Source organism: Pinus tabuliformis, chromosome 8 (genome assembly GCF_031772625.1).
Source record: "Pinus tabuliformis cultivar Carrire ecotype Pingquan chromosome 8, CPIR1, whole genome shotgun sequence".
NCBI lineage: Eukaryota > Viridiplantae > Streptophyta > Pinopsida > Pinales > Pinaceae > Pinus > Pinus tabuliformis.
Window position 1 is genome coordinate 1,376,249,458 of NC_142294.1, and position 144,179 is coordinate 1,376,393,636.

Here is a 144,179-nt window from a genome sequence, read left to right on the forward strand (position 1 = left end):
CAGGGGGGGGGCGGCTGCGACCTTTGGGAGCCCCCCCCTGGCGGGGGGTTTCGGGGGCAGCGCCCCCGAAGCTAAAAACAGCTGTAAAATTGCCTTGTAAAAGTATAGTAATTTCTAGTCAATCTAGGCCGTTCATTAGGCGGATGATCTGACGGTAGAACTTATGTTTAGTTTAGGGTTTTTTGCCCTAGAAGGCAACCCCTCTCTTTATATGAGGGTATTGTATTTGAGGCTGTGAGATAGATGTGTATTCTGTGAGCGAGAAACAGAGAGGTGAGACTGTGAGAGAAAACAGAGGATATTACAGTGGATCTGCTGTAGGTTGTGTCTCTTCATTTTGCTGGATAATAAAAAGGAAGGACTGGCTGTTTGGGGTGGACGAGCCCAAACTGGGTGAACCACGTATATCTGTGTCTCTCTTGTTTTGTGCGTTTTCTGTGTTTATATTTCTGCAATATTTTATGTGTTCCATTGCTCCGTAATATATAATTTTCTAACATTTAACAGAAACTGAAGCTATAAATGCTGAAACTAAGTGTTCCAATGGAAAGATATCGAAAAATTAGGTTGATTAAAAAAAACGGCTTTCGAATGAAGAAGTTATGGCTTTTTGAAGAAAAGTTGTTGAAGATGCTGACGAAGTGCGTGAATGTGCGGAAGTGAATGATAATGTTATATTTAAAAAAAATCCCCCCCTTTCCAAACTTAATCTAATTAGCTCACTTTAAAAAAGATTTTATGTGACCCACTTTTATAAATAAGTGAAAGTCACTTTTACAATGGTACTTTATGAGCTACCCACTAAATTGTAACTTAAATAAAAGATAAAGATACTTTAGAATTATAAGTGAGTCACTTTTTATAATGGGTGAGAACATTTTTACATAAAATAACTTTAAAACATAAGATACATGTGTTTTTTTGAAAAGTAACTCAACAAAAAGAAAGACTTAAACCCAAGACCTCTATTCTCATAAAGTAACTTTGGACCAAGTGAACTAGTTTAAAAGGTTGGTAATTTTTGGAAAAGATGAAGGAGTTTTTTTTTTTAGTCACTGAAGCTTTGGGGTGCGTGCTTACTTGAAAAAGCTCTTTTATCCTACAAAACAAAAAACGACACAACCCAACACGGACATGCAAAAAAAAAAAAAAACATAACTTATGGCTTGAAGTTAGCTTTCACTGGAAACTAAATATTTTCCTCAATGTTTCTGATTTTCTGAGATCACACTAAGGCGTGGCGGAAAAGAGCATACACATGAGAAAAATCATTCATTTCTGTTTCTGATTTGCCCAGATCGCACATAAATGAAAGGTATAGATCTGGTAATAAAAAACAGAGAGCTAAATAAACCAAAATAATTAGAGAGATGAATAACTAAAACTGCAAATAAAGACTGTATACCTCCAGATCTTTAAAAATTACGTAGCTAGGGCTACCGTAAACCTTTTCACCTGAAATTAAAGGGGTGCCTCACTGGAACAGATGCTCCTGACACAATAGAACAGTCCTCTCAGGCTGAAAGCGGTCAGAAATAGTAGATCTAGGACATGATAGTCAAATGCAGTTGTATCAGCTTCAGATTTGGATCACCAACGGATGCGGCCCTCAAATAGCTCTGATACCATGTAGGAATTTACAGGGTAAGTTCCTTAGATAGAACACCAAAGGATACCGCTTATAAACAGATCACAGATCAATACACTAGTATTCTCGACGTGGTTAAAACCCTCAAAGAGGGAAACAATCCACAGCATGAGCCAACTCGACCACTTCAGGCAATTTATTAATATAAGAAAAAAAATTTACATAAGCTTCTCTCATGAACGGTTACCCTACAAATGACCCTCCATGCTCTTTAAATAGAGATCATGGACCAATCGGGTGTTAAGCCACGGATCAAGTGTCGATAATATCAAGGAGAGAATGAACCATCAGATCACTTCATGTATAAAACATATCGTGACCCTTGGATTGTAAGTTACAAATGCACATAGTAAAGAAACACACTTTACCTAACTCTACACTAGACCAAGTTATACTTAACTATTTCCTATATGTCGAAATATCCTAACACCCAGTGCTTTTGCATTCTATTATTTACAATTTGAACTCCCAATCTTCTTATTTCCTTCCTCAACAACTTCTTTCTCTTTCCTTTCTTGTTGTCCAAATGAAAAAAAAATGTTTTTTTTTTTCATGTTCTTCACTCGGTCAAGGAACTGATTCGTACTATCTTGGATTTATAATTTCTCCTTTATCCTTATTTTGTTGTTTATAATCCTCTTTTTGGAGTCTTTTTTCTACAAATGTCATACTACCTATGTAATTCAGCTCCATAGTTTATGTACTAACTCTTATTTTCTATTTACTCATCTATGACTTTGTCACACAATGCTCCATATCAATCTCATCATATGTTAGCCTCATCTCTTGTTGACCTTCATGCGTCCAAAGTGATTCTCCAATTTCTTCCTATAAGGCATATGAACTTTCCTCAAATGTGCCCACTATCTCGCATAAAATTCCTTTAGCTCCAAAGACTATTAACACCTCACCAAATGAACTTTCATGCGACCAATACTTCATATTTCCAAGTTGTAAATTCAATTTACATGTTTAAGGATGTTGAAACATGCTTTATTTCTTGATCACCTACATTATTTTCTCATTGAAATTGAAATTTATCAATAAATACTTTAGAACTTTTTGTAAATATCTAACCTCGATCATGCACAAACGATCAATTACTTCAGCGTTGCTATCATCCTTCACTATCACCTCATCTTCGTCATGGTAATTAGGCTCCATACTTGCATCATTACCATCTTGCATAACCCATTTAATGACCATATATACTTTATCATTTGAAGTATCTCCAAACCAATTTATGACTTTCTTCATGTCTTCATTTTGTTCAGAATATTCTCTCATTTACATAATCTCCTTTTTGAATTCCCCCCCTTAGATATTTGTTACATCCATCTTTCCATTATTTATATTGCTAGGTGAAATATTCATTACTGTCTCTATCCTTAAGCTTTGTTCCAAAGGTTTACTACTGTCTTTCTCCTCTTAGCTTTCTTCCTACCTCAAATACATCATCTTCTAACTTCTCATTTTTATATTCAAATTTTGGAGTGATACCACTACTATATAACATTCTTAGATACTCCATATATCTGACTTGAACCATTTCTATAAACTTTGTGCAATCCTCATCAAACTTGGGATTTTATAACCATTCTTCTAGAAACTTTAACTCTTCTTCAAGGTTTGTTGAAGTCTTTTTAATTTTGGCCTCTTCCATGTATTCTTGAGGCAATTCTTCATCTTATTTCATAGGAAGTTATGGTGCTTGTCCATCTTCATATCCTTCATACCCTACATACACACAAAAATTCTTAGTTTAAAAATCATAAGATTATTGAGTTCCTGATGCTTCTAGCCACATCTCATCATGCTTCAATCCAACATTCTTCAAATATTCTATGAGATATATCATCTTCGAAATTCTCACTTTTTATCTTCAAATTATGGATTAATACCACTACTATCAAGCATTCTTAGATACTCCATATATTTGACTTGAACCATTATTGTAATCTTTATGTAGTGCTCATCAAACTTGGGATTTACTAATCATTTGTCTAAAATCTTTAACTCTTCTTCAAGATCTGCTGAAGCCTTTTTAATTATGGCCTCTTCTATGTCTTCATGAGGCAATTCTTCATCTTCTTTTATGGGAAGTTATGGTGTTTTTCTATCTGCATATCCTTCATAACTTGCATGCACACACAAATTCTTAGTTTCAAAATAATGAGATTCTTGAATTCCTATTGATGCTCTCCTTAATATATATATATATATCTATATGGGAGACAAGGGGTACAATTATAATAAAATGGGACGATGAGGGGCTTTAGCCTATATCACCATATAAAAATAGAAATGTAATCACTCAATATCTAGGGCTTAATAAGCGGTTCTAGGGTTAAAATGGGGGTTATATAAGGCTTAACACCCCCTCCACTTCAAACATGTGTTGTCCTCAACACTTGAATAACTGTAAATGATTATGTAAGAATGAGTCATCTTCCCATGCCATCTCTTCCACTGGTAGGTTCTTCTATTTGATGATGTACTCCATAATTGTTGGGTTACTCAGTTGCTTAAGCCTTGTTTCAATGATTCTACTTGTAGTATTATTTTCCCTTCTTCATTTATCTTTGGTACACTTCTCGGTTGCAAATCAATACCATGGTCATAGTCTAGACTAGGTGTAAGACGCTTAGGCATTAATCCAAATAATTTTAGATGATTGTTGACATTTTTATGGAGATTCCTTGACATATATGATATTGACGTTTGAACATTTAGTTAACATAATGATGCCATTACAATGAAGTGCCCCTTTTTAAGTAATTTTTTCATTCCATTAGAGCTTATCACTTTAGAGGGTTTCCCTTGGATAACTATAAGCTCAGTCATTTCCTTTAGAGGTAAATCTTATTTTGAAGAGATCTTGAAAATTAAAGGTCATTGTTCCTAATGATTGTAACCTTTAGATCCCTAATACAAAATCAACACTACCCATTTGTATTGCAATCATGGGATTGTCCAACAAATGCTCCCCAATATTGATCCGAATTGGATCTTAAACACTCTCTAAGTTTTCATAAACTCGTTAAAATTATGCCAAACATATTCAAGTCTTAGAAAGATCAAGCTATCAGAAGAAATCCTCTTGACAGTTGCAATTGTGATCAGCGCGGAGCAACGAGGACCCTCGGTTGAGTGCATAGACCGTTGGCCTATGGTAACGTGCACTGGCACAAATTGGCAAAACTAGAGGCTAATTCAAGAAACGAGTGTGGTTTCTAATACGCGTCCCCCTCAGTGAAGGAAAGCCCTAAAGTGCCCGCACCCGAAATGGCTATGAAATGTGGAAAAGTAATGAATTTGGTTCCGTGGATTCCACAAAACTGACAGGATATCGGAAGGCCTCGAGGCGGTAAGCAGTTTTGACCAAGTCCCGCCCGATGCCACACATTGAGTGACACACATCCGGTGGAAGAGAGAGAAAACCACTCACATCGGACTAGTAAACATCATGCTACTTACCTGCTCGATATGAACGATGACCATATGATTTGGGGGGCCCAGATCAACGGCGGAGGCGCACCCCGATAAATGACTAGATTTGAAAAGGTTGTAAAGCAAGATTACATGGGATTTGAAGTTTGACGTGGACGATGAGTTGGCAGAATATTCGTGTTTCGCGGGCATCTTGGAGCAAATGGAAATAACGACCGTTCAAATGTGTCCAAGGAACTTGGCACACTCACCTGTTACAAAATAGATGGCCACCTCCCTGTGAAGCGTTACATAGTGATGATGATTGAGAACAGGGGAGTTCAAATGGATAGAGGCAGGGAAAACCAGAACGTCGGGAAGCGGAAACGAACCGATAGAAAGCAGACTGGATTTAAAGCCATGAACTAACAGAAGAAGAGACACACAGAGAGGAGTTAGTTAGACGCAAAAAGCTAAGAGTAGAGAATAGAGAGAAGAAGCCAAGCTGATATGAGGGCAACATCAAGCCAGACAGAGCCAGAGAGAGTCAGAGAGTCTGTGCACTCTAGAGAAAGCTTGAGAGGTTCAAGCGAGCTCCTTGGTATAGGCCTGTAATGTATGAGTTTTAGATTGGGCTCATACTACTGTGACCATAAGAGGTCAAGCATCAGTAAGGAGAGTCTGTGTACTCCAATCCTACTGATTCATATTTGTTGAGTGAGACTCAAATTGAGCTCATTGTTGTAAAGAAATTTGGCTTTGAAAACATAATAGAGAGGCCACCATTGAAAGCTGGACCAAGAGACGTAGCCCAGGAGTATTGGGTGAAATCCTTATTAAACTTGTTGTATTACATGTTTTCTTGTTATGTTTTCTCTAACTGCCTCAGTGTCTATGTATTTTGCAATCTTATCGATCCATTGCATAAAGTAACATAGGCACATCCATGCACATGAGTCTGTAATACCTTTAATTCTTTGTCCTGGATAAATTCCAGATCAAGTGGTATTAGAGCTCTAGGTTACTAAGGTTAGACAAGCTTGTGCTGGATTTTGTTGTTGAATGCTAACTAGATCAAAGCTTAAATTAGGAGAAGGAGAGTTGGTTGAAGCTAACCCTAAAATTGGAAGAGTCCACTCTAAGAGGAAAATGTCAGAAGAAAACCCCTTGGAATCAGACTCCTAGTTCATGGATGGTTTCCTGACCATGAAAGCCATGGTGGAGGAAATTTATAGAGAATTTAAGAAAGGTAGAGCTGAAGATTCATCAAACTCCAAACAAGATAAAGGAGTAGAAGAATCTCTCCTCCATGACCACTCTAAAGGCAAAGGGAAAGAAGAAAAACTTCCCACACCTCCTAGTAGCCCTGAAAACAAAAAGAAAACATCTATGATTAAATTAGATGTTAAATTTGATTTGCCGATATATGATGGAGAGTTGAATGTAGAGAAGCTGGATAATTGGATTAGACAAATGGATGTTTATTGCAGAGTGCAGAGCATCGATTCAGACAAGAGTAAGATTTAGCTTGCTAGCCTATGCCTTGGAGGCACTGCCCTGGTATGGTGGGAAGGCAGGAAACAAGATGACATGAAGAAACATGGTAAAATTCTTTTTGTCTAGAGTGAATTTGTTTCTGCAATTAAAAAGCAATTCTATCCACTAGCCTATATGCAGCAAGCCATGGTGAGCTGGCAAACTCTTCGCTAATTAAAAGGGCAAAGTGTACAAAGTTACACTCAAGAATTTAGGAAAAGAGCTTTGATTCTAAAAATTTCTTTAGACTCACCTGAAACTCTGCTGAAGTATATAGGTGGTCTACACAGCTACTTAAGGCGCACTATTCTCATGTTTAATCCCACTAACATAGATGAGGTATCTGTTCAGGCTACACATCTAGAAGCTAGAGGAAAGAATGTGAACCCAGAAGTTGGGGTTCATCAAAACCCACGGTAAGCAAAAGCAAGGAAAAGAGAAAACAAAAATGGAAAGAGAGGAAGGCCAATCTTGTACAAAAGACCAAGTCTTCATGCACTCACTGTAAGAAGGATGGGCATGATGATGAACACTGCTGGATCCTACATCCGGAGTTGAGACCCAAGAAATTCAAGGGCAAGAAGAAGAAGACTGCTGCAACTATTCAAAAGGATTTGGGGTCAGACTCAGGAGATGAAACAACAATCGCAGCCACAGGTATAAAAGGTTTCCCGCTTTAGAGAATGTAGAAATCAAGAAGCAGGTACAAGAGCTGCTCGAGAAGGGGTTCATCAGACCTAGCACATCACCATGTGTGTCTCCAATTGTCTTGGTGAGAAAGAAAGATGGCTCATGGAGAATGTGCATTGATTACCGAGCACTGAATAAGATAATGATAAAAAATCGTTATCCCCTTCCTCGCATAGATGATCTATTGAATCAATTAAACGAAGCTGTTTATTTTTCCAAGTTGGACTTGCATAGTGGCTATCATTAGGTCAGAGTTGCAGAGAAAGATGCATGGAAGACCGCTTTCAAAACAAAGCAGGGATCGTATGAGTGGTTGGTTATGCCTTTTGGCTTAACTAATGCTCCTGCTACTTTCATGAGAGTAATGAATGAGGTAGTCAGACCTTTTCTTGATGATTTTGTCATTGTATATTTGGATGACATTCTTATATTCAGTAAAACATGGGAAGAACATTTAAAGCATGTTAAGCAGACTCTAGATGTTTTGAAAAAAGAAAATATTTATGTTAAGCTCTCAAAATGTGAATTTGGCAAAACATCTTTGAATTATTTGGGTCATATTGTAGGGGGTGGTGAATTGAAGATAGATCCCTCTAAGGTTGCAGTCATTGTAAACTGGCCTAAACCCAAATCTGCTACCAAAGTTAGAAGCTTCTTAGGAGCAGCACAGTATTGGAGAAAGTTTATTTCTAACTTTTCCTTAATTGCAGCTCCCTTACATGCTTTAACAAGATTGAACAAGGTGTTTCAGTGGGGAGGCAAATAGCAGAAAGCCTTCGACACCTTGAAAGAAAAGATTAGTACAACACCAATACTAGCACTACCTGATCTTCAAAGACCATTTGAGATTGAAATGGATGTCAGTGACTATGTCATGGGAGAAATGTTGATGCAACACGGTAAACCCATATGTTATCATTCTGAGACATTTAATTCTGCAGTAGTTAACTATCCCACATATGATAAAGAATTGTATGCATTAGTACAGGGTGTGAAAAAGTGGAAACATTACTTAATAGGTAAAGAGACAGTTATACATACTGATCATCAACCACTTCAATATTTACACTCCCAAACTAAGTTGCAACAATCAAGACATTATAGATGGATGGGTTTTATACAACAGTTTAATCTAGTCGTCAGGTATAAAAAGGGTATACACAATAAAGTTGCAGATATGTTGTCCAGACCAATCATAAATGCATCCACTATACTTAAGCATAATTCAGTATTGCATGAAAGCTACATTGAACAATATGCTCAAGATATAGATTTTAAAGATGTATATGCAACTTTAAGTCATGGCAAACAAGTAGAAGAATTGGATTATCATGTTAAGGACCATCTCTTGTATCATTTTGGGAAGCTATGCATTCCAAAAATTGAAAGAGTAAAGATAATTCGAGAGGCACACACTTCTCTAATATTAGGTCACTTTGGTGTAAGTAAAACAGCTGCACAACTACAAAGATTTTGTTATTGGCCAAAAATGAATGAGACAATTTCGAGATATGTAAGAGGGTGTACCATGTGTGCTAAAAGTAAGCCCAAAAATAGAAAACTAGGCTTGTACACTCCACTACCAGTTCCTTCTCATCCTTGGGAAAGTGTTTCCATGGACTTTGTTGGAGGACTGCCTAAATCTAGGAAAGGTCATGACTATTTATATGTTGTTGTGGATAGGTTCAAAAAAATGTGTATTTTGATACCTTATAACAAACAGATTACAACTGAACAAACTGCCAAGTTGTTCTTTAAGAAAGTATGGGTTTATTTTGGATTACCCACTTCCATTATATCCGATCGAGATACCCAATTTATTGGGAAATTTTGGTCAAGTTTATGGGAATTGATGGACACCGGGCTAAAGAAAAGCACAACCTCTCATTCACAAACAGATGGCCAAACAGAATTAGTCAACAAGACAATGATCCAGTTGTTCAGAGGCTATTGTAGCAAGCATCCTAGGCTTTGGGATGAACATTTATGTTATGTGTAGCGTGCTTACAACTGAGCTAAACATTCTTCTACATAGAGATCTCCTTTTGAGACCTGTTTTGGTTTCACACCAAGGTCTCCCTTGGATTTTGTCTTTGGTAAAGACATAGCGGTTGATGGACACAATGATGTGGACAAGGCAACTAAGTTCATTGAACAAATCCAAGAGATTCAACAGGTAGTACAGGAACAACTGGAAAAGAGCCAAGCCAAGTACAAGGCAAGGCATGACAAGCATAGGATGGAGCATAGTTTCCAAGTTTGTGATCAAGTTTAGCTGTATATCAGCAAAGACTGAATGCAAGGTGAAGGTAAGGAGCTGAAGCCAATAAGGTATGGACCTTTCAAGATACTTGAGAAAATCGGTGAGAATGATTTTCACCTTGATTTACCAGCTTACATGCACATCTACTCAGTTGTTAATGCATACAACTTGAGATTATTTGAGCCTTCATTAATTGAAGATCCTGAAGAGCAGAGTCAATTGCCTTCTATTGATGATCTCTTGCCTTAATATCTTAATGAATTGCAGGAAGATACAGTTCTGGACATGAAGGTGAGAACTACGCGTAGAGGGGATGTTGAGTACCTCAGGATTGGACTCAAAGGTTCAAAGCCAAGCAATGAGAAATGGATAGAAATTGGGCAAGCGAGGAATCAGTACCCTCACTTGATTGATGCTTAAAAATAAACTTTTCGTGGTCCAAAAGCTTTTTCAATGGGAAGGCTGTGATCTGAATTAGATCCTAAACACTCTCTAAGTTTTCATAAAATCGTTCAAATTATGCCAAACAGATTCAAGTCTTTGTTGAGAATGCAACAAGATGATGGAGCTTAGTGGAAAGAAGTCGCCTTCACTAAGTGGGCCCACAGGGTATTTTTGGCGCAAAGTCTATTTTTAGACATATGGATCATGGTCTATGAGTTGCAGGATGCTGTTTATGGATGATTGGTCATGTTGGGAAAAATAGATGGAATTCTATTTCTGGTTCACAGCGGAGTGATTAGAGTCTATTTTTAGACTGCCAGGCTAAAAATAGAAAAGTCAAATATTATTGTCTCATAATGATATTTAGACTATAAACATTATCTTATCCTCTTGGAGCACTTCAGTTTGAGCTACAGATGTGGCACATGCAGATGTCAGAAGGAAATACGCTTTCTTTGTGGGTCAGTTGAGCTATTGCATGTAGGACTTCAGTTAGAACTCATGTGGTTGAGTTTGGTGGAGTTGATTGTGGAGTTGATGGAGTTGTGTTCAGTTTGACTTGGTTGAACTAGTTGTGTTTTAGTCGAACTAAAGAATGCACTAGTTATGAGTTGTGTGAATTAAATTATTAATTAATTTACTAATTATTAACTCATAAAGCAACTGAAGAATACATCAGTTAACTCAGTGCATGTACAGTTCAGTGGAGACAGGTGTTAGAGGTTGAGATTGCTATCAGTTGTGACTATAGTTGTGCATGAGATCTTGCACAATCAGTGGGATTGAGTAATGCCAATGAGAACTGCGCAGTGTGGGCCAATACCAAGGAATTATAGCCTGTGCTCACGTGATTTTCACCAAGCATTGTGCAGTGGAGGCAGGCAAAGCAGCGGAGGAGATTTGAACCTGTGACTTGTTCGGATCTGAGCTAGTTTTGTGTGTAACAGGTGGAGATAGTGTTGGATACTTGTGAGGAGTATTGTACTATGTATTGTTACATGTTCTCAATCATTAATATATAGATAGTGTGGGGTTTTCAGCTGTAAGCTTTCCCCGGGTTACAAACTGTGTTAATGTGTGCATGCGATTGATGTTTCATTGTTTTTGATGTTGCTAAATTGATGATCAACGTAGAGGAGATTATGTATTGTGTATGTAATAGTGTATAATCGGGATAATCTCTGTGAATAAGTGTTTATTATTCAAAATTTATACATGGTATTGGAGATGTTGATCATCAGATCTATTATTCTTTTACATCTTATTTCTTCAGGCAAAGTCTGTAATCGGGCCAGGTATCCTCTGGATTCATCCTTCCTTTGGAAGGTGAGATATCCGGTAAAAGCCCATACAGTCAATCTCTGTACGAGAAATACTTTGTTCTCACGAATTCTAGATCAGAGGCGGTTGAGTTAGGAGCTGGTGGAATTCGAATTTGCAGCAGTGTTTTCTTGGTGTCAACGTTGCAATGTCTTTCAAAGGATTGCGATTGGAGTATGCTCTTGAGGGAAGCTCAAACTATATTGCATGGAAGGACAGGATGGAGGCGGTGTTAGATGATAATGGGTTGAAGGAGTTCATAGAGGCTGAGGTCCCAAAGCCTACTGATGCTGCCGAAGCTGAGGTTTGGAAAAAGAAGACAACAAAGTGTCGAAGGATTCTATTGGAGGGCGTGAAGGATCACATTATGTCCAGCCTGCATGGAAATGCTTCTCCATACTTGATGTGGAAAGCGTTGACAGATCTATTCCAAAGCAAGAGCGATCAGAGGAAGCTGGCGCTCAAAGATAAACTCAGAAACATCAAATGCGAGAAGGGAGACAATATGCCCAAGTATCTCACGAAGTTCACTCAGTGCAGGGATGAGATGGGAAGTGTGGGGGTGTCTGTCAATGATGAGGACTTGGTGAGCTTGGCTCTCCTTGGTCTTCCGAAGAGTTGGCATTCCTATCAGGACTCTGTCAATGGCCGGGAGAAATTTCCAGGATGGGAGAGACTTTGGTCAGATCTTGTGCAGGAGGAGATCAAGCGGAATACTAGGGACGGATCTTCATCAAAGGGACCTGATGAAGAAAATTGTGCTTTGGCTGCCAAAAAAAAGAAGGGGAAGAACAAGAAAGCTTCTCAGTCTGGTGCGAAAGGCAAGAAGCAGGACATGTCCAAGGTGAAGTGCTTTCACTGTCACCAGCACGGACACTATGCCACTAATTGTTCGTAGAAGAAGAACAAGCAAGCTGCTGGATCTGCAGCAGGAGAGGCTCTAGCCTCGCAGTTTGAGCTTGATTTTTCATTGATCGCATGCTTGGTTTCAAGTGTGATGGGATTGGTGTGGTTCTTGGATAGTGGTGTGCCTTTTCACATGACAGGAGATCGAGATTTGTTTTCTGATCTGGAGGACAAAGATCTTGGAGTGCACATCGAGATGGGCGATGATGGTAGATACAGTGCGACCGGTATCGGTACCATTTCCTTTGAGAGGGAGTCTGGTAAACCCTTCGTATTAAAGGAAGTGATGCATGTTCCAGGATTGAAGAAGAATCTTATCTCTGTGGTGATGTTAGAAGACAAGGGATATGATGTTGTTTTCAACGAGGGAAAGGATTTCCTGCGCAGCAAGACAATTGGAAAAACCCGGAAGATAGGGGTTTGAGTGAGGAACCTTTATCAGTTGCATGTAGATGGATACGCAGCAATGGCATGCAAGGCAGAAGGATTGGTGAGCCGGGATGATGGCGAGCTGTGTCACAGGAGATTGGGTCACCTTCACCATGGAGCCTTGAAGATACTGCAACAGATCACTACAGGGCTTCCTAAAGGCACTCTTGCACAGTCAGATCAGTGCAAGGGGTGTACTTTGGGAAAGTTTGTGAAAGCCACCTTTCACGAGAAGGATAGTTGCGCCACGACGATCCTTGAGAGAATTCACACAGACGTGTGTGGACCTTTCTCAGTAGCTTCGACAGCAAAACACAGGTATTATGTGATCTTTGTTGATGATTTCTCAAGTAAGTGCTGGATCTTCTTCATGCAGAAGAAGAACGAGACATACTCAAAGTTCTGTGAGTTCAAAGCACTGGTCGAGAAGGAGTCGGGGAAGAAAGTGAAGGATCTTAGGAGCGACAATGGTGGTGAATAAATCTCTGGTGAGTTCAAGGATTTCTACAGTGCAGAAGGGATTCGAAGAGAGCTCATAGCTCCCCATAACCCATAGCAGAACGGGGTTGCTGAGCGGAAGAACAAAACAATCATGGGTGCTGCACGGGTGATGTTGCATGATCATGGCCTACCCCTTCACTTGTGGGCAGAAGCATGCAATACAACAGTATATGTGTAGAACCATTGTCCTCACAGGATACTTGGCATGAGTACAGTCGAGGAGGTTTATTCTGGTAAGAAGCTTGATCTTTCTCATTTGAGGATTTTTGGTGCTAACGTTTACATGCATGTGACGAAGGATGCTAGAAAGAAGTTGGAGCTGACCGCAGAGGTTGGGATATTTGTGGGGTACACTGATACGCCCCACAAATATCGTGTGTATTTGCCAGACAGTGGTAAGACTGTTGTGCAACAGGATATAAAATTTCAGGAGGAGAAAGCCATGAAGTGTTCGCTTGAGAGGGAGCCACACTTGCATACAGATGAGGAGCTATTAGTTCCTAAAGATGAGCTTCAGGATGTGGATCAGCCACAGGACGAGGTTCATGGAGTGGAAGAGACCACTCATGCAGCGCCAACCATCAGAGGGCGAAAGCGCTTGATAGAAACTGAGCGACTAGCTCAAGACGCAGAGAAAGTTGTAGGACCACCTACAGCCCAACGCAGGTAGAGACAGTCACCTGATCGGTACACTGGATACATGGCTCTTGTGAGCATATGTGTTGTGACTGAGCCATCCTCTTTCGAGGAAGCTGTGGAGGATCCCGAATGGGTAGATGCCATGGTGGAAGAGTATGATTCGATTGTCAGAAACAATGCATGGGAGATTGTTCCTAGACCGGAAGGGAAATCAGTGGTGGGTTCGAGATGGATCTACAAAGTTAAGCAGGCAGCTGACGGGAGTGTGGTGAAGTACAAGGAAAGATTTGTTGCCTGAGGCTTTTCACAGATAGAGGGGATCGATTATGAGGAGACCTTTGCACCTGTCGCAAGATATTCTTCCATACGGACGATTCTTGCTCTCTCAGCGCAGATGGGATGGCACATTCATCAGATGGATGTGAAGACCGCGTTCCTCAACGAAGTCATTGAGGAGGAGGTCTACATATAACAGCCCGAAGGTTTTGAGATCTTCAGCAGCGAGTCGCATGTGTGCAGGCTCAAGAGAGTGTTGTATGGGTTGAAACAAGCACCATGTGCTTCGTACGCATGGATAGATAGCTATTTCACTGGACTTCGATTCTCCAAGAGTGAGGCGGATCCTAACCTATGCCAAATTGTGGTGGAGGGTAAGTTGCTTATCATTGTACTTTATGTAGACGATTTGATTCTAACGGGTGATGAGCTGTTGATACTTTCATGCAAGGATGATCTTGCTAAGGAGTTTGAGATGAAGGACTTGGGCCTCCTTCATTATTTCCTGGGATTGGAAATTTGGCAGCGCAGTGATGAACTATTTGTTTCTCAGGGTAAGTATGCTCGGGAGATACTGGAGAAGTTCAACATGCATGGTTGCAAGCCTGTTGATACTCCTCTTCCTGGAGGTTGGAGGAAGGAGGATGACACTTCGGCAGAAGAAGTGGATGCTACTGTTTATCGACAGTTGGTGGGGTCGCTTATGTATCTGGTCAATACACAACCCGATATATGCTATGCTATTAACCAACTTTCACAAGCTATGGTTAAGCCAACCAAGCTCTTCTGGAAGGAAAGAAAGCATGTATTGCGTTATTTGAGAGGCACATCGGGATATGGATTGTGGTACAGACAGGAGGATGAGGTGAAGCTATGTGGCTTCACAGATGCAGATTGGGCAGGGAGCCCAATGGACATAAAGAGCACATCAGGAGGGGTCTTCAGAATCGGGTCGACAACAATTTCTTGGTACAACAGGAAGCAGAGATCCGTGGCACTCAGTTCAGCAGAGGCTGAGTATATGGCAGCAAGTTTGGCTGCATGCAAGGCTATATGGATGAGGAAGATCCTGGTCGGTTTGTTCGGTTTTTACTTGGAGCCTACTGTGATTTACTGTGATAACCAGAGTTGCATTAAACTCTCAGATAATCCTGTATTTCATGATATGTCTAAGCACATTGACATCAGGTACCATCATATCAGAGATTGTGTGCAGTGGAGAATCATGTTACTTTCATACATTCCAACAGAGGATCAGGATGCTGATATCTTGACGAAGGCGCTCACCAGGAGAAAATTCGAACACCATCGAGGCAGGATAGGGGTTGCTGATAATCCATATCTTGTTGAGAGGGAGTGTTGAGAATGCAACAAGATGATGGAGCTTAGTGGAAAGAAGTCGCCTTCACTAAGTGGGCCCGCAGGGTATTTTTGGCGCAAAGTCTATTTTTAGACATATGGATCATGGTCTATGAGTTGCAGGATGCTGTTTATGGATGATTGGTCATGTTGGGAAAAATAGATGGACTTCTATTTCTGGTTCATAGCGGAGTGATTAGAGTCTATTTTTAGACTGCCAGGCTAAAAATAGAAAAGTAAAATATTATTGTCTCATAATAATATTTAGACTATAAACATTATCTTATCCTCTTGGAGCACTTCAGTTTGAGCTACAGATGTGGCACATGCAGCTGTCAGAAGGAAATACGCTTTCTTTGTGGGTCAGTTGAGCTATTGCATGTAGGACTTCGGTTAGAACTCATGTGGTTGAGTTTGGTGGAGTTGATTGTGGAGTTGATGGAGTTGTGTTCAGTTTGACTTGGTTGAACTAGTTGTATTTTAGTCTAACTAAAGAATACACTAGTGATGAGTTGTGTGAATTAAATTATTAATTAATTCACTAATTATTAACTCATAAAGCAACTGAAGAATACATCAGTTAACTCAGTGCATGTACAATTCAGTGGAGATAGGTGTTAGAGGTTGAGATTTCTATCACTTGTGACTATAGTTGTGCATGAGATCTTGCACAATCAGTGGGATTGACTAATGCCAATGAGAACTGCGCAGTGTGGGCCAATACCAAGGAATTATAGCCTGTGCTCACGTGATTTTCACCAAGCATTGTGCAGTGGAGGCAGGCAAAGCAACGGAGGAGATTTGAACCTGTGACTTGTTCGGATCTGAGCTAGTTTTGTGTGTAACAGGTGGAGATAGTGCTGGATACTTGTGAGGAGTATTGTACTATGTATTGTTACATGTTCTCAATCATTAATATACAGATAGTGTGGGGTTTTCAACTATAAGCTTTCCCAGGGTTACAAACTGTGTTAAGGTGTGCATGCGATTGATGTTTCATTGTTTTTGATGCTGCTAAATTGATGATCAACGTAGAGAAGATTATGTATTGTGCATGTATTTCACAATAGTGTATAATCGGGATAATCTTTGTGAATAAGTGTTTATTATTCAAAAATTCTACAGTCTTAGAAAGATCAAGTTATCAGAAGGAATCCTTGTGACAGTTGCAATTGTGATCAACGCGGAGCAATGAGGACCCTCGGTCAAGCGCACAGACCGTTGGCCCATGGTAACGCACACTGGCACAAATTGGCAAAACCAGAGGCTAATTCAAGAAACGGGGGTGGGTTCTGATATCGCAGGGCGTCCCCCTTAGTGAAGGAAAGCCCCGAAGTGCGTAGACCTGAAATGGCTATGAAATACGGAAAAGTAATAAATTCGGTTCCGTGGATTCCACAAAACCAGCAGGATATCGGAAGGCATCAAGGCAGTAAGCAGTTTTGATCGAATCCCGCCCAATGCGACACATTGAGTGACATGAGTCTGGTGGAAGAGAGAGAAAACCGCTCACATCGGATGGGTAAACGTCATGCTACTTACCCGCTCGATATGAATGACGATCGTAGGATCCGGGGGGCCCAGATCAATAGCGGAGGCGCGCCCCGATAAATGACCGGATTTGACAAGGTTGTAAAGCAAGATTACATGGGATTTGAAGTCCGACGTGGATGATGAGTTGGCAGAAGATTCGTGTTTTGCGGGCATCTTGGAGCAAATGGAAATAATAGCCGTTCAAATGTGTCCAAGGAACTTGACGCACTCACCCATTACAGAATTGGTGGCCACCTCCCTGTGAAGTGTTACACAGCGATGATGACGCAGAACAGTGGAGTTCGAACGGATAGAGGCAGGAAAAACAAGAACGCCATGTAGCGGAAATGAAACGACAGAAAGCAAACCGGCTTTAAAGCCATGAACTGACAGAAGCAAAGACACACAGAGAGGAGTTAGTTAGACGCAGAAAGCTAAGAGCAGAGAACAGAGAGAAGAAGCCGAGTTGACCTGAGGGCAGCATTGAGCCAGACAGAGCCAGAGAGAGTCAGAGTATGTGCACTCTAGAGAAAGCCTGAGAGGTTCAAGCGAGCTCCTCGGCATAGGCCTGCCATGTATGAGTTTCAGATTGGGCTCATACTACTGTGACCAGAAGAGATCAAGCATCAGTAAGGAGAGTCTGTGTACTCCAATCCTACTGATTCATATCTGTTGAGTGAGACTCAAATTGAGCTCACTGTTGTAAAGAAACTTGGCTTTGAAAATATAATAGAGAGGCCATCACTGAAAGTTGGACCAGGAGACGTAACCCAGGAGTATTGGGTGAACTCCTTATTAAACTTGTTGTATTACATGTTTTCTTGTTATGTTTTCTCTAACTGCCTCAGTGTCTATGTATTTTGCAATCTTATCGATCCATCACATAAAGTAACATAGGCACAACCATGCACATGAGTCTGTAATACCTTTAATTCCTTGTCCTGGATAGATTGCAGATCAAATATTGAGCTTAATACTATGCCACTTCCTTGAACAATATATGGTGCCTCCATTTGCAATCATTACTTGAAATTCTTGTGTTGGATATATGAAACAACTGAGAAGTCTTACTAATTTTTAATTAATGAAGTTATGGGTAATGCCCGAATCAATCAACAATGTTACCTTTTTCTTTTTGATGTATCCTTCTATCTTAAGGGTTTGTGGAGTAACGATGCCAGCCAATGCATGCTAAGATATTGTTGGAGTAGTCTCTTGTAGCTCTAGATATTTTTATTGTTATAATTGTTTTTCTTCTTCCTCTTTAGAGTCAATGTAGAATAATTTATTCTCACTGCATTTATGCCCCTTATTATACTTGTTTTCATAGTAAAAACACAACCCCTTTGCTCTTCTTTCATCCATTTGTGAAGGAGTTAACCTTGCTGGTTTAGGAGAGGGAGCATGATCTTCACTATAATTATTAGTAACCGATTTTCTAGTGGTCATATTTTTACTTTCAACTTTACTTACCAGACTGAAAGCATGCTCTAGAGATTTAGGTTCAACAAGGCACACCTATGTTGGATGCTTTCCTTTAAATTTCCCATAAATGCGTTTATCTAATTATCTCCTAAGATATTCTTTACTTTGAGACCTAAAATTTTGATTTGTTGAATGTTCTTTGTAACTAGACCTTTTTATTGAGGATTTACCAATTGACTAAAGAATTTATTGCTCTCAAAACCCCATAACGTGCTATTAATTCCTCTGTAAAAATGGTCCAAGATATAATAGAATCATGTTTCCTTTCAGAAATCCATTGATACCATACATGCCAGTCTTGCTCTATAAACATGGATGCAACATTTAAATTTTGTAAGGATGCCACTTGGTGTAGATCAAAGTATTGTTCCATTTGAAATATCCATATTATAGGATCATTAACATCAAATTTCCTCATCTTGATCTTCAGAATGTAGTAGTTCCTTGGTGTTTATTCAAAGCCCTGATGATATGGATCTTGGATTGAAATTCACGATTGCTTTGCGATTCAACAATTGTGCTCTTCAATTGTGATAGCATACTCCCCATATGGGATTGAATCTCAACACCATGCTTCTCCTTATGCCCCTATTTTCCTATGATCTCCACATCCCTTTTAGGAAGCCTCTCGAGGAAAATATTTTCCATGCTAATCATGGATTTTTGTATTTCTTCCTTATATTCATTCATCTTCTTTTATATTTCTTTCTTATTTTCATTCATCTTATTTTCTATTCCTTCATTATTTTCATTCATATTCTTTCCTATTCCTTCCTTATTTTCATTCATCTTCTTTTCCATTTATTTTTTTAAAGATTTTCCTGAGAATCTAATAAATCCACCTTTTTCAACATACTACCATCCATTTCATTATTATTTTTCTTTATAATTGAGATAACCTAAATTTTAAGTCTTCACTTTCTTTATGAATCAAGGATGAGCCTTCAATAGATTTAATTGGTGTAGTAGCTTTCTTTGGAGGCGTGTTTTTAAATAATTATAACACTCCTCTTTATCACAACTTTCAATCACCAAAGAAATGGGATCTTCTAATCAATAACTAAGTCACTAGTAAGTTACATACCTAATTTTGAGAATATCAGAATGGCTGAAGTTTTATTGATATATCTTTGAGATCTGAACCCTTTTGGATTTGAAAATTTGTTGTAATACTTTGATATGTCTTTTTTACAATTCCATAAGTGTGAACTAAATTTGAAGTGCAAAGTGAAAGTTATGGTAACTTTCCTAAAACTTGCTTATTTTTGGCCTCTTCCCACAAGCAAACTTGTATAGTGTACTAGGTGTCCAATTCTTCAAATATAATTCTAAAATTTATATATGAGGTACTTTTGTATGTATCCTAAAATCCCTGAAGATTTTACAGTATGAAAAGCACCAAGAAGGAGGATATAGAAAAACAAAAAGATGAATTATTTAAAATTTATTTCAAGGCTGTTCACAAACCTTAACTTCCATAGGGTATAACTCCAAAAATATATCGAACCAAATTGAAAATTGAACTTGACATTTCCTAAGATTTCTCCTTATTATGGTTCATGTTTCACTGTCTGAAACATCACAGAAAAAAATTATCGTGAAAATCCAAACTGACCTGTTGGAAACTAATTTCAAGAGTATTAAAAAACACAAACTTCCTTAGATCATATATCTAAAATTATAGTGTTCCAAGGTCTGAAAATTGAACTAGATGTTCACCACTATTTCACCTCAACATGGTCCAAGTTTCACGTTCTAAAACCTCACAGAAAAAAAAAAAAAAGTTATAAAAAAAATGTCAAATTGTCCTATTTGAGATAGATTTAAGGAGCATTTAGAAACCTTAACTTCCTTGGAACATATATTCAAAAATATAGTTAAACAAGATCTAAAAGTTTAACCAGGTATTTCCTAAGATTCCTTCTCAATATTTTCCAAGTTTCACCATTTGAAAGGTCCCATAAAAAGAAAGTTATCGTGAAAATGCCACGATAACTTGTTTGAAGCAACAAAACCCTAGGATCATGAGCTATGAAACCAAATGTTATAAATCTTACACCTAAAAAATGATAATAAATCAATAATTACAGTTCGCTTCGAGTGGGAAACATCCCTTTACTTGAATATAATGTACAAGAGGACCATGAGGGGTTCTATCATACATATCAATATAGTAATACAAGTGTAATCACTCAATATCTAGGGCTTAATAATGGGGTTTAGGGTTAAAACAAACCTTATATAGGGCATAACATTGCATTTCTCATCAAGCTTGGGATTTACTAACCATTCTTCTAGAAACTTTAACTCTTCTTCAAGGTATGCTGAAGTCTTTTTAATTTTGGCCTCTTATATGTCTTCATTAGGCAATTCTCCATCTTCTTTCATGGGAAGTTATGGTGCTTGTCCATCTTCATATCCTTCATAACCTGCATATACACACAAATCCTTAGTTTAAAAATCATAATATTCTTGAGTTCCTATTGATGCTTCTAGCTACATATCATCATGCTTCAATTTAACATTCTTTAAATATTCTATGAGATACTATTTAAGTCTCTCGTCTTCCTTATCATAAGCTTGAAGCATTGGTCCTTGCTCTGGTTCATGAATGTGAACTTATTTCTCCAAAAAATTCTTTCTATGCTTAACTTCCCTGAGTTTTATTTCTATTTTGACCCAAACATTCAATCTATGTGTCAATATCCTTACGTACAATTGCATAATAGGCTATTTAATTTTCTTTTCCAAATTCTACCCACACCTATGGTATTTTACAATTTTCTTCAGCAACAACTTCATCATCCCATTGAGTTGTTCTTTTAACACAATAATTTCCCTTCCAAATTCTTCACCACTTATCTTCTTTTTTGCAATTGCCTTAGCACCTTCTCTCATCCTACTATGGATTTCTTGTAAACTCTTTACTTGACTATCCACAATCACCTCTATATATTTGTTTGTTAGTTTCTCCATTCTTAAGAGTGAGCTACAAATAGACCCCTATAATAACAAGCCTTTTCACCATGCTACACAATACCTCAACAAGATTTCTTCCTAAACTTGGCCTTTTAGTACTTCTGGTCCTTGCACTAGAACCCTCTGAGCTTCCTATGCTCCTATAGGCTTCTACACTCTAGTCACACTTTCCTCCTGAGAACTTCCACTATTCTTCTTGCTCTCAATCACCAACTAAAAGTTATTATAACTTTGTTGTAAGGTTTTTCCACACTTTTCCTCCCTATGCTACTACATGAATAAACAAAAGTCGCTTCTACTAGAGTTAATTGTGAAACATATTCACTATGTTTACCTATAAGATCTCATTGCATGTGTATCGTCAAATCGTCTTCATGGTTTCATGCCTCAATGGATTGTATAAGACAAGAAAAATTTCTTAACTATCTACGCATTCTCTGCTCCTAAATGAAGACTTTGACTAAGCTTATCCTTCTGGATGCTTATTTATATGCTTATGATAATCTCATCCTCTTAGAAGTATTTACTTTCTTGGCTTACAATCTTAACTATAAACCCAACCTTTAAACAACTATTACATTATCCTCTAAACAAAAATAAGGGAACCTACTTCCTTTGGTAAATTTTTTGTTTGACCTTCTAGAAGCCAAGAGAGTCAACTTTATGAGATGCTCCCACACTATACTTCAATGATACAAAATTCATGGACTCCTATTCATGAGTCTTTTATCTACTTCACTCCACCTCCCATGCTTTATGTTGTTATTGTTCACTTTCTTGGCTATATTTTTACTCTATTGCTACTTGAACTCCTCTAGTATCCCATACTTTACTTTATTTCAATTTATCTACCTTATTTCAACAAGTACTTTCATCAAGTTTAGTAGTTAACATCTGCTTCATTGGATTACTTGCACTTAGTAATCTCGCCAAAATGTATCCATAATTCCTCTACCTTAATGCCTAACTTTGATATATTATAATATAGCCAACTACTTCACATTTGTTGTTTTTAGCTCTTTATATAAAATTTGTGTGGTTGTTGACATCTCCTTATTTTCAAATCTTCTATTGTCTTGAACTCCTTGATGATTGTCTTTAGATGTCAAAACATAATTTTGTCCATGCACATAGGGCTCCTTTTCTATGGCGTCATCTCAGTAATGTACTAATATGAGAGAGTTATAATAACTCTTCCTCCTTCCAAAATCCTTGAGACATTTAGCTTCTTTCTTCATTCTCTTGTTGCTTTTTGGAAGATTGCTCACTTCCATCTCTTTTTGCACTTGCACAAAATACATATACATCGAAGAAACTAACTTGTTTTCCATCATGTTCATCAATCCACCATGAAATAGATTTCTAGTGCTCCTCATTATTCTTCACATATACACAGCTTATTATCTCTTTCATATAGGCTTCCTTTGGAACCCCTAGTTCTTCTACAATTTGATTGTTACAACTTGAATTCCCAATCTTCTTATTGGCTTCTCATACAATTTATTTTCCTTTCTTTATGTTCTCCAGTCTATATAGAACCAAATTCACGGTATCTTAGCTTTATGATTTCTCCTGTATCCTTCTTTCACTGTTTATACTCCTCTTCTTGGGGTCTTTGTTCTACAAGTGTCATACCACCTCTTGAATTGAACCCCATATTTTCTATAAAACTATCCTTTTCTATTTATTCATATATGCTTTTGTCACATAAATCTCCATATCAAACTCACCATCCATTCGACTCATCTCTTGCTGACTTTCATGCATCCAAAGTGCTTCTCTAATTTCTTCCTATAAGGTGTATACAATTTCCTCCAACATGCCCAAACAATGTAAACTTTGAAACGGAAACTGATACGATAACCCGTTTCGTAGAGGTAGCAAAAAAGTGACTCGATTTTGAAAAGTGGTGATGTAGAATACACATTTTTTTAGCATAGTTTTTGACACTTTAATTTTTTTTTTTTAATGTGTATTAGTTTTTAGAATGTTAGTGATTTGCACGCTGATTTTAAAAAAGTGTTGATTTTGCATCACGCCCTTTTTTAAAAAGACTTATTTTTTGACTTTAATTTTTCTAATGTATTAAATGTGAATATTTATTTATTTATTTATTTTTTTTCTAAATTTAACAATTTTTGAAGTGGTCTTCATTTTCATTTTTTTTTTGTAGTGAAGTTTTATTTTTTTACATAGTTAAAGAAGAAGGTCGATATTTTAAAGTTTCGATATTCTACATATTTATATATCTGTATTAATTTTTCAATCTACATCAAATAATTGTCTCTAAAAAACAATAATTTTTAACAATTGACATAAAAATAACCATTTTTAACATAAACATAACTAAAAATTAAACATTTTGATAATTTTTTGCTAGAAATGACATGTCAAAATCACAAATTTTATAGGACAAATTTAACAAAAAATGGTTAAATAATATATATATATATTTAATGAATTTCATGTCAAAAAATAATAATAATCACTGTTTTTTCAAAAAATAATGTTTCGCATAAAAATTAAAGCAAAATTCACATAATACAAATATTGAACACATAAAAACATTAATTGAATGCTTATTCTTCTCATAAAATGTCAAAGTCAAAAGCATTACAAGTATAACTAATTAATAGTTACAAAAACTGAGCTTGATTTCCAAGCCTAACTTAAATTTAATCAACAATATCACGTAATCCAAACTCTTCATCCTCTAGAGTATCGTCATTGTTTTCTCCCACAATATTTTCTGCTTCATTTTGCTCGTTTTCCTCTTCTAATGTATCTATGAATCTCCCAATCTATGCATTTCCAATCATTCCATGTAATGGTGGTTGAGGTTCCTTTGCCTTTTTTGCCACGTGTTTCACTAAAATCCCCTTTCTTCAACCCAATTTCTTACATTGCATCTGAAAGAAATTGAATAACATTAATTATTTGCTAAATAAATTTGCATTGTACTGGATCTTTTTCAATGGCAATGCAATTTTTTCCTTTTTTTAGGCAACATGCTAGTGTTGTACCTAATTATCAATCACAAAAGAAATAATGAAGTAAATTAGTATAATGACATATAAATTAAGAAAGAAGATATTGAAATTCAATTATATATAATAAAACTTACCTGAGCCAGAAAATAAATCCAGAATCCAATCTCCTTCATTTGAACATATGTCTAGAAGATAGTTAATCAATGACTGTGGTTTTTGATAAATGTTAACTATCTCTCCTTTTGCTTCTTTGTCTTCATATGTTAGTTTTTTCACAACAACATCATAAACCAGTACTTGGCTATGACTCTTTCCATCTACCCAATTAAAAAGCATAGACATATATCTATCATCTTTTTCCCAACTATCAATATGGATGAACTCACAATCATTTATAAATGGTTGAACTCACAATCATTTATAAATGGTTGAACTTCACAGTTAAGAAGATTTGACTTTTGCGTGTAACAAGAAATAGTAAAAGTTCAATTAACTTGTACATAAATGATTTTTTTAACATTAATCAAACATACATTTTCAGCGTCTTACCATGTAAGCTGCATCCTTGAGTTTGTTTACCCCTTGAAGCTTGAGAATAACATTTCCAATTGTGTTTTCGAATGAAATGTCACAAATCTCCATAACGGTGATGATTTGACTTTAACAAATCTCGCAAGCACTTTACTAAAAGCTTGATAAGTATAAGAGTCACTATCATAGTCAATGTTTGTGATATTGAAACCATGGCAAACATTTGCAATAATTAAGGAATAATCCCTTTTAGGTATGAGTTTAGCAATGTCATCACAATCGCCTTGTATTACTTGATATTGAATAGTGTCAAGCCCATTCCAAATGAAATGAGTAAGAGTTGGATCAAGTTCAACATTCTTAAGATGCTGCTTTTTTAGTCTTTTGATCTTAATTTTTTCAATAAAGGTTCTGAAACTATTTGGTGCTCCATTTGCATCCTTCCTCATCTTTAATAAAACAAACAAATATATGTATAAGTTATAAATAAAAATAATATACAAATGAATAAAAATGAATGTATAAATCAACATACATTTTTAAATGTAAGATAAAAAATCTTTTAGTGTTGATGTAGAACTTGAATCCGGATAGTTGCATACAACATCATCCCAACTATCTTCATTCAACAATTTAACCATTTGTTCTTCTATTTTTATGTAAACGTTGTGACTGAATAGATAAAGTTAAAAAAGTTAATATAATGATATGTATAACAAATACTACCAAGAACATATATAAAAGAAAATTATAATATAGAAACAAGTAAAATTAATTCAAAAAACTTACTTTTGAAATTCCTCAAACATTTCCTCCAATGATAATTTCCCTGACCTCACATGACATGATATTGCTTTGACAAGTTTTTCATCCTTCACTCCTTGCATTGATCTCCAAGGTGTGATAGTCATATCTTCTCGAAGCTACTTCATTTCAGGACCTGATTTACTGTTGCTACATATCAATGGTTTAGACCTTTTAATCTTCTTGTTTTTAATGCCAATGTTCTCCCACATGCTAAAAATCTCATTAATAAATTCCCATATCTCTCCAGTTCTAAATGCCAACTGGAAAATGTTATCAATACCTATGAATATATTAGTATTTACTATGATGCCTTTTGAATTGACTTTCTTCTCAAATTGATACCCTATTTCCATACAACATTCCTCTCAGGAATCTACAGTGACATTTATCTTATCCCCACCACATTTTTCTTCAAATTCACTATGAATAAATCTAACCCTTTGGATTAAAGTCATAAACATCCTATATTCATTATCTGAATTATGATCCCATACCAATAAATTTGCTTCTGTATCTGATAAACTAGCATAAATGATACATTTCATTGTTTCAAAACGTGGGTTATTGGGAAATTCCTCCATCATTTTCCTTTGATCTTCTACAGAATGGTTCCCCCCAAGAACATAATAATAGTATTCAAAACATTTTGACTTATCAAATGCTTCTTTGTTGGGAACTTGAACTGGATCAATAAGAAGCACATAATTAACCATATGAGCATATGGATTGTACCTCATCAATGTCTTCAAGTTGTGAATATGGAGGTGGTGTGGCTTTCCGATTTGATATTTACTTTGTCCTTCACTTGCCTTATAGACTTGTCTCACATTAAATTGAAATGTACGACCACCCTCAATTAAGTTTCTCTTTGGCAAGTTGTGTCAAATGACATTTTGTTTTGTTTTAATAATGTCATTCTCTAAATCAACTCCTGGTGTAATGATTTCCTTGCTTTATTTTGAAGTTTCACTAGGATATTCACTGTTGGTAATGTCTACTTGAGAATGCTCAACTTTAGTTTTCTTCCTCCTAACATTCTCATCATTAACTAGAACAAAGACATTCCTGGGCATTGTTACTTTTGATCTTTTACGACTCTTCTCCTTTCTAACATTAGTTCCAATGTCATCCTGAGTAATGACAACATATTCTTTAGTGTCATTTTCAACTTCCTCATCTTTAAAAGTAACCTGTCTACCTTTGTTATATTTATCCACTAGAGGCTTCTTTTTCTGATCCCTTGGATGTAGTTTTTCCATATCTTCTTCCAACCCTTAGTAGAAATTGGTGACAACATTCATAATATCTTGCTCTATGAAATGAATGTCTCCCAACATAATTGAATGACTTTCAACAAAATTTTTTCAAACAAAATATCATATGTCAATAAAAACTAAGTTATAAGAATATAATGAGACAGTTACAATAACGCAAAACACAAATATAAATAACAATACTTACGTTATCTTGTGCAATCTCATTTACGAATTGTTTAGACAACTTTGTAGATACCTCTCTCATGTCATACAATGAATATGATAACTGATATTTAATCTTGTCATGTGACTTGGGCAGTTTTGTAAGTATATAAACAAATTCAGTGTCTGGTACCAAACACAAGTCTATGACCTTTCCCTACACCTCAAAAATTCCACTATCGTTAGGGATATCAACATATAAATATATCTGTACATCTTCGTCTTCTCTTTCTTACACATAACATATATTTTCTATAAGTTTCACTTATTTTGACTTCTTCCAGTATGAAATCGCCTTCTTATCGTTTGAGGGACTTAATAGATTTGTAGCCATCAGCTCAAGTTTGGTTCGTTCAACAATGCTTTTTGAGGATCCACCTTTAATTTTAGCAGTCTTTGGTCTAGAAAGATTCACATAAATTTTCTTTGATGCCATTTTCCTACAAAAAAATACACATATATATAAATCAGTAAATTACAAAAAAATATAGCTTAAATTAACAAACAAAACGATAAATGATAACTAATTTTGTAAAACATAACCATTTAAAAAAAAATAAACAACAAATAAGAAAATAAAAAAATGCAACCCCCATCCCCCGACCTCACCCCGACGAGCCAATGGGGTCTAATGCCCATCTCTTCGCCCCACCATGACGGCCCAACAACCTGCCGGGGTGGGGTGGGGGGCTAGGCAACCAACCCTCACTCCCCTCACCCACGGGCCCGTTGGGTTGTTAGGGAACACGAGTGGGCCCACCACGCCCACTGTGGACATAGTGGGTAAAAATGTCTCATCTAAACTTTTAATTCCAAAAAAAAATTAAATTTGATTAAACCTATTGAATTTTAAAATTTGCACACAACAAAAGAGAAACTAACCTTTCAAATACGATAATCTTCCGTTGAATATGTTGTTGATAACAATGTACCTGCTCCACAAATTCGCTCCAAGTCTTTTAACGAACCTTGAAAAATTTTGATGTGATGTGAGGAATAGTGATAATAAAATTTATTTTATAGTAGAAATTACAAAATTGTTTTACCGCATGGTTAATGTGGGACTAATTTGTTTTTATAAAAAGTTTAACATGTAAATTTTGTTATGACGATATAGGGAACTATGATAAAATGAGCATTACATAATTGTTTTACCGCACAGTGAATGTGGGACTAATTTGTTTTTATAAAGACTAACATATAATTCTTGTTATGGAGATATAGTAAATTATGATAAAACGAACATTATGGAATTGTTTTACAGCACAGTGAATGTGGGATTAATTTGTCATAGAAGATATAATAAAAATGAAAAAAAACATTCAATTGTCTAGTAAATATTATATAGTTTAAGTAAAGAATTAATTCAGGTAAAAGATTTAGTTTACAATTTTAATTTAAATATTTAGTTCAAAACATTTATTTCATAAGAAAATTTTAGTTAAAATTCTTCAATAAATTGTAAAAGAAAATTATGGAGGAAAATACATGAAACAAAATTTTTGGAGGGAAACTTTGGAGGAAAATTTTCATTCTTTAAGCTATATATTATCATTAGGAGAGAATGCATTTGTATCATTCAACCTCTTCTGTTTGAAAGGAATGGATTCTTCTAATAGTGAAGTTTCGCTTTGTGAAGCATCAACATCTTCATCAAGTAACAACTCTATTCATATTGATGAGTATAACAAAAATACTTCCACTATGAACAGAGAGTTAAATCATCCACTTAGTCCTAATCTTAAGGACTATGAGAGCAGCATTGATGAAAGACAGGATGAAGAATTTCAAATAAATAAAGAGTCACTGTTTCCACTTAGTCTTAATCCTATGGACTATGAGAGCAGTAGTGAAGAAGAGCATGATGAAGATTTTCAAACAAATAAAGAGTCACGGTTTCCACTTAATCCTAATCCTATGGACTATGAGAGCAGCAATAATGAAGAGCGTGATGAAGAATTTCAAATGAATAGAGTGTCACGGTGTCCACTTAGTCCTAATCCTATGGACTATGAGAGCAACAATGATGAAGAGCTGTAGGAATTTACAGGGTAAGTTCCTCAGACATAACACCAAAGGACACCGCTCACAAACAGATCATAGATCAATACACCAGTATTTTGACGTGGTTAAAACCCTCAAAGAGGGAAACAATCCACGGCCTGAGCCAACGCGGCCACTTCAGGCAATTTATTAATAAAAGAATGAAAATTTACATAAGCTTCTCTCATAGATGGATTACCCTACAAATGACCCTCCATGCTCTTTAAATAGAGATCATGGACCAATCGGGTGTTAAGCCACGGATCAAGTGTCGGTAATACCGAGGAGAGAATGAACCGTTGGATCACTACATATCGTGACCGTCGGATTGTAAGTTACAAAATGTACATAGTAAAGAAACACACTTTACCTAACTCTATACCTAACTCTATACTAGACCAAGTTGTACTTAACTATTTCCTATGTGTCGGAATATCCTAACATCCCCCCTTAAGAACAACTTGGGACAGGATTGAAGGATTTACAAATATGACACAATAGGAGAAGGAAGGAGGCACTAGAGCCTATCCCCCCTTAGTGACAACTTCCTGAACTCCAACCATAAATCGAAGTTTAGGGAACTTCGCCTCTGTGAGAGCCTTTGTAAAGATGTCTGCAACTTGATCATCTGTTGAACAATATTGCACTTCAAGAACATGGTCGTGAATGAGCTTTTTGATGAAGTTCATGTGCAGTTCAATGTGTTTGCTATGCTGATGTTGGACTGGATCTTTGCATAGCTGAATGGCACTTTGATTATCACACCAAAGTGTAGTCGGATGCTGCTGTTGAAAGCCAAACTCTGACAGGATCTGAAGAAGCCACAAGGCTTCCTTACTAGCTTCTACGGCACCACGATACTCTGCTTCTGCGGAAGAAAGAGAAATGGCACCTTGTTTCTTGCAAGCCCATGTAATAGGTCCTGAACCAAGAGTGAACACATAACCTGCAGTAGACTTCCGATCATCAGGGTCACCAACCCAATCAGAATCAGTGAAACCAACCAATAGAGGAGATGCTTCGGCACTGTAATGAATCCCAAACTGAACTGTACCTCGAACATAACGAAGTATTCTTTTAGCTGCTTTCCAATGACTTTCATGTGGGTTTTGCATAAACCGAGCAACAAGGCCAACAACAAAGGAAAGGTCAGGACGAGTATGGGTTAGATACAAAAGTTTTCCTACAAGTTGACAGTATAAGGTAGCATCAACTTCAGGAGAAGTACAAGTGACTGAAATTTTGACTCCAGACTGAAAGGGAGAAGGGGCTGGCTTACAGTCTTCCATGTGAAAATGGCGTAGAATATCATAGGCATACTTGGACTGAGAAAGGGAAATACCTTCCTTGGATTGCAAGACTTGAAGACCAAGAAAATAATGTAAGTGTCCTAAGTCTGTCATTTCAAACTTCCTTTTAAGGCTAGACTTCACATGGTTTATAAGGTTAGGATCACTACCAGTCAGGATAAGATCATCAACATAAAGGACAAGAATGATAAGAGACTTGCCCACTTCCTTGGTGTAGACAGTATTGTCAGAATGACACCTAGAGAAGCCAGATTCTAAAAGAAAGTTATCCATTTTGGCATACCAAGCTCGAGGAGCTTGCTTGAGACCATAAAGGGATTTCTTAAGCTGGCATACAAGGCTGGAGTCTGTTTGTACAAAGCCAATAGGTTGTTCCATATAGATTTCTTCATGCAAGTCCCCATGCATGGACTTCCCATTTGAAAGAAGCAACAAGGGAAAGAACAAGGCGGATAGAGTTTATTTTGGCAATAGGGGAGAAGGTTTCAGTGTAGTCAATGCCTTCAACTTGTGAAAAACCCTTAGCAACAAGACGAGCTTTATGTTTATCAACTTTCCCATCTGGTCCATACTTGGTTCTGTAAACCCATTTGCATCTAACAAGTTTTCGTCCCTTTGGTAGAGGAACAAGATCCCATGTATCATTTTCCAATAATGAATGATATTCTTCATTCATAGCTGCTTCCCAATCTGGATGGCCTGAAGCTTCTCCAAAGGTGTTAGGATCATAATTCACTGAAGCTTGAGCCAGTAAAGAAGAGGCTCTCTCGAACTGAGAACGTGTACGTCGCTGATCTGTAGGATCACCGGCAAGATCACTTACTGCATCCCGAGTAGCACGGACCCATTTTGGAAGCTGAGGAGCTGAAGGAGGATCCTGAGAAGGTGGGGGAGGATTTTCATCCTCGCTTTCATCATCTGAAGAAGAAATATTTTCAAAAGTAGAAGAGATAGGGAGAGGTGGCACATCCGCTGAACTAGGCTCGCAGGCCGATATATTTTCAACAAAATTTACATCTCTTCTAATGATAACATTTTTGGACTTAAGTGGAATAAGTCTATATCCTTTGACATCTTCAGAATATCCAACAAAAATACATTTTTCACTCTTAGGTTCTAAAGCTTTATGTTTCTCATCTGGAATATGGGCCCATGCTTCACTTCCAAAAACACGAAAGTGACTTACATCTGGTTTGATTGAGCTCCATGCTTCTTCTGGAGTGATATTCTTTAAAACCTTAGTAGGAGTGCGATTTATTATGTAATTTGCACAGTTAATTGCTTCTGCCCAATAATTAAGACTAAGTCCTTTAGATTGAAGCATACAATTAGCCATTTCCTTTAAGGTGCGATTCTTCCTTTCAGCTACACCATTTTGTTGTGGAGTATATGGAACATTATGTTGCATTTGAATTCCATTCTTAGTGCAAAAGTTGATGAATGTGTTTTTAACATATTCTCCGCCATTATCAGATCTTAGCTTAAGAATTTGATGTCCAGATTGTTTTTCAACAAAGGTCTTAAAGGCCAAGAACATGTTAAATACTTCACTCTTGAGTTTTAAGAAGTATACCCAAGTGCGTCTGGAGAAATCATCAATGAAATTTAAGAAATACTTGTAGCCAGAGAATGAAGCAACTGGAAGTGGACCACATAAATCACTATGCACGAGCTGTAAAGAGGCTGAGGCGTGCCAAGAGGCACGTTTTTCAAAACTGTCCCGATGATGTTTTCCGAGTACACATCCAGAACAAACACCATCTCTGCAAGATACCATTGGAAGGCCTGTCACCATATTTTCTTTACATAGATTCTGAAGAGAGCGATAGTTTAAGTGACCAAATCGCCCATGCCAAAGTTTGCTCACTTCATCATTATGAGCAACAAATACTGAGGGAAGATTTGATGAACCAAAGTTGTGAAACTTATACAACCTTGTAGAATCATCGGCAATGCCAGTAGCTAAAATCTGTCTAGGATCTCTTAGGTCCTTAATTACAACATCGTGAGGTGAAAATTCAACGATTTTACCTTCACCTGAATGGGTTATCTGATATACAGATAGAAGGTTGCAAGATAAGGTTGGAACACATAATACATCATTAAATTGACCATTGTCTAGATGAACAGTTCCAGTCCCTACAACACTAAGAGATCTATCATCACCAACATATATATTTTTGGTGTTACAATCATTTAAAGAAGAAAACATGGCTTTGTTTTTGGCCATGTGATAAGAAGCTCCAGAATCAATGAGCCACTCATGAGAATGAGAAGAAGAAGATACATTTAGTGCATAGCCAGACCGAGATGCTTGACAACCACATGCAGAAAAGTGCCATTCCTGAAGATGAAGTTGAAGTTGAAGATTGCTCCAAATGGATGTTATGCTTCTTCATTGCTGCTTCCAAGGCTTCCATCTTCTTAAAGCATTTGGATTCTAAGTGGCCATCTCGATTACAAAAGTTGCAATGTCTATTAGTCTTCTTCCCTTTGTTTTTATTTGTCTTATCATTTTGTTGAAATGATTTTTCATTTTGAGGCTGAAATTGCTTAGGACCCTTGTTTGGTTTAGGACCATTCTTTTTAGGATACAACTTCTTAGGATTCTTTGGATTTGGTTGCTGCTGGGCGGCTAACGCTTTCTTAGAAGAGTTTCCAAGATGAAGAAGACCAAGGTGCAAGATTTTTTCTTGTTCTCTTATTAAAGAATCAAAAAAGGAATCAAAGGAAGGGGACTTGTAGGTTTGTCCTTGAGAAATGAAGGCTCCTATTGTAGAATGGAAGGTGGAAACAAACACAGAATAGGCTGGTCCCAACTTAGTAAGAATGGAGTAGATAAGGCTACTATCTTCTTTCTTAACCTTAACACCTTCCAAGAGAAGCCTAAGGGTCTTGAACTTGGACAAAAAATCTTCAATGCAAGAAAAATTATTGGGGTCCAATGTAAGAAATTGATTTTCAAGTTGATGGGCTTTAAGGTCATTTTTAATTCCAAAGACTTTAGTAATCTGTTTCACTGCTTCATCAGGAGTATCAAGTTCTGTAATATGGAATCTAAGATCCGGAGAAATAGACATCCCTATCAACCCACGTGCTTTCTCTTGACTATTTTCCCATTTAGCTGCCTTGTCTTCATCTTTCGGTTTGGTCTCTTGGCCTGTGGCTATTCTGTAAAGACCTTTACTTCTAAGTAAATCCACAATGTAGGAGCACCATTGGAAGTAGTTGGTGCTGTCAAGAATAACTTGGCATGGACTTTCCATTTAAAAAAAAATGAAGCTATAGATGCTGAAACTAAGTGTTTCAATGGAAATATCTCGAAAAATTAGGCTGTTTAAAAAAAACGGTTCTGAAAACGGCTTCTGGATGAAGAAGTTATGACTTTTTGAAGAAAATTTGATGAAGTCACCGACGAAGTGTGGGAATGTGCGGAAATGAAAAATCCGCCCCCACAAAATGGAGACTTGAACCCAAGACCTCTACTCTCATAAATTAGCTTTGCACCAAGTGAGCTATATAAAAAGTTTGAGAGAGAGAGAGAGAGAGAGAGGGGGGGGATGCTTTGGGTTGCGTGCTTGCTTTGAGAAAGCTCTTTTCCCTACAAAACAAAAAACACAAAACCCAACACGGACATACAAAAAAAAACGAACCTTGCGGCTCGAAGTTAGCTTTAGCCGGAAACTAGATATTTTCAAAAACGAACCTTGCGGCTCGAAGTTAGCTTTAGCCGGAAACTAAATATTTTCCTCAATGTTTCTGATTTTCCGAGATCACACTAAGGCGCAGCGGAAAAGAGCATACGCATGAGAAAAATCCTTCCTTTCTGTTTCTGATTTGCCCAGATCGCACAGAGTTGTAGGGCAAAGAGCATACGCATAAATGAAAGGTATAGTTCCTGTAATAAAAAAAGCTAAATAAACTGAAAACCGAAATAAACAGAGAGAAAATAACTGTAAACTGCAAATAAACACTGTATACCTCCAGATCTTAAAAAGGACGCAGCTAGGGCTACCGGAAACCTTTTCGCGTGAAACGAAAGGTGTTCCTCATTGGAACAGATGCTCCCAACACAACAGAGCAGTCCTCTCGGCCCGAAAGCAGTCATAAACAGTAGATCTAGGAAACGGTAGTTGGATGCAGTTCTACCGGCTTCAGATTTGGATCACCAACGGACGCGACCCTCAAATAGCCCTGATACCATGTAGGAATTTATAGGGTAAGTTCCTCAGACATAACACCAAAGGACACCGCTCACAAACAGATCACAGATCAATACACCAATATTTTGACGTGGTTAAAACCCTCAAAGAGGGAAACAGTCCACGACCTGAGCCAACGTGGCCACTTCAGGCAATTTATTAATAAAAGAACGAAAATTTACATAATCTTCTCTCATAGACGGATTACCCTACAAATGACCCTCCATGTTCTTTAAATAGAGATCATGGACCAATTGGGTGTTAAGCCACGGATCAAGTGTCGGTAATATCAAGTAGAGAATGAACCGTTGGATCACTACATATCGTGACCGTCGGATTGTAAGTTACAAAATGTACATAGTAAAGAAACACACTTTACCTAACTCTATACCTAACTCTATACTAGGCCAAGTTGTACTTAACTATTTCCTATGTGTCGGAATATTCTAACAAGAGCATGATGAAGAATTTCAAATGAATAGAGTGTCATGGTGTCCACTTAGTACTAATCCTATGGACTATGAGAGCATCAATGATGAAGAGCATGATGAAAAATTTCAAATGAATAGAGTGTCACGGTGTCCACATAGTCTTGACCCTATGGACTATGAGAGAAACAATGATGAAGAATTTCTAATGAATAGAGTGTCACAGTGTCCGCTTAGTCCTAATCCCATGGACTATGAGAGCAGTAGTGATGAAGACCATGATGAATCAATTCAAATGAATAGAGTGTCACAGTGTCCACTTAGTCCTAATCCTATGGACTATGAGAGAAACAATGATGAAAAGCATGATGAAGATTTTTAAATAAATAAAGAGTCGCGGTTTCCACTTAGTCCTAATCCCATGGACTATGAGAGCAGTAGTGATGAAGGCCAGGATGAAGAATTTCCAATAAATTGAGAGTCACATTTTCCATCTAGTCCTAATCCTAAGGACTATGAGAGCAATAGTGATGAAGGACAGGATGAAGCACTTAGTCCTAATCCTAAGGACTATGAAAGCAGTAGTGACGAAGGGCAGGATGAAGAATTTTTAGTAAGTAAAGAGAAACATTTTTTACGTAGTCCCAATCCTATGGACTATGAGAGCAGCACTGACAATGCACATGATGAAGAATATCCAATAAACATCGAGTCAAATTTTCCATTTAGTCCTAATTCTAGGGACTATGAGAGTAGCACTGAAGAAGGGCAAGATGAAGAATATCCTCCAAGTCAGAATTTCAAAAGCATAGATGATCATAGTGAGGATACCATTCCTCATAATGATGATGAAAATGATTATACAAATGATGATCCAATGATGGAGATGTTGCAAGAAAATATTGTGTCGAGGAGTAGGAACAAAACTTTTCATATCAATCCAAGATGCTCTAGTTATACAAGGGGTAGAGCAAAATATCTAACGAGAAGAAGTTCTATCAACACTCTCATTTCAAGTGAATGTTGTCAAAAAGATTGCTTGAAACATATGGATTTCAAGTTTGCATTAAAGAAAAGGAAGATATATTTGTCAATGAATAAAAGCATGCAAAATTCATATTTAGTGGGGTGCATGCAATCTATGTTGTCAGGTTATGATTATCATATTGGGTCTTTATCTATCTGTAGAAAGGCTTTCAAAATGTTTCATTCAATGGGTAATTTTCGTCTGTCAAGAATCTAAGAAAATTTGGAAAAGGGTACCACATTTTATCCAGAAGTATGTCATAAACGACAATTTGGGCCGTATCAAATACTGCAATGTCATGGATGAAAGATTTCTTTTCAAAGCATGGAGAGTGTAGCCAAATAGAGAGAAAATACATATTCCAGATAATTTCTCAAGATGAGAAACCTACAACTTATACAAAGAATATGCAGAACGTGCTGAGGGACATGGTCGATTTATTACATATCAATATTTTATGAAGATATGGAAGAAATAATTCAACAGTGTCTGTATTCCTAAGAAGACAAGGATGGGGATTTGCAATACATGTGCTTCTCTTAAATAAAAAATGGATAAATGTGAAGGGCCAGAAAGAGGTAAGCATTCATAACTTTAATTTTTAAAATTGTATAGTCATCAACTATGAAAACATATTTCTTAATGACTTTCTTTTATGTTGTGTAGATTCCATTTTCAAAGCACTTCAAGAGCATCGCGAAAAAAAAGTTATAGGAAAAAATTGTACAAGCATCGAAAGAAGTGTTATGATAATCCAAATAAATATTTGGGTTTGATAATTGATGGTATGGACTAGAAAAAAACAATTCTACCACATTTTGTTCGCACACCCAAAAATTTACAAGAGGAAAATTTTATTCAGTATCACTTGGTCGGTTGTATGGTCTTCAATGGGAAAATGTTTCCAAGGGTATACTTCACAGCTCCAAATATTCATAATGATGCAAATATGACAATAACCATAATTCATGATGTGCTTTCTCATTGGTCTGGTAATCTTCTTGAAGTTTTGTATCTACAATTGGACAACACTTGTCATGAAAATAAAAATCAGATTGTTTTTGGATATCTAAACATGCTTGTTGAATTGAGAATTTTTCAGAAGTAAGGTTTGGTTTCCTTCTTGTTGGGCACACTCATGACCATATTGATCAGATGTTCAGCCGTTTTTTAGTCACATTGAGGAGGAAGGAAGTTGGGAGCTTGCCATCATTAATTGAATGTATTAAGAAATCATACATGCTAGAGCCTACTTTTGATGTGTTGGAAGAAACTGTTGACATGCAAAGGTTTATTCTAGGATTGCATGGTGAGGAGAAATGCATTGAACAACTTAATGACATTAGCTTCCAACATCAATTTCATATCAAAAAAATTGATGGGAAAACACTAATATGGGGCAAGAAGTATTCAACTACTGTAGAATGGGCACCGTCATCAGGTTTGGCATTTTTGAAGTTCATTCTAGATCATCCAATATTTGCATCAAATATATTGTTATTACAATCAGTTGCTGAAGTTCATAATGCACACAGACAAAATAGAGATATAAATTATTCTGATTGCCTATAAGAAATTAAAAAATGTATTAGATATATAAATGAGTACTTTGATATTGATGATTCAGTTTGGTGGGAGTCTTTTTTCAATAATGAAAGTGATATCATTTCAAGAACAACAAATGAAGATATACCATTGAAAAATCAATTTATTTGGCCACAAAATGTGTCAAATGAACATGAGGAAAGAAACATTGTTGAACAACAACAATCTCAAAGTATTATTAATTCTTCATAGGCAGAGGAAAAAGAAATGTATATTGGTTCCAGAAGATCTTGTGCACAACATGAAGCCATGGAAGACCTTTACAGAGGTTCAATACAAGATATTAAGGAGGGTTGCATGCTCGCAGTGCTAGCAGAGGGAGATCCGAATGGCTATCCATTATGGGTTGCTAAGGTTATAAAGGTCATTACAGAAAATGAATATGTTGTAGCTGTTGAAGTACATTGGTATGCCATAAACACACACCCATTCAATGGTGTGTATAAGCCATAGATGGTATTTGATGTTGAAGTTTCTAAGTTTACTTAATTTAGAAACCCTTCATGCACCTTTTCTGATTTATTCCTACCTACTTGTTAATTTTTCTTTAACAAGTTATTTACAAAGTAAATACTGTAAATAAACACCAGTGCATGCTCAACATGTTATAGATCAACAACTAAAAGAAACAAGAACAAACACACCACGTGACACCATTATTTTTGGACCAATGTCCCTGGAAAAACCCAATGCGGGAAAACAGATGCAATTATCGGAGGGTTTTCTTATTAAGCAATATCAGAGTATAATCTGGGTGTCATAACTGGCCTACCCAACAAAGAATTTCCTTACCAGCTATACCTCACAGTTTGAGAGAAATCTCTTGGCTAAAACCCCAGAAAACCCTTCTAGCAACTCCTCAACACAAAACTGCTCCTGCAACCCTAGCGTCTACCCAATCTGGAGTGTGTCAGCCCCTCTTTGTCTCACACTGGCCTTGCGCCACCCTTTCTTGGCTTGCGTCAGCCCCAAGAGGCCTTGCGTTAACTCTGGGAGCCTCTGCGTCAGCCACGCTCGCCCCTCTGGTGCTCTGTGCAGCACTTGGCTGCGTCTGCATGGCCCTACGTAAGCCCTTGCTGGCTCTGCGTCACCCTCCTTGGCTACTGCGCTACTCTCCCGACACAATCTATGCCTTCTCTATTCCTCTGTACTCAATTCCCCTCAGCTGCTCTCCCGATCACTGATTCTATCTCTCTTAGCAAACCTCGCTCTAGAGAAGAATGACTGATCATCTGGTGTGCTTCTCCAAGTGACCCTTAAGCCTCCTCTTATACTTTTTCTATTGACATCTCAACGGACGAGATTAAGTCCCTAATCAACGATTAAGACTAGATCTGGCTTGATCCATGTCTTTTGGACCATTCTAACACAGATTCATATTAATACTCATTAATATTTTATTTTCCCTAAGTTTAAACTCAGGGACTCCATTAAAAGTATTAATTATTTTAATATCTCCTGATCTGTTTAGAATCCGCCCAAACCCTTTCTGGGTATTGGAGATCTCATGTGCCCCAACCTCTCCACCAGATTTCATGGCTAGAGCACATCTGATGCTACCCCAAATCAACATTCCCTCTTAGCAAGGACTGTGCTCGAGAAATACTCCTCACTGAGTATTACTCTGATCATCCTGCATCAGTACCCGTGCTGATGCTAGGCCTTCCTGCCCAACATCCTCTACACTGCTACATCCTGTACTGCTTCCTATGGTTCTGCCACTGCCACTACTGCATCTATACGACAACTCCCTCTGCATCCGTGCTGTTGCTGGTCTTTTCTCCCAGCATTGCATCCACACTGCACCTCCTCTCATCATTCTGCATCGTGCTGCCCACTGCTGCACTATAACTCAGTTACTGAGAAGTAATTAATTGATCTCCAACTGACCTCCCTGTTGGGCTAGAAACACCCACTGCTGTTGAAGCTCCCTCTGTCACTGACAAGTTCTCCCTCTCTCTGACCTCTGCGCTGCTGCAACAACTCCCTACATCTCGCACCGTTGCACTCCTCTCTGTGCCCTCCTGCACTGGTGCAACACTCCTGTGCCTCTCGCATTGCTGCAGCCTACTAGATTTGCGCTGTCTTGGGACTCCTGCACTGTAGCTCTCTCTGCCACTCCATCCACATCCATCTCTACCCACCCAACCAGTCCTGCTACTCCTCGTCGGGGCTCCCATAGTAAGGTCTAATCCAAGAGGCTGGGTACCTCAAGGATCCTGCTCCTCATTAGCTGTAGTTTGCCTGACTACAACTCGATGTCTCCCCACTTTCACTCAAGTGGTGCGTGTGTACTCATGGCAACGTCATTGTTTGTCAAAACTTCCTTCTTTGCCCGTGCTGGCACTGCCTTAGTCTTGGAAGACTCTCCCTTACTCTTCTTCCTTAGGCACTGGGTTGCATAATGACCCATCTCCCCACAGTGGAAGCACTTGATCTTGGAGAGATCTTTCTTCTTCCACTTCTCCTGCTTTCCCTTAGATGTTAGGGCCACATCGTCCTCCTCCTACTTGAACTTGATCCCTTTGCTGCTGCTACTTGTCTTTGACTGCCGTCTGATCTCTTCCTAGCGAAGAGCTTCCCACATCTCGTCCCAAGGTAGGAGAGTCCCTCTACCTAGGATGCTTTAGACAAACACTTCCCACTCTTCTGAGATAGCATTCAGGGCTATCTTAACCATAAGCTCTTGATCCGGTGTCGCTCCTATAACAGTCAACTAATCTTGGATCTCATTCAGTTCTCTGAGGAAGGAGTCAATCGTTTGACCCTTCTTCATCTGATACGACCTCATCTGGTTCTCAAGGAGCATTATTCTCTGCACAGAAGTATGTTGGTACAGGTTCTTGAGAGCCTCCCACATCTCAAATGCCATTTCCTTCTCGGCTATATGTGGTACCACATGATCCTTGACCCTATCAAGGATAATTCACTTGGCCCTCGCCATCGCCTCTTCGTACTTTTCGTTATCATTGGGGTTGACTGGGATAGCTATAAAATTCAAGGCAAAGTTCTTGACATGATTCCTATCAAGCACTGATAAGATTATGGCCTTCCAGACTGCGAAGTTCGATGCTCCGTCCAATCTATCCTGGTCTCTTACCCCGTGAAGTGCCATGACGCTCCTCTACTTCCCTCCTGGAAGTTCTCTGTTCGACTCCTCTGAGTCTCTACTTCCCATCTGGAAGTTCTCTTCTGGACTCCCTCTGAGTCCTGATTTCCTTCCTGGAAATCCTTTAGCCACTTGTTGAGATGCCCCCTACTCTAATCTTCTTGTGCAACTGCACTACTGATCCAGGTTCCTCAACTAGAGACCCTCGGTAACAACTCCTCTAGCCCTGCTCTATTAGGTACTACTCTGACTACAGTACCTCACTAGCTCCACTCTGCAATATTTCTGCAGCCTTCTAAACTCCAACAACTGCCTCTCTGTGAACTGTGTCAGCCCCTGATGGGTCTGCGTCAACCCTGGGATGCCCTGCGTCAGCCCTCTGGCCCTCTGCATTAGCAACACTTTCCTCTCTAAGGCTCTGTGCAACTCTCGGCTTCTTCTGTGTGGCTCTGGTTGGCTCTGCGTCACACTTCTTGGCTTATGCGCTGCTAGAAACAACTTCTATCACCTCAGGGCAACTATTTTCTGCTGCTATTGCTCCGCTCGGCTGATGTCTCTTAATCCTCCTATGATCTACAATCATGCTTTGGTACCATGTTGAAGTTTCTAAGTTTACTTAATTTAGAAACCCTTCATGCACCTTTTATGATTTATTCATACCTACTTGTTAATTTTTCTTTAACAAGTTATTTCAAAGTAAACACTGAAAATAAACACCAGTGCATGCTCAACATATTATAGATCAACAGCTAAAAGAAACAAGAACAAACACACCACATGACACCATTATTTTTGGACCAATGTCCTCGGAAAAACCCAATGTGGGAAAACCGGTGTAACTATCTGAGGGTTTTCTTATTAAGCAATATCAGAGTACACTCTGGGTGCCGTAATTGGCCTACCCAACAAAGAATTTCCTTACTAGCTATACCTCACAGTTTGAGAGAAATCCCCTGGTTGAAACCCTGGAAAACCCTTCCGGCAGCTCCTCAGCACAAAACTGCTCTAGCAACCCCAACGTCTGCCTAATATGGACTGTGTCAGCCCCTCTTTGTCTCATGCTGGCCCTGTATCAGCCTTTCTTGGCATGCGTCAGCCCCAGGAGGCCCTGCGTCAACTCTGGGAGCCTCTGCGTCAGCTACGTTGGCCCCTCTGGTGCTCTGCTAAGCACTTGGCTGGCTCTGCGTGGCCCTACGTGAGCCCTTGCTGGCTCTGTGTCATCCTCCTTGGCTACTGTGCTGCTCTCCCGACAAAATCTATGCCTTCTCTATTCCTCTCTACTCAATGCCACTCAGCTGCTCTCCCGATCACTGATTCTATCTCTCTTAGCAAACCCCGCTCTAGAGAATAGAATCACTGATCATTTGGCGTGGTTCTCCAAGTGACCCCCACGCCTCCTCTTATACTTTTTTTGTTGACATCTCAATGACCGAGATTAATTCCCTAATCAACGACTAAGATTAGATCTGACTTGATCCATGTCTTTTGGACCATTCTAACATAGATTCATGTTAATAGTCATTAATATTTTATTTTCCCTAAGTTCAAACTTAGGGCTCCATTAAAAATATTAATTATTTTAATATCTCCTAATATGTTTAGAATCTGCCCAAACCCTTTCTGGGTATTGGAGATCTCATGTGCCCCAACCTCCCCACTAAATTTCGTTGCTAGAGCACATCCGATGCTACCCCTAATCAACAGTTGATAAAAAAAATTGGTGGAAAGAGAAAAGGAAATGGTACAAATATAAATCGTCGCCGCACAGACCTCTTAAAATTGGAGGATGTTGATAGACTTATTTATGACTTCAATTTAACAAAGAGAGGAACTCTTTGCTTGAAGATGATAGAGATTTTGTAGAGGTTGTTACCAGAAGGAACAATGTTGAGATGGGAGTATGCTAAAACCAGTTGTAGATCCAGAAGAATTTTAAAACCTGAAATGGTGGGCATGCATGTGGAATTAGATAGGGAACTAGTTGATGAAATAGAAGAATATGGAACATCTTCATCTGCATCCAGTCATTCATCTGAAGATGTGAATTTTGATGGTGTGCAAGAAAATATGAGTGATTTTGAATAATTGTCTAAGACAATTTATATAACTGATGTTTGCATCGTATCTTGAAATAAAAATTTTGATTTCCATATGGTGTTAAATGAAGTTATGAGTCATTTTTATGTTTGTTGGATTATATGTTTTAATTATGATGATTTTTATTGTTTAGAATATCTACAATGCAACAATAACTTAGACATATAATGTATGTTTCATTAAATCTACAAGTAATGACATTTTGATTAATTTAGTCATGTAATTTGTTCATAATGTCATGGTTTTTTAATTTTATGATTAAAAAGTTTCCATTTTTTTTTGTATATTTAATGTTATTGTTGAAAACAACTAGAATTTTAGCGATCTTTAGTGTCATGTTATTATATGTTTAACAACATGGTTGAAAACTAATAGAATTTTAATGTGTTTTAAATCCCATTATTTTATCTTTATCGTCATTACTAAAAAATGTTGAAGTTATACCTAGGAAAAAAAATGTTATTCTCCCAAAAACGTTAGTGTGTTTTTCCCTCAAAAACCACTGTTTGTTGCACACAAAAATTCGGTTTGACTACCATTTTTTAAACATGTTGAAAATTGACCCTAAACAAAAAAAACCATCGTTCCAGTATACACACTTTTCGTTTTTAGCACTGTTTTTCATGTTTTTTTGGGGTTTTTTGGCCAGAGTTCCCGTTTCAAAGTTTACATTGTTGCCATTATCTTGCATAAAATTACTTCAATTCCAAATATTATTAACTCCTCGTTAAATGAAGACTCATGCAACCAACACTTCATATCTCCAAGCTATATGTTCAGTTTACATGTTTGTGGATGTTCAAACATACTTTGTTTCCATATCACCAATATTAATTTCTCACTAAAATGGCATTTTAATAATAAATACTTCATACCTTTTTGTAAATATTTATCCATGGTCATTCCCAATGATCAATCACTTCATCCCTATTATCATCCCTCACTATCACCTCATCTCTGTAATGGCCTTCAGACTCCATACTTGCACCATTACCATCTTGCATAACCCATTACATGACCATATATACTTTATAATTTGAAGTATCTCCAAACCAACTTATGACTTTCTTCATGTCTTTACTTTTTTTGGAATATTCTCTAAATTCTTAAACCTTCTCTTTGAATTCCCTCCCTTGGATATCTATTACATCAATCTTTCAACTTGCTTTGCTATTAGGTAAACTGTTGATTAGTGTATCTATCCTTATGCTTTCTTCCAAAGGTTGACTTATGTCTTTATCCTCTTGGTTGTCTTTTCGCTTTTCAAATATATCATCTTTTAAATTCTCCTTTTTATCTTTAAATTCTTCAACGATACCACTATTGTCCAACATTACTGGATACTCCATATAATTGACTTGAACCATGTCTATAATGTTTGTCTAATCCTCATCAAATTTTAGATTTACTAACTATTCTTCTAGAAACTTTAACTCTTCTTCAAGAATTATTTAAGTCTTCTTAATTATACCCTCTTCTATGCCTGCATGAGGTGATGCTTCATCTTCTTTCATGGCGAGTTTTGCTGCTTGTAAATCTTCATATCCTTCATAACCTGCACACACACACAAATTCTTTGTTTCAAAATCATAATATTTTTGAGTTCATATTGATGCTTTTGGCATCATCTTCTTATGCTAGAATCCAACATTCTTCGAGTATTATATGAGATACTCTTTAGATCTCTCATCTTCCTCCTCATATTATCCAAGAAATAATGCTTTCTTTAGTTCACAAACGTGAAGTCATTTATCTAGAGATTTCTTTCTACAGTTAGCTTCCCGAAGATTTACTTATGCCTTGACCCATACATTTGACCTATGTATAAATTTCATTACAAGTTCTAGTGCTTGTCAATCTTCATATCCTTCATAACCTGCATACACACACAAATTCTTTGTTTCAAAAGCATAAGATTCTTGAGTTCCTATTAATGCTTTTGGCTTCATCTTCCCACACTACAATCCAACATTCCTCAAGTAGTATATGAGATACTCTGTAGGTCTCTCATCTTCCTCCTCATTTTATCCAAGAATTAATGCTCACTTTAGTTCATAAATGTGAACTCCTTTATCTAGATATTTATTTGTACGCAACTTCCCTAAGTTTCACTTCTGTTTTGTCCCAAACATTTGACCTCTGTGTAGATTTCATTGCATAAAATTTTACAATAAGCCATTTAACTTTATTTTTCAAATTCCATGCACATATCTGATAGTTTACAATATTCTTCAATGGTAGCTTCATCATCCCATTGAGTTCTTTTAACTCAACTATTTCCTTGTCAAATTCTTTGTCACTTATACTCTTTCTGGCAATTGGCTTGTCATATTCTCTAATATTATCACGAATCTATCTTAAACTCTTTACCTCATTATCCATAGTCATGTATATGTCTTTCTCTATGAGTTTCCTCATGCTTACATGTGAGTTACAAATAATCCCCTATAGTAACAAGTCTTTTCCACCCTACTATAACATATCTCACCAAGCTTCTTTCATGAACTTTGAATTTTGGTACTTATAGTTTCTTCCACTAGAACCCTCTAAGCTTCCTTTTATCCTTTAGGCTTCTACTCTACTCACATTCTCCTTGCAAGAATTTCCATTGTTATCATTACTCTCAATAATAATTTGGAAGTTCTTACAACTTCTTTGTTGTGAGGGTTCGCCAACTTTTCCCTCCTTTGTTGCTACAAGGTCAAACAAAATCCACTTCTATTAGATTTATTTGTAAAACATATTGACTATGTTTACCTATAAGATATCATTGGATATGTATCTTCAAAAGTTTCTATGTCCTATGCAAATTGTTCCCAATCTTTCCCTATTGAGCAATCTTGTCACATTTCTTCCCAAGAATTTCCCTAGCTAGAAATGTTCTTTGTTTCAAATTACTTTGTTATAAGTTCTATTTGCATATCTTCTTACTCTTTTGGCATGCTAGCATCAATCTATTAGAAGATGCATTTAACACTTCAATAATGGCTCCTTTTGAACAACATCTATTTGTAAAACAATGACTAGATGGACATCCTTCACAGACGATGGATCAACTGCTTTTAGCACAGGTCAAACACAATATTTTTAATATTAATAGATTTACTCCTCCCAAAATACTTGAGGCATTTAGCTTCTTTCTCCATTCTTCTTGTTGTTTTCTGGAAGACTGCCTGCTTCCATCTCTTTTTGTATCTCCAAAAATATAAATACATTTGAGAAAGTAACTTATTTCCCATCCTATTCATCAATCCACCTTGAAATAATGTGCTGATCCTCCTCCTTATCCTTCACATATACAAAACCTATTATCTCCTTCATACAAGATTTTGTTGGAACCCTTGGTTCTTTTGCAATATGCTAATTACATTTTGAACTCTCAATCTTATTATTTGCTTCCCAAAAAACTTGTGTTTCTCCAATTTCTCCGTGCAAGGCATATGGGCTTTCCTCCAACATGTCCACCATCTAGCATAAATTCCTCAAGCTTCAAAGAATGTTGACTCCTCATCAAATGAACACTCAAGCGATTGATACTTCATATCTCCAAGTTGTATGTTCAACCCACTTGTTTGTGAATGTTCAAACATACCCCATTTCATGATCACTATTATTAATTTATCAATAAATACTTCATACCTTTTTGTAAAGATTTATCCATGATCATGCACCAATGATCAATTACTTGAGCCTTATTATCATCCTCACTATATCATGGTCTTTAGGCTCCATACTTGCATCAATACCATCTTTCATAACCCATTTCATGACCATATATACTTATTCATTTAAAGTATCTCCAAACCAACTTATGAATTTATTGATGTCTTGATTTTTCTAAGAATATTGCCCAAATTTTGAAATATTTTCTTTGGCTTTCCTCCCTTGGAGATATGTTACATCCATCTTTCCACTTGTTCTACTGTTAGGTGAACTCTTCAATATTATATCTATCGTTAGGCTTTCTTCTAAAGGCTAACATTTGTCTTTCTCCTCTTGGTTGTCTTCTTGCTTCTCACATATATCACCTTCTAAATTCTCCCTTTTATCTTCAAATTTTCTAGTGATACCAAGTGCGCTAAGACTTCAAATGTTTGTTGATGATGTATCACTTTATCTTCAAAAGAACCTTGTCAATGACCTTTAAATGTGCATTACAAAAAAGAACAAAGAGGGAAAGAACTCTATTATTAATTTCCAAATGTGTGTAAACATAACCATGATGTCTCATATAATCCAAACAAAATTCTTATTATTTTGTTTCATTTTTTTAATATATGCATTTATTACACCATAATGATGTCAACTATAATTAATTTATATATATGTGTGTGTGTGTTTTAATATACGATTCTATCTTCAACATTCTATATCAAAACAAATTTTGTGTGGTTATGGAAACTAAGAAAATCCACATTAATCATCATCTCCTTCTATTTTTTATTTTTATTTTTATTCTTTTAATATGACTATGTTTCAAATTAAATACGCATCAACTTATACTATCTTTTGTAGTCTTAAAAAAAAACAATAACAATAGATACATCTCTTCATCCATAAAATTTAAATCGTTACATTAGGGAAAAAGCTACCATAGAGCACTTGTTTTATATAAATTGTATTTTGCATTGACCTAATGAATTGGCAGAAATGATCTAGAAGCCCTACTTCACACTATATCTTTTGGTCTCATCACTCTAGATGCAAGAGGGATCAAATAGATTACAACTATGTTGGACCCAATTCATGTAAGTAAATATCTTGGTTTTAGAGTCATGAGGCATATGGAAGTGCATATCTCATAGAAAGCTAGATTATTAAGGATGAACTATAGCACATTAGGGAAACATTTCTAGGGTTTTGTAGGTCATTTCATGGACAAAATTTGGTAAACTGTTTTGAAAATCCCAAGGAAAGATAGCCTAGATTTTTAAAAAAGGTCACGGGGGCGTAGTTTTCTAAGGGATGATATATGTTTTGGACCTCATGGAGGAGAGAAGTTTATGGAATGTTAAGTTGCTAACATTAATGAAGCTTAAGGATTCTTGTCAATAGAAAAAAGAATACCAAATAATTGTGAGGTTAAAAATCATGTCAAGTCCTTTAAGATCACAATCAACTCGATAAGCATTTCATTAAATGATAATACTAGTAACGCTTTTCATGTTGATCCCTCCTTGAACCTATCATCTTAACTATTTGGTGGGAGTGAAGGTTCTAAGGGAAATGAATTTGGAGTGCAAGAAAATATTCTTTTCCTTTCATATGAGAATTTTATTTGTAAAGGGTCAGAAGGATTTGTTAATGCAAACTTATCTTGGCTTGGGAGGTAGAAAGGAAGGGTAGTCCAAGGATTTATGAAGGAGGAGGACCTAGAGATTGATCTCAAGAAATTATACTGTTAAATCAAGGTAATTTGAAGGTACCTCCAAGAAGAATAGACATCATTGCATGAAATAGAAGAATGGTTAAATATATTTTCGGGGAGGATGTAAAAATGCACCAAGTATTTGAATTAGCAAGTCAAACCTTGATAGGGTGCATATTCAGAAGACGAGTCTTGAATATAAACTTGTGTAATTAGATGAAAGAGGTTTAGAAGCCTATCCTTAGATATATATTATATCTCCAAATCCTAGTTAAGGGATGACTAGCCTTCATTTTTAAATAAGAGGAGGATGCCATGAAGATAACGGGTAAGGGAATCATGGGGCTACATGTACCTAACATTGAAATGTTGGACCCCGTGCTTTGATCCATATTCAAAATAGTGCATAATCTAGTATGTCAGAGTAAAGTCATCATAATTACCATTGGAATTATGGCCTAAGGAGGTGCCTAGATGTATCAAGAATAACATTAGTACATTTATAACTAGATAGAAATTTACAAAGCTCCAACTCCTTGTGGTCACTTGTCATCCGATGGAATAAACCTAAAGGAGGGCTTATTAGAAGATACTGTGATCGAAGTAAGAGATTACAATTTTTTTTAGCCCATTAGTGGAACTCCTTTTAGGTGTGTAATGTGTTGCTTATATGGTCATATTGCAAGTGATTTCATCTTGAATTTTACTAAGAAATCCCAAAGGAAGAAAGCCCCAATGTCTTTGATATTTCTTAAGGGAATGTTAGAGTATATAGAAATGGAGATATGAAATAAGGCATAAGGGTCTACAAATGAAGGTAGGAAATTATAGAAGGTTGCAATAGTTCATAATGATTTTTTTTTTCACATAAGGAAATTTGGGCAGATCAATCCTGAAGGGAATAAAATATTGTCGGCCAGACTATCAGGGCCTAACCCTAAGGGCATCGAGGAGAATTGACCCTGTGACCTACCGATTGTTGACACCTAATCCTCATGATTGGGTGAATATAATGTAAATAGATAAATAAGTAATATGAACAGTCATCGGGAGATGAAGGGAACAGTCTCTCCCTCATGTATATAATGAAGACCTACTTGAAGGAATAAAACACGAATCAATTTTTGGTTGAGGAGTTACTGCCTGGTCTGACATGGTATCAGAGACAACACCATTTTTTTAGTTTCCCTCTGCTTTGTAACTCCCTCTTGCATATTCTGCCCATGTTTTGCAGGCTAACATCTTTGTTAATCCCTGCGAAATCTCATTCATTGCTTAATGTATTCGTTGAAGTGTGTTACCTCTTGAAGGAGTTATACACATGTATTTACGGTGAGTTCCATTTGGTGTGAGTTATACGCATGTATTTACTGTGAATTTCAACCCACGACCTGCGCTCTACAATTACTTCACCTCACCAATGTGCCACAATTGATTCTTCATCATGGACTTGTGGCTTTGTTCCCTTTCTGCGAGAAGGTCGTCTCCTCAATGCTTTTGTGTTAGATTTATTTTGGCGCAACAAGTTCCATGTTAGTTTTATTTATTAGAGCGATATTTCTGGCACCCGTAACTGTTAAGCGAAGTGCTAAAAACCCTCTTTCGGTGACGAGATTTGTATCGTTTCTTGCGTCCATGATGTCCAGGTCATGCTGCGTTTGATAGGAATGCCAATTTGTCCATTTCATAGATGGTGCAAAGTATTCAAGCCAATGTTGGTCACCAAGAGCACTCTTACAGATTAATATGAGCTATGCTGCTTACCTTAGCATGGTATATACCACCAACTGTCATGGGAAATCTCAGAGATTCCCTTCGTGTTCCATTTCTTTGATTGACAGAGAAGTAGATTTGGAGAACTCATTCTGGCGCTGATTTGGGACAGTTCTAGGCACTCTTGGTTTGAGGGATTATTTGGCCGGAGGTACCATTGTTTTTTTGTTTACATTCGTTGAATGGCTTGAAGCTAGATCGAGTGACAAGGTACTGCGTTCCTCTCAAGACAATTAGATGATGCTTATAAATGTTTGCCATTTTACTAGCACTTCTATTTGGCATTTGGTATTTCATGGCAGGCTCGAGCAGAGGTTTCTTCTGTTATGAATTTAGCTTCACAAACAACCGTTAGTGAAAAAAAACTAGGGAAAAAATATCTGAGGATGATGTGGCCATTGTCAGCGCATCGCTGATCTAAATGTTTCTTTGGGAAATGTTTTATAAATCAATTTTCATTTAAAGTGTTTTGAAGACTCCGCCATAGTAAAGTGTTTTAAAAAACTACAGTGCATTTTTTTTCCCTTTTACACAGCAAGTGCAAATTGTTTTATCACTAGAAGAGCGATTTTTTTCCATTGTACACAGGTTTTACAATGCTTTCAATCATATCCATGGTGGGAATAGTTCGCACTGGCAAGGAGAACTATCCTGAATGGTCTCGGATGATAAAACACACCCTCATTTTCAATGAGTTGTGGAAAGGAGTGTGTGTCAGAGACGGAGACAATGAACCAGAACAACCTACCTCAGAAAAGAGCTAGTCATTTGGGAAAACAAGAACAACAAAGCTTATGCATTAATCGCAACATCTGTAAATGAAGAGGTGAGTCGCCATATTTCGTCATTTTCAACTGCCTTTGAAGCCTTACAAAAGTTGAAAGAACTCTATGACTCACATTCTGCACTTGAAGTTGTTCAACTCATGATTAAACTCTTCACTCTTGAACTGCAAAATAATATCCTCTTATCGCTTTACTCAAGGCACTTTATCCTGCTTACTCCAATTATCTTGAGTCATTGCAAGCAAATGGAAATCACAAAGATATCATCTTTGACTCTCTTGTGAAAAAGTTTGCTGAAAGAGAGAAATATTTTGGAAAGAAGACAGCCCCTGAATCTTCTGAAGTGGCTCTGTGCCTTGCTCATAAAGAAAAGCATCCTGCTCAAGATTCTTCAAGAGGAAGAGGTGGTCGAAGAGGAAGAGGAAGATATTTCAGAGGCAGGGGGGTAGACATTCTCAAGGAGAAAAGGTAGATTTGCACTGCATTCGCTGCAAAAGAAATGGATCACATGATGCCTCTACATGCAAGCTACCATGGGACAAAATTGAGCAGAAAAGAAACCAACAGAAAGGTAAAACTGATGATACAAACAAAGGTAAAGCACCTGAATCCACTCACTATGTTGTGGCACAATGTAATATTGGAGTAAATGAAGATTTATTTAATGCTTCACTTGCTTCTTGGAAAAATGATTGGTTGCTTGATTCAGGAGCAACCTGCCACATGACTCATAGAAAAGATTTTTTTGAAGAATTTGCTGACAATGTTGATGGAGCAATATACTTTGCAGACCAATAAAAAATCAAGCCATCAGGGCTTGGCACAATCAGGCTTAAACTGCCTGGTCTTCCAGACTTTCTTCTGCATCATGTTCTATATCTCCCACAACTCAAGTTAAACTTGCTGTCCTTGGTCCACATCTACCAGCAAGGTCACTCCATTCATATGTTTGATGGCAAGCTTGAGGTACGAAAAGCATCTGACCACTCACTTGTCATGAGGGGAATAGAAGAAGAAAGACTTCTCAAGCTGCAAGGTACCTCTGCTCGTGCACAACATTTCTCATACAATTCTCATCACGAAGAAGGTACACTTCCATGAAGTTTATTATGGCATGCTAGATTTGGACATTTGAACTATGACAGCCTCCGCTTGTTGAAGAAAAATGGTGTTGCTAGTTTGCCTACAATTCCTAGGAAACTTAAGCAATGTGATGCTTGCATTATAGGAAAGCATAACAAATAGTCTTTTCTTGATTCACATTCAAGAGCACATAGAAAACTTGAACTCATTCATTCAGATTTATGTGGTCCAATGCCTGTTCCTTCTGCAAATGGAAATAAATATATGATGACATTTATTGATGACTACACCAGAATGTGTTGGGTTTATTTATTAAAGAACAAATCTGATGCTTTCAAATTCCTGCTCCAGAGTGTAAGTAGTCAAAGAGAATACAAAAGATGGGCTTAGGGATTGGTCGAGCCTTGAGAGCACATAAATGACCTGCAGGATTGTCAAGGTCCCGGAGGGGCTTGCGCTTCCTAGTGCAAGGACCCGACAGGGGGCTCGACTGATAAGGATGCGTAAGCAGGCTCGACTGTTAAGGATGCGTAAGCATGCTCGACTGTTAAGGAGAGGACCTTTAGGTACTCGACCATAAGGACCTTTAGGTACTCGACTGTTAAGGAGAGGGAGAGGAGAGGAGAGGGATGGAGTCACTCACTATTCATATGGTGAGGGTCCTCTCCCTTATGGTCGAGCCTGCTTACGCATCCTTAACAGTCGAGTCACTAACGTACCTGGGCATGGTGGTAGTTAGTTATATATGAGCATGTAGTAGTTTAGGTTCAGTATGGCGTAATGACATATATAATGATAGTGATTTCCTAGCTAGAGAGAGAGAGAAAGACCAGTCTATGAGCATGTGGTAGTTGCGGCTTCATAAAATAGAGAAGTGGATCCACTCCCCGTATTCAAACTTTCAAGAATTTTCATAAATGGATTGAAAATGATTCACAATCTCATATTGGGTCTATTCGCACTGATAATGGAAAAGAATACACATCAAATGAATTTGAAAACTATCTTCGCCAACATGGGATCAAACATCAAACAACTGTACCTTATAATCCCCAACAGAATGGTGTAGCTGAAAAAATGAATAGGACAATCTTAAATATGGTACGTTCCATGCTTTGTTTCAAAAATGTAAAGATAATGTTTTGGGTTGATGCTGTTCTATGTGCTGCATATATAGAGAATAGATGTCCATCTAATGCTATTAGAAACAAGACTCCTTATGAAATGTGGTATGGACATGTTCCTTTGGTAAAGCATCTCAGGGTCTTTGGTTCCTCCTGTTATGCCTTGATACCAAAGGTACATAGAAACAAACTTGGTGCTCGAAGTCGTAAGTGTATCTTCCTGGGGTATTCAAACACCTCCAAAGCATACCGTCTCTATGATGAAGTAAATAAAAAGTTTGTTGTATCTAGAGATGTAATTTTTCTTGAATCATCCAAAACTGACAATGTTGTTGAGCGGCAACTTGATCGCTTGGATGGATTCGCAAAAGCAAAATCATTTCAAGAATTTGATAATTAGATCCACATCTTGAAGGGGGGATTCCTATACTAGATCAACATATGGAATCTTCTTCTGAAGAACACTCTCCCTCACATGAAACTCCAACAACGAATGATGCTTTAAGTGATGTGATTGATATAATTGGGAGACTCAATCTTGATTCAGTCCCAACTCAATCAATGGAGCAGCCTAGACCATCTGAGAAAGGTCCCCCAAAGTGGCTGACAAAGACACTTGAAAGTGTTCATCCTGATGAGGTTGGAAAGACAGGAACTAGAAATTCAAACCGACAAAATGGAGGTGATGTGGATGACTCTAATTCACTTGTTGATATGGATGTTTCTTATGATTGTGAATTGAACTTGTCTACAGATTTTGAACCAACTTCCTTTAAAGAAGTTGCTTCTCATGATGAATGGAAAGAAGCGATGCAAAAGGAGTATGATGCCCTCATAAAGAACGACACTTGGAGGCTGGTTGATCCTCCATTAGGAGCCAAACCAATTGGCTGCAAGTGGGTCTACAAGAACAAGTATAAAGTTGATGGCTCACTTGACAAGCACAAAGATAGGCTTGTGGAAAAAGGTTTTGCACAAAAGGAAGGGGTCGATTATGAGGAGACTTTTGCCCTCACAGCAAAATGGGCTACCATCCAGACACTATTTGCACTAGCAACTCAGAACAGTTGGAAAGTCCATCAAATGGATGTAAGAACTGCTTTCTTAAATGGAGATCTAAAAGAGAATGTTTTTATGTCTCAGCCTGAAGGATTTGCTGTGAAAGGACATGAACATAAAGTATGCAAACTTGTGAAGTCCTTGTATGGCCTCAAACAAGCACCGCGAGCCTGGTATGAAAAACTAACTGAGCATCTTCTGAAACTCAATTTCAAACATTATGATCTTGATGATGCAACTTTATTTGTCAAGAAAGTTGGAAAAATAATTGTATATCTTGTGGTATATGTAGATGATCTTTTGATGACAGGGAAAAATGAAAGCTACATTGCATCCATAAAGAAGGAATTGGGGAAAAGTTTTGAAATGACTGATTTGGGCTATGTTCATTACTATCTTGGCATTGAAGTAACCCAACATCCAAAGTCCATATTTCTTTCTCAAAATAAATACATTGGAGATCTGTTGAACAGGTTTGGCATGACAGAATGCAATCCTCTTACTACTCCAATGGAACAAAACTTAAAGATCACTTCTATTGAGGAAAAGAATTTGAGGATGCAACAAAGGATAGACAACTTGTAGGAAGTCTCAACTACCTAACTACTACTAGACCAGACATTTTGTTTGCTGTTGGAATACTCTCCAAGTTTATGCAAAAGCCTTGTGAGGGACATTGGTCTGCTGCAAAAAGAGTTCTAAGGTACTTGAAGGGAACTCAAGACTTTGGAATCAAGTATACACAGGTGGACAACTTCAGCTTGATTGGATACTCTGATTTAGACTTCGATGGAGACAAAGAAATTGGGGTATATACTTCAGGATATGCTATGAGTCTTGGATCAGGAGCTGTCTCCTGGAGATCATGCAAACAATCAGTTCCAACGGATTCCACAATAGAAGAAGAATACGTGGCAACAACTGAAGCAACAAAAGAAATTGTGTGGCTCAGGAAAATTCTTAAAGATTTGTAGGTAAAACAAGTACAATCAACTCCACTCATGATTGACAATACCTCTGCAATAAAGTTGGCCAAGAACCCAAAGTTCCATGATTAAACGAAGCACATCAATACTAAATATCATCTGATTCGACATCATGTTGAGGCCAAAACTATCCATCTCCGTCATTGTTCCACTAATGAGCAAATTGCAGACATCTTCACCAAAGTGCTTGGAAGAGAAAAGCTTGAACGATTCAGAATGATGCTTGGACTCACCAACATCCCTTCAGATTAAGGGGGGGAATGTTGACACCTAATCCTCATGATTGGGTGAATATAATGTAAATAGGTAAATAAGTAATATGAACAGTCATCGGGAGATGAAGTGAACAGTCTCTCCCTCATGTATATAATGAAGACCTACCTGAAGGAATAAACACGAACCAATTTTTGGTTGAGGAGTTACTGCCTAGTCTGACACCGATGAGCGAGGCACTTAACAAGAGGGACTCGACCGATTGAGCTAACCTTTGGGGCTTCAATAGTTCATAATGATGGTTATGATAATATTGAGATTAAAGGGAAGCATATGAGAAAATTTGAAGTGGTGACTAAAATTTCTACTTTCCATTTGGTGGAGAAGGAGATTGATGCATGTATTTCAAAGAAGGGATGCTTGAAGAAGCTTCAATTAAGTTTCATGAAATAAAAAAATTGGGTCAAGTCTAAAAATATTTCTCTAACCTTTGCTAATTCTAGGAAGGTTCTTGTTTGTTTAAATTTTGAAAATTGTTTTGAGTAGGGGGTAGCTAAGTGCTTGTCCTCAAATGATTGTGCCACAAGTCCTAGATAAAGTTGGGGAAGATGGGTTGAATAGGGTCTAGAGAACCTAGGAATAACATGTGTTGAGATTGTGGGTATAAATAAAACCTTGGATAATAAGGACAATGTAGGTAGAACAAGGACACAAGCCCTACCAAGGTTTTGGAAGGAACTAAATAGATGCATCAATTTCAATGCCCTTTGAAATTTTGTCATGGACTAATTTAAGATAGGAGTAGAAGATTGATTGAGTATGTATGGGATTGAGGGGAGTTCTAACCCAAGAAGGAGGATAAAAACTCATATAAACTTAGCCTAAAACAAATCTCATATAGATAACAAATCTCATATAGATATCTAACAAGGGAAAAACAACACTTTAGGAGAGGCCCTTGGAGCAAGGAAATCTCCTGAAAATGTTTCCCCATTATCATTTTGTCTTTCAACCTAAGTGGTTTCGGTAGTTCCTCCAAAATAATTAATTTGGAACACTGGTGGAATTATAAAAACATGACATTATGTTGTTTCAAGAAACTATTAGGGGAGGGGAGAAAAATATTTGATAGTTGACAAAGTCTGTGGAAGAATGGGTTTTTTCTTTTCTTTTTTGGTGAAGTAAAAATTGCATTATTTTCTGAACAAGATATTACATGAAAAGCTAATAAATCTAGATTCGTCAGTCTAGAGGAGTGGAAATTATTACCAATGGAGCCTATGGGAATATTTGGAGCATTGGTTACTAGCTGAAGAAAATAATATATAAGGTTAGTTAATTATGTGTTCTTCACTCAAGGTATAGGAGTAGAACTCTACTCTTTGGAGTTTGGGGAATATATTAATGTTATATTTATATATGGCCTTATGAGAACAACTTGGAGTATTAGAAGTTTTTAATAGTACATGATCTCTCAAGAATTATAAGAGTCATTTTAGGAGGTCTTTTAAAATTCATTCTTAATAAAGTTAAAATTTGGGGTACTGCAACTTGAGTTGATCATTGTCATATGAATAAGTTTGAGGAGATTAATTTGGTAGATGTGGAACTTATTAAATTGGTTCCCACTTGGAGGAATTTGAGAATAAGAGATACTAGGGTGGACAAAAGGCTTGATAGGTGCTTGGTATTTAGATATGTTATGATGGGCCATGATAGATTTAGGCCTTGGGTGGAGGTTGGTGGGGAGTTCGATAATTTCCAAATCATTCTTGAAATTTAGAAAGAGGGATGCAAATCTCCTCATTCATTTAAGTTTACTTCATATTAGTTAGAAAACGAATATATATATTTTTAATTAGTCATAATGGAAATTATATGATGTATCCTTGAGGGAGGTAGCTAGCATCCAAATAGCTGGAAACCTTAAGGGAATAAAAGGTGTTACGTCATGGGCTCAATCTAAGTAGCGGAAGGATGAACTAGCACTAACCATCCTTAAAAACCAAATTTCTGATTTTTCCGCATATAATATAGAAGGTGTTCCTCATGAGGTTATGAGATTTAGTTTAAAGGCACTAGAACAAATCCATAAGGAAACTGTTGGATGATAAGGGAACCCCTATGGAGGCTCAAGAGTAGGGATATGTGGTTAGACAAAGACAATGAAATACAAAATAGTTTCATAACTAATCCAATTATAGGAAAAATATAAATACCGTTTGGGACATTGAAAGAGAGGATGGTTCAATGGCCAATATTTTTCATGTTATAACTTAATTAAGGGTGGATCGCTTTGAAGGGATTGATAGGGAGGATAATAGATTTAAATTAACAAAACTTGCTACAATTACTAACTATTTTTGTAGTTTTTCAATGAGAAAGAAAATGAAACCCAAAAAGAGAAAATATCCAAAGAGGAATTGAAGCTAGTTCTAGATTTTTTTGGGAAGGAAAAAAGCATGGGGCCTAATGTATAAACTACATAATTTTCTTGGTTTTTTATAATTTTATATAAGATGACCTAATTAGAGTGGTGGAGAAAACTAGTTGTATAACGAAGGTTTTGAGGTATTTCAATACACTTTTCCTTACTCTAATTCCCAAAAACAGTAATCCATCCTCTTTTAATGAATACAGGTCCACATTTTTATGCAATTGCATCTACAAGATAAGTGAAAAAATCATAGCACTATAGGTCTTAGAGATTCTTTCCAACACCATATTTAAAAGAAAAATTGAGTTCCTTCATGGAAGACAAAACCATAATGCCATTAGGGTGGCCTAGGAAGGCATGAATTCCATTAAAAATAAGAAGTTCTCATCAATGGCTATGAAACTCAATGTCTCCAAGGCTGATGAGAAGTCGATTGGTTGTACTCAGGACTAATGTTGATATCCATTGGTTTCTATGTAGTTATAATGGATAATATCATGGGATGTATAACCTCGATACCTTTTGTAGTATTTTCTAATGGCTTAGTTTCTAGTTTCTTTAGTCCATTCAAAGGTCATGTGTAGGGGTTACCATTGTCCCTTTTCTATTTATGATCATAGATAAGGGCCTTGGCAAGGTAATTATAGAGACTAAAAGGAATTCGGTTAGGCCAATCTCTTTATACAACAATTAGTACACTTGATAATATCCATAAATGTTGCATTGATTTTAATGGGGAAAAATAGGATCAAATTAGGGTGTTTATCTTGTTATTTCCCTACCGTTTGATCTTCAAGCAAGGTTTTAATACTTGTGTTTCTTTTGAAAACCTAATGACTATGGGATAAGTGATTGGCAATGGTTTGTAGGGAAAATAGAGAAGATAATTTATTTGTTGTGTAATAGATGGTATTCTAACAGTGGGAGATTGACTATAGTTAAGTTTATCACAAAAACAATTCTAATTTATTAGCATTTCATGGCTTAGATTCCCAAAGGGGTTTTGGAAAACAAATAGGAGGATAAGTTTCAAGTTTCTAGTTTAGGATAAGGTAAATATGGATTCCTTTTAGTTAAGTGGCAGGTCATATTTAATCATAAGGATTTGGGGTAATAGAGCCTTAAGAACATCCACAATTATGGAATGGCCTTGGCTACAAAGAGTAAATGGAGACTTGTAACAAAGGAATCGATTTGGAACCAAGTTAACATTCAAAAATATATTGAGCATTATTTGATGGAAGAGTGGGTTAGAGGCCTAAGGAATAATATTTATAATATATCTATCATATGGAAAGAATTTTTCTTATCATTCCATTTGGTATGGAAATAGTTAGTATAGTTGGGGGGGGGGGGGCACGAGAAATGGTGAAAAGGTTAAGGGTTGGGTCTAACCCTTGGGTAAGGAATGGTTACCCTTTCAAAATGTTTGACCAACATATTTCTTCCCTTTAATGAAGGGGATTCTATGCATTAGCTCATGCATCTCACCCCGATCTAACTACACATGGTAATAAGAATTTAAGTTTGTGGATATTATTAGGCTAGAATGCTAGAGAGAAGAGAAATGGGAGGTTTATATTGCTAATATAAAGGGAAGTACTTGGATAAGGAGGGGGGCCTACCTCCTTAGACGAGGGACTTGTTGACAAAAGTAGTAAGGTGCTAGATACTCAACACACCATTGATTAAATTAGAATGAAAAGGAAACTTATATTATAGGATGTAACACTTCCTCCCACAATTACCCAACTGGCCTACCGGGGTAAACATGTGACAAAGAGTTACTATGATATGACTCAACCTCCTAGATGATTTTAAAGAAATCAAGCTGACAAAACAAGACCTTATTGACTTCCCTTAGGTGCTACAGGATCCCCAGGAACCAAACAACCATTCCAGGTGTCCAACCCCTGAGATAACTTGCATTTTCAGTGAACTAGACCCCCATTCGCTCCCATGACAAGCCCTCCAACTGGCTATAACACTCCAGTCGCTCCCACAGGCTTGCTTCCCAATGACTGTAGTCTCTTTTAGGTAGTTCTATGCTAGTGACTGCGAGATTTAAACCACTTTTTTAGGGATAGGATCCAAACCCCTGCCTAGAACTTAATGAAACTTCCAGAGATGATAAATAACATAGAGACAAAGCCTCTAACACAAAACTTACTCAAGGAATTGACCTAACCCGGTCTAACCATGACAGTCATTCTGTTAAACACATAGTGAACATGCAACCTATAGGTCATGAATGCATATATGGACATAGATATCTGAAACTTATATGAGGTTTACCAAGAAGGACTAATGCCCTCTCACAATAGTTGCAATAACATCTATTAGGTCATGCATTCAATAACCTTTCATTTACCAATCAAACATGATAATAGCCATAACTTGGATCTATCATAAAGCCATGATCATAACCAACATATGACCAAATAAATAACAATGATAGAACAACCATTAAATCTACACAATAAGAAGTACATTTAATCATGAAATACAAGAGGAACTTAGCTCTTATTGACCATATGAAAATATAACCAAGTCAGGGACTTCCACATAACACCTGACCATATATTGGGTTGAACCAAATGTTTCTTTCAACCAATCACGCCCGTTCCATATTCCAAGCATGAATGTGGGATCTCATAGGATAAACCAATCCATAAACATATAGGGAATCCATAGGTTAAATCACCTACACCCTCACACTACTGCGATCTCACCTAAGCCGATCCCAAGATCACAAAACCAAACCAAGTTTGGATGCCTCAGTATTCCTTCACCATCCTTTAAGGAAATTTTCTATCTCCACCCACTTATTAGAGGCTTCCTGGAGAAAACGATCTCCACCCCCAACCCTTGGGATTTTCCTAAGATCACAAAACCTAGGTCCAAAAGCCTTATGGAAATCCAAATCTCAAACAAGAATGAACCACATCATACCATGGCCATCCAGAAATGATAAGGCAAGGATGAAACCAATATCATACCCGACAAAACCAATGCCAATGACAACAAATGAACCAAATACACACGTGCTCATACCATGCATGCCAAAACCAACAAGGAAATCATACATGCAAAAGCTGAAGCCACTTGATCCGACCTTTCCTTACTTGATCCTTGCTTTCATTGTCCTTCCTTTGCTTGCTTGCTTTAATCCTTCTCCTCCTGGTGCTCTTCTCCTTTCTTAGACTAATTCCAAAATTGAATTGTTAAAAAAAGGTCGTGAACTGATCCTTAGAAGCCTTTTTATTATTGAGGCCTCTATTTTTCTTCATTTTCCTTAATTTTCCTTCAATTTCGTTCTCACATGCAACTTGTGACCTTTCACCTCCATTTTCTCCTATTTTCCTTTATTTTAATAAATAAATGCCAATAATTCCTTTTTGCCTTTTCAAAGCCTTTACCAATTTCCCTTAGTGATAATAAACAACAAGTGATTTCCACTAGGATACTTTACCCAACGTATAGCTTGGAATACATGTCCGATGGTCTTGATCTTATTTTGCCTTTATTACGTGAAATTTTAACCTAGGGTTGTTACAACCCCCCCCTTAGGGGAACATCGTCCTCAGTGTTCGATGACGCCTATAAACCAAAAAAACCACTGAAAAGCAAAACATATTTCCCATGGATCCTTATAACCTAGCTCGTTGTAGTATTTACAATAACCAACTTTCTCAAAAGAAAAAAACACCATGACAAACATGACAACATGACAACCATACCGCTTATTGGATCTATATAACACAACTCATTGTGGTATTTACAACAACCACATATACTCTCACGCACATTTCCTTGAACCAAAAAATAATCATACTATTTATGGGGCTTTATAAATCCAACTCAATCCAGTATTTACAGTAATATACATATATACACATATGCACATTTGCTCTAATCGACAAATAAAAGGATAATATGTCTGCATTCGAAACAGGGGAGTCTAGAGGCTCACACATCCACCCTCAAAGTAATACCAGGATTCACCTCCTTTCTAGGAATTCCAGCAGAATCCACTGCCAAAGCAACCTATATCTAATGTCTAGCACTACGGTCCTGTGCTATTGTACCCTTAGTGCACAATTACCGACTCATTGTTCAAGGGTACATTCCCAATGTGCACCTGATTTCATCTAGAAATGCTAATGACCAAAACAAATCCATCCCCTAGCCTTCCCTTCTATGCTAGACAATCCATTGGGAAATCCAGTCACCCCCTTCTGTGCAGTCACTCACCTTCCAAGTTCCTTGACTTCCCCTATCCCAGGCGATCCATCCCTTCGCAATATTTACTCACATCAAAAGGTCCAAAAACCAAGGCATATCCTTGCCTAGAAACCATCATATCGATCATAACATGCTCATGGTAATCAATGGATACTATTGGGTACCATTGCCCCACAATGGCCATACTCCTGAATGCTTTACCAACATATTTATACCTGTTCCAATTCCTTTTTCCATTGCTGCTAATCCTTGCAGTCAGTTTCAACCACCCAAACTGGGCATTACCTTACTTTCCTGTACCAAGCACATAATTTCCATTAGACTAAAAGGAATTGAAACTAATTCAAATCATACCTTATTGGTGGCCCATCAATAAGGTACACTTGTAATTCCATTTACTTCATGTCATAAGTCAAACTAGATCTTTGACCAAATCATCATGTATAAACATATCACATCTGGTTAGATCGAACACACCATCATAAATCAAAATCATAAATCACATGCAACCATCATAAATTAAATACATAGATCACATGCGTAATTAAATTGAAATAAAATACTAATGGTTATATTTCAAATGATTATTTTGCTTATGCCTTTGTTCTTTGTCCTTTCTGTACAAACACTGAATCGGTTGCCAAACCTGGCAAGCACCCTGTGCCTTCAGATTAAGCAACAAGGGAATCGGAAGACTAAACTGCCTCCTCCCTTAATATCAACAACAAGGGTATCCCAAGACAAAACTGCCTCAACCCTCAATAGAAACAAGGGTATCTCGAGACTAAACCACCTCAACTCTCAATAGAAACAAGGGTATCTCAAGACTAAACCACCTCAACCCTCAATACCATCAACAAGGGCATCTAGAGACTAAACCTCCTCAACCCTTAATAGAAACAAGGGCATCTCGAGACTAAAATCCCTCAATCCTCGATATCAACAACAAGGGCTTCTATATTCTAAACTGCCTCAATCCTCAATAGCAACAAAAAGGGCCCAAAGAGTCCCATATTTGTTTGTCCCATCACACTATACAACACATACACATACACCTATACTCAATGTACAACACAACACATACACCTGGTTTACAACACAAAACATACACCTATACCTGATGTACAACTCAACACATACACCTACACCTAGTGTACAACACGACACATACACCTACACACGGTATACAACACGACACATACACCTACACACGGTATACAACACAACACATACATCTACACTCAATGTACAACACGGCACATATACGTACACACCGTACAATACTAATACGCATGTCATGATACAATGACTGCATAATACCCATAACACAGTACCACATGTACATAACACTACATGCATAACATGCACACAAAACCCCATGTACATAACACCACTTGCGCAACGTGTACACAACACCAGATGCACAACGTGTACAGAAAACTACATGTACAAAACACCACCTGCACGTGTACACAACACCACATGTACCCTGTGTACACAACACCGCATGCACATGAAACCACATGTACAACATGTAAACAACACCATATGTATAACATGTACAACATGTAAAAAACACCATATGTACACAACACCACATATACAACATATACAACATGTACATAGCACTATATGTATATAGTACTGCATATACAACATGCACACAATACCATATGTATACAACATGTACACAACACCAGTACTGCACATCCAAAGACCACACCATCTCTACTAGGAAACCTTACTTCTAGTCTCTTGTCTATACTTGTCTCAGCATGCCACATATCACACTGCTTTCATTTCGTTGATGTATCCTTTAGCGTTTCCTGTCGATAAAATAAACATAGGCACAATACAAGAACATAATACCAAATCATATCCACATGATACTAACCTCATAGATTTGTAAGGGATATTCTTCATGCTTTATTCGTCATGAAACCAGGAACCTCTTCATGCCATTCACCTACATAAGTAATCATTCCCCACAAGAATGATCCCTTACAACCTTGTCACACAATGATATTTATATATCTACACACACACACACACACACACACACACATGTAAACACTAACATAAAACAATCATGATCCCTGACGACCCTGTTAGAAAATGGCATACATACATATATATACATGTAATCATCAGCATAATCATGATCATAACATAATCACTAGATATAATAAGGTCAAGGTTAAGTTAACTCCCTTTATCCATGCACAACATGTGCAACATGGAGAAGAACAATTCCAAACATAGCCAAGGAATATGAAACCTCAAATCCATTTACTTTACCTTTCTTGGTTACCTTTCTCATGATTGTCCTACCATCGTCCATTTACCCTAATGGACCCAACCAATCCAACTGACTATCAAATTCTTTCCTTTAATTGCCCTTATACATGCACCAGGCTTCATCCGAGTCTTACTTTACTGCTGGGTTTCATTCAGCTCCCCCCGAGCTCCATTAACTTCCTGCTTCCCAACCAATTCCCAAGACCCTCAAAACATCAAAGGTAAGAACAAGAGGGAAAACAAGAAGAAAAATATGAAAAACCCCATAGCAATATGATGCCACAAATAAAGTGGCATGATCATGCACTAGACATAAAAAGACTACAAATCAAGCGTAAACAAATCACAAAATGTCAAACGCATTAAAATCCCAACAAACACCATGACTCAACCCCATGGCTCCCCATGCTTCCAAGGGAAAGCTCAACCCGAGCTTTCTTCAAGGTTTCATGGCAGTCTCTTTTCCATGCAATTCCCCTGCATCATATTGCCATAAACACACAACTGTCAATGCCTAAATAAACATATCAACATACTGGTTACCTTACCTCGTTGTTCCAATCGCGTTGCCTTATAATTGAACACATCCATGCCATCTCTCAAGGGAATCCAATTCCCTTGATGAGGCTAGCTATAACTAGAAACTAGCTAATATACCTGTCAAATACATGTTCATGAATATAACACATATCCACATAATGTCAAACAAAATCAAGGTTAAGAAGACTTTCTGTATTCATGTAAAGCACTCATTTGTTTGGAATTGCGGTTTCCAAGCATATCCAAAGGAATTCTCACCCAATTCCTTTCTTCTAACTTTTACCTTGCTGTAATCAAATCTTGCTATGTATTTTCACATCACCCAACTACTAGTTATATAAACAAATAAAATATTACCTTGTCACATTGATGCCAAGCATGTTGCCCTGTAACTATTCACACATGTCAATCACACGTTCCAAAGATCAAGACATCATGTCTATTAATTTGAAATCAACCTTTACCAAGACTAATAGTCATGTCATAATACTACAACTATTAACCACTTGTACTCAAGTGCATATCATTTGTCTCATCACATAATGTGTTAGTACAATCGTCTTAAAACAAGATCATTCCTTCATGTAATCTTATAAAAACATACTCATATCACGCAATTAATCAAACATTTAGACAATCTATAAACATAACATGTTAGATAAACCAAATAGAAACATAATCAAACTCATACCTCAATATATCTCAGGTGAGGCTATCACATTTGCACAAGTCAGTCCAAATTAGTACGACAAAATATCACAATATATGAACTCATACCTAAATATCATAACCATAACCATTTGCAGGTGCCAATCCAAATTAACACAATACATATAACATCAAGATCTTAGCTGCAATGACCATAATCATCATGTGTATGGCCACAATGCATATAACAAGAAGTTACTACCATGCAAGACTAACTGACGCACATACATATGACCGCACTTATTAACTAACATCTATCATTCATATAACCAAAACAACAATAGAATGAAAAGCATATACATAACCGTAATGTATATAACAACCATTGACCAACATACCTACATTCCCAACATACAATACCTGTATGATGATCTGCTCTTACCCTAGAGTCTAGTGCTGCAACCTCACTCTAATAGTCTGCATCTCCTACTTTATCTTAGCCAACATATGAACATCATATCTTATCAACAACATCATGATGACATAAATACATACAATGACCTCACGATGCATATATAACCTGCTATGCATGCATATATAACCATAACAATGCACGCACAATAACATATAGACACTGACATGCATAAAAAATGCATATACAACCGACATGCATTCATGAAAAGCACATCCCAACAAAAAAATAAAAAAATTCTACATTTCGCCACAACTGTAACAATGACCACCACCATGCATACATAACAAGCACATATACAACCTACATGCATGCATGACAACCACATTCTGCCCATCTAGTCCAAGGGTTGAACGATGCTTTGTTACGAATCTATAACGCCTCCTCCCACATCTACCCAAGTTAACCGGCCTACCGGGGTAAACATGTGACGAGGAGTTACTATGATATGAATCAACCTCCTGGATGACCTTAACGAAATGGAGCCGACAAAACAAGACCTTATTGACTTCCCTCAGGTGCTACAATACCCCCAAGAACCAACCAACCATTCTAGGTTTCCAACCACTGAGATATATTTATTTTTCAGTGAAATAGCCCCCCGTTTTCTCTCATGACAAGGCTCCAAGCGACTGTAACCCTCCAGTCGCTCCCATAGGCCTGTTTCCCAGCGACTGTAGTCTCTTTTAGGAAATTCTATCCCAGCGACTGCGATATTTAAGCCACTTTTTCAGGGCTAGGATCCAGACCCATGCCTAGAACTTAATGGAACTTCAAGAGATAATAAATAACACAAAGACAAAGCCTCTAACACAAAACTTACTCAAGGACTTGACCTAACCTAGTTTAACCATGACAATCATTCTGTCAAACACATAGTGAACATGCAACCTATAGGTCATGAATGCATATATGAGAATAGAGATTTGAAACTTATATGAGGTTTACCAAGAAGGACTAATGCCCTCTAACAATAACTGCAATAACATCTATTAGGTCATGCATTTAATAAACTTTCATTTATCAATCAAACATGATAAGAGCCATAACTTGGATATGTCATAAAACCATGCTTATAACCAGCATATAACGAGATAAATCACAATGGTAGAACAACCATTAAAGCCACATAATAACAAGTACATCTACTCACGAAATACAAAAGTAACTTAGCTCTTATTAACCATATGCAAAACCAACTAAGTTAGGGACTTCCATGTACCACTCGACCATATATTGGGCTGAACCAAATCTTTCTTTCAACCAATCACCCTCATGCCATATTCCAAGCATGAATGTGGGATCTCATGGGATAAACCAATCCATAAACAACCAAGGGAATCCATAGGTTAAACCACCTCCACCCTCACACTACAACGATCTCACCTAAAATGGTCCTAAGATCACAAAACCAAATTGAGCTTGGATGCCTCAGTATTCCTTCACCATCCTTTGAGGAATTTTCCTGTCTCCACCCACCTATTGAGGGCTTCCCAGAGAAAACCATCTCCACCTCCAATCCTTGGGATTTTCCTGAGACCAAATCACTCAGATCCAAAAACCTTTGGCAATCCAAAGTTTAACCAAGAATGAATCCCATCACACCATGACCATCTGAAAATGGAAAGGCAAGGATGAAACCATTGTCGAACTCGAGAAAACCCATACCAATGACAACAAATGAACCAAATAAACACATGCATATACCATGCATGCCAAAACCAATGAGGAAATCATACATGCAACCTGTTACCTGCAAGTATTCTCGCTGAAGCTGCTTGATCCAACCTTTCCTTGCTCGATCCTTGCTTTCCTTGTCCTTTCTTTGCTTGCTTGTTTTCCTTCTCCTCCTAGTGCTCTTCTCCTCTCTCAGACTAATTATAATATTGAAATATTAAAAAGAGGTTGTGAAGCGATCCCCAGAAACCATTTTATTACTGAGGCCTCTATTTTTTCTTCATTTTCCATAATTTTCCTTCAATTTCCTCCTCAAATGCAACCTGTGACCTTTCACTTCCCTTTTCTCCTATTTTCCTTTATTTTCATACATAAATGCCAATAATTCCTTTTTTAATTTTCAAATCCTTTGCCACTGCCCACTAGGACACTTTATCCAACTTTTAGCTTGGAATATGTGTCCCATGACCTTTGTCTTATTTTACCTTTATTAACCTTTATTACAGAACTTTTAACCCGATGCTATTACATAGGAAACCAGAAATACAATAGAAGACTTTATTCTGATTTTGTTTCACACTAATTTGGGTTCTAATTCTAATTAAATACCTAACTCAAGGAGAGCATGGGTGTTTACATGTAATGTTTGCTATATAAATTAATCAAAGAAGTTGATGGACAACCATGAGAATCATGGTGTTCCATCATGTTATGTCGAATTTATAGAAGATAACAAAATCAGACACATGCTGACTTAATCAATTGTTTGACAAGTGGAAACTAAGTCATTCATTATTTTCGAAGTACCTATTCACATTTGTCATTTTCTTGTGTGAGAAGTGTTGAAATTCGAATGGATGATTGAATTTATGACCATGATAATTACTTGTGACTATATATGTGTGTGTGTGTGTGTTTCATTAATGTTTACTTCATTCATTAGGTCATCAATCTATTACAAAAATACAATGCACAAAAAGACAAGGAACACTAGAAATTCGGCCAAAGGCCAGGGAAAAACCCACAAGGGGAAAACCCATCAATCCTTTCCTTCTAGATTCTTCATCAATAAGAGAAATCCAGGTCAAAATATCTAGTGATCCAAGTGCCAAGTCAACCCTCCAAACTATCCCATGTTTAGTCCATAAGATAGTCCACCAATCAACCATAAGTCTATCCTTAAATGCCTCTGAAACTCACATCATCATAGTAGAATATGCCTATAAATATCGTATTATCATAGAGAATTATAGCACAAGAAATTACATCATCATAGGGAAATATGCCATAGAAAATTAACATCACAGAGAGCCTTAGATCTTCGTGTATTACAGACAAAAAGAGTCTCATAACCTACGTTGATGTATCCTTATATTTCATGCCACAGATCTAAATTGTCTTCCATAGAGATGATATCCAAAATTGCTTGCCAAATGGTGGAGGATAGGTGCCAATATATAGTTGTTCATTCATGTGAAGGGACATGTCCTTTGGGTAGGATACTTGTATTTATGGAGGTACAAATTGGAAACTTGGAGGGACAAATGACACTTAAAATTGATTTTTTCTTCTTTTCGAAAGGGCCACAAAGAACATGCCCTTTTACATTTTGTTTTCAAAACAAAGCACAAAGAGCATGATAGCACACACACACACACACACACACACACACACACACACACACACACACACACACACACACACACACACACACACACACACACACACACACACACACACATATTCATACATACATAACGCACATATTAATACAACGACAATTGTGAAGACCTAACCTAGTTACAATTCCAACAAGGAGATTGGTTGTTTGATTTCTCGACCAGTTCACATATGGAAACCGTTTGATTAACGGATGCCATGTTACAACTAGTGTGTAATTAGAACAATGTTACAACACATGATTCCTAAGAGTTGCATCAATGGTCTTGAGTGAGTTGCAACAACATCCAAGTGGTGCTAGTTGCAACAATGGTGAGAGTTATAACAGGAAAGAGTCACACTAAGCAAAAGATGTAATAATGAAGAGGTGAAAGTCGCAATAATGGGGAGTTGAAAAAGCTCAAAGTTGTAATAGCTACACTCAAGTAGAGAGTTGTAGTGGATCACACTCGGGAGTTGCAACACTTTTTCCTCGCAGAGAGTTGCAACAACTGTTGAGCTAGTTGTAGCACTTGCACTTGGAAGGTACCTGCGAAACCTTGTTCTTGTATACCAATATTAGAAAAAAACGTAGTCATCTCTTGAAAACACATAAGTATTGAAATGGTATATTAATAGGATAATTACATTTTGACAAAAAATGCATCATTGTGGATGGAAAAGTTATTAGGATGAGATGGAAATAGGAAGAAGACATGCAAAAATATATTGAAAAGGTGATAAAATATGTCAATTTGAGCACCCATCACATATCTAAAAAATATTGGAAAATAAAAGGAATAAACATATATGTGCAATGTTAGGCACATAATGGCATGAGAGTAGATAAGGCATAGACAGAATGAGAGTGAAGGCTTTTGAAGTGCTCATTAGAATAGTCAAGGCACAAAGAATGATAATGGTCTTTGACAAGAATGGAGTGGCCAAATGAAAGAAAAACATGGAATGTTTTTTCATTAATATGATAGACATATAAATAAAATGTTCATTAATACTAGATCCAACTTCCAAGGTCCCTTGCACTCCCTATTGCTCCAAAAATAAAAAGTGAAGGTTTCATGAAATAATTTGCAAGCTAGTTCATGTCTTTTAGGCAATGGATTATGGTTGTAAAAGTACACAAACTTAAGTAAATTTTGTAGAATTTAAATAGTTAAAAGTGGACAAACATGCAACATCAAACACCAGCAAATTGATAACGACACCACTCCTGGGCTACATCTTTGGGTCTAACTTCCAGTGGTGACAACTTTATTATATTCTCAAATGCTCATTACATCAACATATAAGCTTCAATTTGCAAAAAAAAAACACCGCAATTGTGTCTAGAATGCTCAAAAACCCCTACCTAGGCTCTTCTTGAGGTAAAAAAGGTTACCATTTGAGTAAAGTGTGCCCCCTTTTTCAAATAGTCAACAAATTGGTATGCAGAATCCCTTTGGCTATGCAAAAAATTCAATAAAACCAACCTATCTCGACTGGTTGGGTGCTCTAATTAACTCCCCTTAGGTCGGGGTTTAATTTGCAATTGGTGGCGAATGTTTTATATATTTAATATAATTTTAAATGGGGCTATTGGGCCCCACCCCTATTTTCCCCACTTCCACCGGTCATATGGACGCATGGGCCATGAATATGAGACACGCACCCTACCCACTTCTGATGCTTCTGGTGTTGGACGTATGGTGTTCCATGAAACTTCGGGTCGAGCCTTATGCCCCTGTGATTCCTCCACACCTTCTCTGTAGCACCAGGTTATATTACCGCCAAGGGAGCAGGGACTAAGCCTTACTTGATGCCCCCATCCTTTTTACTCCCACCAATGGTCATATGTTATGCCAAAAACCTTGGGACGAGATGGTTAGGCATGCCTGCCGACTCGCCTTTTCCTCCAACCATCCCACCAATACACGTTAAATGAAAGTGTTGCCCATAGTTCATCGAGAAACATCATAGCCTGATTGGTCGGGCATGTGATTTGTATAGTGGAGGTTGTGTGTTCGAGCTCAATGAAGGCTCATTCAGTGCATAAACTAGTTTTGCATAACTTCCAAGGGCCATGTGGCGCCCTCTGATTGGCCCACGCGGTGACATGTGATTGGCCCTAATACAATCCTATTCGCCAATAACCATGCACCAAGTGTCCTCACAAGATTGTCCCACATGCCATCCATACATGAACCTAATGATGTCAACCTATGACTTCCACGTGGCATCTGTACCTACATAGTCAACTCTGCACTTTGACTTTTTTGTTGTTTGCCAAAAACTTCAGAACGTGATAACTTGCTCATACGACGTCAGATTGAGGCGATTCAAGTGTCATTAGAATCAGAATGACAAGCTCTCTGATTTTGCACTAGTTTCAAGAGATTTTGAGCACTTTTATTTTTGAGCATATTTTTGATCCCTTGGATCTCTCCTCCCCACTAGAAGCTTTGGACCACCATTAGTTTGTTTTTACTCAACAAGTAAATGAAGGTACAACTCCCTGAATTTATCAATCTCTACCCAAATTGCTTGGCTTGGATTGGTACCTTTTAGCCCCACACGAAGATACTCCACATTGCCTTTCCGTGAATTTCTTATCCTCAACCAACTATCACTTTATGGCTCCACAAGATGATAGGCCCCCACAGTGAAAAGATACACTAGTGTCATAAAAAACATAAAGTTGTTATAAAATTTTCCAACATTGTTGAACATGGTTCATTATTACTTTAATACCATGGCCAGATCATTTATAAATCCCTCATAGATCAAATTCCAAGCAAAAGCAACCTCAAGACTTTAGGAATGAAAGTGAATAGATACTTCTTGGTATATAATCACAATGCAAGAAGCTGTAAATTTAAAATAAAAACTTCTCTGTATCTTGATTTAAACATAACCATAACAACAAGATAACTAGAATCCATTGTACTAAAACATGGATTGTGAAGTGATTCATGGGGATTAGTTGGGAGCTAACCATATATGTCACTACTTTCATATTTCCAAAAGTTCCTGCTCTGTAATAGTATATGCTTGATGCCACACAATATATATATATATATATATATATATAGAGTACCCATTGCAAACAATTGGACCTTTTATTGGATATATGTTTACTTGATGAAAAAATCCATCGAACAAGATATACTTTCATTGTTCATGTCTTATGCAATCAAGGAAACTGGATGCCTTCCTTACTCACATTTCATGTTCCCCTACAAACTATAAAAATTAGAACAATTTCATCTTAGATTGTCACCTTGCAAATCCTAAATCTCGAATTTATTGTTCTATTGGTATTATGAGTAGTAGAAGCAAAACATTAACACACATAAGAATAGTGATATTCACAAAAGATCACATTACATTAATTACTATAAAATACAACACCCTTATTTACACACCAACACAATTATAGGAGGCCTCATAATTGAGGTTCCCAAAACAAATTTCCAATATGGCTAATTGTTTCAACCATTTTCATAACTATCTCCACAATGTCTCCATAATTTATCTCCACAAACATCTCAACTGATTTTACATGATCTCCACCCCTAACTTCTTTTATTGTCCTCACCTTTAATCATACATAGACTTCTAGAGTAAAACTACCTTCATTAATAATAGTTTCATCATATCATCAATATGATTTATTCCTTCATACTCCCCCTTAATGAATACTTATGATTCAATTCATATATATTGAATTGTCTTCGTCTTTAGTCTTTTTTCATCTCCATTTATATCTTCAGTTATCATTTTCATTCTGTATCAATGTTGCATCTTTCTTTGATAGTTTTGGATCTTGAGTCAATCTTCTAAACTATATCATCTTCATATAAAGGATTTCTTACCTTGACCTTCCCATGGCTTTTGTATGGATTACCCTTTAAACATTACATCATACTCTGAGTTTTCTTAACTCACCTTTAACCTCAAAGTGATTCAACTTACCATGAACTATTCATTATATTAAGTGGTTTTGGCTGACCATAAAACTATATCTGTCATTACAAAGTGGTTTTTAGTTTACCATGAACTAATACAAAAATACTCATGCTTTTGTTGACTTAAGAAATGAATCTTATAACTCTTTCGTTAATGACAACTAACCTTTTGGGGATCAATGGACTCATGAAATTTGGATGTGACATATTGTTGTTATTTGAAGACTTGACCCAAAATATTTTTAACATAAAACCAACTTTCTTCCATCCGTTAACATCTATCAAACCACATTGTACTTGTACATGAGGATTTGATATCTCTTTATTCCAACACTTATGATGATCGTGACTTGTAAGAGCAAAAATATTGCAAGGATGTACGTTCCAACATTTAGCTTGTGCACGTCCTTTTCTTCCACAATTATTGCTTAGTTGTTCTTGCTTTTGCATTTGATTTGTTGTATCGTTCCTTGTAGATGACTTACATTTTGTCAATGTTTCTCCTTTCACAAATTTGTTAGCTTCAATACTTGTTTGACCTTCATAACCTAGGCCTTCAATTTTTTGCCATACACATATTTGTATAGGCTTGTTAATGCCTTGACCTATTTTATCTAAACCTTTTCCATCATAACCCATTTTATTCAAAAGTTTAGCACCAATTCCTTTTACGTGCTTCTCAAAATTTTCTAGTTCATCATCTTCATCTTTATAAATATTCTTCAAAACAATATATATACACACACTATTATCATGATTTAAATGACAAGTATCAATAAAAATATTAGTCTTTTAAAAAAAGTCACTGGTATCAGAAAATTTAAATGTTTCACTTCACTTTTAAACACTAACTAACCAATATTATTAACTAATCATTATTGACATCTTTTAAAATTATCTTAACATAAACCCTTTATTTTTAACCATAAATAAAATACGGTAATACTTTCTTAAAAAACCATCATTTAACTTTATTTAAACTCATGTTCACCGGGATACCTCATCCCGAGTTTAACAAACTATAAACTTTGACTTACCATTTTTAATATCTCAAAATACTACTTTTCATTATCTCACTTTAAAGAAACCATACCATTTATTTCTTTTGAATCAAAAGTGATAATAAATAATACTAGCAATTGTCCCAAAATGTACAAATAGAGGCCGATAGGATTATTAAATTGGAATTGTTGAATTTTTTTAGAAGAGATATTGGTTCAATCAGCCTGGTTTCCTACACTGCCACAACTCTTCCCGGTAAACCCTGACAATGATTCTGCTTTTGTGAAAAATTAAAATTTGCACCAGTAAACGTCACACATATACCTATACAGCTGGATTGTTGATTGATATCTTTGGACGTTGAATAATTTAAGGTAAATATATTCGCTATTACGCATTTGTGAAAAAATGAAAATTTGCACCAGTGAGCATCACAAATATATACAGTTGGATTGTTGATTCATACCTTTGGACATGCTCGATTAATGAATAATTTAGGGTATAATCTATTACGTAAACAAAGGATCAAAGGGGGAAGGGGTGGGGTTTTTGTACTGGATCAAGCCTTTGAGATTCATGGGAGAAATGAAGGAAGAATCCCCGCCCAAAACCTCCTCTGCAATCATCCACTGTACCCTCTCAGTTGGATGAAATTTGTCCCAGTAAACATATTCCTTGGGATCCTTGCAGATTGAGCACCCTGGATCCAACCCACAACCTACATGGCCATTGTATGGACCATCTCCACAGAAAACCTGTTGACCCACCCCGTACCTCCTAGTCTTCGTCATCCAAAATGAGGTCTAGTCTGCAGCACCCTAGGCCGATGGCCTAGGCTGCCCTGGTTCGAGTCCTCCTGCCGACAGAGCCCTCATCGCTCTCTTTTTCACATCCCCCCTCAAGTGAGAAAGGATTCATAACCCTATATAATCTTATTAATGAATATTATTATATATAATATTATATTAATATTAAGGTTTAATCCTATTCATATTACCAAAAATAATTTAAGAGAGTCATAAACTAAGCAATATGGGGATTAACAAAAAAAATTAATTAATTAATCTATAAATAAATAAAAATAATTTTTTAGGAAGAAAGCGCAGGAATCTAGCATCTGTTGATACTCCAGCCATCATCTCTATTTAAATTAACAAGTCTTTTTTTTTCAATTTCTAAGGCCTCTCTAAATTTACGATAATGAAAATGGTCAATCCTCGCAATGACTTTAGCCTCTTCAATGGAGATGTGATGATTGGTTTTTTCTGCATGCTCTACCAAAGCGGAGGAGCGAGACCTTCCATGCCTGATGTCGGCAGCATGTTCACAAATCCTTTGGTTAATGGATTGACCGGTCTCACCAATATAAGGAGCTCGACAAGAACATCGAATGATATAAACACCCTTCTAATCCTTGGGGTTAATCGGGTCCTTAACAAAATGAAGAGAACTTCATATAGTGTTAAGAGGTCTAAAAGAAGAATGAATCTCATGCTTCCTCAAGATCCTAGCAATTTTATCCGTGGTCCCTTGAATAAAGGGAAGATGAACACCGGAAGACCAATCCTTGGGGTCAATCTTACTCTTAGGACCCTTTTCAGCATTTTGAAAAGCCTTAAGACCTTGAGACCTACTATAACCATTCTTATTAAAAACTTCCAGGAGGTAAGTTTTCTCATCTTCAAGGTGGTTTTCGTCATAAACTTGCAACGCCCGCCGAATTAGCTAAGGTGTTGAGAACGCCTATCTTTTGAGCAGGAAAATGATGGGAGCTAGCATGGAATTAAATTGAATTTAATTATTTTAGAGAGATGTTACAATGTTTAACATTTTGACTTAGTCAAATTAAAATTAAAATATAAAATATAAAATTTTCCAACCCATGGTTTTTCCTTATCATATTTTTAATCTATGGTTTTTTCCCATGGTATTTTTCTCTAATGTGAGTTATTTAAAGGTTAATATTTAAACTAATCTAAATTCATTTTAACTCTACATCTACCAAATGCCAAAAAAATCAAATCTCTTTTCACTCTTAAAAAATCAAAGTGTAAAAAAAAATCCCTCTTAACACATAATAAACTTACAACTAAAAATAAATCTAAACTAATTTTTAAATTTAAAATTTAAAATTTATATTTCAATTAAATTATAAAAATAAATTAATAATATATTGCATTTAAAAATTAAAAATCCTCAAAAATCTTTGATTTTCTGAGCTTTTTTCTTTAGATCTTTGATTTTTATGATCTTTTTAGTGCTTTCTTGATTTTTTTTGCATAGAATCTTTTTTGAGCTTTTGTGCTTTCTTGACTTTCCGTGCTTTCTTGATTTTCCATTGTTTTGTTTTCTGGTTCAGATCAACGGTTGAAAGTGTTTCATCTGATCTAACGGATCAAAGTAAAAGTGTTGACGAAAAGTTGATGCATAGGAAAGACCTATCGACCTAATTATTATAATCTTACTTTTGATATCACTCTTGAATTAAACTCCTTTAAATCAAATCAAATCTGAGATATTTATTAATTCCACAGATATCTTCTTAAATTGAAAAACATTGATTATCATGCTTTAGGTACCTCTACACGGTTCTCATGCTTCACACAGAACGTGCTCCAAAATGTTGTTTCACCTTTTTTTTTACGTTGATTTTCAGAGGCATAACGTTGATTTTCAGAGGCATTTTCTCAAAATCTCCTTACCTCAGGTCGAAACAAAATGAAATAACTTATAATGTTTTTGACATTGGCATCCGTTGTATGAGGTCCAGCTAGCTACAACAATGAATGTATACACCCAACTATTTAAATGGTACATTGTGCATTCCTGAAGCAATGACTAAAATTCTACAAAATGGGACTTGCAGACATTGTTGATATCAGGCACGAGTGTAGTCGACAGAAAATTCAATCTCTTCCTGCAACAGGATGTCACAGGTTCAAGATATAATAAAATCGCTATCGCTCTGACACTCTTGAATCTGGGACCATGATCCTTACAGGCCTGCGAGCTTTGGTATCCTGTGGAGGAGGAAACAACACTAATACAACGACGAGTTGATACCAATTGTTGGTATTGTGAGCAACAAAAACAAAACATTAACGCATAAGAATACTGATATTCACCAAAAAAATCACATTACAATAATACTATAACATTTTTATTCACATACCAACCCAATTATTTGAGGCCTTGTAACATTTTTTATTCACATGCCAACACGCCTTGTAATATAGATTAATTACCATTAACTGTTTTATTCACACACCAACACAATTATTACACAAATATTTGAAACTTTTTAATATAGAATTGAAACTTTTTAATATAGAATTGAGGTGCTAGTAACAAATTTCTAATATTTTTTAATTGTTTCAATCATCTCTATACCTATTTACATAATATCTCAACAAAAATATGTCCATAAATATGTATGCCTGCCTATTTTATAGGATCTCTAGCCCTAACTTATCTCATTGTCCTTATCTTTAATCATATATAGATTTTTAAAATAAATCTTCTTTCATTATTAATAATTTCATCGTATCATCACCATATTATTAATAATTTCATCATATCATCACCATATTATAAGTATGAATTATTTCTTCATGTTGAAAATAAAAAATCAAATAAAGAATCAAAGAATAATCTTCCCCTGAGTCTTAATGGTCACAATTGATGCCACTAGGCAGATGGACATGGAAGAGATGGTACAAACAAAGATGTAAAGTCCAAGAGTAGAGGAAACTTTGCTCGAAGGAGATAAATGGGCATAGGAGCTTCAACAAAGATTTGTTGTGAATAAAAGCCATGCATGTGTTTCAATTATGTTCCTTAAGAACTATTGCACATACAAAAAAACAACATAAAAAAACATCTTAAGGAATTTGGTGCAACAAATAGAAGCCCTAGAAAATAGACACTAAGTAGAGAAACATAATGAAACACGACTGAGAAAATCACAAGCTTGAGTAGGGAGTAGATCTCACAAGCACTAGAGCAGCTTGAGTAGGGAGTAGATCTCACAAGCACTAGAGAGCACTTAGGCTCTCATATTATTGATAGACTCACTAAATTGAAAGAGACGTAAGATAAATGTTAATGTATTTTTTATTCATACACATAAATACATATTTAATGACTCTTATTCATATGATACATATATATACATTAGTGAGATGCATTTCTTATTCATAACATACACATAAGTATATTATTTAATAACCAACATTTTTTGGACTTTGGAAGCTTATTCATTTTTGTTTTCAAGTGAATATGACAAATTACATAATTCCTAATAATTACATTTTCAACAACTAATAAAACAAGGATTAAGTTAATAAATTCCAAAAACATTACTTGTGCCAATTTTTTTATGGCTAATAACCTATGGGAAGTTTTTTCATTTAAATATTTTAGAGCCTCTAGAAAAAGATTAACAGAGGATGGAAAGCGTATTTTAGCCTTGAAAACAATTGTAAACCATAGACTTCTAGTGTTTGAAGAAAAAACAATTCTCTTTGAGACTTGTGTTACTCTATTATTTTATATGGATGTGAAGTTGTACTATGGATGTGAAGTTTTCCACTACAATGTCTCAATAATTTGACAACAAATTTGAAAAATCCAAAAACATTAATAATTTTACAGAAAGTTTGAAAAATCAAAAGCATTAATAATTTTGTAGAAAGTTTGAAAAATCCAAAAACATTTATAATTTATAATCCTAATCATAAAATTCAACAAATTTCAAGGATCAAATTTGGAATTCTTTTAACTTCAAATTAAGCTGAACAAAGTCATTTCACTTCAATGAATTTCAAACTAAGCTGAACAAAGTCATTGCACTTCAATGAATTTCAAGTCTTTGAGACGTAATTAAAGTAAACTTCAAGTTCAAACAAATTCTTAATAAAATTCATTTGTGTCCATATAAATTCATTGAAATTCAAATCATATTGGGATTAAAAAATAAGCAAAAACCCTAATTATATCTCCTAATTGCATAGAAAAACTCCTTTTTCATATCTTTCCTCCCTCTTAAGATTGTGTATCATTCCTTTTGTACTCTAATCTCGTGTATCGTTCCTTTTAAACTCTAATTTGATTGCCATAATACAATCTATGAAAACCGTGGATGTTCAAATAATAATTTTTATGTATTATTGGGATATATTTTTATATAATATGACACATATAAATTAATTATAAGTAAATTTATTTGACAATGGGCTAGCAATATGTTAATGTTTCAATATTATGGATTTAAAAAAAAACATTGATAATAGTCATAGTGTATTTATAGTGATTTCAATATTATGGATTTAAAAAAAACATTGATAATATTCATAGTGTATTTATAGTGAAATTAATGGTTAGATTAACCTAAAAAACTTTTAAATAAGAATTGTAACTAATTTTGATACAATGGTTAGAAAAACAAAATTTTCATATTTTTTTAAATGTGTTATAAACATAGTTGTCTAGATGTCATTGGTTTACAAAATGGTAAACAACACCCTTTAGACTAATATTTATATCTTGATTATATAGATAGAATGATATGCATAAATATAATAAAACTTAGTTAATGCATCTAGAGAAGTAAGATGCAATGTCCATGCCTAATTCTCAAATGGCTATTGGTATAAGTCAACCATATATATATATATATATATATATATAGAGGAAGTTAAGTAAGGTTGTCTTATATCCGCTACCATAAAGGGACGAAAGCCTATTGTGGTCTTGAAAAGAATTGTAAATCAATGAAATTTTGATGCTACTAAAAAAAGAAACTACTCTTAAAGACTTTTGTGTGTCTTTTTATCTTATATGGATGTGAATTTTGGCGCTGAGACATCTCTGAATAATCATCTAGAAAGATTGAAAAATCCAAAATCATTTGATAACTTATAACCATGAAATCAAAATCTCTACACCCTTTCCTATTCCTCTCAATATGTGAGCCTTTCTCCCATTAAGAGTATGGTTCTAACTAGTTATATAATCTACATGCATAAGATAATTAACATGAAAGATATTGAACTTCCTAAAAATTCTTCAAACTCCTATCCACATGCAAAGTAAGAAGAGATGTTAGCAAAAAGATGCCAAATTTTAACTAAATTATCAGAATACTTAGTACCAACCTAGAACAAAGATATATTGAGATTTTAGAACACATTAGGGTGAAATTTGATGTAGGAGCATCTTACATTATCATAAATATATGTCTTTAATTTTTCCAAGTACGTGTTTAGGAAATACTAGATTGTGTAAATTCTAAAAAAAATATGTAATCTAAATTGATTGTATCTTTTTAGAATATAGTTAAGATGGGTTCCTAACTTTGAGAGGGTTCCTCTCAACTTCCTCCAAATATATAAGATAGGAATTATCTCTTAAAAAATCAAGATCTTTACTTCCCCCAAAATTAATAGGGATGTAATCCATTTGCGAGGCAAGCAAAGAAACTCCCAAGCTTCATAAATTAAATAGAAGTTTGGTTGTGAGTAATATGTGGGTTTTGTTTGTGTTTATTACTGTTAGTTACATCATTTAGGTATCAATTTCATTTGAGGATTGTAAGAAGCTTGTGTATCATTGTGTTGCTGCAAAAAATGAAGAGAGCATGGTTTGCAACATTGCATAAGGATGGACGTTGTTGAGTTAGGGAGGAGAATGAATGAGCTGTCAATGTGCAATGAGACAAAGGGGAAATTAGCTAAAGTAAGTGGAAGGAGTAAGTTTGTTGAAAAGGAGAGAAACCAAGTGTTTGAGAAGTGCCTGGTAACCGAACATATGATAAGGAGAGAAACCTAGTGTTTGAGAAGGTTATATTGATGGAAATAAGATTGATTGAAGGGGGTTTAAAAGTGTGGAGCTCTCATGCATTGTTATAGTGAAGAAGAACTTGGATATATAAACAATGATTTTGATGGTTTAAGATGGGCTTTAGAAGACTAATGAACAAATTTGTTAAATAAAACATGAAGAAAATATGTGACATGTTGAAATCATAATGAGTATATCTTTGTGCATTGTTGTATTCGAATTCAAATTTGGTAACTATGTTCCAAGACATAATTAAAGTAAATTTCAAGTTCAAACAAATTCTTAATAAAATTCATTTGTGTCTATATAAATTCATTGAAATTCAAATCATATTAATTTTCATGGGATTAGAAAATTAAGAAAAAACCCTAATTATATCTTCTAATTACATAGAAAAACATTTTTTCATATCTTTCCTCCCTCTTAAGATTGTGTATCATTCCTTTTGTACTCTAATCTCGTGTAGATTCCTTTTGAACTCTAATATTACTGCCATAATGCAATTTATGAAAACTTTGGATGTTCAAATAATAATTTATATGTATTATTGGGGTATATCTTTATATAATAAGACACATAAATTAATTTAGAAGTAAATTTATTTGGCAATGGGCTAGAAACATGTTAATGTTTCAATACTATGGAGTTAAAAAAAATATTGATAATATTCATAGTGTATTCATAGTGAAATTAATGGTTAGAGTAACCCAAAAATACTTTTGACTAAGTAAAATTGTAAACAATTATAATACAATGGCTAGAAAAACAATTATGATACAAAGGAGATTGAAGAAAAACATGTCATTTTAACATTCTTATTTTTTTAAAGATTCTTTTTAAATGTGTTATAGACATAGTTGTCTAGATGTCATTAGTTTATAAAATGGTAAACAACACCCTTTAGACTAATATTTATATCTTGAATATATAGATAGAATGATATGCATAAATACAATAAAACTTAGTTAATGCATCTAGAGAAGTAAGATGCAATTTCCATGCCTAATTCTCATATGACTATTTGTACAAGTCAACCATATATATATATATATATATATATATATATATATATGAAGTTAAGTAAGGTTGTCCTATATCCACTACCATAAAGGGAGGAAATCTTATTGTGGTCTTGAACAGAATTGTAAATCAATGAAATTTGGATGCTACTAAAAAAAGAAACTACTCTTTGAGACTTTTGTGTGTCTTTTTATCTTATATGGATGTGAATTTTGGGGCTGCTACATCTCTAAATAATCAGCTAGAAAGATTGAAAAATCCAAAATCATTTGATAACTTATAATCTTGAAATCAAAATCTCTACACCATTTCCTATTCTTCTCAATATGTGAGCCTTTCTCCCATTAAGAGTATGGTTCTAACTAGTTATGTAATCTACATGCATAAGATAATTAACATGAAAGCTATTGAACTTCCTAAAAATTCTTCAAACTCCTATCCACATGCAAAGTAAGAAGAGATGTTAGCAAAAATATGCCAAATTTTAACTAAATTATCAAAGTACTTAGTACTAACCTTGAACAAAGATATATTGAGATTTTAGAACACATTAGGGGTGAAATTTGATGTAGGAGCATATTGCATTATCATAAATATATGTCTTTAATTTTTGTAAGTAAGTGTTTAGGAAATACTAGATTGTGTAAATTCTAAAAAAAATATGTAATATAAATTGATTGTATCTTTTTAGAATATAGTTAAGATGGGTTCATAACTTTGAGAGGGTTCCTCTCAACTTCCTCCAAATATATAAGAGAGGAATTATCTCTTAAAAAATCAATATTTTTCCTTCCCCCAAAATAAATAGGGATGTAATGCATTTGCGAGGCAAGCAAGGAAAGTTCCAAGCTTCATAATTAAATAGAAGTTTGTTTGAGTAATATGTGGGTTTTGTTTGTGTTTAATTATGTTAGTTACATCATTTAGGTATCAAATCCATTTGAGGGTTGTAAGAAGCTTGTGTATCATTGTGTTTCTACAAAAAAAAATGAAGAGAGCATGATTTGCAACATTGCATAAGGATGGACGTTGCTAGGTTAGGGAAGAGAATGAATGAGCTTCCAATGCACAACGAGACAAAGGGGAAATTAGCCAAAGTAAGTGGAAAGAGGAAATTTGTAGAAAAAGAGAGAAACCAAGTGTTTGAGAAGTGCTTAGTAACAAAACATATGATAAGGAGAGAAACCTAGTGTTTGAGAAGGTTATACTGATGGAAAGAAGATTGATTGAAGGGGGGCTAAAAGTGTGGAGCTCTCATGCATTGTTATAGTGAAGAAGAAGGTGCAAATGGGAGAAATAAAGTTATGACAAGTTATAACATCATTATCCAAATCCCAAAATTTGTTATTGGCTCCTTTTCTGCCATGATTCTCTAGATTTTGAGCATGCATATGAAATAATGAATGTGTAAATATCGTCAAACAACCCACATGTTTTTGTTTTCCTCCTAACCATGGAAACAAAAGTGTTGGTGGGAAGAAATATTTAAACTTTAGGATTTCCAAGTTAGATAAAGATGATTTGAAGGACTGTTTGAGGAGATGTGTATGGATCTTGATCACTATTAGTATCATTGAGAGTGAATAACATATAGAGGGGGTCGTGAATTGGTTAGCCATGGTTCAAAGAATTGAAAACAATGATAAATCCTAAGGCACAAGAAGTATTTTTGAAGCTACATATGAGGAGCTAAGGTATGGAGAGAAAATCTTGGAGCATAACCACTTAACACAAAAAGGATAGTGTGAAGGATGAAATCTCAAAGCTAAATGTGTTGTCATTAAATAAAAAGTAGGTCGTTCCTACGATTCTATACAATAGAGTAGGAGAGGTCGAGATACCCATTCACATTGGGTAATTGAAATGAAGGAATTTTGTTATTTTTATTTAATTTGGTAATTTTTCATATGTTTAAGGTTTTTAAGGTTTAAGAAAGTTGAAAACTAGAAGAAGGTCATTTACAGACTTATTATTGAAGACAATGTAACTAGGTTTAGTCTTCATAATGACACAAGTCAATGATGTAAATAGTATCTAGCAAAATATTGTGTAAACTTGAATCATGGGTTTCGTGATAAAAAAATGTATTTATCTTTGTAGCTCTCATTATGAGCTCTAGGTGATAGGTTGTGTCATTAATGTTTACACTTGAAATGTACAAGTATGACTCCAAGATGAAGGTTAGAATCATGTGGCAAAAACTCATAGTTGGCTAGATGGAATTAGTCTAGATCAATGTTCTAAAACTCCGATTCCAACTCCGACTCGGCCGAGGGTCGACTCCGACGCTGACTTCGACTCGGTATCGACTCGGCCGGCTCGATTTCAATGACTCGGTCGTGCTAAAAAATACATTAAATATTTATTTTTTATAAAAACACATACTTTTAAAGATTTTCATTCATGTTTCCAAACACACACTGTTAGAATATAGATAGAAGACAACATATGATCAAAGTAGGCTCATGAATATATCCATTATATCCAAATGGCACCCAGTGCACTGTCCAATACATACATGATGATGATATAGAGATCAAAACAAAAACACATAACCAAGGAGGCTATAAATGGCCTCTACAACAAAAGCCTGTGACCAGTACTACTAGCTACTGCTAGAGTTGCCAACATCATCTAGCTCAATGTTACTTGGGAGTGGGAGAGAAAGTGGGGAGCGAGAGCGAAAACGGGAGCGGGAGCGACATTTTCAAAAGCTCTTGGTTTGGGAGCGAATCCCAGAGGAGTTCGACAACCAATGTCACTAACATCAAGGTACATAGAGGGATTGGTGCTCTTGATTAAATACAAGTTCCATACCTTAATACATGACAAAATTCAATGGAAACATTACAATCCTCCAATCCTGAAATCTTGAAAAACTGATAAGTCTGCTGGATTTTGAATGAAATCTAAAATTCTACTTTCTCCATATGAAATCCAATGAGGCTAGAACCACTCTCAAACATCCTGAGTCATTTATCTTCGTTTTCATCCTTTTACTTTAAGAATTTAACATTACCATGAAATTTGAATAGCGTATCAATACTAGGAGAGGGGAATGGACCCCAAATAGCATTTATCTAATTTAGAAAACACTTTGGAGTCCAAACCAATCAGCAAACACTTCAAAATTTCATTAAAAAAATGACAAATCGCTGTTTTGATGGGGTTACGGGCCGCAGGTTATGACTCGGCCGAGTCAATACGGAAACGACTGAGTTGGTCGAGTCAGCGATGACTCGGCCTCCCGAACCGTTTCCTCCACCGAGTCACAATTCTGGGCATTGAAACGGATCAACTTGGCCGTTTCCGTTTCGAATCAGCCAAATTTTAAAACTATGGTCTAGATAATGAAAAGAAACACCCTTTAGCCTAATATTTATATCTTGGACATATAAATAGAATAATATGCATAAATGCAATAAAATTTAGTTAATGCATATATAAAAGTAAGGTGTAATGTCTATTTCTAATTCTCATACTACTATTAGCAATAAGTTAGTCCAATATAGTATTTCATAATATAGTATATATATATATATTTTAAAATAATTACTTATTTCATTTTCTTAAAAATAATTAGTTTTTGAAGTTAAGGTTGCCTTATATACACTACTACAAAGGACATACAACTTAGTGTGGCTTTGAAATAATTATAGATCAATGAAATTTTGGTACTATTTCAAAAAAATAATTTTTGATATTATTGTTTATTTTATTATTTTTTGATATTATTGTTTTGTTTTTTTATACATTTTTATTCATTAAATCACTTACTATTTTATATGTACCGTGCGACCCTTAAAGTAATAAATATGTTCACTCAGGCTTCTATAATAGGAAATATATTTTTCATTGGGTTACTATCTTTCAAGCATATTAATTATGGATATCATTTCTGGTGCCTTCTTATTGAGAGGGAAAGAACAGGAAGAAACTTGCGACATTTATTACTGTCCTAATAGATAGACTTCACTTTCCTAATAGCCATTAGTACATCCAACAATGTCAGCGAGCCAATCCACTAGCTAGCCAGACATACAAGGAACCATGTCCTATTGTTCTAGCCCATAAACCACATTCCATCCACCAACATCAGCGAGCCAATCCATCAGTCATCTAGAAATACCACCTAAGGAACTACCTCGTTAAAGTACTAAATATATTCTATTATTGTATTGGAAGTTAAGGTTGCCTTATATCTACTACCACAAAGGACATAAAACTTATTGTGGTCTTGAAATAATTATAGATCAATGAAATTTTGGTACTATTTAAAAAAAAACTATTTTTTGATATTATTGTTTGTTTTATTATTTTATATGATTGTAAAGTTTGGGGCTACAACATTTCTAGATAATAAGCTAGAAATATTAAAAAATACTAAAGCATTTGATAACTGTAATGGCCCCAAATCATAACAGACAAATTTATAAATCAATACATGCTATTAAAAAATTCAACACAAATATTCATTTGACTAACACATAATTTACGAGATCATGAGATAAAAACTTACCTATATAGTGATGATATTTATTAATGGATATTTCGAAGTGGTTGAACACAACAATATTTTTGGGATGTCTCTCCACCCAACCATAGGCTTAGCTACACAGAATCTTTCTATAGCTAACCACCCTCGTGCCCTCAATCAACTACTACTGCTAAGGGATCATTTGTCTCACAACATTCTCATATGGAAAGAATAAATGCCTTTCATTTCCATTTTCATCCATTAAATGGAAGGGGATTGGAAAGAGATCTGCATGCACACAATCCATGTGTCATCATGACAATTTGTATTTCTTTGTATTATTTTTTTTGTTGATTAACCAACTTATATTAATTTGTCATTCATAAAATATATCACTTTGTTACAGTCATCATGTTGATGTTGACCCAATTCCTCCAAGAGTATAGTAACATTATGTAGTTGCAAGTTCATAGAATCCAAAGAGAGTGGAATGACCACACAACCATGAGATGGAATATGCTCATGAGCTAGTTCTCCTTCAAAATTTTCCTCCACACCCCCATCACCTTCTATTGCCCCCACCTATCCTCCATGACTTGTCAACTAGCCACGAGGTCCCAACACCCACCAAGCCCACCTGCGTTACTAAAGCATCACTCCAATTACGCCAAACCACCAAGACCAACTTCAATCTTTCACCCAAGCACAAGAGACATACAATGTTATCCAACTTCCAAGTTCAACAAGGAGAGTGCCTCTAGGCACCACACAATCTTCCACCAGGGTCACATAAACCTCCCCCCCAAAATTCTAGAGACACCCCTTGTCTACATTGCCTTAAGTGACAAAGGGAATGAGCACCCAAAAACAAAAAAAAGGACCTAGAACTCTGAATTCCCGCCCCAGACCCTAAAACAACCAAGGGGTGAAAACACACAACAATTACCACTACAAACTAAAAAACCTAGAATAATCATGTGAGGCATGAGAGTGAAAGGACACAGGTAAATAAAAAAATACCACACCTAGGCTTCCTACAATGCAACACTCTAAGCTATAAAGAGCAGTACAAGAGGACTTACCATATGGGTGCAAGACGAACCCTAATCCCACTTGGTCCAGGAAACAAGCCAATGTAGATAAGTGCCCTCCCACTTTAGTCCTAACCAAAAACAAGGCAATTCACAACAAGCCATCACTCTAGGATCCCACACCCTGCGAGTTAGTTCACTAGTGGAGCCACAACAGAAACCTTGCCAACCTATTTTAGCCTTAGATTCATATATTACCAATATGACGAAAATGCATAAGTTGGAAACCCATGCATACTCGTCGTTTCCCTTACCACCCTCACATGAGAAACCAATTGCCAGATCTAACCCACCAACTATAATATAAACCATATGTTTCATATCTTGAACTTTCCAAGACCCTGACACCACTTGTCCCTGACATGCTGCATGTGTCACCTCATAATTGTGTGGGAGGGTCAAATCCACTCCCTATTGTTCTATTATTTCCAAGCTCATCCACCCCCATTAGGGCTTATTTGTATTAAGTTTTACCTAACTCAAACCTTTTCTTAATTTAGCTCTTTATTATTTTATTCCTTTTTTACTTTTTGTTAACTTTTGTTATTCTTACTATTTTTATATATTTATTCAGAACTTGAATTTATTATTTATCATTTTATTTATTTACTATTATTACCTTTCTTTATTATTTATTGTTTTACTTATTTAAATATTAATATTATTTCATTATCATTATTATTATGATTATTATTGTTACTATTATTATTGTTATTTATTGATTTATCCATACAAGACATTACATACTCCTCCTCTTTAAGAAACTTTGTCTTGAGGTTAACTTTAATCATTTACTTATTTATTACTTTATTTATTTATTTACTACCCCATGTTTTCCCAACGCCCTATGCTAAACTAATATACCAATAAGAATTCAAAGTTACTTCATGACATCGAGGAAGTCCTGAGAAATATAAAACCTCTTTCCCAACTTTCGAAACTAGCCTTAAGGCCTCATTGGTCTATACCAGAACCCCAAAACTTAGACCTCATCTACCCAAAGGCCCACTTCCAACCCAATACTCCATGCAATAATACTCTAGGCATCTTGCAAGATTGGCCCAACTCCCTCTTCAACTCACTAAGGTGCATAAACCCATGCATTGAAGTCCTACACACACTTCTAGACTTCAGGGTTCCTCTAATATCAAGCACTCAACCTCCTCATGATGGTCTCATAGCCTTCAAGAGCTATATAAGGCAAAATAACCATGCGCATAAGTAGTGTTGATTGAGTCTATCGCCAACTATGGTGTTATATATTCTCCCTCATAGGTGTGGAATCCCACAATATCATCAAATAAACTGGCTCTTTCAGGCCGTTGGTGGATTTCTCGTCAATCACCACATCTCAACATGCAACCAATGCATTAATTATAACATCATGATATCATAGAAAATAATCCACATCCCAACTCTTGTATGCCATCATGAGAACATAACATCATTATTACCAGAATATTCTGAATAATAAAAACTATATGCTATGCATATCATAAAATATGCATGCAATAACCACATGCTTCACATCCCATGATATCATTGTAAGTTACAAAACCAACTTATTTGTATCAAAGTTAGATCATGCCATCACATAATAAATGGAACCGCATGTCAATATAACCTCATATCATAACATCATAAATATTAGAATCATACATATCAAATATAGAGCAATAATACACTATAAGCATTCTTATTATGATTCATTAGAAAAACTTATTTTATTTGCTTTCACAAATAATGAGTACCAACTTATGATATAAGATTATTCAACATCCATCTAGGATCTAGGATATCACATCAATACTATTAGTTTCATGTTTTCACCAAGATATCAATTTCTTTTCAATAATAATTTCCAATTCTTTCAACTAGGAAGTTGATTATTTACGCAACAGGTATAGTCATTAAATACATAGTTAAACTTCAAATGAGCCTCATCATCTTGAGCCTTAATTTCTAGCCATGTATTCTTACTTCCCCAAGGAAATTTAGTGAAATTCATTAGTGAAATTGAGCCTCATCATATTTTTAAGTACCGGTTTCTTTTGATAACTTGGGAAGGCTAGACACACCTTATTGCCATAGGTTTGCAATGGTTACAAGTGATATTTTGATCCCTATTTTGTAACCTTGAGTTGTGGTTGAGGATCTTGTAGTGTATCCCATGGAAATCAATTTGTTGTTTCATCTTAATGATAATATGAACATGGAAAATAATTCCTCCCAACATGGTTTTACTATCTTACTTATAAGGAAGAGGAGGAGGAAGTTTATATGATTTCATCTAGTTTATATTTGAGCTAACCCTTGCTCATCTCAAAATGGTTTTTGAAAACACCATAATTGAAGTAATAAGAAAATATGAGATTAGGGCAAGGCTTAGTGCCCCATATTTTAGAAAAGGAAATTCAACTAAGGGTGTTTGAAATTTAAAGAAACAAGAAGCACTAAAGGTTTCTAACTTTATGAGGCTTGTTGTTGTAAGAAAATAAGCCAAGGTTGATGAGAAATCCAATAATACTCATGTTGTTGTGACTAATGGGAACCTTCTCACGTCACGACAACCAAATGATACCTTGAAGAGTCAGAAATCAGAGATGAATCCACAGTATGCATTTTGGACTGACGTTTCAAGTCACAATTATGACCCATCATTAGGATAGTATAAAAGATAAAATGAGAGAAGGATAGGCCAGAAAGAATAATGAATAAATACAAAAAGAAACCAAAAGAGAAAAGAAAGGAGGAGAGGTTGGTTAGAATAATAAATAATTGAAAATAGAAAGAAAAAGAAAAATAAGAAATAAAGGAAATAGAAATAAAAATAAAAGAAGGAAAAACCAAAGCTCAATAAACAAGAAAAATAATAAATAAAGAGGAAGAGAGAATATGAAATAGAAATAAAATAATAAGAACATAAAAATAAAATAATAATAATAATAAAATAAATAAAAAGGAAACAAATTAAGATACAAATAGAAAGAAGCAAGAATTAAAATAAATGAAATAATAAAAGAATAAGAAAAATAAAATAAAGCAAGGGTAAAAAACAAAATAATAAAAGAACCAATTAAATTAATGAGGGGAAGAAAAAGAAAAGAAGAGAATGGAAAATAAAAATAAAAATAAAATAAATTATATAAGATAAAAATAAAATAGATCAAAAGAAGAGAAGAAAAAGGGGAACAACAACTAATAAATAAACTAATGAAGAAAATGGATAAAATAAATAATAATAATAATAAAATAAAATAGAGAATTAAAAATAATGAATAAAGAAGGAAGGGAGAAGATTAAATAAATTAATGAAAGAGGAAGAGAACAAAGGAGAGAGGGAAGGGTAGGTAAAAATTCTGGAGAGAAGGGGAAAGAAAGGATAATATAAAGGAGGGAAAGGAGAAAAGGAGGGAAATGAGGAGACGAGGAGATGGGGAGGTGAGAGGAGAAGGAAGGAAAAGGAGAAAAAATAAGAGATGAAGGGATGATGTTAGTTATGAGAGATCACAGGAAGCCAACTTCTACTAAATTCGGTACCTCCATCCCTATTGATATTGTTGGGATGCTTGATTATTTCAAGAGCTTCTCTGAGTTTGCAATTAAAATAGTGGGCCTCTTTTTTGATAATCTCAATATTTTCAAGGCATAAGTGATGTCTAGTCTTGAATGAGTGCTCAACAAGAATGGATGAGCACGCTCTTTCCTTATTTATATCAACACCATGCTCTTTTAATCTTATCTTCAAAGGTTGACTTGTTTCTCCGATGTAGCATAATCCATATGAACAGTTAATTTTCTAGACATCTTTGAACTGCAAAGAGTCAACCTTATCTTTCATTGACCTCATTTCGTCTCAGATAGTCTCAAGAGGTTTGAAAGATGTGATGATTCCATTTATTTTGAGGATTTTGGCTATCTTGTCAGTGGTACCACCAATATATGGAAGAAATTCCTTCCCATTAAGGGTTGGGGAATTAAGGGAAGGGGATTTTGTTTGTGCTCTTTTGATGGCTTTACCAATGTCCTTGTAACTATATCCTATCTCATGGAAAAACTTAGTGAGGTGGTCAATTTCTTGCTGAAGATGATCTTTGTCAGACAACCTTAAAGCCCTAGTGATAGGAGTATTGAGGATCCCCATTTTCTAAGCAAGGTGATGATGAGACTTAGTGTGGAGATAAATATCCGACTGAACCTTATTTCTGTATATTTGATGTCTGATGCTTCCATCATATTCTTTTAGAGAGGAGAACACCTAGGAAAGGAATATAATGGTTTTTCTCAAGTTCCATAGTGATTTTAATGTCATTATAAATACCATTAAGATGTTCCAAGAAATTGTTGAGTTCAGATTCCCCATTAGGCCAATTCACATTTGTGTCATCGATGTACCTTTTCCATTGTTTTGGTTTCAAGGGGTATGTGTTGATGGCCTTCTTTTCAAATGTCCCCATAAATAGATTGGAAACAATAGGTGATAATGGAGACCATGATTGCTACTACTTTATAAAACCCATATGATACCTTTATAAAACCCATATGTTCCAAAAACCTAAGTAACAACCCCTTTAATACTTTCATTTTTTAATATCAAGCATGAGATAAGCAAACTAGGAATCCCCATGCTTCATTATGAATTTGTTAAGAATCTTGTTCATAGGAGGGAGATGTTTGAGCTCCAGGGAGGAAGGGAGTAGCTTGATATGGAAAAATAAAAATTTCTCTTGGGGTGACGCTCATCATTTGTATATGAATCCCAATATGACTCACGCTCTTAGTTACCCTAAGAATATATCTAATTTTCCCACTTATAACTTAGAAATAATGGAACTTTATTCTTAATTATGAATCAAATTGAGTAAAGGATGTGAAAATTTTATGTTCGAAGAGAAATAAGTTGACCCTTTTGTCTCTCTAAATTGGCTTTGCAACCAATGGTCCGTGTCTCTTTTACTCTATCAAATGATTCTGGATAATCTTTGGACTTTGCATTTTAATGAGGCATGAACTAAGAATGGAAATGAGTAGGGGTATTTATAGTCTCTCTTAATGGGAAGGAGTTCCATTATCATATTAAGATCAAATTTGAATGCACAAATAATGTAGCTAAGTACCAGGCCTTAATTTTGTGATTGGATATTGCAAGGAGAATGGACGTCACAAGTGAAGCAAAATTTGCAAACAAAGAAGATGATTGGATGTAATTTTAACTCACCGCTTGATGTTAAGGTCAACTTGTGGGTAATTCTCACTTCTCGAACCAACAAATAAAAGATATTACTTAAAAGTGAACCATAGGGATAACGACTTAAAAAGGCACACAATTGAATTGTTGAACCTGCTAATCTTAGTCACTTGTCATACTCCATCAAGGTCATGCACAAGGTTACTATTGTAAAAAACCTTATGTTGAGAAATCAATAGGGAAACAATTAGGGTGATTTATCTTTCACTCAATAATAGATTGTGAAGATACGCTGGCTTATTATCACTTTTGTTATGTTCTCTGCTTGGCAAAACCCCTCCAAGGGGAAAACTGAGTCAAATATTCTCTTCTTATAGAATTAAATCAAAATGAGAAATTCAATACCCAAAATCCAAGACCAAGACCTCCCACAAGACCCACGCCAACCCTCCTTCCAAGCTCCTCCAACATGTTTAAGTCAACTCAAGTCAAAGCCTTCCAAATCTAGTCAAATCTCTAATTTTCAGCCCTTGCAACATAATTTTGGCCTCTACAACTAGGTCTACAAATTTCGTCCCCTGCAATCCCTGCAACAACTTCACACGTGTGACAAAAACTAGGGAATATTTTCACACGTGTGAGAAATTCCTCCTCCTTTGACCCTCACTCTCTCTCTCTCTCCTTTGAATTTAACTCTTCTTCTAGGCTTTCTTTACTGGTTTTCTCACTCTTTTTCTAGGTTTCCTTTACTAGTTTTCTCTCTCCTCTTGGCACAAGAATTGAACTTGATTTCTTGTCTCCAAATGAGGTCAAACTATCCTCTATCTATACACATTTGGGAGGTCAAATGGGTCCCTTCCAAGGCCAACTTTTCTAGGCATGACTGACTTAGTCTTGTGGGGATAAAATTGACATTTTTGACTGAAATAAAATTCTTTTTCAACTTTCTTTCAAAAGTCCAATTAAGACAAGACTCTTTGATGACAAATATTCTTTTGACTCAAAGAACCCTAGAATCATGAAGAACATGCTTGACCTAAATAATAATTTGGCTTGGGCATGAAACCTATGCTTAAAAAATATTTTTTTTTTCTTTTGCTTTTTACAATAATATAAGTAGAATGATAATTATGAAGACCAGACCTAGTTACATTTTCCAACACTTTACAAAATGATAAATATGATAATTATGAAGACCACACCTAGTTACATTTTCCAACACATTACACAATGATAAGTTTTGAAGATGATGAATAGTTAAAAAGAATATGAACCATGATGGATGAGAATCCCAACATGCTAATTGATTGAATTGAAATGGTGAAGAAAAAGAAACAAAGCTTGATACAAGCCAACGACCTTTTGAACCCTTTCCTAACATGGTGGGTGGCCATAAAGTCATATAAACAAAAACCAATTTCAACTCTAGGGGTGTGATCCTCCCAAAAATGTTATTACATTTGTGTTATAGTGAGATGATATGGTTGTGTTCTCTAAAAATAAAATCTGGCATATTTCTCAATCTAAAGAAGCCATTCTTTAAAATGATAGAAAGAAAAATACAAAGGCCACATTGTCTAGTAATGATTGATTTAAAAATTGTTGAGGCTACAAACACCATTTCCACATAAAATTTAAGCGGGTGATAGGGGACGACCATCATATGAATCCTTGCTGCCATTAGTCTCCCTGGTACCAAAGTAATTGAGATTTCAGAGAAGTCTTTGGGACTACTAAAGATTATTAATATTTCCTTAAGAAATTTCATATTCCTTCTCAAGTGAATATGACAAATGACATAATCCCTAAGGATGGATGTGCTCTTTGATTATGGTGGTTTAAGAAAGACCACAAAAAAATTGGGTAGCAAAATCTAAAGTGTTCTACTCGATGGTGGTTTATGGCTAACAATTAACTCCAAACCTTGGATCAAAGTAGTTCCTACAAAAATTCCAAATCTAGTTACAAGTTGATGTTTTTGCTAAATAGAATTCCTCACTAATTATGGTTTAAAGATGACCACAAAAATAGTAAAAGTAGCAAGCTGTATTCTACTAAGTGGTGGTATAAGGAGGAACATAGACCAAATGGTGATTTTTTCTTGGATGAAGACAAACCAATTCTTCCTCATGGAAAATGGATTTGGCTACAACTTTTAATATGGTTATAGCTACAACTTTGTTTATGGCTCTGGCTAAATGTGGATCTAGGATCTGACTACTACTTTTGGTTCTGGCTATGGCTTAGGCTCACTTGATATGAATTTGAAATTACTAGATAACCATCAATACTCGCTTCTTAGATGCAAGGTGATAAGATGAAAATATCTTCATGCAAGATGTGTCAATACTTGAGAAACAATTCTAGGGTATGACCCATATATCTTCTTGAATGTTGAATGCCATTGAGAGGAAGCAATCCATCCAAAGTGAATATTTTCTCTTGTAGTGTTCTTGCGACTTGAAGGTTTTTTTGAATGATGATTATGTTTTCCACAATATTTTTATTACTAATATGAGAGCTATCTATCTTGGTCATTGTACTCATGATATTTATGTTAAAAATGAATCCTATGCTATTTGAAAATCTTAGTAATGAATGGGCCTTGTTATATAGGATAAAGCTAAAGAATTTCTACATAAAATATTGAATGTAAGTTTTGTATATCCCATGGGCCTCATCACAATTAATTGTACCTACAAAAAATGATAATTGGTGCATTTTCATCTAATGTAAAGAATTAAATGAAGCCACTTTAAAATACTATTTTCCTCTGCATTTAATTGATGAAGTCCTTGATACATTAGTAGTAGAAAAATTCTTTTGCTTCCTCAATGGGCCTAGTGGATATAATTAGATTTAGATTGCCTCAAGGATTATGACCAGAACACCTTTACTTACCCACAAAGAACTTATTCCTATTGAGTCTTTCCCTATGGAATTTTCAGTGCTCCTTCAAGTTTCTGCTTAGTTATTATTGGTATTTTTGTAGATTTGTTTCATACTTGTGTACAAGTTTACATTGATGATTTTATAATGCATGGTGGCAATATAAAACAAATCTCTCTGAACCATGGGAATTTCCACATGTTACTGATGAAAGGATTTGTACTCAACCCTTGCATTCCTCCTTTAGGTATTAAGGTAGATTTGACAAAAATGAAGTAATTTCAAACATTCATGTTCGTAAAACTCACAATGATGTTCACATTTTTTTAGGGCATGCTGATAATTGTCATTTATTTCTTGAAGTTTGATTAAGATTGCCACATATTTTCTTTCATAAGATGTTGAATAGTATTAGACTAACTAGAGCCAATTTCCTTTGAAACACCTTACAAAAGGTTGTCAACAAAACTCTTGTGCCTACTAAGCTAAACTATATAGGATATAAGAAAGGGTTTCTTACTATTGTACATGTTAATAAATTTCGTCATTATATCACTGTATACTTTATATTTATGCATACTAACCATTCTTCCATCCACTATCGCATGAAGAAAATTATTACTCATGGTTGTTGTTGCAAGAGTTTGACATACCATACTTCATAAGCCAAAGAGAGAAAATTTTGATGTTCACTTTTTTCCAACCTTATCAATGATATAGATGTTATTATAGTTGAAAATATTTTTTGATGAACATTTGTGTTCTTTATATATTAACACTTAGTGTTATGTATATATCATTAACTATTAGCGGTAGGGGAGCTTCCAAAGCATTTTTCATCGAAATACCAATAAAAAAACTATCGAACAAAATGCATTGTCCTCATGGCTTGAATGACATATTTTCCACATTTGTCATATTTCCCATATGAAAAATTACATAATTCCTAAGGATTATGTTTCTAAGAACTAACAAACCAAAAACAAAGATTATGATAATAAAATCCCAACACATTACTTGTACTAATTTTTTTTTATGACAATAACAACATAGAGGAAGTTATTTCATTCCAATATTTTAAGTTTGATTTTTATCATAAAATTAATTGGAACTATAATGTTGAGAAATTAATTAATAAATGATGGAAATCTTATTATAGTCTTGAAAAAAATTGTAAATCCAAAAACTTATTGTATTGCCAAAAAATAAGTTTCTCTTTGAGACTCATGTTACTACTATGATCTTATTTGGATGTGAAGTTCTATGCCACAACATCTCTCAATAATCAGGAGAAAGATTGAAAATTAAAAGAAAAACGTTTTTTAATTTATAATCATAATCATAAGGTTCAATAAATTTGAAGGTTGAAATTTGGAATTTGTTAAACTTCAAATTAGGTGAACAAATTCATTACACTTTGCTGAATTTCAAGGCAAAATTAAAGTCAACTTTAACTTCAAACAAATTATTAATTAATTTGACTTATATCTATATTAATTCACTCATATTCAATACAAAAGTAATATTTTTGAGATTAAAGAAAAAAAAACTCTAATTATATCTTCTAGCTAAATACTCCTCTCTTTATCTACATTCCCTACTTCTTGCTGGTCTATCATTACTTTTACACTCCAATGCCAATTCCATGATACCATCAATGAAATATTTGGTTGTTCAAATAATAACTTTTATACATTATTTGGATATATAGAAGTGATTCTAATTGATAATAAGCTAGAAACATATTAATGTTACAATATTATAGTTTAAAAAGAAAGATTGATAATCTTCATGGTGAAAATGATGGTTAAACGGACTCCAAAATAACTCTAAATAAGTTAAATCGTAAACCATTATGATACAAAGGAGATTTAAGAGAAATAATTATGATAAAAAAGAGAGTAAAGGAAAATAACATTTCTTTTCACCATCCCTATACTTTATAATATAAGATACTTTAATCAATTATTCCAATCTTTTTCTTTTTGTCATGGGCATAGTTGGCTAGATGCCATTAGCCTAGATAATGAAAAGAAACACCCTTTAGCCTAATATTTATATCTTGGACATATAAATAGAATAATATGCATAAATGGAATAAAACTTAGTTAACGCATTTAGAAAAGTAAGGTGTAATGTCTATTTCTAATTCTCATAGTACTATTAGCAATAAGTTAATCCAATACAGTATTTCATAATATAGTATATATATATTTTTTTAAATAATTACTTATTTCATTTTTTTTTTAAATAATTAGTTTTGGAAGTTAAGGTTGCCTTATATACACTACCACAAAGGACATAAATCTTATTGTGGTTTTGAAATAATTATAGATAAATGAAATTTTGGTAGTATTTAAAAAAATTATTTTTTATCTTATTGTTTTGTTTTTTTATATATTTTTATTCATTAAATCACCTACTATTTTATATGTACCGCGTTTAACCGTGTGACCCAAGAAACACCCCCTTAAAGTAATAAATATGTTCACTTAGGCCATAATAGGAAATACATTCTTCGTTGGGTTACTATCTTTCAAGCATATTGATTATGGATATCATTTCTGGTGCCTTCCTATTGAGAGGGAAAGAACCAGCATAAACTTGTGATATTTGTTACTGTCCTAATAGACAGGCTTCACTTTCCTAATACCCATTAGTACATCCAACAACGTCAGGGAGCTAATCCACCAGTTAGCCAAACATACAAGGAACCATGTCCTATTGTTCTAGCCCATAAACCACAGTCCATCCACCAACATCAACGAACCAATCCATCAATCATCGAGACATACCACCCAAGGAACTACCTCGTTAAAGTACTAAATATCTTCTATTATTGTATTGGAAGTTAAGGTTGCCTTATATCTACTACCACAAAGGACGTAAAGCTTATTGCGGTCTTGAAATAATTATAGATCAATGAAATTTTGGTACTATTTAAAAAAAACTATTTTTTGATATTATTGTTTGTTTTATTATTTTATATGATTGTAAAGTTTGGGGCTACAACATTTCTAGATAATAAGCTAGAAATATTTAAAAAAATACGAAAGCATTTGATAATTGTAATGGCTCCAAATCATAACATACAAATTTATAAATCAATCCATGCTATTAAAAAATTCAACACAAATATTAATTTGACTAACACATAATTTGCAAGATCATGAGATAAAAACTTACCTATATAGTGATGATATTTATTAATGGATATTTCGAAGTGGTTGAACACACCAATATTTTTGGGATGTCTCTCCACCCAACCATAGGCTTAGCTACACAGAATCTTTCTACAGCTAACCACCCTCGTGCCCTCAATCAACTACTACTGCTAAGGGATCCTTTGTCTCACAACATTCTCATATGGAAAGAATGAATGCCTCTCATTTCCATTTTCATCCATTAAATGGAAGGGGATTGGAAAAAAATCTGCATGCACACAATCCATGTGTCATCATGACAATTTGTATTTCTTTGTATTATTTTTTTGGTTGATTAACCAACTTATATTAATTCGTTAAAAAATTACAACAGACTGGCATGAATATCACTACTCCCCTGGCCTCACTCCTACCAATTTTTTTGGCTAAGAGAGAAATACAAAAACTAAGAGAAAAATGCCAAAATTTACATAGTATCCAAAAACAAAATGACCAACGAGCCCAAAACACATAGAGAATGAAAATGTAGCCAATCGTCATTAAGGATCATGAGGAAATTTCGGTGCATGTCTGACACTAGGTATGTTTGGAGGTACAAGATCACCATGAGCATATAACTCCAGATCAATAAGCCGATCCTCGATCTATTCAAGCCAATCATTTGTTCACCTTTAACTTTGTATAAGAGATGCAAACCAATCGAGGATATCCCATTGATTATGTTGGAGATCATTCATAAAATATATCACTTTGTCACAGTCATCATGTTGATGATGACCCAATTCCTCCAAGAGTATAGTAACATTATGTAGCTGCAAGTTCATAGAATCCAAAGAGAGTGGAATGACCACACAACCATGAGATGGGATATGGTCATGAGATAGTTCTCCTTCAAAATTTTCCTCCACACCCCCATCACCTTCTATTGTCCCCACCTGTCCTCCACGACTTGTCAGCTGGCCACGAGGTCCCAATACCCACCAAGCCCACCCGTGTTACTAAAGCATCACTCCAATTACCCCAAACCACCAAGACCAACTTCAATCTTTCACCCAAGCACAATAGACCGACAATGTTATCCAAATTCCAAGTTCAACAAGGAGAGTGCCTCTAGGCACCACACAATCTTCCACCAGGGTCACATAAATCGCCCCCCCCCCCCCAAATTCTAGAGACACCTCTTGTTTACATTGCCTCAAGTGACAAAGCGACTAAGCACCCAAAACAAAAAAAAGGACCTAGAACTCTAAATTCCTGCCCCCAACCCTAAAACAACCAAGGGGTGAAAACACACAACAATTACCACTACAAACTAAAAAACCTAGAATAATCATGTGAGGCATGAGAGTGAAAGGACACAGGTAAATAAAAAAATACCACACCTAGGCTTCCTACAAATGCAACACTCTAAGGTATAAAGAGCAGTACAAGAGGACTTACCATATGGGCGCAAGACGAACCCTAATCCAACTTGGTTCAGGAAACAAGTCAATGTAGATAAGTGCCCTCCCACTTTAGTCCTAACCAACAACAAGGCAATTCACAACAAGCCATTTCTCTAGGATCCCACACCCTGCAAGTTAGTTCACTAGTGGAGCCACAACAAAAACCTTACCAACCTGCTATAGTCTTAGATTCATATATTACCAATCTGATGAAAATGCATAAGTTGGCAACCCATGCATACTCATAGTTTCCCTTACCACCCTCACAATCGCCCATAACTTGAGACACCAACTGCCAGATCCAACCCACCAACCTAAATATAAACCATACGTTTCATATCTCGAACTTTCCAAGACCCTGACACCACTTGTCCCTGACATGCTGCATGTGTCACCTCATAATTGTGTGGGAGGGTCAAATCCACTCCCTATCATTCTATTATTTCCAAGCTTGTCCACCCCCATTAGGGCTTATTTGTATTAAGTTTTACCTAACTCAAACCTTTTCTTAATTTAGCTCTTTATTATTTTATTCATTTTTTTTTTTAATTTTGTTTTTTGTTAACTTTTGTTATTTTTACTATTTTTATACTTTATTTTTATATATCTATTCAGAACTTTAATTTATTTTTTATCATTTTGTTTATTTACTATTATAACCTTTCTTTAATATTTATTGTTTTACTTATTTAAATATTAATATTATTTCATTATCATTATTGTTATGATTATTATTGTTACTATTATTATTGTTATTTATTGATTTATCCATACAAGACATTACATACTCCTCCTCTTTAAGAAACTTTGTACCAAAGTTAACTTTAATCATTTACATATTTATTATTTTATTTATTTATTTACTACCCCATGTTTTCCCAACACCCTATGCTAAACTAATATACCAATAAGAATTGAAAGTTACTTCATGATATCGAGGAAGTCCTGAGAAATATAAAACCTCTTTCCCAACTTTTGAAACTAGGCTTAAGGCCTCATCGGTCTATACCAGAACCCCAAGACTTAGACCTCATCTACCCCAAGGCCCACTTCCAACCCAATACTCCATGCAATAATACTCTAGGCATCTTTCAAGATTGGCCCAACTCCCTCTTCAACTCACTAAGGTGCACATCCCCATGCATTGAAGTCCTACGCACACTTCTAGACTTCAGGGTTCCTCTAATGTCAAGCAATCAACCTCCTCAAGACGGTCTCATAGCCCTTCAAGAGCTATATAAGGCAAAAGAACCATGGGCATAAGTAGTGTTGATTGAGTCTATTGCCAACTATGGTGTTACGTATTCTCCCTCATAGGTATGGAATCCCACAATATCATCAAATAAACTAGATCTCTCAGGCCATTGGTGGATTTCACGTCAATCACCACATCTCAACATGCAACCAATGCATTAATTATAACATCATAATATCATAGAAAATAATCCACATCCCAACTCTTGTATGCCATCATGAGAACATAACATCATTATTACCACAACATTCTGAATAATAAAAACTACATGCTATGCATATCATAAAATATGCATGCAATAACCACATGCTTCATATCCTATCATATCATCATAAGTTACAAAACCAACTTATTTGTATCAAATATATATCATGCCATCACATAATAAATGGAACCACATGTCAATATAACCTCATATCATAACATCATAAATATTAGAATCATACATATCAAATATAGAGCAATAATACACTATAAGCATTCTTATTATGATTCATTAGAAAAAATTATTTTATTTGCTTTCACAAATAATGAGTACCAACTTATGATATAAGATTATTCAACATCCATTTGGGATATAGGATATCACATCAATACTATTAGTTTCATGTTTTCACCATGATATCAATTTCTTTTCAATAATAATTTCCAATTCTTTCAATGAGGAAGTTGATTATTTACACAACGGTTATAGTCATTAAATACATCGTTAAACTTCAAATGAGCCTCATCATCTTGAGCCTTAATTTCTAGCCATGTATTCTTACTTCCCCAAGGAAATTTAGTGAAATTGAGCCTCATCATATTTTTAAGTACCGGTTTCTTTTGATAACTTGGGAAGGCTAGACACACCTTATTGCCATAGGTTTGCAATGGTTACAAGCGATATTTTGATCCCTATTTTGTAACCTTGAGTTGTGGTTGAGGATCTTGTAGTGTATACCATGGAAATCAATTTGTTGTTTCATCTTAATGATAATATGAACATGGAAAATAATTCCTCCCAACATGGTTTTACTATCTTACTTATAAGGAAGAGGAGGAGGAAGTTTATATGATTTCATCTAGTTTATATTTGAGCTAACACTTGCTCTTCTCAAAATGGTTTTTGAAAACACCGTAATTGAAGTAAGAAGAAAATATGAGATTAGGGCAAGGTTTAGTGCCCCATATTTTAGAAAGGAAAATTCAACTAAGGGTGTTTGAAATTTAAAGAAACAAGAAGCACTAAAGGTTTCTAACTTTATGAGGCTTGTTGTTGTAAGAAAATAAGCCAAGGTTTTTGAGAAATCCAATAATACTCATGTTGTTGTGACTAATGAGAACCTTCCCACGTCACGACAAACAAATGATACCTTGAAGACTCAGAAATAAGAGATGAATCCACAGTATGCATTTTGGACTGACGTTTCAAGTCACAATTAGGACTCATCATCAGGATAATATAAAAGATAAAATGCGAGAAGGATAGGCCAGAAAGAATAACGAATGAATACAAAAATAAACCAAAAGAGAAAAGAAAGGAGGAGAGGTTGGTTAGAATAATAAATAATTGAAAATAGAAAGAAAATGAAAAATAAGAAATAAAGGAAGGAGAAAGAAAAATGAAATAAGGAAACACCAAATGTCAATAAATAAGAAAAATAATAAATAAAGAGGAAGAGAGAATATGAAATAGAAATAAAATAATAAAAACATAAAAATAAAATAAAATAATAATAAAATAAATAAAAAGGAAACAACTAGAAAGAAGCAAGAGTTAAGATGAATGAAATAATAAAAGAATAAGAAAAAGAAAATAAAGCAAGGGGAAAAAACAAAATAATAAAGGAACGGATTAAATTAATGAGGGGAAGAAAAAGAAAAGAAGAGAATGGAAAATAAAAATAAAAATAAAATAAATTATATAAGATAAAAATAAAATAGATCAAAAGAAGAGAAGAGAAAGGGGAATAACAAATAATAAATAAACTAATGAAGAAAATGGATAAAAAAAATAAAAATAAAAATAAAAATAAAATAAATTATATAAGATAAAAATAAAATAGATCAAAAGAAGAGAAGAGAAAGGGGAATAACAAATAATAAATAAACTAATGAAGAAAATGGATAAAAAAAATAAAAATAAAAATAAAAATAAAATAAAATAGAGAATTAAAAATAATGAATAAAGAAGGAACGGAGAAGATTAAATAAATTAATGAAAGAGGAAGAGAACAAAGGAGAGAGGGAAGGGTAGGTAAAAATTCTTGAAAGGATAGGGGAAGGAGAGAAGGGGAAAGAAAGGATAATATGAAAGAGGGAAAGGAGAAAAGGAGGGAAATGAGGAAAAGAGGAGATGGGGAGGTGAGAGGGGAAGGTAGGAAAAGGATAAAAAATAAGAGATAAAGGGATGATGTTAGTTACAAGAGATCACAGGAAGCCAACTTCTGCTAAATTCGATACCTCCATCTCTATTGATATTGTTGGGATGCTTGATTATTTCAAGAGCTTCTCTGAGTTTGCAATTAAAATAGTGGGCCTCTTTTGTGATAATCTCAGTATTTTCAAGGCATAAGTGATGTCTAGTCTTGAATGAGTGCTCAACAAGAGTGGAGGAGCACGTTCTTTCCTTCTTTATATCAACACCATGCTGTTTTAATCTTATCTTCAATGATTGACCTGTTTCTCCGATGTAGCATAATCCACATGAACAGTTAATTTTCTAGACACCTTTGAACCGCATAGAGTCAACCTTATCTTTCATGGACCTCATTTTATGTCAGATGGTCTCAAGGGGTTTGAACGATGTGATGATTCCATTTATTTTGAGGATTTTGGCTATCTTGTCAGTAGTACCACCAATATATGGAAGAAATTCCTTCCCATTAAGGGTTGGGGAATTAAGGGAAGGGGATTTTGTTTTTGCTCTTTTGATGGCTTTACCAATGTCCTTGTAACTATAGCCTATCTCATGGAAAACCTTAGTGAGGTGGTCAATTTCTTGTTGAAGATGATCTTTGTCAGACAACCTTAAAGCCCTGGTGATAAGTGTATTGAGGATCCCCATTTTTTGAGCAGGGTGATGGTGAGACTTAGTGTGGAGATAAATATCTGAGTGAATCTTCTTTCTGTATATTTGATGTCTGATGCTTCCATCATATTTTTTAGTGAGAAGAACATCTAGGAAAGGAATAGAATGGTTTTTCTCAAGTTCCATAGTGAATTTAATGTCATTAGAAATTCCATTAAGATGTTCCAAGAAATTGTTGAGTTTAGATTCCCCATGGGGCCAATTCACATTCGTGTCATCGACGTACCTTTTCCATTGTTTTGGTTTCAAGGGGTATGTGTTGATGGCCTTCTTTTCAAATGTCCCCATAAATAGATTGGAAACAATAGGTGATAATGGAGACCATGGTTGCTACTCCTTTATAAAACCCATATGTTCCCAAAACCTAAGTAACAACCCCTTTAATACTTTCATTTTTTAATATCAAGCATGAGATAAGCAAACTAGGAATCCCCATGCTTCATTATGAATTTGTTAATAATCTTGTTCATAGGAGGGAGATGTTTGAGCTCCGGGGAGGAAGGGAGTAGTTTGATATGGAAAATATCAAAATTTCTCTTGGGGTGATGCTCATCATTTGTATATGAATCCCAAGATGACTCACACTCTTAGTTACCCTAAGAATATATCTAATTTTCCCTCTTATTACTTAGAAATATTGGAACTTTTTTCTTAATTATGAATCAAATTGAGTAAAGGATGTGAAAATTTTATGTTTGAAGAGAAATAAGTTGACCCTTTTGGCTCTCTAAATTGACTTTGCAACCAATATTCCGTGTCTCTTTTACTCTATCAAATGATTTTGGATAATCTAAGAATGGAAATGAGTACAGGTATTTATAGTCTCTATTAATGGGAAGGAGTTCCATTATCATATTAATATCAAATTTGAATGCACAAATAATGTAGCTTAGTACTAGGCCTTAATTTTGTGATTGGATATTGAAAGGAGAATGGACATCACAAGGAAAATTTCCAAACCAAGAACCTAAATTTATGAAAATATATGCATAAGGTTTGGGAGATGTTTGAAAAATTTTATGATGTTTTCAAAATTACTATTATATGCACCCATGAGGCTTTGAGTAGAAGATGATTGGATGTACTTTTAACTCACTGTTTGATGTTAAGGTCAGCTTGTGGGTAATTCTCACTTCCCGAACCAACAAATAAAAGATATTACTTAAAAGTGAACTATAGGGATAACGAATTAGAAAGGCACACGGTTGAACTGTTGAACCTACTAATCTTAGTCACTTATCATACTCCATGAAGGTCATGCACAAGCTTACTATTGTAAACAACCTTACTATTGTAAACAACCTTATGTTGAGAAATCAATAGGGAAACAATTAGGGTGATTTCTCTTTAACTTGATAATTGATTGTGATGATATGATGGCTTATTATTACTTTTGTTATGTTCTCTTCATCAAACAATTTTCAAAACCATAAACCATGAAGATCACAAAAAAAATGAACACAAGATGTAGGCTCCAAGCTAGGGCAAAACCCCTCCAAGGTGAAAACTTAGTCAAATATTTGTAGGAATTTACAGGGTAAGTTCCTCAGAAAGAACACCAAAAGGACACCGCTCACAACCAGATCACAGATCAATACACCAGTATTTTTGACGTGGTTAAAACCCTCAAAGAGGGAAACAGTCCACGGCCTGAGCCAACGCGGCCACTTCAGGCAATTTATTAATCAAATAATGAAAATTTACATAAGCTTCTCTCATGCACGGATTACCCTACAAATGACCCTCCATGCGCTTTAAATAGAATTCATGGACCAATCGGGTGTCAAGCCACGGATCAAGTGTCGGTAATACCGAGGAGAGAATGAACTGTCGGATCACTACATATCGTGATCGTCGGATTGTAAGTTACAAAATGTACAACGGTAAAGAAACACACTTTACCTAACTCTATACCTAACTCTATACTAGACCAAGTTGTACTTAACTATTTCCTATGTGTCGGAATATCCTAACATCCCCCCTTAAGAACAACTTGGGATAGGATTGAAGGATTTACAAATATGACACAATAGGAGAAGGAAGGAGGCACTAGAGCCTATCCCCCCTTAGTGACAACTTCCTGAACTCCAACCATAAATCGAAGTTTAGTGAACTTCGCCTCTGTGAGAGCCTTTGTGAAGATGTCTGCAACTTGATCATCTGTTGAACAATATTGCACTTCAAGAACATGGTCGTGAATGAGCTTTCTGATGAAGTGCATGTGCAGTTCAATGTGTTTGCTGCGCTGATGTTGAACTGGATCTTTGCATAGATGAATGGCACTTTGATTATCACACCAAAGTGTAGTTGGATGCTGCTGCTGAAAGCCAAATTCTGACAGGATCTGACGAAGCCACAAGGCTTCCTTACTAGCTTCTACGGCACCACGATACTCTGCTTCTGCTGATGAAAGAGAAATGGCACCCTGTTTCTTGCAAGCCCATGTAATAGGTCCTGAACCAAGAGTGAATCAGTGAAACCAACCAATAGAGGAGCTGCTTCGGCACTGTAATGAATCCCAAACTGAACTGTACCTCGAACATAACGAAGTATTCTTTTAGCTGCTTTCCATTGACTTTCATGGGGGTTTTGCATGAACCGAGCAAAAAGGCCAACAACAAAGGAAAGGTTAGGACGAGTATGGGTTAAATACAAGAGTTTTCCTACAAGTTGACGGTATAATGTAGCATCAACTTCAGGAGAAGTACAAGTGACTGAAAGTTTGACTCCAGACTGAAAGGGAGAAGGGGCTGGCTTACAGTCTTCCATGTGAAAATGACGTAGAATATCACAAGCATACTTGGACTGGGAAAGGGAAATACCCTCCTTGGATTGCAAGACTTGAAGACCGAGAAAATAGTGTAAGTGTCCTAAGTCTGTCATTTCAAATTTCCTTTTGAGGCTAGACTTCACATGGTTTATAAGGTTGGGATCACTACCAGTAAGGATAAGATCATCAACATAAAGAACAAGGATGATAAGAGAGTTGCCCACTTTCTTGGTGTAGACAGTATTGTCAGAATGACACCTAGAAAAGCCAGATTCTAAAAGAAAGCTATCCATTTTGGCATACCAAGCCCGAGGAGCTTGCTTGAGACCATAAAGGGATTTCTTAAGTCGACAAACAAGGCTGGAGTCTGTTTGTATGAAGCCAATGGGTTGTTCCATATAGATTTCTTCATGCAAGTCCCCATGCAAGAAGGCAGATTTAACATCCATCTGATGGACTTCCCATTTGAAAGAGGCAGCAAGGGAAAGAACAAGGCGGATAGAGTTCATTTTGGCAACAGGGGAGAAGGTTTCAGTGTAGTCAATGCCTTCAACCTGTGAAAAGCCCTTAGCAACAAGACGAGCTTTATGTTTATCAACTTTCCCATCTGGTCCATACTTGGTTATGTAAACCCATTTGCATCTAACAAGTTTTCGTCCCTTTGGTAAAGGAACAAGATCCCATGTATCATTTGCCAATAATGAATGATATTCTTCATTCATAGTTGCTTCCCAATCTGGATGGCCTGAAGCTTCTACAAAGGTGTTAGGATCATAATTTACTGGAGCTTGAGCCAGTAAAGAAGAGGCTCTCTCGAACTGAGAACGTGTGCGTCGCTGATCTGTAGGATCACCGGCAAGATCACCTGCTGCATCTCGAGTAGCACGAACCCATTTTGGAAGCTCAGGAGCTGAAGGAGGATCCTGAGAAGGTGGGGGAGTATTGTCATCCTCACTTTCATCATCTGAAGAAGAAATGTTTTCAAAAGTAGAAGAGATAGAGAGAGGTGGCACATCCACCGGACTAGGCTCGCAGGCCGATATATTTTCATCAAATTTTACATCTCTTCTAATGATAACATTTTTGGACTTAAATGGAATAAGTCTATAGCCTTTTACATCTTCAGAATATCCAACAAAAGTACATTTTTCACTCTTAGGTTCTAAAGCTTTATGCTTTTCATCTGGAATATGGGCCCACGCTTCACTTCCAAAAACACGAAAGTGACTTACATTTGGTTTGATTGAGCTCCATGCTTCTTCTGGAGTGATATTCTTTAAAGCCTTAGTAGGAGTGCGATTTATTATGTAATTTGCACAGTTAATTGCTTCTGCCCAAAAACTAAGACCAAGTCCTTTAGATTGTAGCATACAATTAGCCATTTCATTTAAGGTGCGATTCTTCCTTTTAGCTACACCATTTTGTTGTGGAGTATATGGAACAATATGTTGCATTTGAATTCCATTCTCAGTGCAATAGTTGATGAATGTGTTTTTAACATATTCTCCGCCATTATCAGATCTTAACTTAAGAATTTGATGTCCAGATTGTTTTTCAACAAAGGCCTTGAAGGCCAAAAAAGTGTTAAATACTTCACTCTTGAGTTTTAAGAAGTATACCCAAGTGCGTATGGAGAAATCATCAATGAAAGTTAAGAAATACTTGCAACCAGAGAATGACACAACTGGAAGTGGACCACATAAATCACTATGCACAAGCTGTAAAGGGCCTGAGGCGTGCCAAGAGGCACGTTTTTCAAAACTGTCCCGATGATGTTTTCCGAGTACACATCCGGAACAAACACCATCTCTGCAAGATACCATAGGAAGACCTGTCACCATATTTTCTTTACATAGATGCTGAAGGGAGCAATAGTTTAAGTGACCAAATCGCTCATGCCAAAGTTTGCTCACTTCATCGTTATGAGCAACAAATACTGAGGGAAGATTTGATGACCCAAAGTTGTGAAACTTATACAACCTTGTAGAGTCATTAGCAATGCCAGTAGCCAAAATTTGTTTAGGATCTTTTAAGTCCTTGATTACAACATCATGAGGTGAAAATTCAACGATTTTACCTTCACCTGAATGAGTTATCTGATAGACAGATAGAAGGTTGCAGGATAAGGTTGGAACACATAATACATCATTAAACTGACCATTGTCTAGATGAACAGTTCCAGTCCCTACAACATTAAGAGATCTATCATCACCAACATATATATTTTTGGTGTTACAATCATTTAAAGAAGAAAACATGGCTTTGTTTTTGGCCATGTGATAAGAAGCTCCAGAATCAATGAGCCACTCATGAGAATGAGAAGAAGAAGATACATTTAATGCATAACCAGACCGAGATGATTGACAACCACATGCAGAAAGTGCCATTCCTGAAGATGAAGTTGAAGTTGAAGATTGCCCCAAATGGATGTTATGCTTCTTCATTACTGCTTCCAAGGCTTCTATCTTCTTAAAGCATTTTGATTCTAAGTGCCCATCTCGATTACAAAAATTGCAATGTCTGTCAGTCTTCTTCCATTTGTTTTTATTGGTCTTATCATTTTGCTGAAATGATCTTTCATTTTGAGGCTGAGTTTGCTTAGGACCCTTTTTTGGTTTAGGACCATTCCTTTTAGGATTCTTTGAATTTGGTTGCTGCTGGGCGGCTAACGCTTTCTTGGAAGAGTTTCCAAGATTAAGAAGATCAAGGTGTAAGAGTTTTTCTTGTTCTCTTATTAAAGAATCACAAAAAGAGTCAAAGGAAGGGGGCTTGTAGTCTTTTCCTTGAGAAATGAAGGCTTCTCTTGTAGAATGGAAGGTGGAAACAAATACAGAGTAGGCTGGTCCCAACTTAGTAAGGATGGAATAAATAAGGTTACTATCTTCTTTCTTAACCTTAACACCTTCCAAAAGATATCTAAGGGTCTTGAACTTAGACAATAAATCTTCAATGCAAGAAAAATTATTAGGGTCCAATGTAAGCAACTCATTTTCAAGTTGATGGGCTCTAATTTCATTTTTAATCCCAAAAACTTTATTGATTTGTTCCATTGCTTCATGAGGAGTTTCAAGTTCTGCAATATGGAATCTAAGATCTGGAGAAATAGACATCCCTATCAAACCACGTGCTTGATCTTGTCTATTTTCCCATTTAGCAGCCTTGTCTTCATCTTTCGGTTTCTTTTCTTGTCCTGTGGCTATTCGGTAGAGACCTTTACTTCTAAGTAAATCCTCCATGTAGGACAACCATTGGAAGTAGTTGGTGCTGTCAAGGGTAACTTGGTATTGACTTTCCATTTCAATAGAAACTGAAGCTGAAGATGCTGAAAGTAAGTGTTCCAATGGATAGATCTCGAAAAATTAGGCTGGTTTAAAAAAAACGGCTCTGAAAAAGGCTTCCGAATGAAGAAGTTATGGCTTTTTAAAAAAAGTTGTTGAAGTTGCCGATGAAGTGCGGGAATGTGCGGAAATGAAAAAGTCCGCCCCCACAAAATGGAGACTTGAACCCAAGACCTCTACTCTCTTAAAATAGATTTGAACCAATTGATCTATACAAAAAATTTGAGAGAGAGAGAGAGAGAGAGAGAGAGAGAGAGAGAGGGGGGGGGGGGGGGGCTTTGGGTTGCGTGCTTGCTTTGAGAAAGCTCTTTTTCCCTACAAAACAAAAAACACAAAACCCAACACGGACATGCAAAGAAAACGAACCTTACGGCTCGAAGTTAGCTTTACCCAAAAAACTAAATATTTTCAAAAATTGAACCTTGCGGCTCAAAGTTAGCTTTAGCCGAAAAACTATATATTTTTCTCAATGTTTCTGATTTTCCGAGATCACACTAAGGTGCAGGGAAAAGAGCATACGCATGAGAAAAATCCTTCATTTCTGTTTCTGATTTGCCCAGATCGCACAGAGTCGCAGGGCAAAGAGCATACGCAGAAATGAAAGGTATAGATCCGGTTAAAAAAAAGCTAAATAAACCGAAACCGAAATAAGCAGAGAGAAAATAACAGTAAACTGCAAATAAACACTGTATACCTCCAGATCTTAAAAATGACGCTGCTAGGGCTACCGGAAACCTTTTCGCGTGAAACGAAAGGGGTTCCTCACTGGAACAGATGCTTCGAACACAACAGAGCAGTCCTCTCGGCCCGAAAGCAGTCAGAAACAACAGATCTAGGAAACGGCAGTCGGATGCAGTTCTACCGGCTTCAGATTTAGATCACCAACGGACGCGACCCTCAAATAGCTCAGATACCATGTAGGAATTTACAGGGTAAGTTCCTCAGAAAGAACACCAAAAGGACACCACTCACAACCAGATCACAGATCAATACACCAGTATTTTTGACATGGTTAAAACCCTCAAAGAGGGAAACAGTCCACGGCCTGAGCCAACGCAGCCACTTCAGGCAATTTATTAATCAAAGAATGAAAATTTACATAAGCTTCTCTCATGCACGGATTACCCTACAAATGACCCTCCATGCGCTTTAAATAGAATTCATGGACCAATCGGGTGTCAAGCCATGGATCAAGTGTCGGTAATACCGAGGAGAGAATGAACCGTCGGATCACTACATATCGTGACCGTCAGATTGTAAGTTACAAAATGTACAACGATAAAGAAACACACTTTACCTAACTCTATACCTAACTCTATACTAGACCAAGTTGTACTTAACTATTTCCTATGTGTCAGAATATCCTAACAATATTCTCTTCTTATAGAATTAAATCAAAATGAGAAATTCAATACCCAAAATCCAAGACCAAGACCTCCCACAAGACCCACGTCAACCCTCATTCCAAGCTCCTCCAACAAGTCAAAGTCAACCCAAGTCAAAGCCTTTTGAATCTAGTCAAATCTCTAATTTTCGGCCCTTGCAACATAATTTCGGCCCCTACAACTAGGTCTACAAATTTCGTCCCTTGCAATCCCTGCAACTTCACACATGTGACAAAAACTAGGGCATATTTTCACATGTGTGAGAAATTCCTCCTCCTTTGACCCTCGTTCTCTCTCTCTTTCCTTTGAATTTAACTCTTCTTCTAGGCTTTCTTTACTGGTTTTCTCACTCTTTTTCTAGGTTTTCTTTACTAGTTTTCTCTCTCTTCTTGGCACAAGAATTGAATTTGATTTCTTGTCTCCAAATGAGGGCAAACTATCCTCTATTTTACACATCTAGGAGGTCAAATGAGTCCCTTCCAAGGCCAACTTTTCCAGGCATGACTGACTTAGTCTTGTGGGGATGAAATTGAAATTTTTGATTGAAATAAAATTCTTTTTTAACTTTCTTTCAAAAGTCCAATTAAGACTAGACTCAAATACAATAATTTGATTGATGACAAATATTCTTTTGACTCAAAGAACCCTAGAATCATGAAGAACATGCTTGACCTAAATAATAATTTGACTTGGGCATGAAACCTATGCTTAAAAATTAATTTTCTTTTTTCTTCTTTTGCTTTTTACAATAATATAAGTAGAATGATAATTATGAAGACTAGACCTAGTTACATTTTCCAACACTTTACACAATGATAAATATGATAATTATGAAGACCACACCTAGTTACATTTTCCAACACATTACACTGATAAGTTTTGAAGATGATGAATAGTTCAAAAGAATATGAACCATGGTGGATGAGAATCCCAACATGCTAATTGATTGAATTGAAATGGTGAAGAAAAAGAAGCAAAGCTTGATACAAGCCAACGACCTTTTGAACCCTTTCCTAACATGGTGGGTGGCCATAAAGTCATATAAACAAAAACCAATTTCAACTCTAGGGGTATGATCCTCCCAAAAATGTTATTACGCCGTAAGGCGTTCCCTTTGAGAAAGACATCCCTAAAATGTGACGTGGGCGATCCTGAGCCATTGATTCTGTGTGTTAGATGATTGGAGTGTTTTCTGCCCTTGATTTAATCTTTTTTTTCATAGAAAAATATTATTTTTTCCACCAGCTGGAAGACAAAGAGAGAGGATCTGGCAATGGGCCATGAAAGGCCAGGCCTCCTGGCAATGAGACTCTTCGCAGTGACTGAACCGAAACGTGTCTTCGTAGTGACGAAACATGTCTTTCTTCTTGGTTTCGTGTCTTTCTTCCTGCCTGAAGGCCGCGTAGCCAGCGCAGCCTTGTGCTGTTATATCACTATTTGTACTGTCTGCTTCACACATGAAACGTACTCTCACTATTTTTAAGAAATGCTGGCTGTGTTGGATTTAGTAATGTTACAGGAGAGCTTGAGACCATTAATATAACATTAGACATGGTTGGACGGAGGCCTGAATCAGCTTGCGTGCATAGAAGAGCAACCTCAATGCATCTTACGACTTCCTCCTGCTGCCATGTTTCCATTACTGTGGAATCAATCATATTCAGAAGACACCCTTGCTTCTGTAATCTCCATGCCTGCATCCCATCCAAGGTAAATCATCATTATTCTGATTTATCGCAATCCACTATTATTCATAACAAAAAAAATCATGAATTGAAGTCTTACCCATTCTGATAGGCTTTGCATTTCTGGGGAAAAAATTATATCACTGTTTTTAATTCCCGTCACAATCTCAAGGATTAACACTCCAAAGCTATACACATCAGCTTTCAGGGATAGTTGCCCCTTCATTGCATACTCTGGCGCCATGTAACCGCTACATACTCCAATCAGAAACTCTTCAAATAAGTTGGGGTGATTGTGGCACATGATTGCATAAATGTTAAGCTGTTTAACAAATTAATTAATTTCAAATAAATTGCATAGAGAAGAGAAGGGTAGAGTGAAATATTCTCACTATGTCCCTGCAACTCTTGTTTGGATGTGAGTCTCGTCTTCAGGAAAGAGTCTTGCTAGCCCAAAGTCTGCTATTTTAGGATTCAGCCTTTCATCAAGCAAAATGTTGTTTGCTTTAATGTCTCTATGGATTATTCGCAACTGTGAATCCTCATGAAGATAAAGAAGACCACGAGCTATTCCCATTATGATGTTATAGCGTTTTTGCCAATCAAGATGTCTCTTCTTCTCTGGATCTGTATTTGTATTCAAAGAATAGTAATTTTCAAAACCTTTTACATAATCAATCTCATTAATTTATGAAAAATTGATCATCTTTCCCTCATACAGGAAACAAAATTCAAAATGACATACCAAACAGGAAGGTGTCAAGACTCTTGTTACGAAAATTCTCATAAACAAGCAACCTTTCGGGACCCTCGGCACAACATCTGAGCAGCTTTACCAGATTTCGGTGTTGAACATGGGTAACAAGCTTCACTTCATTCATAAACTCTCATTTGCCCTGTCCAGACCTTACAGACAACTTCTTCACTGCTATTTCTTTTCCGTCTCTCGTTATTCCCTGGAAGAATCAGTCCATCAACAAACCATGGAAAAATCCCTGTTCCTATTCCTCTATCTGAAAGATGATGTAAAGTGATAGCGTTAAACTTGCAAACAATAGTGGGTAGGTAAATACCTTGTATACAGGGCCAAAGCCTCCCTCTCCAAGCTTCATGTTTTCATGAAAATTATCCGTTGCTTCTGTGAGTGCTTCTAAGGTGAAAATAATTTGCTCATGTTTGATTAGTGTCGATTCTGGATCAATAACATGTTTTTCTACATAAAAAAAGAAGAGGCAAATAAGAATCTAATTTCATCAGATAACATAAATATGAATGGGTTGTGTTAAAGAGATGCCTGGTTATAGATTCAATTTTATTTCTAGATGGTAGATTTAGAATATTTTGAAAATTATTCTTAAAATCTGCCATCAAGATAAGTTCAGAATAAGATAAACAAGAATAAGGTCAATTATTCTTAAAATCTGAGATAAATTCCGCTGATTCTACCTTCATTCTGCTGACATGTTACTGGGTTCCGTGAAAAGAAAGATTTCAGTCTGTTCCTCAGGGCAAACAAACAGACCATTAACGCTACTAAGACGCCTGCCACAATCCCCAGAGAATTTTCTGTAGAGCAAATCATGTAATGCATTGTACTGTTATTTACAGACATTGAAGTTACAATCAATTTCTATAATCCCCAAAAGCAAGGAAATCATAAAATTAGATGTGGCCATGAGTGATTACTTGACGTGGTGTGTGAAGCTCCATTCGCATGAGTCACCTGAGTCATATGGGCAGAAGGGTTTGGCCGGGAGGAGTTAGAGAATGAAAGTGGACTAGCACTATTCCCAGAAATACTAGTGTTAAAAGAAGGGTATATCTCATATCGAACCCTGCAGCTTCCCGATAGTGCATGGGCTCCTCCATTCAGAGAACGACATCAGTGGAGGTTATTCGTTGGTAGTTGAAAGCAAGAACTGCAATCCTTTCTGGATAAATCTCTCCAACATTGAACTAAACTGTAAACGGTACCATTGGCAGAACATGTAGCTGAGCCTTGAGTGAATCCCTTATTTGCAGAATTGCAGGCCTCATCAAACACGTTGAAAAGCAGATTTGAAGTAGTGGTCTTGAAATTGTATAGATTACTTGTACTAATTTCAATTACCATAACCAGATAAGTCCCATTGGTGTCTAGCTTTGAAAAAAGGCTAAAGTTCTCGTATCGCAGGAAGCAGCTTTCTAACCATACTCGAGCACCGACGTCTTTAGAATCAAAAACAAAAATTACCTTGTTGGACCTCCACTTCACATTGTTGTAGACATCTACAATCAAAATTTAGGATCAAACAACAAAATTTTATATCCAAGTACCTTGTTGGACCACCACTTCACATTGTTGTAGACATCTACAATCAAAATTTAGAATCAAACAACAAAAATTTATATCTGATTACCTTGTTGGAACTCCACTTTACATTGTTGTAGACATCTACAATCAAAATTTAGAATCAACAACAAAAATTCATTGTGTTGTACTAGTCAACCTGAATCAAACTCTTTACTGAATGAAATATCAAGGGCTGCTTTCACACCAAAGTTCAGGGACATTGTAATTCCAGCTGCATCTTGGCTGGATACCAATCTTTTTGGTTATCAGCACACCCAGAAGCATCAGAGTGCTGCTGAAATTTTTTCCCAGTGAGGCATACCACCCCCTGATGATCAGGGACCTTGGTGTATATCTGACGATGGCTACTGTGGAGTAAGTGAGACTTGCCAGCACTACACAACGTGTCATCCACATTCAGATCTGATTTGGAATGTCCATCTACAGACAGTCAGAGAGGAACTACCATGGTTTCTTAATGCAATGTGTAATCTTCAGTTTGTTGAAAAGTGGGTCATGGTGATTACACACCAAGAGTGTTGACCTCTGACCATGGTTTTAAATTCCAAACTGGCCATGGAATTTTGGTGGAAAAGTGAGGACAGTGTTTGATATAAATGTGAAGAATCAGCCATATTTTAAGAGATTGTCAGTCTGTAACAGTAAACCCTAATACTGTAAAATGGGAATTGACAGTTGCTTTAAATTCCAAATTGGCCATGTCATTGAAACAGAGTTGGGGGAGAATCAGGGAACTTGGAATTCTGAGAAACAGAGTTGGGGGATGTCAAGTTCCCTATGGCCATAACCCATCTGGGCAAAGTGCATTTTCTCTCAGTGTACAGAACTGCAAAAATCTGAGGTGAACAACAGTAATTGAAACATTGTATTCCTCGGATAAAAGGTTTATAAGTTTATCTAAAGGACTTTTTTGCTTAGATTACATCAATTTGTTTTAGCAGGGTTTCATTGGAGTATGGCCACTTTGTTTAAGATAGTACAAGTATCCAGATCATAGAATTGAAGTTGTTTGAATGACCATGGATAATTTTTAGTTCAGTTTGTTAGACAGTTTTTGCCCCATAAACCTGTTCACTGGCAATAAGGGCATTCCTGTGCACACTACTGAAGCAGACTTCAACTCTTTCCAGAACTCAAATGATGCTGCATCGCTGTATCCTTTTTTTCAAAGCAGGGTTTTATTGAAGTACAGTCACCTTATTTAAGTGAGTGCAAGTATCTAGATCCTAGAATTCAAGTAGGTAGGTAGATAATCCGAACATGTTTAGGCCAGAGAGGCACTCGTTGTGTATGATATTAGGGATTCATTCTCTGATTGTCCTTGTATATAGTCTTAGCAATTTAATAAGAGCTCTTGTCAGATTCTGTTTGGGGCCAATACATTACCAAATAGCACATGCAAAAGCCTCACAATTTCATATAAATTAACCTTGCAATTTGTAACAAGAACATGACTTCCTAAACTGTTATTATTATTATTTAAAGAATAAATATTTAATTATTATTTTTTATTTAACTCTTATAATTAATAAGAAACTTAAAAATTTAAACATATTATGTAGCTAACTTATAATAAAGTGGGTTGATTATATGAATCAGATCAATAACATTTGTTTTGGAACTCAATTTTTGCATGAACTCAATTTTTCCATCTCATGCTTTCTTATAATATAGTGAATTAAAAAAATTAGGCACAAGGGTTTGCAATGAAAAATCTTGGAGTGCCCTTGATATATAGCATCATTGATTCAAATGAGGTTATCTTATTCACAATTTTTAAAATTATGGGTTTATCCTTAGATTAAGATTTCATATATATAAATTGGCACTGCAATTTGTAACATGAACTTGACATCCCAGATCATGCCCGGGAAGTAGGTAAGAGATCTCATCCTTTAATGTAATAGAAATTCCATTTCTGAATAGTATAGTAGATGATTGTACAGGTTGCATAATGTAGAATTGTAAGTAGTACAGGTGACAACATAAATGAGCTATGTTCAGCTATCACATAAAAGAAAAATTCTTGAACCTTAGTAATTCTGACATATACAAAGATCCTCATGTCTTTCATAAACATTTATCATTTATCACCCAAAGATAGCTGCAGAGTCTACCCTAGATTGGTGGAGTGCTATTACTCTACCCTTTGTCTCCAATATATATACCAAGGGTACCTAGTCTCATGGCCATCATATCTTGTCTTGTATTGTATTTTTTGTAAAAGGAGTTTCTACCCTCGAAGTGGATTGTATGCATTGACTTCTTATAAGATGAGGCCTGGTGTAGTCCCTAGGTGACTTTGGCAGACTAGATTTTGGCATCTAAGTCAAAGAAACTCTAGCAGGGCCTTGGTTCACTGGTGTGGTTGACAATATTGAGCCATCCACCGAGCTCCATTGTTTCTGTGGTCTGCCCATTCTAATGACATGTCAAAAGGAATGAGGCCAGGTGCCTTCCTTTTCAATTTTAATGTCTTCCTTTTCAATTAGTAATGCATAAAGAAAACCAGGACAACAGACAAAGTAGAAAGATTGAAGACTTCTAGTATTAGGTCTGAACTGTTTGAGAGCAAGTGAAAGTTATGACTTCTAAAGAAACTTTTAATTGAGTCCAAAAGCTGGGAATTAAGTTGAGGGAGGAGTATCTGCCAATCAACACTTGGGGCATTGATTATTTCTTGATTGAACTAGGGGGGAGTAATGGTGTCCTCATGATATAGTCACCTTTCCAACGGCCACAATGGGATTTGAAATTGTTAGAATTTGAAAGAAACAATTGTGATTCATCAGTTTCTTGCCTATACTAGGGATTTAGAATCAAACAACAAAAATTTGTATCTGAGTACCTTGTTGGACCTCCACTTTACATTGTTGTAGACATCTACAATCAAAATTGATTGTATTGTCCTCTCATGTCCAAAGTTATTGCAGTGACATATCTCAGTAGCTTGTTGGACCTCCATTTTACATTGTTGTAGACATCTACAATCAAGATTTAGAATCAAAAACAAAAATTACCTTGTTGGACCTCCACTTCACATTGTTGTAGACATCTACAATCAAAATTTAGGATCAAACAACAAAATTTTATATCCAAGTACCTTGTTGGACCACCACTTCACATTGTTGTAGACATCTACAATCAAAATTTAGAATCAAACAACAAAAATTTATATCTGATTACCTTGTTGGAACTCCACTTTACATTGTTGTAGACATCTACAATCAAAATTTAGAATCAACAACAAAAATTCATTGTGTTGTACTAGTCAACCTGAATCAAACTCTTTACTGAATGAAATATCAAGGGCTGCTTTCACACCAAAGTTCAGGGACATTGTAATTCCAGCTGCATCTTGGCTGGATACCAATCTTTTTGGTTATCAGCACACCCAGAAGCATCAGAGTGCTGCTGAATTTTTTTCCCAGTGAGGCATACCACCCCCTGATGATCAGGGACCTTGGTGTATATCTGATAATGGCTACTGTGGAGTAAGTGAGACTTGCCAGCACTACACAACGTGCCATCCACATTCAGATCTAATTTGGAATGTCCATCTACAGACAATCAGAGAGGAACTACCATGGTTTCTTAATGCAATGTGTAATCTTCAGTTTGTTGAAAAGTGGGTCATGGTGATTACACACCAAGAGTGTTGACCTCAAAGGATATGGGCATGGCGTAATTCAAGCACCACACCAAGAGTGTTGACCTCAAAGGATATGAGAATGGAGTAATTCAAGCACCACAACTGAGTACATACGAGACACACCTTAAACAAACAGAGATTTTAATATTTTCCTAAACGCAATGAAAGCTGCAATGGAGTTGGCTCTAGAGCTTGAGACTCTTTAAAGGTTTCAGATTTCTCATATTCTGTGTTCTATATATTCTTTGAGCAATACTTGTACAGTTGGGCTCGATGCCATGTTTATTATTCGCGTTGTCATTACTTGGAGTTTATGGATTTAACCAATAACAGTTTTGCTTATACTGAGCAATGATTGTACTGAATATCATGGATTCGATGGCCCTGCTAGGTATTCAATTAAATGTGAAACTCTAATGTCGTTGCTCTGGCAGTCAAGTTGTGTGTCCACATCACCCCATACTGCATACATTCTCTGTGAGTGAAGGCAACAAGGCACCATTCTCAAAAAAAAAATTACAATCATGGTGACTTCTCTCTTCAATGGATTGAGTGCTACTTATAAAATAATTTGTTGTGCTTGTACTGTGCTTTGCACGGTCAGCAATATTCGAGGTCTACTACTTTCGAATGTACCTTGCCCTTGTGTTGCTATGAACACACTTTTCTACCAGCGTTGTTGAGTTTCTATGGTCTCCCATCTATCAAGTCTATGATAAGTAGAATAGTTCTATAACGCTTCCAGATCAACATTATAAGAGATTGTATAAAATGAAAAATGAATCGCCAGCTTCATAATATACTATCCATAATTACACTCAGTTGTTGAGTACATGGTATGTAGTTAGAATATTGTGTAATTTTATTTGTAAATACATGGTATTATTCGTTTGGAATTGTTCACACTTCATTTATAGTTAATTATTATAATGATTACTATGACTTTGAACCAATTAATTATTATAATGATTACTATGACTTGGGGTCCTGTATAAAATTCTGGGAAGTGACAATGCTAGAGCTGTAGTGATCTATGGTTCTATACTTTTAATCTACAAAAACTTCTGCAATGATGCTTCCAAACACTTTTTGTGTGTTAAAAACATTTACATTGATGAACCAGAAAGATGCCTTCAAACCATGCCACCATCGACCTAGAACACTAGAAAATATACTGAAGAAATTCCAACTCCTTTACCATTTAAAACAATAGAAAATACACTGAAGAAATTCCAACTCCTTTACCATTAACATTTGGAAAAGTTTGTACATAAGCCGGAAGACAAAGGATAAATTATAAAAGGGGCTATACCTAAAGACAAAGGATAAAGCTTAAAATGCCATGTGCCCGTGGATAGTATTGAATTCCTTGAAGAGGAATACAAATTAGAAGCTGTATACGAAGGATAGTTAAAGTTTAGAACAATAGAAATTACACTGAAGCAATTCTGACTTCTTTAAAGTCCTTTAGATAAACTTATAAACCTTTTATCCGAGGAATACAATGTTTCAATTACTGTTGTTCACCTCAGATTTTGCAGTTCTGTACACTCAGAGAAAATGCACTTTGCCCAGATGAATTATGGCCATAGGGAACTTGACATCCCTCAACTCTGTTTCTCAGAATTCCAAGTTGCCTGATTCTCCCCCAACTCTGTTTCAATGACATAGCCAATTTGGAATTTAAAGCAATGGTCAATTCCTGTTTTACAGTAGGATTAGGGTTTACTGTTACAGACTGACAATCTCTTAAAATATGGCTAATTCTTCACATTTATATCAAACACTGTCCTCACTTTTCCACCAAAATGCCATGGCCAGTTTGGAATTTAAAGCCATGGTCAATTCATATATTAGCAAGTCTTTTCCTGAAAAAATATGCAAAATAAAGTCAGACAGGTAACATGTACTCGCAGTAATTGAGTCAAATCATCACCAAATGACTGATTGGGTCAAATATTACTTAGAGAAACACAAAAAGATGACACAGATTTTGTATCCCCGAACTTTTTTTTCATATTTCTTAATATAACGAACGATAACAAAAAGGAACACAGGTATCCTGATGTAGTATACACATAAAATTATATATCCGTCCTTCAAAATAAGGGCTGTCTGTTTTTTATCTATGGCTATTGAGCCATTAGAGTGCCTACATACAGTAATAACAACAGTACAGAAACATATTCAACATCATATCTCTTTATGCCTGGGCTTACAAAACTAGTTGGAGAAGATGGGTGGCTTGCTGCCTTTGATGATTCGGAGCTGCAGGAACTGACACCATGAGGAATTATTATACCAGAGCCTTCATAGCAAAGCCCCGGGCCATTATTCCACAGGGCCAGGCGCCTTCCCAATCTCCTGCAAAAGATCTCAGGAAAAACCACTGTGCCTAATAAATTATTTCCATTGAGATATAATGTATTCAAGGAAGGAATCTCCGCAAAATTCGATGGGATTTCCCCGGTGAAACGATTGGCATTGAGAGAAATATATCGCAATTGCTTGGATGAACCTAGAGACTCTGGTATTCTTCCCTCGTATCTTGAGGTCGAGAGATCGAAACTAATTAGCTTTGGCAGCTTATCCCATGCTAGAGAAATATTGGCCCCAATAGAATTGGTTCCTAGATAAAGTTCCTGCAAATTACTCATGTCCGTCAATGTCTGTGGAAGATTTCCATGAAGCCCATTGTTGCGAAGATCCAACAACGTCACATTTTTCAAATCGCCCAACTCCGGCGGAATCTTCCCTCTGATAAAATTATCGCTGAAATCCATCTTCATGAGAGATTTTAAGCCCCCAATTTCAGAAGGCAAAGTACCATTCAACTTATTGAAACTCAGGTCCAGGATTAGCAGATTCTCCAAGTTGCCAATCGAAGTTTGAATTTGGCCACAGAACTGATTCCGACTGACAAGGAGCTTTTTCAGTTTATACAATCTCCCCAGCTCCTCTGGCAATGGACCCTTCATGTTATTTTCTTTCACAACCAGATTTTCTAAGTTTCCCAGCTCACATAGCTCAGACGGGAGCACTCCAACCACGGCCTCATTGCTGCGAAATGTGAGGCTCTGGATAGAGTTGCTCAGATTTTTCCACCCTCGAGAAGGCATTATCTGTGGAGCCCAATTGAAGCACATGTAGAATGAGAGAGTTTTCAAGTGCCCGAGGCTGAAAAGTGCAGGATGAATGCTGGCGATCTCACTGCATTTCAACGAGTTATCATAAATGGCGCCAAGGTTTAATACTGTAACGAACCAGAAATCGCCGAATCGATCGCATGAAGATCCCTGAATAGGTGTGGTACCACAAGGATCTGGATAAATCCCACTCACATTCAAGTCACTTCCTACCAGAGAACCCAATACTGAAAACATGGCTTCTTTTTCTGATTCAAGCATTGGAGCAGGAGCTGCTATCTCCTGAGCGCAGCGGGATTCGAACCCGGAACATAGCATCAAAAACACAGTAAGAAGACACAAGACAGAGGACCTGCAACATGGTTTCTCCATTTGAATCTCTGAAGAACCTTAACCCGAGAAGTTGAAGTTAATCCCAGGCGGAGGAATTCAAATTCCATGGTGAATTAACTCCTCGGCGGCAAGACGCGATGGAAATCGGAATGTCTGTCAGATATCTGTCAGTCGTGGACATTAATGCGGAGGGTGGCGGAGCCCGCCCCTGTCAGTCGTGGACATTAATGCGGAGGGTGGCGGAGCTCGCGGAGGGCGAAGGAATTGCCAGCGCCAGAAGCCAGAGGTTTTTCCAGGCGGCGACGGAAACCGGGCCATTCCTTCGCCTAAGTAGACTACTCCCACCTTGTATGTCACCTTTACCATTGATGATTAATTAATTACGCCGTAAGGAGTTTCCCTTTGAAATCAACTCCCCTCTCTGCCTACCTGTCATCTTTATATGCCATAGGATTATATGTAAGACGATTGCAAAGATTACAGCCATTAGATTAGAATGGTTACAAAAAATTAGTTGCTGAAACGGTTTGCGCACTGGTCTAATGGTTACAAATACCGTCACCTCATTTCCAATGGATTGCAAGTCTTCCTCGACAAGCCCGAACTGCAGGCTGGACACAATATTACATCTCAGATAGAAGTTGTTGTTCGAGTAGCCTCTGTCCATATAGCCATTTCATTTGCGACCTATGCCGAATTCAGGTGGTGCCTGGACGAGCTGGTCCTCATGGTGGAGTCCAAAGCTATTATTCTTTCGGTCTTCTATAAAGTGAATCCCTCGGAGGTCAGGTGGACGGGCAAAGATAAAGATGGACCGTACGCTAAAGCCCTACGTATCCACGAAGAGAAGCAGCAGTACGACTTGCAGACTATCCAGACTTGGCGAAACGCCCTTCATCATGTCGCGAATATAAGTGGCTTTGAACTGCAGGAGGGTGATGGGTAAGGATATCCACCGTCTCGATCCATATTAGTTCTAAATCTGTTGCATTGAAGCATATATCACATCTCAAGTATGCTTTTGTCATTACTTACTTTACTGTCTTAATTAATATTCAAGGACGAGGGTGAAGAGAGACTCTTGGAGGAGCACGAAGAGGAGCTGTTGGAGAAGGTCATGCAAGCCGTGTTGAAAAATGTTGCAATGCTATTGGATGTGGCAAAATATCCAACTGGTTTGGCAGAAAAGTTACAAGATTTTGAAGGGACACTGCGACTGCATCATGACGAGCATGTGGAGGTCAAGGTTGTGGGGATTGTGGGCATCGGTGGAATTGGAAAGACGATGCTGGCCAAAGAACTTTTCAATCGTAAGAGGTCAGATTCTGATAGATCCTGCTTTCTATTTGATGTGAGGGAAAATGCAAATAGAATGTCTCTAAATAATTTACAAAGCAAACTCATTAAGGACTTGAAGGATAGAGATATCAAAATTGAAAGGTGGGAAGAAGGCGTGGAGATACTTAAAAAGAATCTCTCAGCTTGTGAGGCACTCATAATATTAAATGATGTAGGTCATGTGGATCAACTAGATCCTTTCTTGCCAATTAAGCATGTCCTTCACCCCAAGAGCTTGATTTTGGTTACGTCTAGGGGCAAGCATATCCTTAGAAGTGCATGAATTGTAGAGTCGTCAATTTATCAGTTACCAGGCCTCAATATAGCACACTCCCAAGAGCTGTTTTGCTTGCATGCCTTTTTCCAGCCATATCCACTACCAGGATTTGAAAATCTTGTAGATGGGTTTTTAAAGGCATGCCATGGTTTGCCTTTATCATTGAAATTTTTTGGGGCGCTTGTTTGTGAACAGGACAAACTTTACTGGGAAGAGCAACTGAATGGACTTCACCAAACATTACCTACAGAGATAGAAAGGAGCCTTAAAATTAGTTACAACTCTCTCCAACCTATAAGTAGTTTTCTATCTCCAACCTATGGTTTGGCCCATGATATTCCTATGGAATATAACCTATTTAAAAGCCAAAAGCCTCGATGTTAATTTCTTTCACTTATGGAGTCTTTCTGTTTTTAAACAGGCTATATTCCACATGAATACCATAGACAAAATTATGGGTTCTCATGAACCCCAAAATAGCTGATAACTTTACCTAATCAAATTTACTTGAACCACTCTAATAGAAATTGAAGACTTAAGAATATACTATATTCCATATGAATACCATGGACAAAACCATAGATTCTCATTAGCCCAAAAACAACTAATAACTTTATCTAATCAAGTTTAAGTTTACCTGAACCACTCTAACACAAATTGAATATTGGAGTATATAACAAACCACCAAATTGAATATTTGAGAATATAACAAACCACCCACCTTCCCAGACGCAGTGTGTCTCCCAGAACTATAGATGATAAAATCACTGAGCACACGATAGACACTGGGCTGAATACTGTAACGAATATTCATTTCCATTCATTCCAATTTCTTTTTAACACAACTCACAAGCAAAATATTACAAATAAATTTCCACACTTAATTTACATATTACAAATCCTAACAAAATATACATTTTGCAGGTTCATTACTGCGTCTTCAGGTCTTCGATGCCTCCAACAAATTTTGATGCAACTTCAAATATGGAATGACAACCACAATGTTCTTCAGAATATTATATTTCTTCTCTAACCTCTTCCGTTACAATTTACTACTTGTATTTTCCAACTGAAACTTGAAAAAGGATGTTTCAAGATGAAATACCATTTTGATAGTTTATGTCTTTACAACCAATTCATTATCAATGGATTTTAACATATTTAAAAAAAAAATCAATCTATTTTAATGAATATAATACATGTTTTAAATATATCTTGATATTAATTAAATTTTTCGTTTAAATAATGATTTCTTAAATAACCCTATCCAAATCGATATGGATACCCAGTGGTTGTTCACCTGGATTCATTTGTTTACCTTCACCTTCAACTAGGCAATCTTTATCCAGATACAAAGGTGTTTAAACAACTTCAATGGCTATTTATGACTATTTTTATTCCATTTTATAGCCACTTTAACCCCCGAATAGGGTTTTAGGCATGGCTTCCTCAATTGAAACTCATTATCATCGACCTGTTCACCTGGATTCATTTGTTTACCTTCACCTTCAACTAGGCAATCTTTATCCAGATACAAAGGTGTTTAAACAACTTCAATGGCTATTTATGACTATTTTTATTCCATTTTATAGCCACTTTAACCCCTGGATAGGGTTTTAGCCATGGCTTCCTCAATTGAAACTCATTATCATCGACCCTTGCTTTCAAAAATGCCCATTCACATTTCAATATTCCTCCACACGGTATGCTTTACGGCGTTTCCTTTGCAACATTAGGTGCAAATGCTAATTACATTTGTGTTATAGTGAAATGATATGGTTGTGTTCTCTACAAATAAAATCTGGCATATTTCTCAATCTAAAGAAGCCATTCTTTAAAATGATAGAAAGAAAAATACAAAGGCCACATTGTCTAGTAATGATTGATTTAAAAATTGTTGAGGCTACAAACACCATTCCACTACCACTACACAATTAGATTTTTTTTTTTTTTGAAAAATAAATTTCAACATAAAATTTAAGCGGGTGAATTGGGACGACCATCATATGAATCCTTGCTGCCATTAGTCTCCCTGGTACCAAAGTAATTGAGATTTCAGAGTTGATGAAACCGTCCAGAAATAGGGGTACTTCCCTCGGCCCGACGAAGCTGCAATGTGAGAGCGTGATTGTTGAACTCTAAATAGGGGTACTTCCCTTGGCCCGACGAAGTTGCAATGTGAGAGCGTGATTGTTGAACTCTAAAGTCCTTAGCTGCTCTTGAGTTTGTAATAAAAGTTGATTCACACGCAGCAATTCATGTCCTCTTTCCTCGTGCTCCTTCTGACGTTGGTGTTGGATGGCGTCTACTCGCTTGAGAATAGTATTAGCACCAGAAAGACATTCTATTTGCTGCTTCAGCACCAAATTTTCCTTTTGCAAGTTTTCAGCATCAATAAAGTCTCTTTCTGTGCGATGAACTATGGCCTTTTCAAATGCCTCCATTAATCTTGAAATACGTGATCTTGCATCATCCATATCTGATGAATTCTGCATCTCTCGCAAAACAAACTCCACCCACTCGCAATGGTGGAACCTCTTGCAGGTGGGTGGCCCTGTAATTTCTGCATCTTCTTCATGTGACATCTTTCCAGATACTAAAGTGCCAGACATGGTTTCAACATTCGCTTCACTTTCTTCCAAGTCTCCCTTCGTATGTATTGCCGATAAAACTAAAACAAAATTCGCGAGTCCAGAAAAGTACGAAATCCGAGATGGTGTCTCTGCACGGGGCTCCGAGTTAAACATTAATGGCGAAAGATTTTTTTATGTTGAACAGTGTATATCCTCTTGTATATATATGAGTTTTTAACTTTTGTCGACGTGGTAATAGTAGCGACTTTTGTCGGCGTGGGTAATAGTAGTGACTTTTGTAGGTAAATACTGTCACTTTTATATATAGTTTATTTTAGTCGTTTTGAAATAAGGTTTTCACCATTTTTTTATTTTTATTATATTTTTTTTATTTATCGAATATGGTCTAATATAAAAATTAAAATTTATTTTTAAAATAGTTGTTTTAATATTTTTTAATTAAATTGATTAATTAAAATATAATATTATATGAACCAGTATTAAACCAAATGAATTATGTTTTTTGGATATATGATATTGAAGAGTTATAATATTGGATATTAATACAATTTTTTTAAATATTGGATATTTATGTTTTTTTATAATATTGTTTATAAGATGAGAAAATGTGTTAAATAGTCATTAGCAACCTATAACAACTACCTTATAGGCTATCACATACTATGACAACTATCCCATGGGTTATCAAAAACCATTTGCATCCTACCCATAAACATAAGCATTAAAAAAAAATTACTATAAGAACTTAGATAAACATCAATTGGTGGATGAATCCACTTGGATTGTTTCTATGTGACCTGCATCATATCGTGGAACTATGAAGGTGATGTTGGCAAGATGGTTAGCCAAAATGTTGAGCATCTGATCCATCCTTGCCAGTCAATGGTGAATGGCAACTAGTTGCACTTGATTCTCCTGTTGTGCCTTTGATTTTTCCAGCCCTGCCCAAGACTATTTTTATATGTCAGTAAATGCCAGTTGACTTGAAGTATCTGGTTTTCTTGGAGCGGGTGTAACCAACATTAGGCACCCAAGCTCCAACTTGATCCATCATCTCAATATCAAAGGCGTAGCGTAATTGAAGGTGTGCTTCACCCTCAATGGATGCAATGTGGTGCTAAACGTTAACTAGAGTGCGTTTAATATACCTGCATGCAACCTTTCCTCATGTTTTTCACTCAAAAAAGAAGTTTTCAACTCGAGGGATTTGATCCTTCTCGATGCTTTATAGATCTATGGTTAAGATGGATCTAGGTTGGTGGGCCTCCCTAATAGGTTAAACACAAGGTCCATCTAACCACTCGTAGGCACATAAAGGCTATATTAAGCCCACCTTTTTTGCACTTAATAACACTTTGCTAGCTTAATGATTTCTTAGGAGAGTTAAACATATTTTTCATACTTTATGTGCTTAACATGACTATTGTGCAAGATTTCGAACGAATTTTACACATTTTTCGACATTATCCAATCAAAGATATTCACGGGGCTTGTTCCCTGCTACAAAAGAATCCCAACTCAGCTGGATGAGGACAATAAATGCTCCATCCTATTGCTCTGTGGTGATATAGGAAGAAAGATCTAGTTTTAAAAGGATTTTTGGAGGGAAAGTAGTCCTCCCCTCAAGGAGGCTAACCCCTACCCATTTATATAAATAAGAGGCTCAAGTAGCCTAGTAAATAGTAGAAGAAAAGAATAGTGAAGCATTTGAAGAATAGGAAAAAGTTTAGATTTCAAGCAAGTTTTGTAACTTTTTCATGTATAAGAAACTTTTCAATTAATGGATGTGATATCTAATTTCAGAGGTTATTCTGGCTTTCTTCTAAGGGTTTTGAGATTCCTTAGTTCAGAGCCCACTCCAAGTGCTCAAGATCCCTCTTGTATAAATTATTTCAATTCACTCTGTTCATGCATTTGTTTTTCTCTGCAAAATATTTCTGAAAATTAGTTTCATGCATGGTTATTTAGATAGTTTATGGGTAGTCTTTCATTATAGATAGTCTTAACATTTGGTGAAGATAGTTGTAGTAGTTACATAATTAGTTAAATAAAATTTTACTTTTCATTTAGTCCATTTTCTTTATTTCTATTCATTTATGTTCATTGTGCATCGTTCACTATTTTTTACATTGTAATTTGTTTTGCAGCTACAAGAAACCCTACAACCTTGCATTTTGCTATATTATCCTTATAACAAGTTTCTTTTATGCCTTGGATAGGTGTACTTTGTAATTTTCCAACTTATCCTTAGATTCCTTGCCTTCCAACCTTGCATTTAGTATGTCCACCTACTTGCTAGATTGTCTCCTATAGAAAAATAGGGACTCCTGTAGTAGTTTGCAACTTGCCTTCTAAACATGCTCAGATTTGCACTAAACTCATTATTCACCTTCCTTAATGTATTACAATGCTCCTGGAATCATGAGAATGGAACTTGGAGGTAGAGATACCTTGTAGATTCCTTTATTTGGGTTGTTGTAGAAATTACTTCTTTTCTACAAAATTAATGTTTATTGTTTGCAAGCTTTCATTTCAGCAGTGCATTTGCTTTCCTTGCAAGATATAATAGGTGTTCTTTCATTTCATTGTAGATAGTGTAGTGTTCCTTCGTTCATTGTAAAATTACTTAGGTTTATGTGTTATCTTTGTTTCCGCTAATTACTTCCTGCAATTTCAGTTTTCCTTTAGCGTAAAATAATCAACTTGGTATCTGTACATCTATATTTCATTTTGATATTTCAACCTACATAAAAGTTAACAAAAGGAATTGCAGTGTGTTGAGAGGGCTGCTGAAGCGCTCTGTTAGGGTTTATGATGGAAAACCTAATTCCACAACAATCAAACTGTGACGAAAACACTACCATGCTGAGTCTAGACCAGATACAAACTGCGAGTTGATAGAAGGCATGAGTGCACCAGGGGGGGAGGGGAGAGATCCCCTCATATCGAAACATTACAACTGAAGAGTTAAGTAGACAAGGTGCAATGAACGATAGCCTAGGGGGAAATGGGAAAGGACCTCTGGTTTTGGGTGCTCAATGGCAGGTTCACATGCGAGGGCAATGCTTGCCACGAGTAGAAAATAAACCCAGATTTGTGATCCCAAACAACAAGATGGAGACTTATAGGAAATATATGAAAGATCATGCCCTTATATGAATATGTATCAGATTTTGGCCACTGGAGAAAGATCTGGTGAGTTGGATACAAAATAAATGATAGCCAAAGGGCCACATTGAATTAAAACTAGGAGCCCGAAGTTTCTTTACAGTAATTTTCACTAACCTCGAAGACAAGGAATGGATTTTGATAATGGTCCTTATTTCTACAACAATGGTGACCTCTTCATTCGACATTGGGAGGAGTGCTACAAACTTGATTGGGAGAAATTTCTTGCAGCTCCTGTATGGGTCCGACTATTTGGTTTTCCTGTCGATTTTTGGGATCCATAGATTTTGGAAGGCATCAGAAACTCAATTGGCAGCTTCGTCAAGGTAACAAATACCACTCGATGGGGAAGGTATACTTCATTTGCCCGAATTTGTGTATATATGAATATCACATAACCCCTACTTGAATCCATTGAGATTGAATAACATGACAAGGTATGGTTACAGCCCCTTGATTATGAGCATATCCCTTTTCGTAGTTATCATTGCCAGGAATATGGGCACCTGTTTCGTAATTGCCAACTGAATCAGAATGAGAGCGAAGAAAATGCCCCCTCTAACAACCAATCTAAGAAACGACAAGATTCAGAGGGCTTCCAGGAGGTCCAAAGAAGAAAGAGGAACCAAAACAACCAGCCCAATCATTCCCAGCCTACACCAGGAAAAATCATGTAGAACAGTAATAGATACGAGATCTTGCAGGAACAGGAAGAGGAAGGGATTAAGATTGCAACCTCCAATCCCGATCGCCAGCCAACCCTTCAGAAAGGAGGCAGAAGCAGCTCTGACCCAAGACATGGATATGGTTAAGGAATCCCCCACCCAAGAGCCATATCAGACCAATATGAAAATCGATGGGCACAAGGAGGGTATAAGCACGAAGGAACAGATCATGCAATGATTATTGAATGAGTGGAAGCACCTGGATGAAAGGTTCATCCCGGAAGATCAAAATAAACTCCACATATAAACCTTCTAGTAGTATAAAGCCTAGCAAGGAAAAAATGCTTCTAAACAACCAGATCAGATGGGTTCCCAATCAACCGATGGCCAGATCAAGGCCTAATGGGAAAAGGAGGCAAGAAGAGGGGATGAAAGAATTTGAATGAGTCTCTACAAGTGGTAGGTGAAATGTTGGTAAACTTAAGAAGGGTGATACCATTGTCGGCAGTACTCAACCAACTAAATAAATATTTTAAATGATTATTACATCCTGGAATATACAAGGCCTCAACAGTGGAGGAAATAATATGTTTTTGAAGGATAGACTCAAAAAGGATAGGCCAAGTATTATGCTGATTCAAGAAAAAAATATTTCAGAGGCCAAACTTCCGGAGTTCATGAAGAGATTTAAACCCCAGTACGTGGTAATTACCTAGGATGCCTGGGAAAGTGCATCAGGGATGGATATCTTATGGAATCTAGCAGAGGTATGGTTTGAATATTGGCTTAGCCTTCCCCGAATCTTATCTAGAAATTTTTTCCACATTGGATCTTGGGACTGGTTCTGCTGTCAAGGGTCTATGGGCCACACCTTCCAGGAGAAAGAGGGGTTTTTCTTCAAAACCTAACCAACCTGAGAAGTGTCCACCTTGAGGAGAATTGGATAGTAGCAAGGGATTTAAACATGATCACCTCCTTAGACAAGAAAGAAGGTGGGCTCCGTAGAACAGATTTGGATATGGAAAAATTTTGGGACCAAATAACTGACTTGCATCTCGTAGATGTGCCAAGCACTAATGGGATTTCCATCTGGAACAATAGGAGGGCGGGGGGGGGGCGTACTCAGTAGATTTCCTCCCGCTTGGGACCAGACCATTAGCCGATTTAGTTGGATATCAACCTTAAAACAAGGCCTAGTAATTGACCCTTCCAGTTTGAGTCCTTCTAGTTGAGAGACCCAAAACTCATGGAAAAGGTTGAAGGTTGGTGGATGGGAAGTGAAGTTCAGGGGTGAAATAGGATGCATACATTCCAACTGAAGCTGAGAGAGATCAAACAAAAAATCAGACAATGAAACAAAGAGGCGTTTTGCCACATCATGAAAGACCAGATCCAAATCAACAAAAACATGTAGGAAATCCAACAAAGAATCATTAACTACAGCAGATTGGATGAAATGGCAGAAGTAGAAGGTCAAATTATCAACTAGTTGGAAGAAAGAAGGAAGAAAGAAGAAATTCTTTGGAAACAAAAGTCTTAGGTTATGTGGTTGCAGGAAGGGGAAAGGAATACTCGATTCTTCCATAAGGCAATGATTCAACACTGAAAACATAACAAGATTTTCTCCTTAAAAGATGCAACAGGGAACCTATGGGTGAAGCACAAGGATCTAGAGGATATCATGGATGATCACTTCCAATCCCTCCTCTCGGAACCCTTGCAAGACATATCTGAAGCAATCCAGAGAATTACCTAGCAAATTCCACGTCTTATTTCGAGGGAGCAAAACTTGGCCCTTATGAGAGCGATGTCTATGGAGGAAGTTGAGGAAGTGGTAAAAGGAATGGCCAAGAACAAGGCTCCTGGCCCGGATGGATTCACGGTGGATTTCTTCCAAGTGGCTTGGCATTTTATAGACCCAAACATCTGGGAAGTGGTGGAGGAATCACAACACAATCAAAAGGTATGCCCTTGTCTTAACGCCACTTTCACAACTTTAATCCATAAACAACCAAATTGGATGACCCACAAGGATTCTGTCTTATCACTCTTTGCAATGTCATATGCAAAATTATTGTGACTGTTATAGTCAAACGTCTCTAACCTTTGTTACGTAGTCTTATCTCCCATGAGAAAATGAGGTTTGTTGAAGGTTGGAAAATCATTGATGGATTTGTTATCTCTAAGGAAATTTTCCACTCTTTGAAGATTCACAAAACCCCTGACATGATGATCAAATTGAACCTCTCTAAATCCTATGATCAGCTCAGTTGGAAGTTTCTCTCTAGCATTCTTGAAGCCTATGGTTTTGATGAATGTTGGATTAATTGGATCTCTGCAATGGTTTTGAGTCTCATGTGTTCTCTATTCTTCTCAACATCTCGCCCACCAGAACTTTCAATGCCTCATGTAGATTATGCCAAGGCGACCCTATCTCCCCTTTTTGTTTATTCTGGCAGCCAAGGGCCTAGGAAGATACTTGAAGGAGGAAGCAAGGGCCTCCCACATCCGGGGCCTAGGACTTTGGGACAACGATCTACCCATCACCCACCAATAGTTTGTCGATGATATCATGCTCTTATGCCATGTCTCTTTGCGAGAATCCCGACATATACAAGCCATCCTTCAATCCTTTAGGTTCCCTGGTAAACAATGACAAATTCTATATTTTTTCTTCAATATTCCGGTTAACGTCTAATCCTACTTGGCTCAAATTTTGGGTTTCGGCATCAAACCTCTCCCCACCAAATATTTGGGCATGCCTTTATCTATCAATTCCCTTAGGATGTCTTGCTGACAATCATTGCTTCAAAAAATTCAAGCCAAGCTTAACAACTAGACCTTTAGAACTCTTAATCTCTTTGGTAGGACTGTTCTCTTGAAAGCTGTTCTCCAATCCATCCCGATTTACTAGCTCTCAGGCCTCACTGCCCCCAAATCCTCTTGTGTCATCATGGTTGAGATATTTAAAAAAATCTTATGGGGTGGAGCGCATCAACTGGGGAAATGGGCCTTGGTGTCCTGGCCCAACCTCACGAATTCCAGGAAGGACGGGGGGTTGGGCCTCTGGGACCCATTCATTTTGAACTAGGTCATGGGAGCTAAAATATGATGGCGATGGATGAGAGGTGGAGCATACCTATGGAAGCAGATATGGACCCAAAAATTTGATATGTGTACCTGAACTAAAGATATCCTACGATATTGTGATCCTCCAAAAGGATCAACAATATGGAACCTAGCTGCCTAGAGCAGGGATCTTATCAACAACCATTTCTTCTAGGAAATTAGGAATGGGAAATCTTCCTTGTTCTGGCATGACTTCTAGCAACAACGAAGTAAACTATTAGGGAGATAGGACTTGCATGAAATATTCCTCTACACGACTAGCAAGAAATTCCTCACTATGGAATGCCATTAGAAAGAGAAACCATAGACGGAAGTATGGCAAAAATGGAAGGACCACAGGGATTGGGCTCAAGCTCCAGACTCAAACAAGTGGTAACAGATGGAAAGGGAGTTATCATCCAGGAGGATTCTGCCCCGGGAAGGAGATGAAATTCTACGATGGGGGTACACACCAAAGGTCAATTTTACCATCAAGGAGGTATATACCCTCAAGGCCGAATGGGGACATGGACAACCAAGCTTAATCTAGAAAAAGATTTGGAAGGGGGGGATGGTGGTTGAAAATTGTCAGTTTCCTTTGGCTGGTGGGCAATGGTCGGATTCTAACATGGGATCAAATACAAAAGAAATGAATTGAGGGGCCATCCTACTGTATCTTAGGTAGAAATAATAAAGAAGATTTGGAACATCTCCTCAACTCATGCCCCTTTGCAGACCAGAAATGGAGCCAAGTGGAAGACCTCTTTGGTAGAATGGATAGAGACCAGCATAACACTAAAGAAACCATTTTACTTTGGCGCATAGGCCTATTCTCGAGCCCTGTGTTGAATAGGGCATGGGGTTTGACCCTTGGTTTCACGCTCAGGACCATTTGGAAGGAAAGGAATAATAGGATTTTCAAGGAAAAATCGCATGCCCATGCTATTGTATGGGAAGGAATTATCCGAAACACTAGGAAGACCATCTTGGCAGAGAAATGGAATCTTGAGGACTCGTAAGTCACTCCCCAAGAAGCCATAATTCTTAATCGACTGAATCTTTCTCCATCAATGATAGCTCCATCATGGATACCTCCTCCTAGCCAGGTGCATTCCCTAAAACATTTCTCAGTGCCTCTTGAGGGCTTCATTAAGTTAAGTTTTGACGGAGCTTTGAAAGGAAACCCAAGCTTAGATGGCTTTGGAGGTATCTTTCGAGACTCACAAGCTAAAATCCAATTAATTTATGTGGAGCAATATGGGTATGCAAGTAACAACGAAGCAAAATTTGTAGCAGTTTGAAACCTCCTCATGGCATCCAAACTAGGATACAAAAAACTTGTAGTGGAAGGGCACTCAAAACTTATGATAAATACTATTGAAAAAATTAGCCAAGGAGCTAGCTAGGATAATCTTAGCCACAACTAGAGAATAACGAGGCTAGTTCAGGAGGTGGGGAAGATTCTTCGCTGCATTGACTACACAGTCACAACTCATGTCCTAAGAGAAGGGAACAAAGCAACTACTTTTTTAGCAAATTATGGCAGCGCACATCGAAATGATCATGTGGAGTACACTTGGCCCCCTCACAGTTAGTACCAAATGTTCAACCCATTGTCAGAGATTCTTCAGTAGGACGGGCATGAGAATCATGGGAAATCCCACTCTACCAACCAATATCCCCGATTGGGGTGCGACTTGGAGTACATATCACCCGCGGGCTCATTATGGTGATGGCACTGGAAAACACACCCACCCCACCTCACACACCCAAGGTAGGTGGTGAGGAAGGTGAGCACATGCAGGCATTTAAGACACATATCGAAGGTGGCAAAGGCCTTCAATGCAACTTGTGGTTAACCATCTTGGTAAACAATTGTGATCATGCCTGAAGTATGCTCCATGGGAAGTTGAAGGAGGAAGGGCGCACTACCAAAAATCTCTCGATGCAGAGGTGAAATCAACTCCACTTCTCTCAATCCATCAAGTGTTCCAGATTATAAGACCACCTGGAAGTGGTTCACCTCCTAGAACGATCCCTCTTTGATGATTACAGTTACATGACCCTTTTTTTATCAGGTTCATTGGTTTTGTATGGGAATGGCTCACTCGTTGACAACGTCTGGTCGTGGCTCTGCCTCTTGGGACCGAGGTATGCGAAACAGAGGGGCTACTCGGTCAGACCAACTCAACACTTCACAGGGTGGTGGACAAGATGATGGAAGCTTGTCAATAGTATTATCAACGACGTGATCTCTATGTATCATGAGGGTAATGCAGAGGAAATCCACAATCTCATTGAAGAATGGGAGGAAAATTAAATAAACAAGATGGAAACATGGAAATTGATGTCAAAGAAGCACGAGAAATGGTACCGGATCCTAAGCACACCCTCGACAGAGTGACTCAATACAAACAAAATTTTCTTTTATTCTGGTCAATGAAGAGCCTTCTAGGTAAGGCATTGGAGTGGGTTGCGATAAATATGGAAACGATAGTCCAAAGCTTCCCAGACTACCACAAGAAGTTTCAGAAACTCCATTTCTAATGGCAGAAGTAGGATGGTTGCCTCAAGAGAATTGAAGACCATATCCTGTGCATCCGTACTTCGACAGAAATCCCTGGCTCGAATGTGAAGGATCTGGCTCTAGTCGAGTTGGTTTCAACTGAGGGAGCTGACTAGTTTTCTTGCTGATCTCTCTCTATTTTTTTGAATAGAAGTATGCAGATAGCTTTTACATTTCAATATGTTGTAATTATCGTTGAAGGCATTATAGTTTTTAGATACAGTCTAGACTTGCAGGCATATCTAGCCTGGCATGACAAACTCCTTATTTTTTGCTACTGGTTGGCCTATAACGCTGTTAAGTGGTCGGTTAACTTGGTTTCACTATGGGAAAGTTCCAACCACTTAACTAACTGTTATGTTGTCGAAATTTTATTTTAAAGCAATGAAAATGAAGTCACTACCAAGCTTACAAAAAAAAAGTTAACAAAAGGAAGAGATGGCACCTTCTACACATATAGTGCCAACCCCTCTTAAGTTTGTATGAACCCCAGGTTAACAATTAAATTTGAGTCCCTTGGGAGTTGCAGTGTTGTTGCTGTAATATTGAGGGCCATCACTTTTTGGAACCGTTGACTAGGAGATGTCAAAGTATGCACTATTTTTTTCTTAGTTGATCTGCTCTTTCTCTCATTTCATCTCTTGCAATAAGAAAAAAACACATTAGCATCTTATTTTCAAAAAAAAAAAAAAAAAAAAAAAACTTAAGCTTTTATGCCTCAAATAATTAGGGACAAAATAGGAAAATTATTACCAAAAACCCTCACTTGCACTAGCATCTAGCCTTGTTCAACCGACTCTGAGCCTCTTGCCTTGTCCAAAGGGACCACTGAGGCCATTTTTGGTGAGGAAGCAAGGATCTTTGAGGAGCATGTAGAAGGAAAAATACCTTCACACCCCACCAACATTACGGCTAAAGACAGACAAGCATAGGTGTTCACATTTCCCATTAGAGAAACATATGAAGAGGCTAAAATGAAAGACATTAATCCATCTATCCTCCTACACTTTTGTGGTTTGATTACAAAGGATCATGGCACTTCCATGTTCGAGTTTGCTGAAGCATGAAACTTATGACTATACAATTGATGATCAAATGCTCAAATTGTTCCCTTCCACTCTTAAGAATGCAACCCTTTGATGGTTCATGAACCTAGATGTAGATAAATTTAGCACATGGAACGAATGTAGCAAGCCTTCCAAGTATTGAAAAGATTCAATAGCAAGGGATACAAAAGATGAGATATTCAAAATGATCCATGAAGAAAAATGAGCCTCTAGAAGATTTTGAGTAATGATTCTAGTTGTGTTACAGAAGATCACATAATTTCACCTTGGATATAGATTCATTAAAGCTAGATCTATTGTGAGGAGTCAGGGAATAAATGACGGAAACACTTAACTTATTGGCCAATGGAGACATATACCAACTCACCAATGATGATAACAAAAAGGTATTCAAAAACCATACAAGGGCTACCAAAAAAAGAGGTAGAGAAAACAAAAGATCGACAAGTCTTTCCTCCTCCCTAATTAATAAAAGTGAGATAAGAGGTGGGTGAAAGCGTGAAGATGGGTTACACTTTTGGGCCAAATGTGGTGATGAAAGTTCAAGTTTTTCCTCTTTTATCGAATTGAAGCCCTCAAAATTCATATAAGCACTATGAATTGTGATTCAGAGTAAAAAGAAAAATTGTGGAGAATTTTTTGTTGTCCTAATGATATTTTTTGCAAAAATATTTAGTGTCATATAATATGTCAATTTTCCATTAAATGAAATTCTTGTCCTTGAAAATTTTCACGCATCTTAAGAGGTATACGTGTGTTCACGTAGCATAACTTAATCATATATATATATATATGGAGAGAGCTAAGTTTTTCATATTAAAATTTATTTTTTTATGCAAAAATATATTTTTTATTATTTTTTGAAGTTGACAAAGTAATATTTCAATTGAATTTTGCACACACGTGTTCATGTAAGGTTTTTTTCAACTACTTAAATAAATTGAAAAACCAAAAGTGCCCTTTTGAATAGGTATTGTAAATAAAGATAATGATATTTTTTGAAAAAAAATTGTTGTGTATGTTTTACGATATTGATTTTTTATTTAACCTCTTTAAAACAGTTCAAAGAAATTTCAAGTATTATGTTTAAAAGAATTTAGATGAAAAATATCGCATGAATTCGAAAATGTCAAACTCACATGCCATTAGATAAAGGATTCCTTCAAGAATCTAGCATGATCAACTCTGCCACCTGAGGACAAATTTAACCCTAAGTTTGCTAGGGTACAAAGTGGAGTTGCAAATTTTTTGCAGGAGTGTTGAAATTGCTGATTTTAGGACTTAAGAGGCTCGATCGAGTGCTTAAAGTGCTCGATCAAGAGTCTACATTTCAAATTTAAATAGCTCAATCTAGGTCTTCATAAACCCTCGATCGAGCCATTTACGTGGTTAACGGGAGCTTGATTGAGCGCTATGGCTCGATCGAGGCTCTATAATTTTTTTTGAATAATCTAAAATTAGACTTTTACCTCATTTTAAAATTCCAAACCTTATTAGAATTTTTGTTATAATGTCATGTAAAAACCTTATTAAATTTAATATTAATATTAAAAGAATATTATTTTTATTATTAAATTAAATGATGAAATGATATTAATATAAAAAAATTTCATTAGTATATTATGTTAATATTAAATTTATTAATTTTGGATTAATATAATATTATTAACTTTAATATAATATAAATTTTCTTATATTATAATATATACTAGCACAACCACATTAATAAATGTGGTTGATATACGCCACAAGCATCAACAAAAGATCCATTAACACAAAAAAGGTCATACAAGCTGACTCAATATATATGTTAATTTTATTTAACCTATTTTTTTTTTTTTTAATCTAACATAATAAAATATAATATTTTTAAAATATTGAAGTATTCATAACCTAAATCTACCTTTAAAGAAATAAAACCTAAATAGCTTCAATTGGAAGACATAAAGCGCTCTATGTATCTTTGATGGAGGTAGTTGGAACATTAATTATTTGGAAAATTTTAGATAATATTTCCATAGAAAATTATCATTTTCCCTTTGTACAACACACATTTGAAATCTTGCATTTCAAATATTTATTATATAAAAAAAATTAAATTTTTGTATGACATAAATATATATATATATATATATATATATATATGATTGTCAAAGTAAATACAATTTTTAAAATATAGAGTGAGAGAGAGTGGGAGAGAAGGGTGTGAGAGAGAGAGGGGGACACAAAGATGGAGAGAGGGAGAGGAGGAGAGAGTCTCTGAGAAAGAGAGGGAGCTTGAGAGATGGTGTTGGAGGAAAATATAGGGAAGGAAAAAGTTCAACACGCACACAAACACACACACGAGAGAGAGAGAGAGAGAGAGAGAGAGAGAGAGAGAGAGTATTTTTGGGGGTAAGATATAAAGACAAATAAGGAATCTAGATGGAGAGAAGGGGGAGAGATAATTTGAGAGGGAGGGAGATAATCAACATAGTTTCAGGATGAAGCTCAAGAGAGAGAGAGAGAGTGAGTGAGTGAGTGACGTGGGGAGGAGACAAAGGGAGGTGGGAGAGAAAGGAGGAGACAAAGGACTTGAGGGGGAGGGAGAGAGAGAGATGGAGTTGGAGGGCGAGAGAGAGGGAGATAAGAAGGAAGACATATAGAGAGAAATATGGGGAGAGAGAGAGGGAGTGGCAAAGGAGATGGAGAGAGAGGGAGTGACAAGGGAGATGGAGAGAGAGGGAGATAAGAGACTATGAGGGGAGAGAGATAGAAGGGGAGACAGAGGGAGAGAAGGGGAGACAAAGGGAGAGAAGGAGAAGAGAGAGAGAGAGAGAGGGAGAAGGATATATATATATATATATATATATATATATATATATATATATATATATATATATATATATATATATATATATATATATATACAGAGAGAGAGAGAGAAAATGTGTATGTTTTTGGGGTGATAAAGAGAGATAAAGAAGGAGAGACAGAGGGAAATAGATATATAGATGGAAGGGGGAGAGAGACAAGAATAAAAATTTCTATCATATTTGAGTTTTTAAAAATTGAATAAAACTTAAATTTCCATCATAAGGAATTGATTGAAATACTTGGATAACTACTTGTAAATTTAGGAAAGTTGATAACATTATATAAAATTTTAGAAATGTTACCATATATTGTTGTTTGACCTTTATATTAAATTTCAATATGATTGACTTATATCATTTTACGACTAAGATCTTGTAGATAATATCAAGATAAATAATGCTGAATAAAACCTGTTTGTTGTTTACATGACATCTTTAAATATAATTGAATAAAACTGATTTCAATCATATTTGTGTTTTTTAATTGAAGCTTGAGATAATAAATCAATTGAAATACTTACAAAAGGTTTTCCATGCAATGGTATATGGGTGGGTCACAAAAAATTTCATATATATATATACACACACACACACACAAATGACTTTATAGTTCAAATAATTTATTTTTAAAATTGAATTGTAATAACATACATGTTGATTGCACTAAAAGACACTTTCTACAAGCCAATATGAAACATGATTGGAATTATTTCCATGTTCTATATTAAATTGATACATGATATATTTTAGTTCATTTTAAGTATCAAAGTGACTTGCATCATAACTTTTAAGATTGTACTTATTTTCTTAGTCTATGAATTTGGAAATCAAAATTAAACATATATTTTACTAATAAAAGTTATAGTATATAGAAAAATTATTAAATTAGCAAAACAATTTTAACATATCCATTTAAACTTCAAAAATTAATGAGCATTCATAAACAAAATTAATACAAAGCCATAAACTGAAATAGTGAATACATGTATCAATACACTCCATATAATAATATATACAAATTACAAATACCGCATGGACATTCATAAAATGAAACAATAAGCAAGCATAAAATAATGTCCATGATGTACATCCAAAAACTTATTGAAAAATGAAATTGACTCAAATATATTACAGAAAACACATAAAAACCAGACACAAAATATTGGCGGAAAAGGCAGAGAGCCTTCAACATTCTTCACATTCTCATTATTAATCAATCCAATGTACAAATATTGATAATAGTACAAATAAATACATTAGGATGTTGGTCTCAAGATAGTACGTCTATCTTGGACACTATGGTTGAGACAATTTCTCAACACACTAACTTAGGAGAACTAGTTGAAGAGAATCTCTCCTCCTAACTAAACTCCCTAGTTTGAGGAACTAACTCTCATGATTTAATTTAATTAATTATTTTATTTAGATTTATAATTGTTTTTAAGAGAGTGAGGCTAACATCCCCCCCGACCCCCCCTAAATGATAAATCCAAAAAGAACAAAGAACCATCTGCCAAGTTCTCAAGTTGCTCCTAAAAAAAACACTGCCTAAAAAACCGCCAATGTTGGATGCTGGAAAAAACTCAAATCTGAAGAGAACATGAATCAGCTGCATGCCTGATTCATCTTTTAATGTCGCTTGACAACTCCATCACATGCCAAGCTGCAAAAGGATCCAACTATCCTTTGCTTGAAAACAACATCCGGTGTCCACTGACACAATTTGATGAACGCCCACTAGTGTATTTGCTGATGATGATCGCCCACTGGCTAATGATGTCGAAAAAAACTCAATGAAAGCTGCTCACTGCTACTTTTGCTATCGATCACCCACTGGCGAATTCGTTGATGTTGTCGATACTTTAGTCTGACAACCACTTGTCAATTTCATTGACATCTCCCCCCTTTGTCAGCTGAAAGGAGAGTTTCACTGTTGTACTCCCTCGTTAAACTGCATGAGAGTACCATTAGTGGTTCAGTGTTGGTTGCACTATGTGTGATTGTATTCGGTTGTAGAACTGAGACAATCTTTTGACTGTGGATGACCATTCCCAAGGATCAATCCATTCATAATGTATCTTCAATCTGGTTGATTTTTGTTGGTTGCGACATTTTTTAAGGAATGATTGGGCTTGCCTCAATGGCAACAAGGATGGAGATCAAAACATTGATCTTCCATATGACCGTTTCTCTGACAATGAGAGCATTTCGGTTGGACTTCAACTTCAGGTTGCGTGCAATTCTGTTTGTTTGTAACTTTCTCAGAACCTGCTGAGGTGAGTTGTGCAAGAAATCCTACACCGATGAACTTAATTGACTTGGAATAATCTAGGATATGTAAGTTGGTGTCATCAGAGACATATCCTAAGCCTTGTCAATTCTTGTTATTTTGAATTTCTTCCTAAGGATTGAACTTCCTAAAAATTCTTCAAACTCCTATCCACATGCAAAGTAAGAAGAGATGTTAGCAAAAAGATGCCAAATTTTAACTAAATTATCAGAGTACTTAGTACCAACCTTGAACAAAGATATATTGAGATTTTAGAACACATCAGGGTGCAATTTTATGTAGGAGCATCTTGCATTATCATAAATATATGTCTTTAATTTTTCTAAGTAAGTGTTTAAGAAATACTAGATTGTGTAAATTCTAAAAAAAATATGTAATCTAAATTGATTGTATCTTTTTAGAATATAGTTAAGACGGGTTCCTAACTTTGAGAGGGTTCCCCTCAACTTCCTCCAAATATATAAGAGAGGAATTATCTCTTAAAAAATCAAGATCTTTACTTCCCCCAAAATTTATAGGGATGTAATGCATTTGCGAGGCAAGCAAGGAAAGTCCCAAGCTTCATAATTAAATAGAAGTTTGTTTGTGAGTAATATGTCGGTTTTGTTTGCGTTTAATTATGCTAGTTACATCATTTAGGTATCAAATCCATTTGAGGATTGTAAGAAGCTTGTGTATCATTGCGTTGCTGCAAAAAAATGAAGAGAGCATGATTTGCAACATTGCATAAGGATGGATGTCGTTGAGTT

General features: G+C 36.2%; 2 protein-coding genes and 1 pseudogene across 2 annotated transcripts; 1 reads left to right on the top strand and 2 right to left on the bottom strand.

Moving 5' to 3' along the window:
- Window positions 1-44,515: 44,515 nt before the first annotated feature.
- LOC149240627 (cysteine-rich receptor-like protein kinase 44) lies at window positions 44,516-116,571 on the bottom strand (annotated as a pseudogene).
- Window positions 116,572-123,639: 7,068 nt separating this feature from the next.
- Window positions 123,640-125,601, top strand: LOC149240628 (TMV resistance protein N-like). Its single transcript, XM_089370241.1, has 4 exons — window positions 123,640-123,788; window positions 124,205-124,403; window positions 124,563-125,012; window positions 125,539-125,601. Exons 1-4 carry the CDS (start codon window positions 123,640-123,642, stop codon window positions 125,599-125,601), a joined length of 861 nt encoding a protein of 286 aa, XP_089226367.1.
- Window positions 125,602-127,255: 1,654 nt separating this feature from the next.
- LOC149240629 (uncharacterized) lies at window positions 127,256-127,864 on the bottom strand. The gene has a single exon (XM_089370242.1). The coding sequence runs from the start codon at window positions 127,862-127,864 to the stop codon at window positions 127,256-127,258; it is 609 nt and encodes a 202-aa protein (XP_089226368.1).
- Window positions 127,865-144,179: the final 16,315 nt, after the last annotated feature.

Bases quoted from the DNA above. Each gene is read 5' to 3' on its own strand.
- LOC149240628 (XM_089370241.1), top strand. From the start codon at position 123,640: ATGGAAATCGGAATGTCTGTCAGATATCTGTCAGTCGTGGACATTAAT. The intron at 123,789-124,204 runs GTTTTTCCAGGC...TGCCGAATTCAG, and splicing joins GCCAGCGCCAGAAGCCAGAG to GTGGTGCCTGGACGAGCTGG. The intron at 125,013-125,538 runs GTAGGTCATGTG...GTTTTTAAACAG, and splicing joins CACTCATAATATTAAATGAT to GCTATATTCCACATGAATAC.
- LOC149240629 (XM_089370242.1), bottom strand. From the start codon at position 127,864: ATGTTTAACTCGGAGCCCCGTGCAGAGACACCATCTCGGATTTCGTAC.